Source organism: Aulonocara sp. 'chitande type north' Nkhata Bay, linkage group LG14 (assembly GCF_057382095.1).
Source record: "Aulonocara sp. 'chitande type north' Nkhata Bay isolate Kocher_YH1m ecotype deep benthic linkage group LG14, A_spYH_male_GT1.1, whole genome shotgun sequence".
Classification (NCBI taxonomy): domain Eukaryota; kingdom Metazoa; phylum Chordata; class Actinopteri; order Cichliformes; family Cichlidae; genus Aulonocara; species Aulonocara sp. 'chitande type north' Nkhata Bay.
Window position 1 is genome coordinate 17,635,394 of NC_141357.1, and position 142,513 is coordinate 17,777,906.

Consider the following 142,513-nt stretch of genomic DNA (forward strand, 5'->3'; position numbering starts at 1 on the left):
CTCATCAGGCTGGGCAACATTTTTCTATTCCTTTACTGTCCAGTTTTGATAACACCGTGTAAACTTCGTGAACTTCATGCGCCGAGTTTCTGTCGTGTCACTGGCTGATTATTTGCATTAATAAGCAGCATATGTTCCACTGTGCATTTCCTTCTGAGACAAGGATGTACTAGACTGTGATGCATCTTACAGATGTCATGACAGCTCATTTCTGCTCCTTTTCAACACATCTGTGCATGCCCCTGAAGACACAGAGGAACATTGTTAGGCGACGGTGGAATGTGTAAACGGACACATGGTCTCCATCCTGGATAGCTTTCTGCTCAAGGTCTTATTCATATTTTCACTCTTAAACATGTTATTACACTTCACACAAACATTTCTGGACACTGGATTATATGCTTAAAATAAGTGTTATGATTATAGAACCAGAGGGATTTTTTGAAAGTGTTTAAGCTATTGTGCCACTACTGAATACAGCTGGGATTGCTTTCTTTTTCTTTTTTTTGAATTGCTTCCTTAGGTATAAACACAACACTGCATCACACAAGACAGGGGGAAAAAAAGAAGAAAAAAAACATCTGGAAAAGTTTTGTGCTGTGGGATCAATCCACTGAGGGTCCCACTCACAAGTTAGAACTGCATGACATAAGCAAACTTACCCATAAACCCTCTGTATTCTCCAGGTCATTTTTCAAGATGTAACACATGTGGTCGGCCTCTGATGCAATCTCTGAAAATCCGTTAATTAGTCACTTTTCTTCCCCCTTTGCTTTTGTTTTTTTCTTGTAGTTTGAACAAAGTGTCACAGAACACAGGACACAGTGTGACGTTTTTCCATCTTGGATACCACTTGTTGCCAAACACACACACAGACACACAGAAAATCTGCAAGCTGCCGTGTCGGACACCCACTTCTCTTTCCCCCTTTTCTCCTTTCTCAGCTCGGCTCCTTCGCTGTCACCTCCTTGGCAGGTTACCAGCGCACTGTGGCATATAAGCCTGACAAACCTTTGTGCGTGTCCCAATTTTTTTTTTAAAGCTATTCAGGAGCACAAGCGTGCCCGTATGGGTCTGTGCATGCGTGTAAATAAAGTTTCTGAGTTGTGAAAGCGACACAAACCGCAGAGATCTAAGCTTTTCCTCGTGTCCTGCAGAGACACACCCTTTGCTGTGAGTCAGGCACATATTGCACACACTTTCTATGAAAAACTGGAGCAAAATGTTAAATGCGGCACAGACACTGACACAATATTTCCTCGCATGCGATTCAGTTTTGAATGTGTTTCATTTCCTCGGCCGGTACACAGAATAATTGTTCCCATTCTTACGTCACAAAGAATTAAAGCAGTCAAAGGATGTAAGAATAGTCACATTTTATATAAAGTTATATACAGCATAGTTACATACATACAAATATAAAGTCTCCTCCACTTAAACTGAAAAGATTGGATATGCTTTCAAATTGCAGACATCAATAAAACCCTAATGTGCAGTCTTGAGGCTGCACTGAATGCCACAGGAATGCCAAGGTAAGCACAGCGCTGCTCGATGTTTAAACATTAACACATACTGGCATCTTTTCATCACCAAGTATGTGATAACAAGTGATAATAATACTGGATATGAGCCAATCTGCTATGAAAACCATCCCGCTCAGATGGAGGACAATGTGACCGGGAGTAACAGCAACTCCAGGTCTGCACGGTCGAGGACGCTTACGTCCTGTTTTGTAGTGTAGCTGTGGAAAGGAACAGTTCAGCTCGGGCTCAATGGGCACAAAAAACAAGCAAACAAACAAGCAAACAAAAAAATCAAGTAATGAAAAGGTCATTTTGTGGGTGTAACAAGGAAAAGAATTTTGCCCTCAGCATGTGTAGCAAGACTTGACTTTGTTTCCCACGTACTTAAAGGAATCTGCTCCCTGGATTCTAGAGTTCAATGTTTTTTGGGGGAGTTGTTTTTGTGTGAAATACTTGCGTTAACCAGCAGCCACTGTTGGCGTAGCTTAACATTAAGACTGAATACAGGGTTATACGAAGACAGCCTGGTTCTGTACAAAAAAGTGAGAAAATCCAGCAAATGAACGGGTTGTATCTCTTGTAGGTGGACTGTGTTTCCATGGAATAAGCAAAGCAGGCAAGGACATGTTAAATAAACCTTACTTCAAGTGCTGCAATGATGGTGCTTGTGATTCTTAATCACCGGCTGATGATTAAATAGGTCAGCCGGTACGCAGGAAAAGTTGAGCAATAATCCGTGGGATACTGACAGAATCTGTGAATGATCTAAGAATTTGTAGCATCTGATGTCATCAACAGCGGTAAGAAAAGCAGTTTTTCTTGGTATCAGTCTCATTTCGGTGGGAGTGCGTGGAACCAGTTTTCGGATCAGGCACCGGTGGCTTGTCGGTGGAAAGCTGGTTCTTCCAACAGAGCTAGTCTGCTTTCTCTGCGTCCAGTCTTTGAGCAAAGATAAACTTCATTCTAAAAACATAAGAGTGGTATCAGTCTTCTAAAGAAAACCCTCCCCTAACCTTTTCTGTCAAGCGTCACATTCAATATCACATGAAAAATCTTAGTGGTCACCGGTCAACAAAAGTCCCTCAGTGCTGTCGTTCTCAGCAACACTTTGAAGGAATGATATTTTCCAAAGGTTTAAGTGCATTATTATAAAACAATACCGCAAATCTAATAAGTGCAATTAAATCGTAATGTGGTCCGCTTTGAAGTACACTCAAGGGATTTAATAACACACCACTCTACTTTTGGCCCAATTTGGGAAGAGTTTTTCTCTATTGTGGGGTTGCTTTTTTGATAATTCCCAACATTTTATTTTAGCAAAGAGTGTCACAATGCCTTTACCCAAAGTACCCCAGATGGCCACTCCTCTATCAAACACACCCAACCCTATGAAAAAGCCATCATAGGTTTGGAAAAAATCCCATCTGGGGCAACCTGACCATGATCGTCCCATTAGAATGACAGAGGCAGGGCGGACCGCCAGACAAGATGCCAATGAGCAATGAGCCCTGATCTCAACCACATGAAACCTGTGGAGTTCCTCTCCACAGATTCAGCAGCAACTCTGGGCTGCACTGACTGAAGAGTGGGCTGCCTTCCCACAGTGTTCCTGTCCATGAAGAGGTGTACTAGTGCCACAATCAATGCAGATGGCACATTCATTATGGACTGTCTTTTTTCATACCTGCAGTTATGTCACTTCAGCAAAGTATGGTGCTTATATTTTTTGGCTTTTTTTTGTTCATTTGGTCATTATTAAGTTAGGATATCCATTAAAAGCTAATGGGAAGCAATATGCGAGTGGACATTTGCATACCACTCAAACTACACCAGCAAATTTACAGAGAAATGCAGTGGTGTGGTGTAAAATCCCTTGAGCGTACATGAAGTACACTCCAGTACTTTAAGTAATGTATAAACATTGCTTAAGTTGTGACTTCATGACAGGTTCTCTACCAGTTTAGACAACACTGCATTTTAAAGAAAATGTGCTACATAAAAAGAGACTGCGTTTTAAAAAGATACAGCATGTATGATACTTCATGAAGGCTACCTCAGATCTTTAAAAGACGCTCCAAAATATCCCTGTGACTTAATAAGAGCAACACACACACACACACACACACACAAATAAAAGTGTTTTCATCTCTAAGCAAATGAAGGCACAGCTCTGGTATCAAGGCTCCAAGAAGCAGTCCATTCCCTCACAGCACAATGCCGTCTGTGTTACAGGTCAGCACCTCGTTATGCTGGACCTGCCCCATCTGCCGGTGGAACAGTCCCTGTTTCTGGGTCCTCCAGCAATGGTTGTTTCGTCCCAGTGTGATACTCTTAATGCTGGGCAGATGGGTCAGCATGTTAGCTGGCAAGGATGCTACGCCAGAACCGGTCAAATTCAGCTCCTGCAGAGAGTCTAGCCCACTAAACACTGTGGGGCTCAGGCTCTTGAGCTTCGGGTTGTTTGAGAGATCCAGAACTTGCAGGCTCTGGAGACCTTTGAAGCCCATTGGCCTGATGTGTTCGAGTTCGGGGAGGCCACTCAGAGATAAATAAACCAGATCTTTCAGCTGAGCAAAGGCTCCCTCTGTGATTTGTCTGATGGGGTTTCCATCCAGATTGAGATACCTCAGAAGAAGTCCCGCCAGGCTCGGCACGCTCGACAGCTGGTTTGACGACAGAGTTAAGCTCTGGATGTGTAAAACTCGGCCGTACAAAGCAGCAGAGACTGAAACAAGCTTGTTTTGAGACAGATCCACACTAACAGGTTCACTGTGAACCTTGGAAGCAAACACCTCCAAGTCAAACTCCCGGAAGCTGTTGTGGCTGAGGTCAACTTCAACCAGGGGGAGCCCAGAGAAACAGCTCGGCGAGAGGCTCTCCAAGCTGTTGTGGCTCAGATCCAAAGACTCCAGATAACGCAGCTTGGACAGTGCGCTGGGGCTTATCTGGAAGTATGAAGGAAGGAAACAAGTTAACAAAGATAAAAAGAAGGAATAAACACTGAGCAGTAAGCTGCAAGTAAATATTTTCATTTATTTTGTGAGACTGGTGGAGCCTGCACCATAATGGGACCAGAAAGGGCAAATACTTGAGCTGTTATCTCTGACGCTAGAAGAGGTGTTAGCTACAGAGCTGCATGTCCATTGTGCTCCATTAGCGGTCCAGTGAACTGTGAAAAAGGTTTTAACTGGCTTCGTCTATCTCTCTCAACACCCCGCTCTGTGTATCAGGCTCCATCAATTTTGTGTCCTTAAAAACTTGAGATAACACTCCAAACTAGCTGGCAGTAGGGAGCAGGTCTGAGCTGCGTATGTCTGAATCTAAGTGAGAATAAGCTGGTAGAATTTACAAAACACTGCAGATTCAGCCCAAGTTATAAATCTTTGTTTAAAAAACAGGCATAAAAAATTTGACTTTGACTACGCCAAAAACCTTCATTTTGGTTTTTTTTTTAGCCATTTAGAGGCTGACTTGCTGGTGTGTTTCAGATTATTGCCCTGCTGCAAAACACAAGTGTGTTTGAACTTCAAGGCTTGAACTGATAGCCGGACATTCTCCTTCTTTGGAATCTTTGGCAAATCATGATTTAACAGGGGACAAATCCCTTGTTACACAAAGCCAGGTAGGTTTGGACAGCTTTTTTTCCCATAAGAAACATTCATTTAAAAACTTCATTTTGTATTTACCCTGGTTATATTTTACTAATATTAAAAATTTGTTTGATGATCTGAAAGAAAAAATAAGAAATCAGAAATGAGGAAAATACTTTTTTTACAGCACTGTACCAGAAGATTATTACACTAGTACTATAATCCTCCCAATTGGAGCGTTGGCGTGCTCGATGGGTTTAGGTTAAACTTTTAGGTCAAACTATTGTAACTCTTGAACTACTGGCTCAATAACAAAACTTCCAATGGCTCCTGAAAGCAGCAACTCTGTGCTTTTCAGTGATATAAGGGTCATTACGGTAATCCCAGGCAAGATGCCACATCAAAATCTGGGCAAATAACACAGAAAGCAACACAGCAAATGACAAAAACAAAACAATTTAAAAAAAAAAAAAAAAAACAGTAAAAAGAACCCAAATGCCTGAAAAACCACCAGTAAAAGTTTAGTCTTTAGTGGGTCAAGGACATATATAGGAGTTCTTTAAACTACTTACCTTTGTAATGTGGTTGCTGCTGAGGTCCAAACTGATGAGGGTGGTGTAGCCTGGACCAGCCAACATAGTGTCACTGAGTGGGCCCATTTCATTGGAGGACAGGTCCAAGTGAGCAGTGTCCAGCGGGATTGGTATGGGCATGGAGGCGCTGGGTCCCAGCCCTCGGCAGTCCACTTTGGTCAAGCTGAAGCTGTCGAAGAGACCAAAGCTTTCCACTTCACAATGGCAACCAGGATGGCAGTTCTTAACGCCGCTGGACTGGGCGTCCGCCAGCAGCGAGAGACCGAGCCACAGCAAGAGAGCCATTATTCTCTGGAGAGAGAACAAATTCACTATTTACATTAACAGCCCTCTTAACAACACTCCTGCCTGCCAGGTTAAAAACGGTTCCTGGGCACAGTTGCCATCTGGAGAAACTGCACCTCTCACTCACCATCAAATCCAACCTTGCATGAACTACCGAACAGAGTACCTGGATTTTAGAAATTTGAGGAGCTGTGAAGGCTTTTGTATAGCTCTGAGAAAAAGACTTCACGCTTTTATTTGTGCAACTTGAGTAGCCCCAATTTCCCCCTTCTCTGTCTCTCTCCCTCTCTCTTTTGGCTTCCCAATGGGTGTGACCTAATTTCTTTGATCAATGAGTTCATTTGCACTTTCTTAGTCAACTCACTAGAATGCATACGCATAGTTATAAAACTGAGTGTATCGTAAATCTTTGATCCATTTTGAAATTAGGGAGAAAAAAAAATAAGAGAGATGTGCCCACATCCTCTGAGCCTCGGTGTATTAAGAAGACACAGTCAGAAACAATTTCTCCTTCTGAAATGCTATTTCTATGTGACTGCACTGTAAAGCACAGCAAATACGGAAAGAAACTTTATAAATGAAATGACTGAAATTTAAAAATTGCTCCACAATTTTAGAAAGCTTTAAAAAGAGAATAAATTGCAGAATAAATATATAATCATCCAATAAAAATACTGCAAAACTGAACCAAGACCAAACCAGAGAATAGCCAGTCATACCTATATTCAGCTCTTGTGTGCTCCCTCTGTGTGTATCGGAATGAATGGGAGCTTAACAGTGTCTAGTCACGCAGTTCAACTAAGGCAACAAGTACACTCACACACACACACACACACACACACACACACACACACACACACACACACACACACACACACACACACACACACACACAGAAAATGGACAGAGGTTAAGAGTTGTGTAATAGTTAGAAGTGAAAAGTCATGGTGAAGTTGTGAGAAAATGACACCCTTGCCCTCCTGTTTTTAAATAAGTAAACTAGAATAACTGTCATGTTGTTACAAATTTAAAAAATTTAAAAAAAAAACTCTTAGAAGTTCCACTTTTTTATTGGACATTACCAAGAGCACAAAATTCAGTATGAATGCATTTAATTTTAAGGCTTTCCAATAAATGCAAAATGCATTTTCAGTAACACCTAGAAAGAGTTAAAATTTATTTCCCTTACATTATGTATGAGCGTGAGGAGCGTAGTTACACATTACTTGCTGTTTAACATATGCGTGCCGATTACAACGGGCTCAAAGTCTGCTCAGCCAAAGCCGCTCACCTCTGTGCAGTGTTTGGCTGTTTTGACCCCTGTACACACTGCTATTGGTTAATCTGTAAAAGCGATAGAAAGCCGTGACTGTGCGTTCCAAGTGCGGACTGTGCACGTCCCCCGAGCTGCACGTTTTGACCAGACATGAAGGGGCACGTTGGAACGCTGAGTTCTTTACAAGCAGCACAGTTCACATGCAACTTTATTTTTTTTAAACTAAAAGGATCATTCACCCAATCACACACACTCACATAGATGCATCAGGAGCAACTTGGGAGTTCAGTATTTTGCCCAACAGTTCAACATGCAGATGCAAGTAGCCACAAATTTGTTCATCCAACTTTCCAATTGGTAGACAATTTACCTCCTAAGCCACAGCTGCTAATGAATTCATTCAAGAAAGATCTCTCTGAGTCTACATTTAAAATCTTATGTATGAAAACTGATTGTCATAAAGAATGGTTTAGGTCTACTGATTTCCCAGTTGAAGTGCATTAGCAACACTGTTTACTTTCACGACAAACAATTTTTATCATTGTTTTTTATCAATGGCTTTTTTTCCCCCAGATGAACACAAGAAAAAAAATGAAAAAACTTTGATGAAATGTACGACACTTTTGTCATCAAATAAAAACTAGATGAAAATATTTTGGAGATACAAAATCCAATCAGAATATCTTTTTTTTTTTTTTTTTTTTTTTAATGGGAAATGGTACAGCTGGCTCCACCCATGTGTGGGCGGAAGAGAAGCGCAGACATAAGGACAAAATTCACATTTAATATCAAGGAAAATAAGACTAGGACTAAAACCGAATCAAAATTCATTAACACTGGTTAGCAGACCATAGAGAGCTAGTTTCTATTAGTTTCAGACTTGGATTTAGTTTTTATTATTTATGATTGTGTGGAGGACATATGTCAGAGGCAAGATTTCAGCACAGGTATTACAAAAAAAAAACAAAAAACAATGAAAGCAGTTGACTCTCAGTCTTGTAGACATCTAAAGTCTCAAAAAGCAAGTCCATGAATGTCTCATAAGGCAAGTTTTGATCAAATTTAAATTTCTTCCAAATTTTTGTAGTTCACAGAATCCTTTCAGTTTATTTCAATTTTTTTCAAAAGGTCTTTTATATTTATTTTAGTTACCTAAAATGTTTTTCACATCCAGTTTTAGTAAACTAAAATGACCTTGGTCTGTTGTCAGATGGAGGCAGTGACCAAAGTATGTGGTACAACCGGTCTGTGGGCTACTCGTGCTTGTGCTGTTGCTGGTTCACCAGCCAGGCGTGGAAAACAGTGAGGTTATAACACATAAAGTCCTCAAGTGAGTGTTAGAAGCAATGAAAGCACTGCTGCCACCGTCTGTACTTTTCATACTGTCCATCCATCCATTCGCTTCCGCTTATCCTTTTTTTCAGGGTCGCGGGGGGCGCTGGAGCCTATCCCAGCTGTATTTTTGATATTCAATGTTTTTTTTCCAATAAGCTCAATTATACAGGTTTTTTTTATGAGTTTACAGGAGCACATTGAACACCCCTAGATGTAGGCTCTACGTAGGCACACGGACACAGAACTTTTACTTCAGCCCAACCTGGAACTACAGAGAGGAATGCTATAGGCAGACTATGGCTACGTCCACACTAATGCGTTTTCGTTTGAAAATCGTTTTCTCATCGTTTTCTCTCCGTTTTGGCCTCCCGTCCACACTGAGACTGCGTTTTGAAAACGCTCTCGAAAACGAATACACTTGAAGACGGTGCTTCGCGTCGCAGTGTTGACAGCGAAAATGGAGACTTTCGAAAACGATGACAAATTTTAGTCATGTGATGCAGTCATGTGACCAATTCAACAAAGATAGCGGAGAACATTATACAGCAGTTGTTTTGTTTGCTCTCAATTTTGACAGCCCTATTAAAGATTGATATCAGTTTGTACATGCTTCAAATAATTTAATTCTCACTCTTTTGCAACTTTGTACTTTTGTGTTACTCGCAGCAACAACTCCACCTCATTGTTAGTCCATTTAAAAAAAACTTTTGCCACGACGTTTCAACGAGCCAGAAAGTAAATAAACGGCAGACAGAAATGAGGCAGGCCGAATCTTCTTGCGTTTCACGCATGCGCAATGCTGGAAAGTAAGCGTTTTTGGCTATTTCAATGTGGACGCACAACTCTGTGAAGATGACTGAAAACGCTAGTGTGGATGCGGAGCGTTTTCAGACGAAAACGTCATTTTCAAATCTATCCGGGCTAGTGTGGACGTGGCCTATATGTGGAAAACTGTAAAACCAAGTGCTCTTCAGCAGTTTGTCACTTCTGTGGTTATCCAGCCACTTTCATCAACCCTTCTCCCCCTCCTCCACTGTTCGCTCCCTCCGCATTAGTGCTGAACTTTCTGCGCCAGGTGTGCTTCCCAGCTTCTTGCCAATAAATCTCAGCTAACAGCAAACCACTGCAGGCAGCGCCTCCAGATCAGACACATTCTAACTGCTGCAATTATCCAACAGCAGCACGAGCTACAAAAGCCCCCCTGAGAGGGCAATTGGCAAAGGACTGTGAAATCAGCCTCCGACATGTTCTCGCTTTCAGAGGTCTTCTCACACCTCTTCATCCCGTGAAAGCCGCACATTAACCTCTGCTGGCCCCTGAGGATTTATCAGCCATTAGTTATATATGAACACATGCACAGTGATTATTTTTATGGGATCAATCTTATCTTTGCAAGAGTTTTGCAAAATATTATCACACTGTTGCTCAATTTGCTGTAGTGTGATCAGACTTATCAGATAAATGTGTCAAAAGTCAATCGAAAAGCATCGCTTTTATTTGCCTGCAAGCAAAATCCTTGTGCAAGTTCAAATAAAAGATTTTCTACTGTGTCTTCTTTATCTAAATGTAACCAAATTTGTAGAATACAAATATACTGCAGGCACATTTTAAAGCGTTACTTATCTAACTATCTCTCTATTTAGTCCTCCCATTTAAAATGTATTCATTTCGATCTGAGTCAGACCTCTTTGAGCCCCCAATGCGTTTAGCATCCTCCAGTGCTCTGATGTATTCGTTATGTCACTGAGACTTCTCTGTCCCAATTTAATCTTCAAGCTGAAGACTAAAAAGTGTGTAATTAGAAGATGGATGCTGCACTAATCCTTTTAAGCCAAATTAATGCATGACAATGAGGTGGAGACGAGAAGTTTGAATTAAACCAGCACTGCTTAAGTGTTTTAAAACAATTAGATGCCAATGAAACGCCAGCAGTTCTGGTGAATAAATAAAATCTGAGGCAAAGAGACTAATCACATTCATCCCAATGCACTCTGAAAAGCTAGCAGGACAGTACTTCAGAATAAAAATAACTCGCTGGATGTTTATCTGGATGGCCTCTTTACACAGGTAATTGTAGTATGTGATCATTTTATACACATATATATTAGTAGAAATTACCAAAAAGTTTACAAGGCTGGTAGAATAATCATCAGCAGGTACAGCATGAAAATGCTGCTTACATAGCCATGCAGCAGTAATAGTAATCTAGTACTGTAGCCAAAACTAGCTGCCTGAGACATCAGTCAGTTAGTATCAGCCCATTCAACCAGGAAAGATTAACTCTGGGTAGTTTAGAAGTAGTGTCATTCTGCAATTTTCATAGGTTTACATCTCTTGACTAAGCAGGTACTAAACACTAAAATAGTCTTTATCTTGCCAGCTCCTTACAAGGTCGGTTTTATATTTGATAACACAAATATGGAGGAAAGAAAAAAAAAAACACCAGATAACTCCTCCCCTGCATGTACTCCCCCCTGCATGTACTCCCCAGGTGGTATCCTCTCCTAGACCATCCTGACTATTTGGAGAAGGTAATTTAAGCTGCTACCCCTTTCCCCCCCAACAGGTCACCACATCACATGGTCTTTTTGTAGTGCTTTTACTGCTTTTAGCTGTCAGTGTGATTAGAAAAATGCTACAAAAAGTTGAATTCACTGCATCACATTACCTCTGCCTGATAAGATATAACACTTCTATACAGCCAGAAGATGGCAATAATGAATAAAGAAATTAAGAAAAAAAAATGGAAAAAAAAACCTAGGACAATAACGTCAGTATGGAATTTCACAAACCTAAAAGGCTACGTCTTTGATACCGCCTGTGGATTTGTTGCTGCTATACAAATAGTACAACCATGCAGGAGGACATGCAAAGGGTTGGTGTGCCAGAAGAGGATGCTAAGGACAGGGTGAGATGGAGGCAGATGAGCCATAACCAAAAGAAGAAGATGAAAACACAAAGAGGAAAAACAGGCAAAGCCAAACACAATTACAGCAAAGGAATTTTGAGAAAAAAAACTACTAATAATAACAAATAGGCGATCTAGCACAAACCTTACTGCTGGGTAGCGCTAGCATAAAAACCCCAAACTCTGCTACAACTGTGCACTGTTGGCCAAACAGTGCTGTTTCTTGAATTGCCCATCCTGAGCGAGAAAGGCCAAATTTCTCCAACGCTGTCCAGATTTAATCTTGTTTTGGCCTGAAGCTGAAATCTGTCAAACAGGCCAATATTTCCCCAGCACTAGCCCAATCATTTCCACCTTTCTAATGCAACTTCAATATACTGTTTGTTCATTTTTTGTGTATATATAGAAAAAAAATAAAAAAAATAAAAATAAAGAATACTCACCGATTTAACAATGACAGTATTGTTGGAGGGGACATAATCAATATCGGCTCCAAAAAAAAATATTGGTCAAGCTCAAAGGAGGGGATTTGGACTGCATCAGTAAATGTGAAGAAAATGTGAGTGCAGAGCTTTTATTTGCTTCTATTTTCATCTATATATCCTCTTCTCTCTCATTTATGGCTTTGTGTCAGTGTCAGAGTTTCTCTTCCTCTTTTTCATCGTAAAAAGCCGACCAAACGCTCGCAAAAAGTGCCGCAGCTCTGTCAGCACTGCCACAACTTAAACCGTCGTGCCATGCCCTGCGAGAGGGGAGGCGGGTACCCACGCACTGCACGGACACCTCTGTCTGCAGATCAAATTTCCTGCAGCTGTACGTGGCAGAGCTGGGGGTGGGGTGGGTTGGGGGGGGTCTTTTGCTTAAATACACTAGAATAACTTTTTAAAAAAAAACCTCACATGCTCATTTCCAAGAACAGTTTACATACTTTTATTGCCAACCCCGCCCCTCTCAGCTGTCACTGCAGCTCTGCGTGTCACCTCAGCGCGCATCGTTCACAGCAGACAAGCACCATAAAGTTTATTTCTCCCTCTGTGTCCGGACAGCATGAGCTAACGACACGCAAGAGCCCGGTCGGGTCAGTCGGGACACCAGGGGCGGTTTCTTAAACAGAGGCAAACGTGAAATCTGAGCTGGCCAGATGTCTCACCCTCCTCTGCTCAGGGCTCTCTGTCCGACAACATTTAACAGCTTGGAAGACAAAAAATAAGCAGACGAAGAAGGGAGAGGGTAAAAAAGAAGAGGGGGAAAACGCGACATTGTTACTTTTCTCATTACTCTGTGTTTCCAGGAACTTACTTTGGTGCCTTCCATCCAGGCAGTCCGCTTTTCAGCTGCTTTTTTTCACTTCACCGCTCCCATTTTCCAGCCCCCCGCCGCTCTCTCGTGTCCCGCTGGCTCGTCTGTCTGCTAGTCGTCATGAGCTCTGCAAAACCCCTCTGACAGTATGCTCTGCTCCGCCGCAGTAAACTATCAGGAGCTGGAAACACCGGGACACACTCGTCTGTTCCCATCCTCCTCCATTCCGCTTTAGCGCCCACTTAAAAAAAAAAAAAGCTAGCTAGAAAAAAACAGCACTCTTCCTGTTTGTTACCGCCAAAACAAAATGTTTCAAATAGAGCTTACAGAAGAATTTATTACATTTTATCGACTATATTAGAAGCACGGGCCTTCAGGATGGCTTTTTATTATTAGTTTTTATTAGCAATTTTTTAATAGCGGATAGTCAGCTAGGTTATCTCGGCTCCTGTAGCCATGGTTCCTGTACAGGTTAAGATGTGCCCTTAGCTAGCTAATCTCTATACAGCAACATATCATAATCATCTTAATAAATCTATTTACCCATTTCGTATTAGAAACGGGGAGAATTTACACACTGAAACTGTTTCAGAGGTCTCACCCAGGCTCGCTCTGAAAGAAATAAAAAAAAAAAAAGCTCACGTTTTTATTTTGAAAGGATCGCTAGTACGAGTTTCCGCTTTCTCGATGCCGAGCTCTGTGCGCCCTCTAGTAGCAGTGGAGAAAAACTAACACGCGCGGAAAGAAACGCTGAAAGCATGGTTGCGCAACAAGGCGGTTTGTTTCATTTGGCTTCAGCCACACGTCTTGATGAAACTGATAAAAAAAATAAATAAATAAAGAATAATAGTTCATGTGAACAGAAACCCAGACCTTTCCTGTCGCGCTTTTTTTGCCTGGTGTGCAGGCAAATAAGTTTGAGGCGTATAAGACAATGCCTACAGAAACGGTTATCTGTTTAATTTGAACATATTTAATAGATATTTACTTCCAATATGACAGGGGAAGTCTCATCGTCCAAATACAAGCATGACAACTAAATAAATAACTAAGTCAACCATCCTACACAGGCCAAATCTGTGGAGATTTTGTGTTACACCCTGTTATCCTGACATGGAACACTTCTCTCATAATGCAGGAGCAAAAACACAGAGGTCAAGTGTGATAATGAACATCTGTTGGTATGCAAACAATGCTGAAGGGCCCCCGGCTCTCTCTATCTGCACCCTTAAGGTCCATTGTTTTCCTCGTGAGAGCATTACAGCACCATGACACACACCCATACGGTTACCCGCACACACACATGCACCAGCACTCCCAGGGGTGCACACAAACTGAGGCCAGCATTGAGGAACTGTAACTATTGTTTTTTCCCCGCAAACAAAAAGGCACGCAGTACAGTAAGTTCTGCAGGAAAGCTGGTCATATTTTTTGCGTGTTTTGTGCAAACACTGTCACACGCATAGACCTCTTGCATCTTTTTTTGGCAATAAAAGGGTCTTCAGGTTTGTCAAAAGATCAGAACTTGCTCAAGACCCTAACACTAATCCTAGTCTAATGAAATCAAACCAGTAAACCAGCTCTCTTTCTTCTTGTTTTTCTCCTGCTATGGCATACTGCTTATTAAAAATGCCACCAAAGGATTAGAAGCCTGCTGAACACAGCCCCCTAGGCCCAGTTGGTCGAGGGAGGCCTTGAGTACTGCTTGAAATGAAAATGAAACATACACCAACCAATGAAGAGATGCAACATGTACCAAACTGAGACAAAAACATCTGCAATAAGAGACAAAACGACCCCAAAGATACACAGAATAGTTCAAAAAGACCGAAATGGAACATGAATGTGAGATAAACACAAGCAAAAGTGCAATATAGCCAAAGCCGAGCCACACAGTCGCTGCAAAGAGATTTCAAACAAGGACACACAAAGTGATACAAAATCACACTAAGTGTCTGCAGGACACATCATTGGAGACACAAAGGAAATAGAAATCACTTCTGTGTGGTTTGCTCCCACTGCGAGTTCAGGTGTTTGGGTAATATGAGTGGGTGCCTTTTGTGCTCAGGGAGCATTGTTTCATAATCTGTCCATTCTACAACAGTCATAACAGCCAGAGTGAACCTAACAACAAGTTTGTGATCGCTGGGTCGTTCTGTTATTTCAATGTCAGTGTCAACTGTGGAAACAGTACAGGCTGTAAAATCCTCCTTGGTTACAATCCCAGTGTTCAGGGGCGTGTTACAGTATCTGAAACTGAAAAACATTACTTATCATTCATGCTATTGGGATTTTTTTTTTTTTAAGATAACAAGAAAAACCTTTAGTCATGTGGCAAAATTCAAATAATAGATTATGGGGTAGGCAAATGATTAAGCAGGTGGAGATTAAACCTCCTGAATAATGTTTGCAGAGGAATAAACCAGAAGGGTAAAACCAACATCGCTGCTCAGATGTTTGAAAAGAACAAACGCCCAGTTAGGTTTATTCAGAGCAACGTGCTGCAAAGGCCAACCATTTAGGTTTTTCGAAAAATAGTAATAAAAGTACAAGGACTCAGAGGCAGTTGTAACAAGGCATTACCAAAAGTTAGAGATCTTGCTCATTTCTTCTGTTAGTCTATTCCAGTTATACCTGTTAGAAGTTCAAATCAATCCAATTTTAGCAGTGTCCAGTAAAGACATCTGAGAAAAAAGTTACATATGACACATTTTTAAATAAAATAAAGAAAAGAGATTTTAAAAAATCCATTTACTGTTAAGTTATTCTGACAGCTTTAAAGTGCTTAATAAATTCATCAGAGCACCACTGAGTGTGAGGTTTGGTTAATAGTTAATTCACCAGTATACACAAGCTCTTTGATTGAAATCATATACTTATTGTCAAATTCACTGAGTTACAAAAAAAGGGAAAAGAAAAAATAGTAAGCCACATTAGTATTATTTTTATATTACTTATAATACATATTTACTTGAATTCGTGAACAAAGACAGTAGTTTAAGTGGTTGAATGTTGTGCTTTGGCTAAAGTAATAATCATCATCATCATAAAGAACTAAAATATTTGAGTTTTCCTGATTTTTATTTTATTTATTTATTTTTTTGAATAGGTGGTTTAATAAATTTGTACTGCATATGCGTCTAACTGAGCATGTGCAGAGGAAGTGCAATGCTCGGGCTTGATTTTGCCTTTTAGTGTTAAGTGTTATAAACCAGCCCGTGTTTCAAATGTCCGTGGTTTTCCCTTTAAGACGGGTTTAACTGTGAGGGAAACAATAATTTTCTTTACTGAGCGGGTTAATTATATTAGGTTATATTAGCCAGAAAGTCTTTTGACGTCAATGGGGGGAAATATGAAAAAGCAGTGGAGGACTTGTCCACTAGATGACACCAGAGCTCATTAAAAAAAACACTATGCGCTTAAGTTTAAAAAATATATATATTATTACTTTTTTATTATTATTTTATTTATTCATTTTTTTCTCACTTTAATCACAGAAAATAACAGCTGCAGTTTTGCTGACCCCGTCACTTAAATATAACTTGGCTCCCTTAAAAAGAGAATTGTACTTTACCTTGCTAAATGAAGACTTTGGCATGACAGAACAGAGCTCCTAAAACTCAGAACAACTTCTTTAGCATAAGTGTTTGGCTTGTTAGTGGGAGTTTCTGTGCCTTGGACGACGCAAAAAGTCCAAGGCCTTTGAAAATACTCTCCTCCCTGGTGTCTCCATTACTTGTCTCCTCCTTATTCTATTTTATCGGTCCAAAGGCATGTTTATTCATCCTTCTCCTTCGTGCCCACACTGCATTTCCGTTTTTCTCTGCACAGACTGCATATTGTGAGAATCTTTCGTGAGGAAACGTATCGTCTGACTGTGCTGATATTTATTTACGTGTGTATTTATGTATTTTGACTTGGTTGTCAGTTTATTGTCTTGCAGATGCTTCACTGTGTCCCCACAGAGCTGCACTCAGAAGCAGACCTGTGCTCGCTGTTCATTGGACGGACTTTGCGCTGTGTCATCATTTCTACTCTCTATTCCTGGATGGAGGACAGCGTTGTCAAGGTGTTACGTTTAAGAGGCTCTCCAGCTTATGTGGGATATGGGTCAACAAAGGTGGACTCAACTTTGCAGCTCCATGTGTGTGTGTGCACAATTCATATATATATATATATATATATATCTGTTCATGAAAAGTCATGTGATGATGTCTTATGTACCACCACCGTTGGTTTGTTTGTTTGTTTGTTTGTTTGTATTCATTCATCCACCCTCTCCATATTTCGTGTGTGGATGTGGTGACAACCAGCTGCTTCTGCCAGGCACAGGCTGCTTCACCAGTCATAGAAGACCGAAAAAAGACTGACGCAGGCAGAATTCGTGAGACCTGCAGGGAAAGCCCTTGTTAACTCTAATTACTCCCACTTCGCTAGAGTTCAAATTCATTTAATCCAAGCTGCACCGTGCGCACATTAGGCCAATTAAAGCGCTGTTCACTTGCCTCGGTGCACCTTGGCTGAGTTGTCTTGATAATGACCCGTTTGCTTGCTAAATGTTTGTCTCTGTGTGCACACGGAGGACCTTCTTTTTCTCTTTTATACGAAGAATGAGGAAAAATGAATTTGTTATTACACTTCTAGGCAAAAAGGCCTAACCTGGACCACAGCAAGGCTTTCAGAGTGCGCTAAGGCCTGCTGTCAATCCTCTTATATTGTGCCTCACTGAAAATGGATTAGTGAGTAACACTGGTCCCGGGTCACTTTGGAGGGATTTGATTGATTGGGCCTGTAGCTGATACTGACCTCCTATACTAACATACTAAATCATTTCCCCTTCAAATTATTACAAAACCAAATTACAAAAAGTTGTAATGTTTGGGGGAGGGAAATTGCGCTTTATTTTTTATTTTTTATCGAAAGGAGGAGTGCAGGATTTAAAAAAAAACTTCGATCTGGAATACATCTAATTTTCTTTTCACATTTACACGCTAAAGAAAAAAAGACACGAGTGGTTTTGCGTCCTTTTTTAAGAGACATGTTGCCTGTGAACAGAGCTGTTTGTGGAAACGCGCAGGAGCCCTCAGAGACGCTGACTGCAGGACGTAAGTAGCTCTCCAGGGTGCTAAAGTTGTCTCCACACCCCCATCTAGGCGCTTTTCGTGACACTTTCAGCCCGTAATCCCCACACGATGACCGGCCTGTGTCTTCATCAGAGCGACACCGGGGCGAACAGGTAAAGGTATCGGGGATGGTTAGTTGGCGAGTGTGTGTGAAGACAGAACAAAGAAAAAAGAAAAGAAAGAACGCAGATCCGAGTGGGTATCTGTAAGATTGTCTCATCGGACCCTGTCCTGATGCCGTTACAGACATGTGGTGAGTGCTTCAGTTGTGCTTAAACATCTGTGAACGTTCAAATAATACTGGGCAAAATGGAGACTTGTGTCTGTACCCCGGTTTGCAGGTGTCAGAGGTGTGACTGATAACTGATAGTGAACGCAAGGCTTCACTATCTTGGTCACCGTGGGAGGACAATGCAACATATTGCTCCAAATTTCAGATGGCCGCTGTGGGAGTCCAGCCATTCGTGTGTGCCCGTAATTAAAAACAGACACACCTTACCGGCTCTGCCCTTTTACAACTTTCTGTTATGGGTCCTGCTGGGAGTGCTGACATTCCCTTGCTGCGTCCGCTGTTTGATATTCAAAGTGGGGGTCCTGGGGCCCTGGAACTGCGACCCTGTTTTTTACAAGGCCCTGCCTGCTGCGGCGGCCAGGCTCGCCGTGAGCAGGATAAACGGGGACGCCGCTCTAGATCTGGGCCTGAAAATGGACTTCATCATCGTCCAAGAGCCGTGCGAAACCTCGAAAGCGCTCACGGCATATATTTACTACGAGGGCATAGCAGACGGACTCGTTGGCCCCACCAACCCCGGATACTGTGTCGCAGCGTCTCTGCTCGCCAGGAACTGGGACAAGGCTCTCTTCTCATATGGTTGTGTCGCCTACGAGCTGGAGAGCGCCACGGCATACCCAACTTTTACCAGGACAGTGCCGTTTCCCACCGACGTGTTGTTCGTAGTGTTGAAACACTTCAGATGGGCCAGCGTCCTGGTAGTGTCATCCAATGAGGACATCTGGATTGACACGGCTGTGAGGGTTGCTTCTGCTCTCAGGAGCAAGGGGCTTCCCGTTAGACTCGTCGGATCTATGGGCGTGAATGAGACGGAGGTGGAGAGCACGATGAGGAAGATCCAGGATGCAGGAGGTGTCAGGGGTGAGTGTGTGAGAAAAACAGTGCTCCACAGATGATTATATGCAGTCTGTGGAGGGACAGGAGAAAAGCACCCAAGGTACAATCTGTGCTGTGTTAAAGTTGTGAAATTGTGGTATGGTTCTAACGCGCAAAGGCTCTGATATTTTGGCCATGCATTTATATTTGTTACATAAAATCAGCAGTAAAACACAGCAGTGTAAATAAGTAGCATACCCTTCTCTTTCTCTGGTAATGGACCTCTATCTGTTATCTGTCGCTTACTGCCAATATTCTTGCCCAAAGGGGAGATTTTCTAAAAAAAAAGGACATTTCGTGTGCTCAGTTTAGTCAAACGAGGTCTCAAAATAACAGTGGCCACTGATTTATATATTTATTTATTTTCAGTTCAATTTTATTATTAAATCACAACAGCAGACACCTCGAGGCACTTTATATTGTAAGGCAAAGTCCCTACAATAACACAGAGAAACCCCTAACAATCAAATGACCCCTTCTTTGACCAACTTCTGTTACAAAACACTGGAAGCAAACATCATTTGACATTAAAGCAACTTGCAGAATGGCAAATGCCAAACCAATAGATCACCCAACCAGAGTACTGCCACACCTCAGCTGTTCTCCAACACCTGAGCCGGATGCCATTTAGATAACTCAGGTTTGACCTTGTGCTTAAAGCGAAGAACGGCACCAATTTAATTAATCTGCTTTTTTTTTTTAAAGACTTTTATTTTGACAATAAGAAGCTGCAAAGGTTTCAAACATTTCCTCTTAAATTTCTGGCACGTTTACTGCAGTTAAGATATTTCACACTCTCTCCATTCAATAAAAAATAAGGTGTTTTTCCCAACACAGCATTTGTTCATAATAGTCCTGTTAGTGCACCACATATATTCATAAGGAATTTGTAATGCTTTGTGTCTTTGCTCTTCATTTCAGTCATCGTTATGTGCATGCACTCAGTCTTGGTTGGAGGTCAGCAGCAAGCTACTTTCCTCCTCACAGCACGCAAGATGGGTCTGACTTCAGGGAAGTATGTGTTTGTGCCCTACGACGCTCTGCTCTACAGCGTGCCCTATATGAACGTCTCCTACCTCCCTCTGCAAAACAGCAGCAACCTGAGAGAGGCCTACGACGCCGTGCTCACTATCACAGTGGCCTCGGAGCCACTGTCCTTCAACGAGGCGTTTGCTGCGGCCAAGAGGAGCAAAGAAGTGACGCTGCCCATGGAGCCAGAGCAGGTAGGAAGCCAATTCAACTGATTTCACTCACAATGTCCTCCTTGTTTGTTATTCCATCACACATTGTTGCATATCATGACATATATTGGTGCAAAGGCTGAGTCATTAGACAGTTATAATGTTTCCTGCTGTCTCCACACGCATATTATAGAAAAACATAATCACATGCTTTTAATAATAATATATGATTTTCTATATTAATTATAAAATATCCTTTTTAGCAGCTGTAAATGACTGAAATAGGAACCCCGTCATGTTTTCTGTTACAACCTTGCTAAGCCTTCGCTTGAACCTGCAGGTTCATCCGCTGTTTGGGACCATCTATAACAGCATCTACCTGCTGGCCAAGTCCATCCAAAATGTCAGGAAAGCAGGCATGCAGCTGTCAGGGTCGAACTTGGCCTATTTCAAGCGGAACATCACTTTTAATGGCTTCAACCAGGAGGTCAAAGTGGACACCTCTGGGAGTGTTAAGACCAACTACATCATCCTGGACTCTGACAACAGGGGCAGCAAGCTGTACCAGACCTATGTAGTGGACCTAACATCAGGGGCACTCCGTTTTGCGGGGAGGTCCATAAATTTCCCCGGAGGGTCCCCTCCTCCCTCTGACTCCAGCTGCTGGTTTGACCAAGGCACCATCTGCACAGGAGGTATGAGGCTCTGGTGTGTTTGTGTAAAGAGGTGTGAGTTTAGCCAAGTCTACATTTTGTCATTTATCCATCAGTCTAATGCATACCACTATGGTCCTTAGGTGTGGAGGTCACCTACATCATAATAGCGTTAGCAGTCATCTTCTCCCTGGCTGTTGCGGGGCTCACAGTAATTCTCTATATCAGGTAAATATGCAAAGTCTTTTTTTTTTCCAACGATGCCTCCCGCTTCCAAGCCTATATTCAGAGATTTGAAGTAGTGTGATCTATACCATGTGGTATGATGTGGGTAATAACTAATATCATCTCCAGAATCACATATTATGCCTCTTTGCTTGAGAAGACATGTCTCATGTATAAAAGCTTGAGAATTAGAAATGTACTTTTAACTTAGAGCTCATCTCTGGATTAAAGACAGTCAGACACACCAGAAGAATCTACTCGAAGAACTATAAGCATTCTCCTTTTTTTAGATAAAATGGTGAAAATTTGGGTTTGTTCAAGCCACTATTATTTTTACTTATTAAATCATGACAGCAGGGAATATAAATTTGTAGCAAAACAGAAGAAAAAAAGCGTTTTTCCAGATGTAGACATTTGAGGGAGACATCACTACTTCCCCCGTATCGTTTCTGAGATTCAGGGAATTTGTTGTATGTGTGCTGTTTACCTATTGTAAAATCACTTTGGCAGGAGGAGACTTCATCAGATCCAGCTGGTCAGAGGTCCCAATCGGATCCTCCTGACCTTAGAGGATCTCACTTTTATCAACCCTCAGCTTAGCAAAAAGGTAAGTCATCATTAAATTAGACTAAAGCACACTGTTCCATCATCTGTGCGTTTTCCACATCGTCACATTTAATGTCTGCCAAGCACAGCATGGCTCTCATTTCTAATAAATCTTTAAATGGTGTTTGATGTCATGCAGAAAATCACTTTAGAAGATCTGAGCGAGTCCAGGAGCGCTCTGGAGGAGAAATCTGCAGACCCCTCACACTCTGTGAATAGCATGCAAACAGAAACTCATGAGACCACTAATGTAGCTGTGTACGAGGTAAGCTGAGTTTACATCAAATATTCACTAAAGCTTCTTAACATAAGCTGGTGAGTAAGTGAGGAAGGTAAGGGAGATCCTTGTGTAACATAATGTCTGGGCCAGTGACTCAAGATGCTTTATATACAAAATTAACACATTTCAGTGGAAGGAGGTTGACTAAATAAGAACCCTTTATGACTCTATCAATGGAGAGTTTAATTTCATATAACAATAATATCATGCTTTTGCATTTAGGGCGACTGGGTTTGGCTGAAGAAATTCGAAGAGGGCCACTTCAAGGAAGTAAAACAAAGCACCTCCAGGATTTTCATGAAGGTAGAGCAGCATGTCCAACTTGATGTCACGCAAATGCATATTAATATGCTTCAGGAGACATTTTCTGCTTTCTGTGTCTTCAGATTTTTATGACAATTTGTGGAAGAGAGTGATCTGAGAGCAAGTTAGGGTTAGAGTCAGAGTGAACTCTATTGTTGTCTCAGCCCAGTATGGATATACAGAGAGATGAAATGTGACGCTCCTGGTCAACAGCATACACAGAGGGCAAATAGCAAGACATTGTGCTCTGACACCACTATATATATATATATATATATATATATATATATATATATATATATATATATATATATATATATATATATATACAATACAAAATACAGTGTATACAAATATACAAAATATAAATGCAAAATACTGTGTTATCAAATGGTACAAATACAAATATAAACTATACAGTGTTATTGTCATGTGTCATTTCAACACAATATTTAGGTGACATGTGCTCTCCTGTGTGACCCAATGATGAATGAGAAAAAAAACCTGAATGTGTAATTCCTGCAAATATTCAGACTGAAAAATGTGTATGATTTTTTGGTCATCTTAACAAACTGCAGCTACTTTTCTCAGATGAAGGACCTGAGAAACGAGAACGTAAATCCGTTCCTGGGCTTCTTTCTGGACTGCTCCATGTTTGCGATGGTGACGGAGCACTGCTCGAGGGGCAGTCTGCAGGACCTGCTGAGGAACGAGGACGTTAAACTAGACTGGATGTTCAAGTCCTCCCTCATGCTCGATCTCATCAAGGTGATAAAAAAAAAAGTCTTTTAGAAAAGAACCGCTTGCCATTTTTTGAAGGGAAGAAAACAGCAAGAGTTTTATTAAGTGTTTTTAGTTGTTTCTTTATGATTGAATCAAAGTGTTATTTGCATCTGAATCTTTCTAGGGTATAAAATATCTTCACCACAGGGACTTCCCCCACGGCAGGCTAAAATCCCGAAACTGTGTGGTAGACGGCCGTTTTGTCCTCAAGATTACTGACTATGGCTTCAATGAGCTGCTGGAGTCTCAGAAAGCTCCTTTAGAAGAGCCCCCACCTGAAGGTACTGTTTGCTGTGCTGTGTTTTACACTCAATATACTTTACTGAAACAATGCCAGAATCTAAATGTTTCCTTTGTTGTACTTAGATCTGTTTTGGACAGCACCAGAGTTTCTACGCGACCTTGCAAATTCTCGCAAAGGGACATTTAAGGGAGACGTGTACGGTTTTTCTATCATTCTTCAAGAGGTGGTGGTGAGAGGGCCACCGTACTGTATGCTGGGACTGCCACCTGAAGGTGTGTATTCATCACAGAATACTCAAACAATGAGTTATTTACTTATTTAGTAAGGAGAAGATGGAGATATCTGATTTTGGTTTGGCTGCCACCAAAAGCTGTCTTTCCACTTCAAATTCAGTTAACAGAGTGTCAGTACAGAGATAAAAGTAATAATAGTTTTGTATTCTGTCATTTGTTTTTAATTCTGCTTAGTGTCAGTTAGTCTCCCGTTTGATTTCTTTCTTGTTTTAGTTTAATGTTCATTAGTTTTAGTGTTAGATCTGTTTTTTAATTATTATTGTATGGAGGGCATGTGTCAGACGTTAGATTTCGGAAAATCCACAGAAGTTTTTGAAAGCATTTGTACGGTGGCCCTGAGAGGCCAAACGGACTGCAACTTAAGAAAACACCAGCAATAAGAAAAACGCTGCAAAAGCACACAAAATACAACGGAAATAGGAAAAATGAAAACAGAAATAGGAAAAAACAGATTTCCAAAAGCACAAGGGAAGTGTTGCTGGGGAGACAATAACCCGACAGACCAGTTGCAGGAACCAAGAATTGCGCTGGGAGACACTTAGAAGAAGTGGAGGATCTATCGGTTTTGTGAGGAAAGAAAAGATGAGGTAAGTGTGTTAACCTAACTATTAGCCTAAAAATCCATCATTAGTATTATATGAATCATGATAAAACACGCCTACAGTGTTTTGGGTTCCTGCAACTGGTCCGTCAGGTTATTGTCTCCCCAGAAACACTTCCCTTGTGTTTTTTCCTATTTCTGTTTTCGTTTTTCCTATTTCCGTTGTGTTTTGTGTGCTTTTGCAGCGTTTTTCTTATTACTGTTGTTTTCTTAAGTTGCAGTCCTTTTGGCCTCTCAAGGACACCGTACATTTGATTCACAGTGTCGTAGACCCCCACAGTCTCAATTAACAATCCCTCAAAGGTTTATCAGGGAAATTCATATAATTTTATCAAACTAGCAAACAGTAAAATTATATTACCTGTATATTTTTACTTAAGTTAGTTTTCCAAGTTCACAAAACTGTTTCAATTATTTTAAAATTTTTGTTTAAGGTTTTATTTAGTTGCATTATTTTTATTTCACTTAATTAAAATGTTTGTTTTACAAACAGCTTTAGTTTTTAGTTTTGCTTTAGGCACCTGTAATAACTTTGGTACTTATTCATCCCGTGTTCTCCAGAGATTATCCGTAAGGTGAAAAAACCTCCTCCCATGTGCCGTCCTACTGTGGCTCCAGACCAGGCTCCGCTTGAATGCATCCAGCTGATGAAGCAGTGCTGGAGCGAACAGCCTGACCGCAGACCGACCTTTGATGAGATCTTTGACCGGGTTCGTTTTTGCAGACGACCTCGTGGCCTCATTTCTTTACTTCATCTAAACTATTTAAAGAGCTCTATACATATTTGTTTAACATGACGCCGTACTTTTTCCAATAGTTCAAGCTAATCAACAAGGGTAAGAAGACCAATATCATCGACTCCATGCTGAGGATGCTGGAGCAGTACAGCTCCAACCTCGAGGAACTCATCAGAGAGAGAACAGAGGAGCTGGAGGTGGAAAAGCAGAGAACGGAGAAGCTGCTGTCTGAAATGCTTCCACCGTCAGTCAGCACTCTCACACAATCCTGCCAGCATGAAGTTTGGAAAATAAATGTACCCCTACTCCATGATCATCTCATTCGTCCTTTTTTTTTTTCTATTTCTGTCCAGTTCTGTGGCAGAGGCCCTGAAAACTGGTGCCACAGTGGAGCCAGAGTTCTTTGATCAGGTGACAATCTACTTCAGCGACATTGTGGGTTTCACCACCATCTCCTCGCTCAGTGATCCCATTGAGGTGGTCGACCTCCTGAATGACCTCTACACACTATTCGATGCTGTGCTCTCTAACCATGATGTCTATAAGGTCAGGGAATAATATCGCCTGATAAACACCCAGTTTCAGAGGTTACTGGTCTGAAACCTTTGACTTCCACTTGATTTGCCCTTTCACTGAATAAACTTCTTGATTTGTCCAGGTGGAGACCATCGGTGATGCTTACATGGTAGCATCAGGCCTGCCTAAGAAAAATGGCAACAAGCACGCTGCTGAGATCGCCAACATGTCTTTGAACATCCTCAGCTCAGTGGGAACCTTCCACATGCGACACATGCCGGACGTGCCCGTCAGGATACGAATAGGAATCCACTCAGGTGGGCGTGGCAGTCTTTGGAGTCATTATCAGCCTGACAAGCTTATCAGGTAGAATCCAAAGATGAATGTGCGTCGCTGAAAGAGATTTTAGAACAGGAATCCACATAGTAGTCCGATCGTATTTATTCATTTAGAAACAGTATATGTTGGCTACTGTGGTGCATCGTACAAAATAACACAAGAACTAAAAAAAACATAACAAGACTATGACACAGATAAATATACTGTGTAGTAAGTATAAGAGTTGCAGTCTTGGCAGTGGACTTTGCAGTGCTTTCGGCTTGATGCAGAGTCAATGGACAAGCATTAGTTCAGGTAGACACAGGCAGTCACAGCTCATTGCCATGCCAGCCCACATCAGCTGACATCTCATTGTATGCTTGAATTATCCTTTAGCAGGAAATCCACGTCATAGCTTACAACATAACCCCTCCAAACCCTATGCTGTAACCTTCCACACCAATCAGAGGTGCTGCGGGCTGCATCAGCCTGATTAGTAGTTGCATTTCCTTGGAGGTGTGCATCAGGTTAAAGTTACCCCGCAGGGTTAAGAGGCATTTCCGGGTATGTTATTAAGTTATTTGCTGCTAAAGCACAACTCAGGCATTATAGTGCATGGTTTAAGCTACTTTAGTTTGCCCACAGTTGCTGCACATCTGCAGTCCACTCCACTGCAACCCACCTCTGGCTCAGCCGCTCAATTTCATGTTTAATCTCTCTCGTATTTGTTGTTATTGATGCATGCTCTGTTATGAGGTGGGACTCTTAATGCTTCTCTCCAAGTGAGTGATGTAAAACACCTCAGATACTAAAACTTTCCTAATTGAAACCATGGGTTTCACCTTTAAATGAAAACACCACTAGTAATGGACATTTTTCCATGAGTGAATGGAATGATTGGACTTCTGTTGTGTATTTTGCAGGGCCCTGCGTTGCAGGCGTGGTGGGTCTGACTATGCCTCGGTATTGCCTTTTTGGAGACACCGTGAACACTGCCTCTCGTATGGAATCCACTGGCCTGCGTACGTGCGATCTTTGCTGCATCGTGGCATGTTTAGGTTGACTCTGTTGTCTGTATATTGTCTTTATATGCGCTTTATCCTATCCTCAGCTTATAGAATCCATGTAAATATGAGCACAGTGAAGATCCTCCACTCTCTTAACGATGGTTATAAAATAGAAGTCCGAGGAAAGACAGAGCTTAAGGTAACACTTTGGGAAGGACTTACTTATTTACTAAAAGACCGACTGCACAGCTCTGAGTTGTTCTTTTTGTTGCAGGGTAAAGGTATTGAGGAGACATACTGGCTTGTGGGGAAAACTAACTTTACAAAGCCTTTGCCAAAACCACCAGAGATTAAACCAGGGTAAGAGACAGAGTCTCGCTTTTCATTCGCTCACTGCACCGTCACAACAGCTGAATTTAAAGGGAAATAATGAAATGTGTGCGATTGTCACAATTTGCCATTGAAGTCAGATTCATGAGTCACTTGTAAACATTTTTTTTTTTCAGATATATTTTCAGAAATGTTGCTTTTCATTAGTGTGATGCACACATGTAACTTGTGTCCTGCCACTCATGCAAACTGCAACTATCCACATGTTGCTTCAGGCAAGACAATCACGGGCTGAACCCTGAGGAGATAGCTGCATACAGGAAAAACAAAGCCGAGAAAAAGGCTTGACCTTCTTAGTCCATACACAGGAGGTATAGACCTGCATGCCAGCTGGTGTTGTGCTGTAAAGTGCTACCGTGATGAGATTGTGCGCATAAATTTCCCTTATAGATATCTGGATCTCACAAATTGCTTGTGGTCTGGCAGTGCCACATTAATCTTTTGATCTTGTCGTATCTTCTTAAGCAGATTGGGGAAAGCCCTCTTTGTTTAGTGCATTCGTTTTCATTGTGGCTGGCTGGTGGTTTGTTTTTGTTTTTTTTAATTTACTGTGTTTGTAGCAGCTCTCGTTGTGTTTTTGTGGATCCTAGAGTACTCCCTAAAATTGACAACTGCACAAATTACAGCCATGATTTTAACACCTTACTCTGTGTCAACTAGGGACAACTGGCAAGAGATGGTGACAGAGGAGATCAAGACTCATTTCCGCAAGGCCAACAGGCAGGTGGACAAAAAGTTGTGAAGGCAAGGAAGAGAAGGAGAAATGTGGAACAAGCAAAACTAGAGGAGAGGAAAGGAGAGGAGAAAGCATCAGGAGGAGTAAGCATCCATCCAAATAGAGACAAAGAGCTGGGAGGGGCACGCAGAGGACAGAGAGCACCACCCAGCTTCTCACTGTGGCTTAAGGCAGACTTCTTTAAGAGGATTGTCCATCGACCGGCTAATCTGCCTGCAGCCAGCGCAGCAAAACACAACGGTGCTAATGTAATGAGAGTTACCTGCCTACATACCTGCTGCCAGAATCACGGGGAAAGTGCACCACTCCTTCATGATGGATGCACTCGCTCACTCCTCTCTGCACTCACCGGCCACTGCGTGGTCACCTATTACAGGGCAATCAGAAGCTCACTTGCTGGAAAATTTGAGTGCCCCAAACGCCTATTTCAAAATGAAATGTTATCTTTTTTTCTGGTGATTTTATCTGTTTTTAGTTTGTTATAAAGCTCATAATATAGTTGTCGAGACTGTTACTTAGCTGTGGCTGAATTCTAAAACTGGTTAGCCATTCAAAGTTTGAGGCAAAAGCTGCTACTGTATGAAAATAACAAGATGAGAGGAAAAAAAGAAAGGGGTCGATCAGTTTTTTTTCTACTGTCTTGAAGCACATGACAAAGTACATTTAAGCCCATGCCTACAGTTTTTTTTCTTGAAATATTTAACAAGTATAAATAAGGAAAAGTACGACTCATTTTTATTTCGGTCATGAGGAGGAAAATGGCCACTTCCTTTAGTGAAACATGTCACTGTTTCTAATGTGCTCAGTGTCATTTTAACATCTATTGTCAGCACTCAAAACTCTAGTTAAATGAATCCGCCTTAATGTTCTGTTTCTGATGAGGTGCTCAGTAAGACGATACAAATAAGATACATGTTGAAAATCTATAACAGACCCAGTGAAAAATTCTCAATGATGTCAGACATTTTAAACCTGTAAAGCCTGAATAATGAAAAACATCAATAAATAAAACTGGAGAGATTATTCAACCTTCCGATGAATTAATAGAAGACATTGAATATCAGTTTGCATATACGAGCTTTAACTTGTATCATGTTTAATACATAAGGCGTTTTTGTGAAATTTATTGCTCACAGTCACACTGTATGTGTGTCGACTGTATATACATCAGGCTTTACGGGGAAAAAATCAAAAATGTAGAGAAAACATTATGTTTTTATTCACATCAACCAAAATTCCAACCAAACTTTTATTATTATTTAATTATTATTAACACACGTGAATTTGTAATCGTGTGTCAAGTGTCACATGGTTTCTTTAAAAGATAATGGTCCCATGTATATAACTTACACATATATATCCAGGACAGCAAGGAGTAACAGATGAACAGCACCACCTTCCGGTTCAAAGTAAATTAGCAAGTAAATACAATGTTATGTATATATAGTGCTTGTCACAGACATAAGAGCTAGAAAGCCCTGTACAACAATTAAAACACAAAATTTTCACAAAAAAAAAATTGGGAATGAGCGCTGAGCAGATTTTGGGGGGTTTTTTTTGTTTGTTTTGCTTTTTAACCTCTTATCTACTTCTTTTTAGATTAAAAAGTAAAGTAATACAACAATACAAGAAATGTCCCTGTGCACTGTAGTTTCATTGCGGATTGCATAAGGTAAAACCTTTACAAAGTAAAAAACTGAAATAGATACAAAATGTCGTTTAGTAGAAACGTACCTTTTTTTGATGCATGTTTTGGACTCAGCCCTAAGTATGAAGTAATCTTATATTCACGCGCTGAACAATGAAACATATTTTAGCCGATTATAAATTTTGCAAATTCTCCCACTGATCACATCATGTTATTTTTGAAAATAGAAGTATTATTCATGCTCAGTATACAAATCAACAGCTAAGTCAGTCAGCAATATATTGTAATGTATATTGTGTAACTTATATGATGTTTATTTGTCTTGTATATTATGTAACTGTAATGCAATGTGTAAGATCTGTGTAAATATAAAGTAACTAAATCACTCATTTGTAACACCTTAAAAAGCTCGCTCTCTCTTATTCTCAGCAACCACAAGGTGGCGGCATGCTTCTCTGTAGAAGACGCACTTGTGTCTCACAATGAGATTACGTCCTCTCGTATGAGAGGTTCTGGTGATTTTTATTGTAGCATTCTTTATTTTTATTTCTGTCCCAATGCGTATTTGACGTGCATGAAACAGAAGCCCTACAGGAATACTGAGAGTCTATGAGGCGCTCATTTATAGATGTTTATTCTTTTGTCGGTGTGCTGTTGTCTTGCAGCTACATCCTGCTATGCGCAAACATCTGGAGATTAGATTTCCCACTCACCATGAGAACCCCGCACTCCAGTTTTTAAACAATGTAGAGTCTGCATTGTCAGGAAGATCCCAACAAAAGATCCCACTGGTGTTATTATTTAGGCTGGTAGTGTTTAGAGAAATGGTCCACCAAATTCCCTTGAGGGTTATCACTGCATTCCAGACCTGGGAAGACTGTTTGACCTTCAGCCAGCTGGAAAAATTGTTATCCTTTAGAGATGTTAACACTAGCGTGCACACATTCTCCAGTTCAGCTCCCTATAGCACTCTATCATCCGTATTTGAATGGCATTCACGTGGTATTCATTCAGGAGATTCTCAACAAAGAAAAGAGCCACGCACAAATATGTTCTCTTCATTTTTTTTATTGAAAAAGGTCCACATTAATCACATAAATCACACCATTCCAACAGATTCTTTGTGGAAAATACCTACAGCAAGAAAACGACACAGAAGATGGTTTGCAACTTAAATTAAGCACCAGACGATTTGCCACCTTCCCCCTGCAAGCTCAGCTCGTGCAGGGGAACAGTTCAGTGCAGGCTGGAGGCAAAATGAGAGGGGGAATGAGACAGCACTGTAAAACAGCTTGTGCATCGATCTTTTTTCTCTTTAAACATTAAAGATATTGCAAAAAAAACAAAAACGCACACACAGGTCGTAGCCGAACACACGCAGGCAAAAACAGGATGTGAAAGAGGACTCGTACTTAATATAAGCAGTCTGCTGTGCCGACTGCTGTTTGTTTGTGGAAGTCTTAAAAAAGGCACTTTTTTTAGATTATTCAAACCAGCATGTTCTTAAGACGAAGCCATGTAAACAGATTTGTTCCCTGGGAAAGTCGAATGTTTCTAAGCTCGGATATTCAGTCCACAGATTGTCAATTGGAATGTGCTACTGAGGTAACAATCATACCAAAAACAAAACATGCGCGTGCATAAAATCACACACAATTACACACGTGCACAGTTTCCTGCCATAATTTCACAAATAATAAAGCTACCCACCACAATTTATAACTTTAAACATTATAGCTCATCACGCATTTTGTCCCCTTTAGGTTTAACCACTCTGCCGATGTACAGGATGGAGTTGGTCTTGTTGTCCTTTACCAGGAAAATGAAGGGGTGATCTACGTAGAAGAGTTTGGGGTTCCTCAGCTTCTCAGTACCGAAGATGCTTGTGTCGTATGGGTTTCCTTCGATGTCAAGCTCCAGGGCTGATGCGTGGAAGACGCTGGAAAGGTAGAGATCCTTCTTTCCAGAGATGTTGGACAGGTCAGCCTTGGCTTTGTCCACAGCTTCTGTCAAGCCCAGCTCAGCCAGGTGTTTCTGCAAAACACAGATGAAGTTGCTCAGCGCTCTGGGTTCACAGTAATATTTTCTAACACTCTTAAAGTTACACTCCATTTGAGCCATCCAGTGTGCAAACATTTACCTGCAGGTTGTGGCTGACTTCCACTGAGATCTTAGGCAGGGAGATGGCTACGGCTCTGTTCTCCATCTTGCTGAGCCAAGTGTCCACCTGCTTCCTTGTCAAGAGTTTCTCCAGGCGCTCCAGGGGCTCCAGGTGATAGGGCATGATAAGGATCATGGAGGCCTGTTTCTGGCCCAGAGGCATGTTCAGCACAAAGACTTTATTTTCTGTGTCCTCGTAGAAATCATAAAGACCTGAGAGAGGGGCAGACAAAGCAGATCTTATCACATGTGTGTACTGGAAGGCGGGGTGGCTTATCAGCTTCTGGAGACATAATAAGATCAAAAAGAAAGATGAGAGAGAAACTCACCTGTGCGGTGCATCATGGGAACTCCGACAGTAAATGAGCGAGTAACCAGGAAACCACGGGTGTCCACCATTTTATCGTGGAATTTCTCCTCCCAGTGAGCTGTGAGGGGGGAAAAAGACACGAGGTCACAACTCTGCACAGGCGTCTGGCCTCACAAAGAGCTTCAGTCAGGCGTTAACGCCATACTCACGCTTAAAGAACATGGCGTTGACGATCATGGCTCCGTCTGGGTTTTGCACGTCCTTGGTGACCTCAGGCAGCTTGCCGCCTGTGGACTTGGCCGCCCACTCGTTGATGGAGTTCACTGCGCTCCTCTTGTCCCTGAAATTGATTTTGGAGTGGTCGTAGTTGTAGTGCTTCTTGCTGTTCTTCACAAACTCGTCAGCGAAGGACACAGAGCTGGGGCCGTAGAGGCGGTTGTTGATTTTCCAGGTGGTGTTGCGTGTCTTGGCGTTGCTCACCTGAGAAGAAGTGGCACATGTACGCCATTAATTTGTGATATAAAGACAACTCGGAGTCTATGGCCTGTGGTGATGATGGTGGAATTATGAAACAAGGGAAGCTCCTTACCTCAGTGAGGAGCTCTGACAGGCCTGCGTGCAGATGCTCATCCTTGAGTTTGTCAGCGCTGAGGACTGTTTTCACCTGGGAGGCAGTGGAGGCTTTGCCACCAAGAGCCACCAGCCCCAGAGAGGAGGCCACCACCACAGGAGAAATGATGATGTTCTCTGTGTCTTTCTCCTTTGCCATGGTGTGGTAGAGGCTAAAGTGAAATTTTAAAAAATGCATATATTTATATATAAACACAGAGAATATTACTTTATGTTACAAGTGCGCCAGAATCAATAATATACAAACCTGAAGGCCAAGTTGGTACTTTTATCAGCCAGCGCGGTGGCGTGGGTGCTCAGCTTCACATCCTCTGCAGAGGCCACCAAGGCCAGCAGACAAAGGCCTACAATGTTAGTCATCCACATCCTGTCTGTCTCCAACAGCAGCTGCACTCTGTGAAAAGGAAGCAAAGAGAACGATGATGACATTATTCCTTAAAAAGAACAAGAAGAAAAAGAAAAAGAAAAGCATGTTTGTGATATTCAGAAATATATTCATTTATTAAAATATATCTCAGAAAGAAAATGCCAGGGAGCCGACTACACTTGGGCTGTGGAGGAAGGGCAGAGTTGACCCAGCCCACTCAGGAGCTCTGGAATGTCCCGAGTTTGAGGGAGACATGTTTCGTGCCACGTCAGCAGCGACCGCCGCCTGAGCTGAACAGCTGAAACTCGACGTTTACTTGGATTGAGCTGGATCTCGCTTCTCCGGACACATTTTAAGTGATACAAATGGTTAATAGTGTCTCCTCAGATGCGAGGATCAGAAATCCCTTTGCAACAGTCTTGCGAGACATACAGTGCAGACTTTTTTCATGTTGCCTGCAGAGAAAGAAAAGGGCGTATGCCTGTAGGCTGCACCCAAATCATCCCATCTCCGGTTCAAACAATGGCTCTGAATAACCAGCTGCACTGGCATACTGTTTCTCATGCAGACTCACACTGCATCTGTTCCTCTGTGATTGCATGTTTGTGATACCTTGAGATGTTTTCATTTCTGCGATTTTCATTCTGAAAGACAAGAGGTGTATGTAGTAATCTCTGTGGAGCAGGCAGTGAGAACATATACCGTAGGCAGATTCTCATGGAGAGAAACTCTATGCACAGTACGAAGTCTAACGTCTCTGTTCTAGTTTCAAGTTTTCAACCACTAGAATTTAAACATTAAATATTAAGCTGCCAATCTAGTCAACCCACCACTCATTCAAGATGAGGCACTTTTCACTGTTTGTTTCCCGACCCTGGAGGGGGGGAAATACTTTGATCCAATGAGCTCCAATGAGTCAAAGTGATACTCTTCCTAGTGGAAAGACAAGCTAAACTGGGTGCAGGCACGCTACTTTCCTGCAAACCTTTTTTTATTTGTTTGAACTGAATGCATTTAAACTGTTGTCAAAGTTCTGACATGGAAGCAGCAGAAAGCCTGCGCCACCCTGCCAGCTGCATGACAACTTTCAGCTCTGATAACAGGTCAGGATTTGTTCCCTACTGGAAACAGAAGAAATACAAGAAGTATTCTCTGACAGACAGAGGAATCTCAGCTGCAGCTTTCAAACTGGGTAAAATGGAGGGTAGCTGAACTGCAGCTGTAACACATGATAACAAAGCAGTTCATTCAGTCGCCGCATTCCTCCCTGTGAAACAAAGACCGTTATCTTCTGATCCTTACCTGGCACAGATTATCGCAGGGTTGCTTCTCCGAGCTGTGTCCGGTGGATAGCGTGGCTGTGACAGACTTCCCTGGCTCTATATATCCTAAAAGAGAATTTTCTAGAAGTTGGGAATGGGATATTCAAATGAGGGTGTCTGTGTTTCCTCAGGAAGCTGGGAGCTGGGACATCCCCCTCTTGAAATCACAGGGTGGGATGAAAGCTGTGTCGACTGAAGTAAATGCTGGTCCTGGATCAGCGTTAAAACTTTCCCACAAAAGGCTCCTGAATAGAAAATCTGAATCCTGGTCAGTCTTAAGTTTCTGCCTCAGTCCCCTCGGTTTTTAACACTGCTTGCTGACTCAATCTTAAACTCTGGTTTCATCACATGATTGGAGATAAAGATTAAGCTGCCACTGACTGTGAATTAAATGATTGTTTTGCATGCATATAAATACAGTGTTAAAGTTCTTTTTGCACTCTTTGGCATTTGTGTGTATGAGCTTCTCTTCAAGTGTGGAACACCACCATGCATCAAAACAGTCTCCGCAGGCAGGATGTTACTCAGAAAGCATTTTTACTCCAGAATAAAAGCTGTAACTTGTTCCCTGGCTGTTGTTAAACTGCTGCTTAACTTCACATGGAAACATCCAGAAAGTTTCATGCAGCAGTATTCATGCCTCCCCAGAAGTTGCAGGAGCCTCAGCCCTACCCCCACACTGCCACGTCTGTCCAACTCAGCTGCTGATTGCAGGGTAGCTACTAAACGATGGGGGTTGTCTGGAAGACCACTGATGTTTAAAAAAAAAAAAGAAAAGCAGGATCTGCTTTCTTCGGAAAGAAAAGTTTCATAAAACTGCTGAGCCTTTTCTTTAGCACACAGATTAATGTTATTGTTGGTATTGTGATCTCAAAATCGCACATTTACATTCACAAGATTATCTGTCTCCTGTTTCATCTCTGATGTATATAAAGAGACCGAAACCTGCCTCCAGTACAAAGAGAGACATTTCATGCTATAGCTTTACTTATGCAGATAATAAAATATTGATCTGGGTGTCTGACACTGCAGGACTAGGAGTTCTCCAACTAAAGTATTTCCATCTATCTCTTGACCCCCCCCCCCAGTGCTTTTCTTTTACTGCTCTCTACAAATTGCCCTGACATGCCAGCTGATGAGTGGCTTGACTTTTTTAGTGATGTGTTGGGGGAGGCATCTAGAACTTTCTATGAAATTTTGAGAGACAAAAAAAGTCCACAACCCACTCATAGCCATGTTTAGAACTCACAAGTACCTGAAGCTGAGTTACATACATGACTACCCAACAAATGAGCTCATTAACAGTTTTTACAACCCACCCCACCCCCATGTTTGTTTGTCCTTCTGAAGGCCCAGGAGTGACAGTTTACACTGAGATTCCTCAGCATGTGCAGACTCGAGTTCAACCAGATGCCAATTAATCGAGACTAAATCATTAAGATAAAAATGCTTTTACTCTCTGCCTTGTGTGGTATAAAGGGACATGCATAAGAAATGATGTGGGGAGGAAACAGTTACCTGCTGTTCCCCTCACAGTGCCTCATCTGTGTGGTCTAAATATACACCACGTGTGTGTACGTGTCTGTGTGAGCATGCAGAAGCTTCCAGAGCTTTTCCCAACCAACATCAAACACACAACTGAATAACTGTGACATAATCACGTTCATCAGATAGAAGATGCCTAACCGCAACATGATGCAATTTTTCACCATTAGAAAATTAAAAGACCATCTGCAGATTGCGTTTTATAAAAATAAGCAAAAGTAAGGATGCAGGCACGTGCCAGACACGTTTTCTCTTCTGCAGAATCTGATGCAAGGGTGGGAATAGTCTTCAGAGGGTGGAGCAACTCTTACATAACTCCAGGGAAGAATTGCTATTCGAGGACAAGGAGCCTATGCAACATCTGGACGTCATTGCACCAGCCATCAGCAACGACGGCAACTTCTTTGCTTTCTGGAGTTTCTTCAGTAAACTCTTCTCTTGGATAATATATATATATATATATATATATATGGAGGTTGTGAACAGAGTTCAGTCTCTTCAGTCACTCCTGACATCTGTGTTAGTTTATCAAACAAAACAAAACCTAAGAGAGGCTTTCTCAATGGTGAGCTTCCTGTTTATCATTTTAAGATATATGCCTGTTTGGTTTCCTCCAAACGTACTTAATAGGGCCTGAAAATCTGTTTATGGATTCCAATATATACTCCATCCAGGTGGAATAGAGAGAAGAGGAACCTTTTTGTTACAAAAAAAAAAAGTAATTTACCTAAGAAAAGTAAAAATGCATAAAAAGTTTTCTGCATGATTCAAAGTTCCCACATCAAAGTATAAAGTTTTAAACAATTTCAAGATGATATCCACGCAAACTACTAAAGGTAGGACTCCAAACTGAGAAACACAAAGTTGTCAGTGAAGAACTTAAAGCACAGCTGCAAGAAGATGACGCAAGACCAAAGAAATGTTTCAGCTCAACTGTATGATGTAACTGTGACGGGCCTAAGCTCACGGTCAGTATCAGTGGTTGGGCCTGCTTTTTACATTCTCCTTCTCAGGTCCAGGTTCCTCACTAGTGGTGTGCGGATCGATACTGAAACATCGATTCTTCCGGCTGTATAAATGTGTCGCAGCCCCTGGCGTGCACACTCACAACAATGGCTGAGCGCAAACAGAGTCCTGTGTGGACACGTTGTTGTGGCAACACCACTGACCTTGTCAAACACCTCGGAGTAAATCACATCACAGAATATGATAAGCTTATGTTGAGGCGAACTGAAGAGGAGGACAGGGACAGGTGCTGCTAGGGCGAGACAGACGTCTCTCGCAGAGTCCTTTAGTGCTGCAGGCAGGCAACATGCTCAAATAGCGTACAACGTCAGTTTTTTTTGTTTCTATATGATTATTCTGCATTATTAAGCAATAAAAACAAGTTGTCTAATGTCCTCTAATCATTATGAAGCAATATGGTTATGTTATTATTACAATTACATAATACAATTATATATTGTATTATGAAATGCAATGAAACATTAAGTTTTTGTACAGAGTATCGGTATCGGATCAGTATCGCCGATACCACCCTGAATTTTACTTGGTATCGGATCGGAAAGGAAATCGGTGGTATCGCACATCACTATTCCTCACATCTAATAAAGGACTTCATCTGCTTGGTAGTCTCTATGAGCTGAAATGTCCTTTGTCTTTTGAGCAGTTTTGTTCTTGGTCAGATTTACAACTGTAAAATGGAGTGCTTTTGGAGTGCTTTTTACAGTAAACACCAATCACACATCTTACTGTTGGTATCTTAGTATACTACCGGTCATGTTACAGAACTAAGTTAAACACACATACATTTGATGGTGTGCGTGTATCTTTACATAAATATATTCATAGATATATTCATCATTTCTGGATCCAACTTTTTTTTGGTACAAACAATAATCAAACCTTCAGTTAATGTATAAAATTTGTCAATCAGCCAGTTTAGTCCACTTTTATAAAAATACATACAGGCTTTTTAATCGGTCCTTGGTTTGTAAGTCTGAAATGACTCATATTAATGACAGATAAAATATTTTTTGCAATCGAATGCTAAATGAGAAAATGATTTAATGATTTTTAAGTAAACTGGAGAGTTACATGAGCTTTTAACTCACCCTGATCTAGAAGTTAAACTTCAGAGCCATCCCCCGATCACTGTAAACTTTTAAAATGATCCACCTGTTCAGCTGCATTAATAGAATTACTGACCCTTTTTTCTCCTGGTGCAAGTCCAGGAAAAAAAAAAATTATATATATATACACTGAACAAAAATATAAACGCAACACTTTTGTTTTCGCTCCCATTCCCCATGGGATGGACGTAGAGACCTAAAATTCTATTGTGTGCAGTTACACACAAGTTACACACAAGCACTCATATATATATTCAAATAATTTAAAAAAAAATGTTCATTTACCTGTTACTACCACACACCAAATACCGTCGTTGGTACTTGCTGGCTTGTGTAGCCTCTAGGTAACAAAAACTCAACACTGCCCCTAGCATTCTGGAGCACTTCTGTTGTCTTTTGTACATGTTTTGGAGTTTTTACGCGCTTCTGAGTTTTTACGTGTTTTGAAATTTGTACGTGCTTTGTCTGTACGGGCGACCGTAAATATACTTTTATTTATTCACCCCACATACAATAATAAATAAATCATAATACAAAAACCAACTATTCACATTTCAACTTTTACCCTTTTACCCCTTTACCCCCTTTACACCCTGATTGGGACCCACACCCAGTTTCACACCTTGGCTCAGGCGATTAGAGGATCATCAGGGGGTCCTTTTGTCCCTCTGTGGGGGGAAACTCCCACTGAGTTTAAATCTGGGACTCCCCACCATTTGACCTTAGAACTGAAGAAGCTTCTCGGAAGAGAGGTGAAACGTCTTCAAGTAACTTAAAGAAGTCCAGACGCTTTTCTTTGCAAACTCCTTTGATTTCAACTTTTAAATATTTAAATTTTCAGCTTTTTCCTTTTAAACAAATTTAAAGTAAAACAACACAAAACACTGCAAACCACAACACAATTAAATATAAATTAAAATATGAAAACGAAAAGGACATGCATATTCTCTGTCATATGGGCCTGCATGAATAAACTTTCTGAATCCTTTATCAAAATAGTTGTGGATGATTACTATACCTTTGTCCCTGGCTCTCTTTCTCTCTCTTTCCCTCCCGCTCTGTTCCTGTGCTACTGCAAGTGTAACTACCGCCCCTCCCCCCTCTTCCCAGCGCAAAGGCGTGCAGAGTATAGCAGGAAAAAAGTGCGAGAGAGAGGGTGAGAGAAAGAAAAAAAACCCCACAGCTCGCGATAAGGAGCCGGCTCGCGTCGTTCACTTCCAAGACCCGGCTCTCAGAGCCGTTTCGTTTGCGACCGACACATCACTACAAGCGGTGCGGCTTCGTAGCTTAGCAAAGTCTTACTAAAACATTTGACAGATTTTTGAGCACCGTGTACCACATAAAATCGTTTCGAGGTCAGTAAACACAACCAGAATTCATACATAAGGCACATGGGACTATAAGGGGCACTGTCGATTTTCCGAAAAATTAAAGGATTGATTTTAAGTGTGCCGTATTTTCCAAAAAACATGGTAATAACAACGGCCCGCTAGCATGCTCTACCAGAAAATGTGCTTTGTTGTGTATCTGACGGACGAAAGCTAAACCAGTTTCACACCACTGAAGTTGCAGCATTTTAACAAAGCAATTCTGGTTCATCTGTTTCATTCAACGATCCGCTTTCGCCCTTCTTATTCTCCGTCACCGCCATGCTTTTTCCGCCATGTGTGTATGAAAACAAAGGCACTGCGCATGCGTGTCTTACCCGTATTCTATCGCCATATTTAATTTTCTTATCGTTGCCCAACATTATACCAGTATTACTGTGAATGGTATGATATGGCCCAGCTCTACTTGCATGCTTTGGTCGCATATGAGGTAAATTCTATTAAAAAATTGAGTTTCATGATGTGACTGTGTAGCCACTATTGTTTTAAGGCTTTACAGTCATAATTGGTGACGATCCCAACCCAAGTTCCAAACATTAACCCTAAATTTGTAAATTCCTTTTCAACCAAGCAAACAGAAATAATTTTTTTGTAGGGAAACAGAATACATATCCTATAGGGTTAAATTTAGGGCTAAGGTCATCACCAGTCATGGCTTTCTCTTCAGAGGGCCTATATAGCATGAATATGCCCCCTGGTGGGACAAATGGAATGCTCCCTTAAAACATGACCATTTTGTTTTGTGTGTTATTGTTTTTTACTGTAATAAAAGTAGGAGATTATTTTCAGGTTTGAATTCTTTCTGGAGAAATTACTTTAAATTATTTAAAAATCTTTTTCTTAAAATAAAGGCAATGTACTGAATTGCAATAACGTTATTGCACTTTGGCACTACGGACATTAAAAGAAGATTTGCACAGAGCCATATCCCTTCCCCCCAAGACATGAAGCAGGCATGAAGAAGATCTGGGCCCCAGACATCTAGAGGCCCCCCAGAGCGCAAGAGCACAAGAAGAACTGAGGGCCCTCCACACCCCAGAAGGGACCTGGCCAAGCCACGGGGGTGAGGCCCTGCCAAGCAGCCACTGAGAGTGAGCAATACATACCTGGGCATCCATCCCCAGACACAGAGAACCACCAATACAATGACAGGTGGGGGCATCAGCCACTGGCACGAAGTGTGGTGGGGAGAGCTAGGCTTCCATACCTGGGTGTGGGGGCTGAGATGTACTGAGAGAGGTGCAGTCTAAGACCCAACCTGACGCACAGACACAGACAAACAGGCACACACAGACACAGAGATCCATTCCCACTCTCATGCACACATCCTGGAGCCAGCCACTGACCCTGGTAGGCACCCCTGTTCCCCGAAATCCAGCAAGGCGAGGGAGCCCGGGCCCATCCAGAATGGGGCCCACAGAAGCAGCACCGCCAAGCCCTACAGAGCTTGGGGTGGCCCAGCTGACCCCATTGCAGAGGAAAAAACACCCACCCCAACATTCAGTGAACTCCCACACTACATAAGACAACAGACACCCAGGATGAGTTCATCTTCCATCTCTGTTAGCCTCCGCGCACGCACCCACAACCCACAACCAACAACCCCTGGCGACAAACCAACCAGGACCCAAGGCCCAGCCAGCCCAGCCACTGGCAATCATTTCAAATTTGAAACAAATGCTAATCAGACCCACAGATAAAATGTGTGATGTGAATCAACAACCACTAGATGGCGCAAAAACACAACTTACTACATGACACCATTACACCACTGCAGTTTTTGGCAGCATCCTCAGAAATAAATTGCCAAAGCTGTAGTTGTTGTTATATTTAACTTTTGCCTCTTTTATGCATTTTAATTCATGGGCCAGTTTTTGGAAGTGCTACTGATCTTAACAATAAAACAATAAAACCATCGGGGTTTTATTGTTAGATCATTTTAAAATGATGTAACTGTTAAATCAAAGCCCCATCATCTCATATATTATATCTGTAAGAAAATGGGTATATTCTTACCCAGAACTGCCAAAGGTAACATAGTTTTTTTGTCATGTCTGTGCAGAGAAGTGGGGGAACTGCAGGGTGATGCTCAGAGCAGAGCAGCCATACCGCAACCATATCTCAAACTTGTATCTCATGAAAGGTATCAAGTTGTTTTGAGCCAGAATGAACATTTAGCCTATGTACAATACAATAAGGCAGGGTCATAAAGATACTTGCAAAACAGGTTATTTTTAACTTCATAACTCATCTTTATTAAAGCCTATTTATCAATATAACCAAAAATGTTGGAGATTGCAAAAGCACTGGCACTCATGTTTCGGAACAACACCAGGCTGTGGACACACTTTTACTGTCATATTTTTACTGTAATTTAATTATTAAAATGTCTTCCTAATTTATTTATTTATTTCGTTAGTTATTTGTTGCCAATGTGAAGCCATTAGAAAAATCTGAGCTCTGTTTTTAATCCGTTCTTTATTTACATAATTACCGCATATTATCCCAAATTAATTTTGAGCTTCCCCACACTACTCTTCTTCTCTGATAATTAACTTATTTAGATGTGATAGTGATTGTGGTGCATGTTGCAGACTTTGTTTATTAGTGAATTTTTTAGTTTTAATTTGTAATGAAATCATCTGAATCATTTATAAAACTAATTTAAAAAGCCTAAAACTTACTCTTAAGTAATTATTTTCTCTGCTTTTCTCTGTGTCAAGCTGACCTGGCTGAATGAAGGACTCCATAGTATCATATTCTGTTCTCATACAATCTTTCAGTGCCTGATATACACAACCATATTTTGCACATAATGTTCTGACCGTATTCTGTGACCATGGCAGACAGATAACTTGTCTCTATTTGTATTATTATTATACTTAACCCCACCCCTTTTTTATTGTTATCTTTAAAACTGGTTTGATGTGTCATACATTAATTGTCGTTCAATCTATTCTTTTATTTTGTTTAGGGTTAGTAACTTGCATGCATTATTTACATGCTTTAAACTGTACCTGCTTACATTTAATATTTAGTCTTGCATTATTTATTTTGTTTTATGAATCCAACCTGCATGCTTCTCTGCATTTTAAGCAGCAAAATGTGCTTCGACATGGAATCAAATACACTATATACAAAATATTTTCCTTACTTTCTTTCATTTTTGATTCATTACATATCATGTATAACCATGCGTACACATGCTATATATAGTTCAGTTCAATTCAGTTTAGTTTTATTGGACTCACTTTTATTTATATAGCACCAAATCACAACAACAGTCACCTCAAGGCCCTTTGTGTACAGTGTTGTGGGAAACTATTTGCCTGCTTCTTGATTTCTTTGTTTTCTGCATATTGGTCACACTTACATGTTTCAGATCATCAGACCCATTTTCATTCTAAACAAAGATAACCTGAATGAATATAAAATGCATGTTTTAAATGAGAAAAAAATAGCTATTCTAACCTGGTCCTGTGTGGGAAAAATAATTGCCCCCCAAAACCAAATAAATAGTTTGAGCACCCTTGGCAATGAGCCTTTCACATCACTGTAGAGGAATTTTGACCTGTTCTTCTTTGCAGAATTGTTTTAATTCAATCGCACTGGACAGTTTTTGAACATGAACAGTCTGTTTAAGGTCAAGCCACAGCATCTCAACCTGATTTGAGTCTGGACTTTGATTAGGCCAAAAGCTTAATTTTGTCTTTTCTTTTTTTAAGCCATTCTGAGCTGGAATTGCTGCTGTGGTTTGGATCATTCTCCTGCTGCAAAACCCAAGTGGGCTTAAACTTTAAACTGATGGCCCGACATTCTCCTTTTGGGCTTTCTGACAGGGAGTAGAGTTCATTGTTCCTTTAATTACATCAGGTCATCCATGACTTGAAGCAGCAAAGCAGCCTCAGACCGTTACAATACCACCACCATATTTAACTGTTTGTATGATGTTCTTTTTTATGAAATGCTGTGTTCGTTTTATGCAGCTGTAACAGGACTCGAAGCTTCCAAAACGTTCAGCCTTTGTCTCGTCAGTCCACAGAATATTTTCCCAGAAGTCTTGGTAACCATCAAGTTGTTTTTTTGGAAAATGTGAGATGAGCTTTGAACTTTCCCATGGATGCCAATTTTATTCAGTCTCTTTCTCATTGCTGAATAATGAAGTTGGACGTTAACTAAGGCAAGTGAAGCCTGCAGTTCCTTAAATTATATTCTGAGTTCTTTTGTGAACCCCTGGATGAGTAATCAATGCACTCTTGGGGAAATTTTTGTAGACCAGCCATTCATGAGAAGGTTTAGTTTTCCACATTATAATAATTACATGTATAATTAATTAATAATTATAATAGCTCTCACCTGGTTCACAACACCTTAGAAATGGCGTTGTAGCTCGATTGATTGATGTCACTGACTTTGTTTTTCAGCTGTTCTTGACTTTCTTTAGACTATTTCATGAAGTGTTCCTTTTGGAGCTTTTTAAGCCTGCTTTAATTTGTCAAACAAGTTGGCAGCAAACAGGTAAGAGCTTTTTCTATTTACTCAGGTTTAAATTTGTTTGATCTGAAACATATAATTATGCAAAGCTGTGAGTTTGATAGTCAAGGAGTAGCACTTTCTGTCCCAATATTTTTTACATATCAAAACCAAAGGGAAACTGAAAAATCCTCCCAAAAGCATAAACCTTCAAGAGCTGACTGCTGGCTGCCAACGTCAGGAGACACCTCTTGGACTGTGGTTGAATATATGATGAAATCGCTTAAATCCGTCCAATAACTTCATCAGCTCCTCCACAAGATATTTTACTGAGTTGCTGCCATGCTAGCTCCTCTCTGAGTTGATGTGAGAACTATGAAAACATCATACCCAGCTGTGAAATTCCAGCAAACCTACAAAGTCAGAAGAAAGCCGCAGTGTTGGCTTTTTAGTCACTCAGTCTAGACTGTCTGTGCATTTCACCATTTCATCCATATTCAAATCTTTCCTGCTCTTTTCAAATTTTGTCTCATTCTAGTGAGCATCAGTCACAACCTCTGCCATATTACATAATAATACCTGGAGGGGAGACCCCCACCAGCCATCCTGCCCTTCCTGTCTGTGCATGCTGGCTGGCATTTTAAAATGGGTGGAGTTCAAAAGCATGCACAGCAGCTGGAGCTGCTGACTAATGCCAACCTGTGGTGAGAGGACCAGGGAAGCCCGGGCCAGCCACATCAAATGGGGATTTGTCATAGGATCTCTTGCATCCTCATGCACAGAGGCACATAGAGAGGTAATGTCAAGGTGTGTGTGCCTCTGGTGACTCCATGTATGTGAGTATCCGAGGTGGCTGACAACATGTATCACCAGTGTGTGAATGTGTGTGTGAATGGGTGAATGACTGAATGTAGTGTAAAGCGCTTTGGGGTCCTATGGACTAGAAAAGCGCTATACAAATGCAGGCCATTTACCATGCAGGCCATGTATCTGAATTACTTGTGCCAGGAAACTAATGTGCTGTTTGACAACCAACACCTACCCTTACCCCATGAGTTCTCCCACCTGACCTTTTCTTTGTCATGTGACACTACATCTGCTCCCGCTGATCATCTCTCTGTGAAAGCAGACTGCATTATTTTTTACTGTTTTATGTAAGATAGCTTCAGCTCTTCATCTCCATTAGCTGAGAATCACTGGCACTGACTGTTTCCTTGGTGATAAACCTGATTTGGTTTAACCACAACTCCCACATCTCTTGACATAAGGAACACCCAAAGTTCAGGCAAAGCAATTAAATGCAACTCATCTTGAAAACGTTTGAAAATTTCAAATGCTCTATCTGCAGATGAGTCATTTCTCCCACTTGTGAACTTCCATTTTCTAAGACAACCAGATCATCACCGTGAGAATAAGTTTTACTTTTATCACAAGAAGCTTTATGTGCAGAGAAATTCTGCATGGTTTCTCCACATGTGGTCAATTTTTGCACATGAGTACTAAACATTTCACAGTGCGTCCAGCGGTCGATCATGAGGGACTGCTGCCATTACATGCTGTCTCTGATTATAACTGCAGATGGTGTTTGTTTGACAGAAATCAATAAATCGCTTTCGTTTGATGAGTCATAGACATGTGTCTGCATATCAAGTCTGAACTGAAAAAAAGGCTGAGTGCACAGACAAATGAGTGGTGGATTATTGTGATTTTTCTAAATGAATGTAATCAGATATAATGCTTTCAAGTGGTGCAAGAAGGTACACTGATCCAGAGCCCAAGCAATTTATTCTTGGGCCGATATTTGCTGTTTGTCGATTTGTCAAGATTACTATTTATTATGGCTGATAAATAAAATATTAAAAGTAAAGATGACATGGGAGATATTCAATCATGTTATAAGTGTTAATGCTGAATAAGTTGCCCACTAGAGGGCACTCTGCAAATGTCTTTAGAGCCACAAACACAACAAGCAGCTGATCTGAGCTGTTAGGAAGAGTATAAACTAATACATTAAAAAAAACCAACAAAAAACCCCCCAAACAAACTACAGATAATAAACGTGAGAGAAATGTGTTCATATGGCTGAAAGAAAAAAGTATCAGCTGATATATCGGAATACACACACATGTACACACACACACACACACACACACACACACACGTAGAAAAATATCTAGTATACACATCCAGAAATGCATATACTATTATATATTGTACATATATTTATTAGTTTCAGATGTAGCCATTCTTGTATTTTGCTTGTTTACATTATTGTATTTTGCACAACTCTGTTGCTTGTGAAGCTCGCACACAAGAATTTCACTCACATGTGCTGTACCAATGTATCTGCACATGTGATGTGACAATAAAAGTGATTTGATTTGATTTGAATACCGAATTTTAAATGACAAAATATTGGCATCGGTATTGGTTTTAAAAGTCCTATAAAACAGAGCTTTAGCTATTCACTTGGTAAAGAGAATCACAGAAAATATGGACATCAAGAAATTATGTTTAAAATGGAATTTGGCTAAATGGAAAGACATTGTACCTTAATCAGTGACAGCAAAAACAAAACATTTAAAATCTATGCTAAGGCAGTTATGATGTCACGTATAAAGCAGATAAAAAATAATTTCAAGCTCAGATGGCTTTTGTTGCACTTGTCAAACAAAGGTCAGCTTTTGATCAAGATTTCTTAATGTCAGCTTGGTGAATTAGTTATGCAGTTAAGATAACAGATTAAACCAGTGCTCTTTGGTTTATAAACTACTGTATTTGAGTATTGATGCATTCGTGTCGCCTCGAATTTTCGGTTTACATCTCAGCTGATGGTAATGAGGGTACCGTTTGACGTCAGAGGTGTTAGTGCTGAAAGAAATTTATTTCGGCGGCATGATGTGTCCAAATTTAGCAGAAAACTGGTCACTTTTTTTCTTTTTGGTTAATTCAAACAAACTGGAGGGTTTGGGGGCTGTCTTTTTGATGTGTCATGAACGCGCAGGCCGGGAGTAAAGTCAGCCCGGTGACGCCTCCTCACTGTAACAGAGGGCTGGAGATAAAAGGACCGACACTCACTCCTCCCACTAGCCAGTACATTGAATTACTTTGTCGGTGTAAGTATCCGTATTCACGCAGGGGAGGCTGAGTTAACAGAGAAGAGAGGGGGAAAGAAAAACCCGGACGGAGCGGTTCAAAGATAAAGGAGACAGGAGTTATTTTAGCTAGGACATATACCGGTCACAGCGTCCGCACTCAGCCGGCATTTTTCTCCTTAGTTTTCTTGGTGAAACTTCGGCTCCTCATCCGTTACCGCTGGCACGGGGTGTCCCCGTTTGACTGTTGAGTCGGGGGCTTTTTTTTCTTTTTCAAAGGAAACGAAACTTTTTACACGGAACCTTCGAGCCAGCTGATAACAAATAAAGGCACCCAGAAAGGTGAGTGTATCTATCTTTAACCTGTTTTAGTTTATTTGCAGTTACACACCTCATTAAAATATGTTCCAGAGACTCTTGACCACTAGCCATCAGTCCCGTAACGTGTCGGCGGTTAAATATGAGGCAAGTCAAGTGTCCTTTTTCACATGCAGAGGTTAGAAGTACATGCAGTCCATTAGCTATGACCATGTGCATTTACGCATCACTTACGGCATATTGGTGGATACGCCCATGGTGATGTTTTCCCATTGGAGGGGCTCGAATCATACATCAGCTGCACTCTCTTCATTATCTATTGGACAGTAAGGTTCATAATGCAAGTGGAACTAAGGAAGCTGAACACGGGGTCCTCCATCCATATGCCCAATGTGCGTTTGCTGATGTGTTGTGGACTGCTCTTAGGTTACCACTTGCATAATTCATGGCACTATTATTTTTTTTCTGTTTGGAGAGGATGATTGCTGTTTGGATTTCCCTGGTGTACTACAAGAATACAAGATTACCCTCTAGATTTGTTTTATGAAGCACTTTATCGGAGGAAGTTTATTCATCTTCAGACTTTGTCCATTGGACAGCATCCATTTGGTCAACTGTTAATAACCTTCGTGGCAGCTTTAACACTTCCCCATCTGCTACTAATTACACTTTAGTAAAAAACAAAACAAACTAACACTTTCTGTTCAGAAAGTGTTAACAGATGGTATTTATTTATGTCTCACAGGCTACCTATTACTTTTGAAGGACTTGGAGCTTGCTTAGACGGAGTTTCAGTAAAATCAATGACTGAGACTGAGTAAAGACTTTCAAAGTGACTATGCAAGCTTTTTGGTCTCTTATGGATTAACTGTCTTTGGAGTGGAGTATGCTGATCCTGTATTTTTGAACCTCTATGGGATGGCACAGTGTAGGGGAGCTCCTTTTTTGATGGCAGCCAGAACATTATTTTTATTTATTTCTCTATTACCTTGAGGCAAAGTTATTGCTCCTCTTTCAACTGAGCAAAAGGATTTTAAAGCTATGTGTAAAAATTTAGACATAAATACAATAACCTGTACTGTTGTTTCTTTTGAAATTTTTAAGTATAAAAGGGCAGAGCTGTTTTTTTTTTTCTTTTTCTTCTTTTTTTTTATGTTTAAAGTTTATCAAATGCCTCTCAGCTGACTGTCTCAGGTTTGTCTGGGCGGGGAAAGATATACTTCTTAATAGGGACGTGAAATTTCACATAATTCCCAGGTTGTTTTTCTTCTTCTTTACTTACAAAAAATAAATTTATAAGTTAAAAAAAAAAAAAAAATCAGAGAATGCTTGAAGTCCTTAAATCAAACGTGTGTCTTTCAGTACCTAAGTGCATCAGGGCCCAGTCAATGTGACTGTTAAATCAGCCCCTCCACAGTAGATGCACATATTCGCTGCATTTAGTTACAGTTGGACAGATTATAAAAGTTTCACTATGAGCTGTGTGCAAAAAGGGAGTGATTCACTTTGATTCACACTGGAAGCCATTTGATATGACGTGTTGACCCGAGATCAAAGGAAGCCATATTTGCCGACTTTTAGCGAAATGACCACTGGTCAAGGGAAGTGGGTGGGACTCAAGAAAGCTCTTTCTTTAACTTCCAGGTGAACAATTAAATTGACTACTAATGAGAACCCAGGATACTGCTGATAGACATATGACTTGGTAGTAGTTGTATCAGTTGATCACCTAGGCAACCAGAACCTTAAATGTCTGCAAGACACCAGCAATCAGCTCCATAGCTGTCTGCAATGAGCGACTGGTTTTGATGTGGAAACAGCTTGATGGTTGGCCACTGGTTGGGGTGGGGGAAAAATCAATACAGCAGCCTATTGTGACATTGTATCAATCCAGATATTGATGTTTTATTAAATATATTTAAATTCTTTAGGAATACTATGAATATCTCATGCAATACCACCTTGGGATGATCTTAACCATTGCAACTTGTTTTGACTAAATGGTTGCCCAGAGATCAATAGTGTTCCTCACAGATAGTCCTGTTGAGAAGGCAATTGCACAGGTTGCCTGATGAGAGGCAATTGCCAACCGGATCCCACTCAGTTGTGGATTTCTAGCAGTCTGAATCTGTCTTATGGCAGGTTTGAGTGTTATATGGAGGAAAATTTAATTTTGCAGCACAAAAAATAAAACTAAAACCAAAATATTTTTTCTGAAGCTGTAAAAGATTTTTTTTTATTTTTTTCCCCCTCTGCCTCCTTCATCAATGTCTGTGGTCACCATGTTGCTGTCAGTTGCTTGTCATTGTTCTGTCTTGTGAACCAGAGTCTAGTTTTATTTATGTAGTATACATTTTCCTTATGAACTGAATTTTAACTGCAAATATTTATTCAATTGTTTGATGCTTCAGGTGACTGATTAACAATGGATGCCAGTTCTGAAAAGTTGTTGGCAGGGTGGCATGTTGGGAAATGTTGCTTGTACTTCCTGAACTTGCACTCTGTGATATGTGAAAAATGTGCACAGATCATCAACTGTGCAACAGTTTGTCTTATATAGTTGTTAGGCTTGTACCTAAATTATTTGAATGTCCGATCTCTAACAGCAGATCTAAAGGCCTGTAGAAACAACATTTTTGCTGGTCGTGGACTGATATTTTATTTCCAGTTTCTCATACAAAGGACATAATATTCTTTATAACATTCCAATAAGGGGAAAACATTTTATCCATCTTTAATGTGCTTTGGAAATGAGACGATGAACTAAATAATTCATTTTAATATATCCAAATGATGACTTTTCCTTTCTCATTTTTCCAACATAAATTACATATTTATATATGACAGCAAATATTCTTACTATTTCCTGGTTTTTATACACAGGGTCTAATTTTAATCCAGTGCCTTACTTTTACAATGAAAGATAAAATGGTCTACTTTACAACTGAAGGTAATCGGTTCAGAAGAACTGGTGACATACTGGGTCTAAGAACAGTGAAGTGTTCATTGCAGTGATTCACTTGTTTACCCTTTTCTTGTGTACACACACACACACACACACACACACACACACACACACACACACACACACACACACACACAGTTAGTTAGAAATATTTAGAGCTTTTAAAAGAAGCTTTATGTGTTGGAGCTCTGCTCTGTGTAAAGTTGCAGTGAAAAGCTAAACACTTTGTCTGTTTGAGTGTAGTGTTGGTTATATTTCCCTGTCAGAAAATATGCCAAATATCATCAATAGCTGATATGTAGGATGTATTATCTGAAAGCTCCATATATGAGAGAAGAAAGGAAAATGTCATTGGTGCTGTAAAGCTAGAAGGAAACCACATATCAAAGTGTATGCTCTGAACTCATAGTACCCATAGGGAAAAATGTTGTCATTCATTTGTTTACTCACTGAAGCTATAGCAAATGTTTAATGCAAATGTAATAGATAACTAAGTTGGATTAGGATTTAGATTTAGGGGAAAAATGAAACACTGTTTGTACAAAGCTGTATGTGATGATACATCCAGAAGACTATAATTTCCATAGCACTTCATATTGCAACCAATTTTTCCTCAAATTTCTGGGTGTTTTTCCCCAATTGTTGAACAGACTTGCTGTCTGTAATGGAGCAGATGTTGGCAAACCCAAGGGTGGAATTTGTGCTGAAGAGTTTTGAATCTGCTGGGTTGGAAGTTTGAGGTTTTTGCCTGTTGTAGCTTGCTATGGAACTGTAGTTGACTGGTAATAAAAATGTATTTTTTTTAAACAAGTTTGAAATGCACAAGCATCACAAGAATCTGTAGTTGTTTCCCTTATATTTAGACATGAACATGGTTTGTACCAGCTCTGGATGGTGACATAGTCAGATTACCTATTTAGCAGATTTGCATTTGCAGAAAAGTCAAATCAAGCATTGATATTTGGAATGCAAGTAGCAACATCCTGTTGTTACATGGACATGTCATGAAGCCACTTCATTAACTATAGCAGAAAACTTCTGCTTTCCTACGTGTCATCTTATTTCCGGAGAAAATTTCTCACCATCGTTAAGCTTTGAACATACACAAGTATGGAAGGATCTGTGTAGGTCTCAATAACGGCTTTCTGTGAATTCTCCAACTTCTTGATGGGACTAACTGTGTTTGCATCCTCCAATTCCCAACAGACGAGAAATTAAGACGAGAACTACTCATCAAGTGAATTTTATCCTGGCCTTAACTCCCAGAGGAAGACTGGGGGCTTTGGTGCACCGTCTTTCCTAGTTTACAACTTGAACTCTGTTCAAAGCCCAAAACGGCACGTTATTTTATCAGAGCTGAATGTTCCCCTTGAAAAAGGCAATTGTAGTTTCTTGACGGAAGTCTGTTTTGTCATGTGCAAGCAAAAACAAAATGTACATTTCTTTTCATATCTTTAGTGCCTCAGGTTATCATCTAATCTAAAATTATCATCTAATCTTATTGGCTGAAAACTCAGTTCAGTAGTGTTTTCCATTTATTTCTTGTTGCAAAGTAGTTATGTCACCTATGTTTAATCATCCCAAATTAAAGCAGCTAAATGTTCACCACCATGGCGGCATTGGCTTGCTTGTTCCTGCCTCTCAGCTTCAGATGGCAGTCACAGTGGAGGACAGAGACGGGTGTGATGTCAACACACAGATGGTGGAGAAGGGCCCCGTGCAGACTTACAGATGGCACCTTGATACTACATTGTAGTCCAACTACTTTTTTTTTTCTTTTCCTGCTTCCCTGTGGAAAAACAAAGTGACTGAAGAGGTCTGAGTGAACTAAGCTAATTGTGTGGTCTGTACCACCAAACAAGAGTATTATCTCGGCATGGTATGGACATCCTTGTTAGCTGTTTATGTTCCAGGTCACGGTATCAGTTCTGAAACCTTTAAAGTGGTGATACTGCAAGCTGAATAATATTATAAATTGTTAAGAAAAAAAGAAAGCATAAAAGAAATATTCCCAGTAGGGCTGGGCCATATTATACCGTTCACGGTAATACCGGTATAATGTTAGGCAACGATAGGAAAATGAAATATCGCGATAGAATGGGAGTAAAACGCGCATGCGCAGTGCCTTTGTTTTCATACGCACATGGCCGATTGTTGAGTGAAACAGATGAACCAGAATTGGTTTGTAAAAATGGTGCAACTTCCGTGATGTGGAACTGGTTTGGTGTTTGTCCGTCAGATACACAACAAAGCACATTTTTTTGCAGAACATGCAAGCGGCCGTTGTTATTGTCGTATTTGTCGGACTAAGATGCTCTTAAATCTGGGAGTAATCTGGGTCCTAAACTCCGTATACTTCAGGTCAAACAACACTGCAGCATCACTTAGAGTTAAAAACTGTCTAAATTCTTTCATCTTTAATAAAACGATCAGCATTGCTGCTTTACCAGGTGTAACTATAAAGTTTAACTTCCAGGCATCCATGAAAACAAAAGTTATTACATTTAACGGAGTTAGAAGTTAGCAGGAAGCTAGCGGAAGTTAGCTCGCTAGTTTCGCTAGTTACCTAAGCATGATATTGCATGTTCTGACTGAGAGATTTCTGAAAAAAATCAAACGTACAGCTCTGCTATCACTTCCAACATAAATGAAGACAGGAAACTAAACAGCAGTGACGTTTGTAGGGTTACTGAAGTTGGGCTAGATGGTATATAATGATGTGCTACGTGATCGCTAGCGACACAGCTATGTTAGCATAACATAAACAGTGAAGCTGGAGGACGAACACTAACACTTTTCCACTTATAAAAGTTAACGTGAAGGTTCTTCATGGTTAGAAACAAATGCAATCGCATGGCAGGATGCTGTAAACGGACCAAACTTCAGTCAGGTGAACAACTGAGATAATCCATCCACAATACGAGGTTAGTCATTACTATACTGCAACAACATGGGAATAGAGCAGCTGCCAGAGAATTCAACATTAATGAATCAATGGTACAGAAGTGGAGGAAGCAAGAAGAATGAGTTTAATAAAGTTTGATTTATCTGACTGCTTTGTTTCGCTTAATGTGCCTTATAATCCCGTGCACCTTATGGTCCGAAAAATGCGTACTGCACACTGCAGTTTAATGTTGCAAAGCACCTCTTTTTAACTTCAGTGGATATTATACATGGTTATGCTCAGGATATGTCAGCCCATTTCTACTGGAAATGCCTTTTGGTTAAACTTTCAGCAAGGAATTTGCATTTGCACTGTTACATTTTTATAAAGCTTTAATGTACATAAAAACCAGCTTCTTGTGTAAGTGAAAATAAATGGAAGGTTGTCTTTTTGCGCTAGTAATGTTGTGGAGTTGTATTTTGTCTCGCATCAATTATATCGTCGGTTATATCGTTATCGCAAATTTTCAAATATATATCGTGATAAATATTTTTGGCCATATCGCCCTGCTCTAATTCCCAGGCTGAAAAGTGCTCGTCACAACTGCATGTCTGTTGCCTTTGGCTCCTTTCTCACAGTACATTTCGCAGATGCAGTAAATGGACTATTACCTTATCACTAGGCATTAGAGGAGAGTTATTCAAGGATAACTTTATATATTTTCCTTTTTCATTAATAGGCTCACGGGTCATTTTAATGAATTAATGTTATCTTTGAAAGCTGAAACATTCTATTTAATGGAAGCTTCTACATGCTGGGCACAGAACCTTAAAGCCTGGCTTTCATTCAATATCGAAGCTTTGATTAAATCCAGATGAAAGTGAGACTGTAAAGCTGCTTATAAGTCACTCTGCTTCATATAAGATGGGATCCAGATGTCATACACTGCAAGCAAACTTTGACAAAAGAAACAACACGCTCTTGTTCTTTTCCTTTGCCTTTCCCAAAGCATCCTTTGTAGTTCTGCAATTTTGTTGCTGCTTTCTTTCCTTTTTTAAAACACACAAGCTGTGTTTTTGTAGAGATGTTTTAGCTACTTGTTCTTTTCTTGTTCTCTTTTTGAGCCACCAAAATGCTGTCACTTTTCTTCAAGTGTAAAGCCACTTTAGTCTAGCTTACATGTTCTCGTTCTCCCCAAGATGCAATATAGTCACTTTAGCTATTCTCTGACTCATTTAGCATACCATCATTATGTTAGCATTACACTGAGTCATGCTTTGTTTTTTACTTATTGGTAGATGTTAGCATGCTAATATGTTAAACTGAGATGGGGAATGTGGTAGATGGTACGTCTACTTGATAGTTGTTAAAAGCATTTCAGCACTTTTCCATTTGCCACATGAAACCACGATATTTAACTTTGAAGTATGGACTCCTTGTGAATTTTTGTGTGCGTATCCTGGACATAGTCATAAAACTCCATCCTCATAGCTCTTCAGAGCTTGACACTGTTCTATGGTATTGACCTCCTATTCTGGATGCTTCTCCTCATCCTCGAAACATCTGAAATCACATGCTGTCCTAAGGTTGATGCGAAAGCACAGTGCATGTATACATTAAGCAGACAGGAGTCGGTGTGATCTTTATTTTAATGTGGTAATTATCCAAACCCACAAACAATCAGCTGCCTAACCAGTTGCAAGGCTGATGAGAGGACGGTACTGTCACATCACAACAGGAAGGAGTTCAAATCCTACAAGGTTGACTGAGATGTTTCTTTTCAAAGTGTGGATAAAAACGGGTGTTTAGGTGGCGTGCTTTCCAGATATATTCTACTATTAGGTCACCTTTAGGCCATGTAGAACGCTTCATACTGCAGCTGAAGCCCACTCCTTATTCTTACCTACGTTTAAAAAAAAAAAAAAAAAAAAAAAAAAAAAAAAATGGAACGTTACTTGACCCGTTTACTGATGCATCACTTGACCCACTTAACACCTTGTTTTGCCCGCCCTGAATTGAGTGGGGAGATTTTTCTCTGTGCTTGTGCTCCCTTGTTTTGCTCAAATAATGTAATGACAATAATATCGCTTCCTCTTTCCGCTTTCAGTGTTCTAATTAAGAGACACTGATGGACTGTGATTAAATCAATTATTTTTCATCTGATTATTACTGACCTATATTTTTGCAGATTGATGAGCTGTCAGTTTGAAGAGCACTGCATTGTCTGAATGTTTTTGCACCCCACCCCCCACTGGCTCTACTAATTCTTCTATTTGCTGCTGAAATGATTGAAATACATCCCTTCTTTCAATACGTCCTCTATCTGACTTTCAGCCAAAGTAATACTCCGAATTAGCTCAGCTCTGGAGCTGGTCTTTTAAATCTCAGGCTTTATTGCAGAAAAATGCTGTGTTGTCTTCATCTGTTAAACTCAGTTGGACAACAGTGGAAAAATAATCATTGGCCATTCATTCCAATCGCGTCCAATCACGAAGGAATATGTCACTCACAGGAGCTCAGTGAATTCCAGCATGATGCCGTGATAGGAGGCCACCACAAGTCCAGTTGTGAAATTTTCCCTCTACTCAGTCGACTCTTGGTGGCATAACAAAATGGAAGGAACTGGGAACAACAGCAAGTCATAAGAAGAGTTGCAGATGTTATAGTTGCAAAGTGTAGGCCCACACCATATTAAACCCTATGGATTAAGAAAAGAGACTTAAGTTCATATGCGTGTGAAGGGCAATAAGTGTACCTAAGCGCCTGCAACTTCACATTGCATATCATTATTACTAATCACCAAATGTTACTGACAGTATCTCTGGTCAGCGCATTAATTTTTGCTTTCACCTTGACAACAAACTCTCAGACTGTCGTGCTGTTTAACATGTCCTGTTTAACTGCTATACGATTATAATGCATTTTCCAAAGTCCTCCTAATTCTATTCACCTAATTTAATAATTCTGTCTGTTTCAAAATTGGGGTACGTTATGGGGCAAATTATGACTTGTTCAAAATGTTGGTCATGAGCAGGAAAAACCTCAAAGAGCCTTTATTTGAGCTTTGTTTGTGCTGTTTTCCTCTTTTCTCAGGCCAGAATGTTCTGGCGTCAGCGACTCTCTACTCATGTGTTGAATATGCAGCTTTGCTTTTGTTTTTTGTTTCTTCATCTTGATATAAGCTTGAGAGCACTAGGGGAGCGTGAACACTGAAGCATGTTACTGAATATGCAACAGCCATAGGCCTTTGCTTATAGGTGAAACTGCATTAATTCTCATGAATACATGAAGGAATAGGCTTGAGGTCACCATGCTGACTTCAAATGACCTTTTGTGTCCCAGCTGAAATGAGATCTGCTTCCTTTTTTATTTTTTATGATTTTAGTATGTTTGCCCACAATTACTAAATGATACCAAGTAAATACATTCACCAGCTATTGGTGAACCTTCTGTCACACTACACACACGTTTTTATCTTAAGGAGTGCTAAGGATGAAAAGTACTTGTAAATCATTACTAAAGTGTAACTGTTGTTCTTAGCCAAGTGCTGTTATTGTCTTACTAATGCATGTTGTGCAGTCTCAATTAGTATCTTTATACATTAATCACAATGTACCAGAATCTGTTGGTTGGAGTTATTTTCCCCTTGCGTCACCTGAAAGGTTGGTTTACATAAACACAGAAATTAAACAGTCAGTCAACTGGCCTGTTCTAACATGTCTCCAGATTTTTGGTTCCCCAGGAAACTCACCAGCCTCTTTCTCACGGTAATAGGAATTTGACATGCGTGCGCGTCTTTTCAGATGTCACATAACCTGGCTGATCTTTACATTAGGCAATTTAAGACTTGCAGAGGTTTCAATGCATTGTAATGCAGGGAACTATTTGGCTTTGTTATATTGTTTCTACTTTAATCATTATTTGTATTATTAATAAATATATAAATGTGAACAACATTGCACTGTTAACCTGTGAATCAGATGTGGTAAACACTGCAATCTTGTGATGCAGGTCTGTCATTAAAGTGCACAGGAAGTCATGGGGTTTTCTTAACAGTAAGCAGCAACAATGATTTGTTTATATTAAACACAAGAAAAGGAGGGTGTCAGAAATGTTGTTTGAAGTGCAATTGATCTTCCGTGGCCTAAATGCAAGACCTCTAGAATGAACTGGCTTTAACAGCTTTGATGTCAGTGCTCTCCCTTTGCTCCTTATAATAGGCTTTATCACCCATTAGCAAGGTCTCCATGGAGCTCAGTTACTAGGTATCTATTGCACATCTCAATAAGCATGTCAGAGTATTGGAACATGACATGCAGCTGCAGATTTTGCATTGTCAGAACTTCCTGGACCTCCTCTTGTTTCATTATGTATGTAACCCTTGGGTCATCTACTGAAAAGTTTGAGTGAGCATTTTCTCTGCATTCTCAGCAGGTCCATCCTCACTAGTTATCTTGTTTTGGGTTTTTTTTTTTTTTTTTTTTTTTTTTTTTAATGGTCTTGATTACTTTGCAGCAGATGTGTAGAGGCAAACCCCCCTCCCCCCCCTTTTTTTTTTTTTTTGTTTTTGTGAAGTATCTTTTTAAGAATATATTATTCACAATTAGCAGGTTTGCGTTTGGTCTTGCAGTTCTCTGCTGCTCGGTCTCTTTCAGTTCCCTGACCAAAGGAAGACGATGTTTTCTGCTGGGAAACTGCTGAAGCATTTCCTCCCCTGCTGACTGTTTTCTCTGGGTGTACTTTTGATTGGAGGAAATGAGGCAGCAGAAAAGAAGATGGTAAAAGCTGTTTAGGGGTTTTTCCATGCACCCCTCTCATGTTCTCCTCCTCTCCACACAAGTTCAGACACCTTGTGACAGACAGTAATGGCAGGAAGTCTGCTTCTCGTGTGACGAAAGCTTTGAGCACTTGTTGACTTTGCCGCTTAATCTGTTTGAGTTCAGAATGAGGCCATTTAGGTGACAGGATCTGAAAAGTTGCTCTATTCTTCTGATGTGTTGCTAAATATGCAGAAAGCTCTGTTCTTCTTACTGTGTAATTTTTGAAAGATTTTAATCAAAGTTTCAGTTTTTGTGGCTCAGTTGTTGTGTCTGTGACTCAGTGAGTCACTGTGACAGAGCAGCCCACACTGCTTATGGTGGTTACATTTCCACACCTACTGTGGTCAGAGGTGTCACATCCATGTTGGCAAAATATGATAGTGTAGCTCCAGTCTTGGCTGAACATGTATTCAGTCTGTGGTGAACATCACGACTTGTGCTGTAATTAACTAGGCTTCACTAATTCATTGCATCTTATTTAAGAATTAATTGTGTCCACTGGGCTGTATTTGGCTGATGAGTTTTTGCTTAGACATTATGCTGATAAAGGGATTAATGGAAGAGCATTTCTTTCTTTTATTCAGGCTTGAGGAGATGAGCGATGGGGGTATTTAACCCCAAAATGAAAAATGCATAAGCCTTCCATTTTAAGGTGACAAATCTGTGCTCTCGGTGCTGCTCCATCTACTTACGATGATATCATTCATCAAATAGGTGGAATTCTAAAGGCCCGTTTGATGTTTATCTCAACTAAAGTAGTTATGGCGTGTAATATTTTTTTGACTTTGAGAGTACAAGTGGATGTAACACTTTCATGAATGGAAGCTTTTGGGGGTAAACAAGTTATGACATCAGCCTTTCCTGTAACAACATGGAGGGGTTTCTGTGGCAACCGGTTGGAACATTATGTCAACAAAGAGATGGCATGACAGTGCTGAAAGTGTTTTTTAGTTTGCCTTTGTGATCACACCAAACTTTGCTGTGTCAGCTTCACATTTGTTTTCCTGTCTTAAAGGCTTGGTCGACAAGCCCAAACATAAATCCATATTTGTTTTTTGTTCCAGTGTCGGCAGCAGAAATGTGAAAAGCAGCTCTTTTCAGAATCTCGAATTGTTTGACTTCTGTTCATTTAAAAAAATATTAATTAAAATCATTTGTTTGTTTTGAGTCTTTGGCGCTTGAACTGTGTAATTCCACTAACTGAACTGAAACTCCAAACCGCTGTGGGTTTTTGTTACAATCCCCAGCTAACATTTTGAAGATGTCAAACGTGTGTGCGTGTGTTTTCCTCACTGAAGAGCTGAGCTGAATTTTGATATTGATGCCTTTTTTTTTTTTTTTTTTTTTAGTCATTTTGACCAATCTACACTGTGCCTGATTTCAGCTAAAGCTGCTTACTACTGCTATTTTTCCACATCAACTTTAGAAAGTGTTTGGGCAGTGAGTTGAAGCATGTGAGAGGTTCCTTTCTCATGTGTATCACACAATGGGACATAATCCAATTTGCATTCTCTCTCACTACTATTTTTTTTTTTTTTTTTTTTTTTAGGGCTGCATGTTTCAACAGAAAATGTTTGTTTCAAAACTGCTTATCAACCCTTTTGTTTGTTTATAAACAGACTTGATGTGTTGTGTGTCGTGCCAGTAAAAGAACCTGAGACATTTTTCAGTTTCAATTCAATGTATTTGTGCGCACACACAGGATGACGCAGAGTAGCAAGTGGTCAAGTGAAGATTGTGTGAGGGTCCACGAAGAAGCCAAACGTCTTACGTTAAGGCCACATTATCTGTATGTACACCCCTCCAGAATCTGGCCAGAATAGCAAGTATTCTCTCTGGCTCTCTGTTAACATTTCTGCTGCACCCCTGATGACAACACATTGGCTTTAATGTGCAGGCAGGTGGCAATTCACTTTCTTTTTTTTCTTTTTTTAATGTCATGATCAAACATGTCAAACTCTTTGCTGCCTCAAAATGAGGATTTTTATGCCATTAGTGTTTTGGCAGATTTGTAGATATTTTTCCGTAATTATGCTCCTAATCATGTCCTTACAAGGCTCTGATCTCTTTCAACTTGGCAGACATGGTTTGAGAAGAAATGTCACTTATAATGGCCATGGCAGCATGAAATAGTGCTCAGTCTGATCAAGGTCTAAATCCCTTAGGCTGCTTTGCAGCAGAGAGGCTGGCTACAAAGTAGTTTGATTTTGGCTGTGCATTGTGTTGGACACAAGAAGTGAGTCTTTGTAATCATGTGATCTCTGTGCCTGGTTTTATTTGACAGCAATAATTTTATATCAGTCATTGAGTAATTATATTAACTGTGCAAGTATCAGTGAATTGATTTTCATTTCTTCAACACAGTACAAGCAATGAATTTGACAAGTACAGATCTTCAGACAGTCGATAACCTTTAGCATGACTAACTGTCCTGTAAGAGTACAGATTTTTTTTTTTTTTTCTTATGAAAAAATGTTTGGCTTGTTAAGATATAATACTTATACAAAAGGCTTGTAAACAAAGCTGCTGCATTGGAGAAGTTACATTTAACACTTTTCATTTTAACCCACAAATAATTTATAACACACTGACTGACTGTCTTTGCGGTCCTGCTGGGGTGAGCTAGATTCATTATTGCCTGGGTCTAGCCCACCCTTTTCAGAGCAGTTTCGCTAATAACAGGAAACGTGGCCCATGCTGTAGATGCTAATGAGCAGCTGTCCAGAGACTGAGACAGCCTGATTACAGCAGGAAGAGTGCAGAATTACTGCATGTACTTGCATTTGAAACATCAGATGCAAGTACGCTACACACTAGCAACCGCTGCAAGGAAAAAGGAATATAACTAGCTTGAAGCAAGTCTGCATCTTGCTGTAGCCTCTTATTCATGTTTGTTTGCCTCTCATCGACACGGCTTGTTCACCCTGCCATTATATATGCATCATTTGCTGCTTTGAAAACACAAAGTTGCACTTTCAACCCCAGATTTGGTTGATGTGTGTTTTGCAGCTGCAGCACAACAGGCTCCATCGTGTCCCTGGAGAGTGAGGTAAACTTGTGATAACAGTCCGCACCGCTGTAATATCATTATTGTTATTATAGCTGATTACAAAGTCTTTATGCTGAATCAGCAGCAGGCTCATTGGTGAGGATTACTCATAACTCTAGTTATTCACACATAACACAGACTAGTCTTGCCTACCATGTTTACTAAAACGACATCAGACAAGGATGAAAGGAAAATCAAGACTTTTTTTTTCTTCTGAAGTATAATGTGCCTTGCTACTCCACCATGGTTTGTAGCCTTATTAATAGTGAGTGCTGGCAGTGTAAGACTTTCAGATAAGGTGCCAAATGATGCAGAGACCCCCTGCACATTATTAAAAAATAAATAAAGTGGTAGTGAGGACAATCATGTTGCTTTACCTGGAGGTTTAGTTGACATTTTGACCTTTTTAAAGTTTCCCAGAGGTTGAAAGGTTTTTGCTAAAATGTCACAGTTGTATTATTACACGTACACTTGTTGGTATTGCTTTTGCATTTCCTCGTATTGGCCTGATTAATGGGAGAGGTGGTGCCTGCACGCTGTCTTGTCCCAGACCTATTATAAGTGGGTGATATATTCATGTTCTTGGTCATGTGATGTTCAATAGATAATCACTTTACCAATGTTCTTTGCCATGTTTTTTTCCTTGATCATATTGATGAAAAGCTGCTAGCAGTCCCAGTTGTCATTGGAAACATGCACAAGGTCTTAATTTGAAGCTGTGCTTTTTATCAGGACGAGCTTTTCAAGGCAGCATGTGTTTTCTATTAAAGTGCCAGACATGTTACTCCATTTGTTCCATGGGTTGTCAAACACAGCCTTTGTGGTTTCAACAATTTGTTGCTGCGTTGTTTGCTTCAATATTAACGCTGTTTGTAATTTCTCACAGGATCCTTCGCAGCCAGTGGGATGTTAGAGCTCTGGAAGCCGGACTGACTGAAGGAGCATGGTGAAACACCAACCCCTCCAAGTCTATGAGCGCCAGCTTTGTTTGTCATGCATCACTGGGATCTATGGTTGCAGATGGAAACGCTATCAACGCTCCCATGATGACACCACCAAGGTGAGAGGCCCCTTATTAAACAATGCAGAAACCTTACCATTTCTGTACAGTACATATTGCTATCCATGAGTTCCTTTCTGTAAAAGAGTAATGCCTCACACTGTACCATAGCACATAGTTCAACAACAAAAAGGGATTAAAAAATCATTTGTAGTCACCATCACTTTGTCAGTGTGGGATTATGTAAAGAAACTGCATAAAACTTGGACAAAATAAATCCATAGAAGCGTGAATACTTTCCGAAGTTGATTGGGACAACCTACCTGGCGAGTACCACGCAAACCAAGGTTTATTTGACATTACCTTCACTGTCCACTGTCAATCTGGTGCCGAGTGTTTATTGCACTACTTAGCAACTCTGCTTATATTGTGTGGGGGGCAAGTCCGCTGCTGTATGCCAAGAATGGAAACAACTTGGGCAGAAGCCCCCAGAGGCTGACTTCATGGTCGTTATGTTGGCCTAGCTGGAGCAACAAATATTACAGTAATGTCACAGTAGGTTGATTCTGTTTGACTGCTGCAACCCCCAGAGACTGTCATCCACTACCTTTGTTTGCTAGCTAAGCACTGACAATTCAGCTGACGTTACCTGTTTCAGAGTGTTAAGATGGGCTGCTGCATACAAACAACACGAGACTGACATAACCAAAACTCTGCTGATGTGACTGGGAACCATATTTTTTCTATTAAATGTAACATAGTCAGAGTTATCATTCATAACATTCCTAATACACTTTAGGGAAACCTCTGAGACAGGAGCACGCTACATGAATTAAAGGCTTTGTTGTCAGATTCAGTTCAGTTTTTTCCTAATTTTATTACAGAGTTGCTGCTGACACCGGTTCTTTTGACTATAAAAAGTCAGGTTACACTGAAATTAAAGTGAAAGGAAAAATTTGCAGTTTTTGGGATAGCCTGCATTCAAACCCATACAGATCATAGAATGACACCATCACAGCAATTGCGACCTGTTTATTTACAGTGTATTCTCAGGTTTGTCTAATTGTTTTAGAGATGCATACTAACGACACTAGCAGCCAGTCTGTTAATTGAAAGAATGACATTTGACTGACCTGATTTTTTTTTTTTTTTTTTTTTTTTTTTTTTTTTTTGTCTTTCATTCTAACAGAGCTTTTGTTTGTATAGAAACTCTTATGATGGCTGGATTAGTGTATAGATTTACATAACACTGTGTACAAGAAGGACATCAGTAGGAAATGGAGTCAGTGCTGTCCCTGCTCTCATTCTTTGTTACAAGAGAATTTGAAGCTGTTCACGCACTCACGTGTGCCAGCGCACAGTTGTGGATGAATGAGATCCGATCATCTTGTTCTGTGCGCAATTTATTTTACCAAGGTCAGTTTCCCACAGTCCTTAGAGAATTTCACTCCCTTTCCACAAACAAGGTTTTCTGTTATTTATTGCTTAGTAATTAAACTCACTTACTTGGCTTTTTTATAGATCTTCCAGTGACCTTCAACCTACATTTTTAAGAGTAGCATCTTTATTAAAAAGTTGGCATTTCTCCTTAAAGTTTAATTGCTAAGTTTAAAAGCTATTATTATTGTATTGCTACAGTAATGTGGTGTGGGTTTTTTCTTTCTTTCTTTTTTCCTCACAGCCCTGAATAACAAGTTGGATGTGTAGGAGTTTTTACATTTTCTGTTGAATATACTACTGAAAAAATGCACAAATCCTATAAAACTGTTCTTATTCTTCCAAAGAGGTGTGCTTTTATATCCACACCATGATCTCCAAATACCCTAATTTACATACTAAGAAAAATACATGTGACCATATTATGTCCTTGCTGGCTTCTCCCTCATTCAATAACCTTGAGCTTTCTATGGTCAAGCTTGAAGTTATAATACTCCATTGTTTCTACCTGTATGTCATCACATACACTCTGCACCCTTTTTTTTCTTCTTCTTCTTTTTTTTTAAATTTTAAAAAAGGTTGATTTAGATTTTGTGCGCGTGTTGTTATTATTGAACTTCAAACTTGTCACGTAAAGAAAACCCTGCAAGCATTCTGTAGAAGGGTCTCATTTATCACTGACAGGTCAGCAGACCTTGGGGTCCAAGTCATTTGTAATTATTACCACCAAATGGGGAAAAAAACATTTTAAACAATTTAATTTTGAAGGCTCATTTGGCTCATTTTTATAAAATTGCAGCACCATTAATATTAGCTGGATGCCAAAAGTATTGCATAAGGTGACCTTTCTTTCTGCTATTTCGGAAGGACACTTGGGTTATGTTGCTCCAACAGACTCAAACACACAGCACATGTCTTTGTTTACATTCATTTATTTATGCCCATATAATATACTCTAAACTGGCAGAAACAAAGGGCACAAGCGGAGACACACACACACACACACACACACACACACACTGATGTGAGCAAATTACCTATATAAACCTGTTTAGGTGTATAAGTAAACACACAGAAATAACACAGCAAGGCAAAAAGGGTATATTTACCTGCATTTCATAAATGGAATACACTGGACCTCATTTTTTCCTCCTGTTTGGAGGGACCTGGACACAGTGTAGCTCTGTTTCCTGTTACAAGCACAAATGAATAAATGTTACCAAGTCAGCACCCCCACTCCCCCAAGGTGCTCATCCTTTGTTTTGAACCTGTGGTGCTGGGTAGCACTTATCTTGACTCCAGTGCAAAAATGGACCCTTCAGTCTATTTTAATTCATTTGGATTCATTTAATATTTAAAATTGTCAGTGCTGATACTGGAAAAAAATTACTTTTGATTTCCATAGAGAATGTTTCTTAGTTTACAATGTGGTGATTTCATAAAAAACTGCACCTTCACTGATCTCTGTAAGCAAACTGCGACTTGGAGCTGGTGTCAGGTATGTGTAACTGGACCTCAGCGAATCACAGGAGCTTGACAAGCAAGCAACAACTATAGACCCGTTTATAATCCACAAGTGGGTTGTGTAGTTTCTCTCCCTTTTTCATCTTTGTTCACTCTAATGAGTCGTTCGGGTTGACTGGCTACCTTAGTGACGCTGCCTCCTGTCTGTTCAAGGTGCTTTGTAGGAAGACTGCCAACGTCACACAGTGCAAGCCGATCTGGCCTCTCAGTAATAATTGAAAGTATTTCCATCTAGCCAGTCTTTACAATTCAGTGGGACAAAGGCTTCAAAAATAGAAGCAAAGCTTTGGTAATCTTGTGGTCTACATTTGCCCTGGCTTGTGAAATACTGGACAGGAGCTAGAGCTAGCAGTTACTTGAAGCGATTGCTGCTCTGCAACATTGAATTTTTGTGCTAGCAGATAAAAAGGGAAGATATTTGAAGACTGAACAGTATTAGATTATAACAGTTGTTCCTTTTCTTTGGAACTGATGAACAGCAGCTTATTTTTACGAGTTTTAGTTTTTGGACCAGTGATTTGACAGACTAGACATTTAACATTAGTCTGTTTGCTGCATTGGACCGGTTTGTCCGTCTCCTACGCACTTGTTGGATTAAATATATGTGCAGTGTATTTCTGTTCTGGACTGTTGCCTTGGACATGAACATTTTGCAGATATCTTTTTTTCCTCTGCATTTACAGTCTTTTTTTTTTTCTTTTTCTTTTTATGGCAGACGCAAATTATTATTGTTAAGGAAGTGAAACAAAGTACCGCAACTCTGCTAACATACTTACTTTATCTGCTTTGATTAGAAAATCCCTGAACTTCTTCCCAGTGTGTGCGTCCTCACCCCTGTGTTGAAAAGTCACTGTTTGGATCAAATTCTAAAATGTGTGGCCTCCTTCAAGCAAGTAACATCTAGTAAATGTCTAAAGTTAGAGCTATTGGACAGTGACACATAGTGTATATCTGCTTCTGTACACAGAGGATTTTAAATCAATCAGCATGTAATTGAAGTGCATTCTTTGTTTTTTAGGATTTTTTTTTTTTTTTTTTTTTACATGGTCTCCTATCCAGACCTTCCTATGGTTGGAAACATGTTTGAACATTTGACCGAGAGTTTACTGATCTACAGGGTTGAGATGGGTGTACTTCATGTTTCAGGAAGAAATGCTGGCTGTGTGTACATTTCTCATATATGCAAAATTACTTAAACTGAATCTTGTGTATGGAATTAGTTTTTTTTTCTTTTGTTTTTTATGATAAAAGTAGTAATGTGGCCTTGAATTATTTTTCCCACTCATGCTATTGGCAGGCTGGTAATATAGCTGCATTTTAAAATGCTTACTCGGCTTGTGTGAAATGTCAGAGACTTAACTGGATCTGCTCAGGAATGTGACAAGTGACTGAGGTGTTATGTCCAGTGAAGATGGAGGCAAGGAGAGCGGAGCATGTTAGGTTGGAGTTTACAGGAAAAGGGTTTTTTGGGGTTTTTTTCTGCCTGTATTGATCTGTGGTAGCAGAAGGAAATTAAGCAGCATCCTGCAGTGTTGGCATGTTTAATTGCAGCATACTGTGTCAAGCTGCCATGTCTAATTAAATGTATCATTTAATTGTTTCTTGCAGAGCCTGACCAATGTCTAGGAAGTAAATAAATCTGATATCTGTTGAATACATTTGGTGACACAATATGCAATATATCCAAAGCATAAAAAAACAAAAGACTAAAGTTGTGACATTCCACCATTGGGCAGTTGGATTAGCTTTTTTCTTTTTTTTTTAATCAATCTGTAATGTAAATGTGTACTTAAGAGAAGTTGTCATTAACACCAGAAATAATCTGAGCAAATAGAGTGAAATCAGAGCACAGCAGCCAAAAATGTTCCCGGCCTGAGGAGGTGAAGCTGCAGACAGAGGAGCAGGTTCAGTGATCAAAGCAGATTTGGACAAGATGATGAATTTTGACTGTGTTACTTTCACAATAATTATTTAAATGTGTCTTTCTTTTTGTAGCTCGGTCAATTTAAGATGTAGTCTGTGAGAATGTGTAGTTCAGTCTGTCTCACAGTGTGCACTCTGTTTTTGTACAGTATTTATTTTAATGTCACAAATTATCAAAATTAGTTTTTAACTTGTGTTAGTTATTTTGGTACATCTCCTCGTATTTATTAAATTTTTAGGGATTACATTAGATTGTGATCTCAAATACTTGTTTTGTCAAATCTTAATTAAAATTTGACAAATGAAATGAAAATGAACAACTTGTCCAAGTGTTGTTGTAGAACAGCTCATGGGTATAAATAGTTACCATCTTGAGTGTGAAACTGTGTAGACTCGATCCAGTCTGGCATATTGAGGCATTGTTGGAGAACACAGAACAGATTGAATCAGCCATATTGGCAGTTAGCAGTCACCCTTACAGTGAAAAGAAGGACAAAAGATCAAAACCTCTGTAACCGCTATAGGTAGCATATTACCCACTGATACCTTGATTGTGCCGTCTTGTTAGATATGATGATGTTCAGTATTTACCTGATTTCCTTGCTTTAAATTTGACTGAGAACCAATTATCTATCACAAAGTACCAACTGGAAGAAGCTAGCAAATCTCCACAAAAGCTACCACAGTGGATTCGAAATGATGCGGTCAAGGAGTGATTTCACTGTAGACCTTCAACTTTGATTCCAGGGGTCTAACAAAAGTAACACATCAACAGTTTGGGAATTAAAGACCTTTTGTGGTAGTCCATCCAAATTTACAAGCTCTAAAGTGGATTCATAATATAAGGATTCCTTTTAATGCAAATTCAATTGCTGCCTGAAAGTATGGAACCCATGGGCATGACCATTTGCTGAATTTGCTTTCTTTGCTGTTGTTTTTGTGGATTTTTTTTCACCCCTTATTTATGTCTGCAGTAAGTGTTGGGTTGAGTTAGGTTGATTCATTCCCACTTAACATTCCAAATGCCTTTAGCTGCACTCTAATGGGAATATTTACTAAGCTGCAACAAGGGGAAGACACTGAATTCGAGCTGACATTTTGAGTTGTTTTTAAACCATAAAATTCAAAAGAACATTACTGCAGACAGAGGAACAATCCAGTAGGCTTTATTTAATATATTGTTGGCTGCTGCAGTAATAATCCACTGTATTGGCCCTGCTGTGAGCAGTTAAAAATAAAATGCTGCTGAAGAAGGAGGTGGGGAAGAGTAACTCATATAAATTTGTTTAGACTTCCTTTTTATTACTTTTATTTTATCCTGTGCAGGGGTTGTTCACAGCCCTTGGCCCCATAAGTAAGTCTTTGTGCAGCTTTTTAATTTAAAACAGCAATGTTTTCTCTGCTTTCAGCTGTCTTGGAAAAAGAGCAAAAGGTATATTTTTCCACACCACATACGGTTTGTGCTCCATACCTGACTTTTCCAGATATGAATTCACTGGTGTCGTTTTCTTGAGTGCAATAGAGAATCACAAATATTATTATTTTGACACTATTTAATGTTTTCTTAGGCAGCCTGTATATATATTTTTTTGACAGAGCATAAAGTACAGTACCATTTCATAAATGATGAATGCTTTATGTGACTGAAGGGATGTCGATGCTTTGTAGAAGCAGCATATCAACATTGTAGGTAAAAGCTTGTTATGGCATTTGTCTCCACTACTTGCAGAGTTTTGTGAACAAAGTGCAAGCAGAGGATTTTCTGGAATGTATCCTTTTAAGGTTTTAACACGAGTGTTTATATGCTGCAGCAATATTTTCCTTGATCCATTTGATCCTTCTATTTTTAGCAGTTAGCTCTGCCACTTCCAAGCTTTTCAAATATTTGCACTTTTTATTCAACATTTCAGAAATGCATTTGATTTAGTTCATTATGCAGTAGGGACTGCATCATACATGTTGTCCTTTTAATATGGTCATTTCAGACACAGACACAGCCAAGATTATACATATAAGATAAATAAGCATAACTTAGATTCTAAGTTTGATTACATAACTGGTCTTCCTCAGGAGAATATGCTCTTGTGATTTCCTAAAGAGTCAAACAACTTAGCACTCTACTTGGAAATGTTGTCATAATAAAGCCTGGAGTGTTGGAGTGCTTTTCAAACACTGTTTCCCAGAGCTGCTTTGAATTTTCATAGATTTCCGTTGGCCCGCTGTTGGTCTGTGTCATGTGTTCTTTTGCCCGGATAAAAAGCCAGCTGTGCAGAATGGTAATGTGACGTTACGAGGGCAGGTCAAGTCATCTTTGACTGAATGAGCTCTGCTGCTGAGTGAGCTGGGAAACAGGAAGACGGACTAACAGACCCAACAAGATGATCTTTTTAAGAATTTTCTTCTTGACTTGTGGTTGTCTTGTTTGATTCCTTGTGTGCCATATTCATATTCATTCCGTATTAGTAGTAAAGACTTTGTGCATCATAGCAGCTCTCTCAGGTTCATCCAAAGAAAAGGAGAAGGTGGAGCATTTAATGAGAGGGGGGGCAGGCCAAACAATGGCTCCTCTCAAGGTCGGCTCTCCCAGGTGTCTCCAGGTAGTCATTAAGGGCCATGGGAACCCGGGCCAGACCTGCCTGTCACACACAGCTCTTCCTCCCACAGAGATCAGTGTAACCTCTTTGTAACCACGCTGAGCTGTTATCTGAATGTTAGGAAGGATCCAGGTAAATGTTTGTTATTTTGCAGTGGAAGCTAAGCAGTAGTTGTTTTTCAGAAAATAACTGAGTGTTTTTGAGAGGCTTATTTATTCATTATTATTGTAGTGTTTTTTTTTTTGTTAGTGAAATAACATGTTCCATCAGGAATTTCATAAGAGTCTGAATATGATCGGCATGCTGAAATTTAAGGAAGCTCTTAAAACTAGTTTGAGGTCAAAGTATGGCATTTAGATGCTGTGTTTAACATCATTTTAAGCTGAAAAGCTTATTCATGATCCACAAACCTTTAGCTCCAGCTTTTGGAAAGCTTTGAATATTAAAAAAAAAAGAACGAGAGAGGAAAAAAAAAAACCAACCCACCCACACACCTTGAAAATGAGAGCTGATAAAAGCAGGTCAGGCATACTGCCTTACATCAGCTGGTTGAGGTGATAATGATCTGATCCTCAGCACTCAGCAGTGGTGCATTTTAGCTGCTTAGGCTATTTAACCAAGTGACTTTATCTTAACACTACAACCCACATAAAGCTCACAAGTTTTTTTTTATACTTATGTTTTTTGATGTTTAGGCCAAAAGCAAGGATACATTCATCTGTTTTGTTTTTGTCTATTCTTTCATTTTTTAAAGATTAATTATTGTTATAAAATATTCATAAATGGTTTCTGGGAACTCAAAGTGGCTCTTCAAATATAAATTTACTTACAGAAGATAAACAAATACAACAAATAAAGAAGCTTAAACTAGTAAAAACAGTTTTCTTTTATTAATCAGTTATTTTATTAGTTGGATGTAATTTTTATACATACCAGATTCTATAAGCAACATCTTTAAACTTCATGCAGATATTTGGCTGACCGTCTCAGACTTCCTATAGACTCACCACACATTTACTACAGTTACAGACACTTGTTTCTGACCCAGGAGCAGGTTTGAAAAGTCGATTTTCTTAGTAAATGTGTATCATGCAATTGGTCCAGATTACACAAAACTCTGACTTTTTATATAACTGTGATCAAACGGTGTGTATGATTTCCACAAAACTCACTGCATGTCACTGGTATCAAATCATTTAAAGTCGCATTACTCTTTAGCCCACGGGGTTTATTCAATCAGCTTTGTGTGCGTTACCTAAGGGTTTGTGAGCAATCATTGCTGATGCTTAGTTCATCAGGGCACAATGAGCTTTTCTTAAATCAAGCTTCTTTGCTTTAAGAAAAGGTCAGAAGGTTTTTGTCTGGATAATAGCACAACCGTAGATGTATTTAAAGTTTGCTGAGAACGATGGAAATGCCTGTGTGCTCATCACCTCTTATGCATGTCCTCAGGGTCTCTTTCTGTCTCTGTGAAGATTTAGCCCATTTAATATTTGCCATAGTGCCAAAGTGCATGGAGATGAGGACAGTAATTAGTCAGCTTGCATACAAACTTTATTAAAAGCTGTTCCTTGCTAATGAGCAAAGTGTATAAGGGAATACTCGGGTCAGTTTGGTGCCATGTGCTCAGGTAAGTTTAGGAAAAGTTAACTTATTATGAACTCTGCTGGTCTCTCCTGTGGTACTTAAATTGTGACTGTCTATCCAATCATTTATACAGAGTGTCTCTATTACTGTGTGTAGAATTCAGCAGATTGTTTGTAATTCAGTTGTTTTTATTATTGTCAAAAGGACTTAAGTCATCTTCTCAAGTCTGTTATAATTAAATATGGAGGAGCCACATAAATAATTGTTTGTGTGTCTGTGTGTGCAGTGGGAGCTTCTGTGGTCCCTGATCCTCCTCCTTACCTTCTGTCTCCTGCTTGTCTGGTTCTACTTCTGGTGGGAGGCACATAATGACTACAGCGAGTTCAACTGGTGAGTACAAAAGTGCCCCTGTGTGTTGTCAGAGGCTGCCAGCATATAGTTTTGGCTGTAAACACATTCAACCCTTACTTGTTGGCTTGTTGTTTTTGTAAACAATCAGTTTAACCTGTTTTCTGCCAGAAGCCTCAATTATACTTCCAGCACCTTCAATCAGCTATGGTCCGCTCGGATCTGACTGACGTACATTTCACAATCAGTGAAAAGCAGTGAGCGCAAGGGTCTGTAGGGACATCTGCCTGCTTGTTTTTGTTTTTTGTTTGGGTTTTTTTGGGGGTTTTATTTATTTATTTTAGCATTTTGTGACTATGCAGTCTTGTCTGCGAATAATTTATTCTACAATGCACCAACTACACATGCACCAAAGGCCACGAACTTCAAAGAAGTCAAATAGGAACCACTCGACTCTTCAGCTGTCCGTGTCTGCAACGGAGTATAATCAAGGCATTATTAATCTGAACAGAGACCACCCAACCCTGTGCAGATTACACCATTACGTCACAGAGGTCCTCACCCATCAACTTCCTGTTTTGTACACCACTCAGTCCTGGGCCACATTTAATCGAACAAATGTATATTTGACAATATACATTTGTATTTGTTAACCCACTACTGTTTTTTGGGACAACCACTTACATCTTCTCACAGAGCGGACACTACGGTTTAATCCTAGACTAAAAGAAAAATTCAGTGAAGGCCTCCTGTGTTTATGGTTGAGGAATGGGTTTAATCAATGTCTGTGGAAACTGAGCCTTTTAAGATACTAAATGCAAGGCAATGTTAACTGATTAGCGACACTGATGTTTCCATTTTAGTGCAAAATCTCTAAAGAGTATGCAGACATCACATGATTTCAGATGAAAACTTTCCCCTCCCTCTCCTCTCTCTGTTCTCCTCTCAGGGATCTCTGCAACAATGTCACCTTTTCCTCTTATTATCATCCGTTGCTTCCATTACCTTTCCTCGTTTCTTCACCTCTGTAGTTTTCAGTGATCTCCCAGCTCTTTTTTCATTTAAGGCCCAGCTTTTGATTCACAATAAGTAACAAAGCTGGGCCTTAAAATGGGCCTAAAGGCCTCAGACTAGTTTTGGGTAGATTTTTTTTTTATTATTTTTTCCCCACTCATGGTCCTTTGCAGTTTAACTGAAAGCAAATATCCCTAAAATGACCATCTTAGGTGCACAGCTCACCCATTTCCTGTTTAGATCGAGTCTGCGAGGGGCAGCCAGACAGTAGAAAGTTATATGAAAGGGAGCTAAAACGGGCTGTTCCAGACAGTGGTTGAACTGAGTGGCTGCACCAAACCCAGGGCAGGATAAATAAGAATTATTTTTGAGTCATGCAAAACAACCCTAGTAGTATCCAAGAATATATGGAGCTGTAGTAGACTACAATGCCCCCTGTTGACCTTTTCCTTTGGCTATGTTTGCCATCCTCTTTGGAGTTCTGCAGACAGTCCAGTTTTATCTGCTGTCTAAGTTGTGTGTATTTATCCACATTTACATCTCCAATAGACATTTGCCATCCCTCTTTATAGCAAATTTCCTTCTTTTTACCCTGCTTTTGTGGGATTTCCAGAGATGATCGCAGCAATTGCCATCCCTATCTTTATGACTGAGTGATTTAGCTGCAGGGAGTATCTCTGTCCATGTGTAGCATAAAAAGCATTCACAAAGGGCTGAGGAGCATCTGCACTAAGTGACCCTGCTGTGGCTCTATGCCACTAGAATCATGCACAAGGCTTTGAATGTAAAGGACCTAGCTGTCATTTAAAAATGTGCACACCCACACCCAAAGAAATGCACAGAAACAAATACATTCAGGCACTTCGTCTTTTCTCTGCAGCTGTGGACCTGGTGTTACACCCAGTGTCACTCTTCAGAGGATTTAAACTCAGAGTAGCATGCGTATATTTTTATGTCTATATATAGCTATATGTAGTTGCATGTTATAGTAAAGCATCCCATAAAACAGAAGCCAGTCCTCAATAATTTGTCCAACCATCCATTAATAATGTTACATAATCTATTTTTGTCAGATTTTCCCTGTGGCACAGAAACAGTGTCTGTGGTCACTGTGCAGAGTCTGTGCATTATTGTTGCTAACACAAAGCTTGAGAGCACTTTATTGATGTCTGCCTGTCAATCAGAGACCTTTAGTAAACCAATAGTTTCCATTTTCAGCTTTCTACATCAATGTCATGTTTCAACTGTAGATTGCATCATTTTGTCTCTTTGTACAAGTCTGCTTCTTTGTGGACTTCTGCAGCTAATCTAACATAATGTTGTTGGTAGTTTGTCAGTCATGTTTGTTTTGTAAGAAAGAAAAACGGCCGATAATAGGTAGGAGAAAATAGGGACACATATATACACTGACACTCTATTCTCACAAGCCTTCACACCCTTTTTTTATTAGGTGTGATGAAGACAAGAAATGTTGTTATCCTTGTTTCTGCAGGTTCCTGTACAACCGCTCTGGGGAGTGGAGTGATGGCACTGTTCCCATCCTAGCCACCACCGCTGCTGGCTTCACCTATATTGCTTTTCTAATTGTGAGTCACATATCGTTGAAGAGATTTTAAAATTGTCTTCATGTGTTGCCAGATATGGTAACCACTTACATAACAACGATTAGCAAGTTGAGATCTGTAAGGCAGCAGGCTTGTTCTGAACCTTGTTCTTGTTTCTTTCTGTCTTTCTCTTCAGGTTTTAGCACTTTGCCACGTTGCACTTGGGCAGCAGTTAAATTTGCACTGGCTTCATAAGGTAACATGCCAAATGTGAAGCTGAGCAACTGTTAATGTGTCTGTGTGTGGTTTGTGAAAAATGGGTGGTGGGAGGGGGGCGGGCGGGCGGGCGAGTTTTACATATGTATTTTTAACTCTGTTATGTGTTTACTTAGTGTTTGTGTGTGTCGCTGTGTCCAATCGTTGCTGATCAGCTGAACTTCCCAACTTATAGTTTGGAGTTGTCCCAGCAGAGTTGCAAAATCCCAGAAAACAAGCTGTTCAGAAATGCTGTCAGCAAATCAAATACAGTTACCAAACACTGTTTGAGATGTGAAAGAGCTGCGAGCTACTCTGGGTTATTCTGGTGCATATGTGTGTCTAAACAAACAACCTCTTTTGGTGTCTCTCCCTCTTTCTCCACACAGATAGGAGTTACTGCTGCCTTGCTCACCACCATCATTGGGGTCATATCTGTCAATCAAACATGGGCGCAAGAGTGGGATGTCATCCCCATCTCCCTGCAGGTCAGCAGACTTAAATCACCCTAAACTACTTGTGATGGGTAGACATCACAGCTGGTGCTTAGGTTCCGTACTAAAGTGAGTGTTGTGATCCACAGGCGAGAGGCACAGTGTTATTTTCACACAACAACCAACACTTTGACCAGAGGTTGTCGGCCTTGATATAATAATGGCTCAGTAATGGAGCTATAATCAGTTTTCTTTCACAGAGACAGCCAGGGTGGACTGAAGTGTCTCTCCTTTGTAGTGCTGTGGAGGTTTGCACATGCCCATTTAAACTGGTGTAATTCCTACACTACACATCAGTGTCTACAACAATCGGTCCATCTTGTACATCCATATACAGCTTTTTTTTTTTCTTTTTTTTTTTTAATGTCCCTTTAAAATAATCGTTGTGTGCCTGCTGTAGCAGTTGATACTCTGCTGCTTGCCATTTGGAGGAATGTGTAATCATGTAAACTGTCTATGCGGTACTACAGCAACTGCAGTGTCTCTAAAATTAAATTACATCAGAGAAGTTTAAATAACCTTATAGTTAGTGTGTCCGTTTGGGATTGTTGCACCACCAGAAATGTGTGATTGAAGTGGACACATGATTTGACTCCAACTGTGGCCATTAAAATTAAATGCCAGTACAAATTACAGCTATTATCTCTAAATAGTGTTGCCAGTGCTTCAACTCCAGATAATATCTGTAATTCCATGTCTCTCTGTCTTCTTTGTCTTTGTTTCTCTCCTCCTCTACTCAATCGTTAACTCTCTCTAACCTTTTCTGTCTACATACCCCCGCATTCATTTCTGTTTCACACCTCTGTTCAGGCTACAGGCCCGTTCCTGCACATCGGGGCTCTCGCCGCAGTCACGGCACTATCTTGGATTGTGGCTGGACAGGTCACCCGTGCAGAAAAAATGAGTATGTGTGCTTCTGTAACACAACATTCAAGTCCATTCTTACCTGACGTTACCATCAGCCACAGATCAAACACACACATACACAGGAGGAGTTGTGAATGATTAACACTATGTAGACAAGAGGCCAAGACCTCCACCCAGGGTGTCCAAGATAACGAACATTCCTCCGGTCTCATGTGATGTTTTCCACCCAGGACATTTTGAATTGTTTGTCCTTGATTTCAGGACTCTTTGTGGGGATCGTTAGCTCTGAATGTGTGCTCTGTCCTCACTCTCACTGCCACTGGTGTCTGTAAAGCAGACACCTAAAAAGAACTTGAAAGTCTTTGTGATTTATGATTTTGAGATTTTGAACAAGGGGGAGCCACAGTGTTGGCTACCAAAAAACTGATGCATTAATGGTATATCATTAAGTGCTAATTACTTACAAGTTATTGTTTTTTCAAAGATAAATGTGTCTTTAGTGATAAAACCTGATACATCTAAATGATCATTGCTCAAGAGAATTTGCCCTTGTCTCTTTGAAAGATGGAAAATAACTTGCCTGACTGTTTAGTTGTTGGCTTCATTTTTTATGTTTATGTTTGAGGGGTTTTTTTTTTTTTATATATATACTTGATGAGGTGAAAAGGTCTTGGCAAAATTTATCTTATTCAGTGCAGAACAGCAACTGAATATCAAAGAGGGTATGAGTGTGTGTGTGTGCGAGTGAGAGGGTGGATGAGGGTTGTGTGAGTCTCCTGTGTGTAACAAGAGTTGGCTACTGAACCCCGCCCCGGAGCTGACCTTGAAACAAATACATTCCTGTGTGTGGGTGCCCACTTTCAGCCATTATTACACACTCATACAGAGTTGGACACAGTGTAATCGCTATGGCCCCGATGGATGTGTTGTTGGCCACTGTGTAGTTTTAAGCACTGCTGAACATTCAGATATTTACTGCCTTTGCACAGGTAACTGATTTTGGCACACTCCTAGCACCTAGCATCTTTCACAAACTGTGTATAATGAGCTGTTTGGTGAGCTTTGGAGGTGCTGAATGGTAGATTTTGTGTTACCCATTTCCCCTGTTCCAGTTATTATGCTATGCTCCTATTGGAGTGTTCTTACAGTAGTCATCATAAAAGCAAATTTCCCCAAAGTCAAACTAGACTTCATTATATCACAGCTAACAACTGTAACTATGTTGATGCTGCATATCTTCTTCCAGTGTTCCAGGTGGTGGTGGTTTTGCTGTATGTCAGTGTGTTACTAGCACTCTACGTGGTGCCCCTACATATCACCTCTCCCTGCATCATGGACCCAGCCACCCTCAAACCACGCCCTGCTGTTATTGGCCATCAAGGAGCCCCTATGGTGAGTCAGCTGATGCCCAGCTTCCATTCTGAATGAGAATTTAAAACGAAATAAATAAATAAATTGATGTACATGTTCGTACAGTAACATACAGAGTCCAGATATTGGCTTAGCAGCAAGGCTCCCAGAGTCCCAGGAAAAATTGTGCTGCTTTATATTGTTATTTTTTATATTAGTCCCTTGTTTTGTTTTTCTCACTTTTCTGAATGAAAAACAAAAGGACTGTGTCAGCATATTAACTTGTGTGCAACTGAAAAATAGAAAAACTATGTGAGCTGGGAGCGCTCCATACCTACATGTTCTTCTGGACTGCGGTGTAACCCAGCCAAAGACAAAGTGTTGTTTGTAGTTTTTTTTTTTTTTTAAGCACCAGTTAGACTCTTACTTGGAGCTGGAATGGTTAGCCACATTAACATATGATCTGTAAGCAAAGTGCATTTTTGCATGATTGATTTATGTGCTTGGGTTAATGCCATTGCTTCTTAACATCACCTGCAGACAAATTTAAGCCCTTGGCAAAACGTACTGTTGAGTATTACACAACTGTTAGAAGGAACGAGAAGATGGTTGTTCAGAACAGTTAGTCACGCACACGCTCAAAAACACACCCAGATTTTTGTGCTATTTGTGCAAGGCAATTGATTCTCACTGTGGAATCTAAATTTAGGAGTGGCTGTGGAAGGCTGTGAGACTCCCACTGGGAAACAGTGATCACATCACTGGACTCTTTGTCCCAGAATCACTCTGTATTGATTATAGCATCATTCCTTTCCTGTGGTTCCCAGGCAAGTAGCTTTACTCACAGGCTTTCATAGGATGATACTATTCTAGTAAGTGATGGTATGGTATTGATCATACCCTCGACCAGAAGAGTTAAAGGGCAAGCTGCAGCTGTGACTTTTTTCATTACACACAATCCTTTGTGTTCAGAGGGCAGAGTGTGTATTATTTTGTGAACAGGACAGAGTGTGAAAGCTTTATAAATACATGTAAAAACGTTTTCTCTGTGTCATTTTCTTATCAAGAGATGTAGCTCCAACTTCAGAAAAGTCAGAAGTTAGGTCATTGTTACAGGGCTATATGTTAAAATAAATAAAAAATTTCTGTGCTTGTCCTTTACTGTGAGTGTGTTTGTAGCTTGCTCCAGAGAACACAATTTGGTCCTTCCAGCGAGCGCTGCAGATGAACGTCACTGGGTTGGAGGCTGACGTGGCTATCAGGTACGCACATACAATCAATACAAGAGAATGATAAAGCAAAGCAAATAAAAGGTTTAGTACCCCCCCCCCCCCCCCCCCCCCCCCCCCCCACACACACACACACACACACACACACACACACACACACACACACACACACTGGGTTTCATAGATTATCACAATCACTGGCTTTTCAAAAATTTCTCAATCAGTTCAGGACTAACGTCACACAGGACCACGTATCACATTTAGACCTGCTTGGGATTTTGTTTTTTGTTTTATTATTATTGTGTACTCCAAATACCAAAGGGACAATCTTAGGCATTATGCATTGAACATACCGCTGTTAAGTATAGTAGCAGTCCGTAGTTATCAATTCCTGCATGATTTTACCAACATAATGAAGACGGGCTGAGCTCAGAGAGGCACACTTGGAGGAAGGCAGGAAATTGGGTGGGTGGATACTCCAGTGGCCGTGCTATATGATGAATAGTGGGTGCCCATGTCTACTCATGCATGTACGGCTATGGAGGATGAGTGATTGTGTGGAGGTGGAGAGTGATGCCGGCCACAAAGTGTGTGTTTGTGTTTTAGAGCCACATTTCATAGTGCAGAGTGTTTTAAGACCGTCAGTGCATCCTAATTTGATTAGATGTTTTTGAAGCAATCTTGTGTGTGTGTGTGTGTGTGTGTGTGTGTGTGTGTGTGTGTGTGTGTGTGTGTGTGTGTGTGTGTGTGGGGTCCTGAGAGAGGTGAATGGGTGTGTGATGTTCAGGCTGCTGACAGGTGGGCTCCTAACGGTGCTGAGTAATTAGACCTGATGACAGCCAGATCCACAAAGAGACTCCACTCCTGAAGCAGACTGGAGACAAATGCTCATGTGTGCACGCATTCATACTATAGAACATGATTTTTATTTATTTATTTTTTTCCCCACACATGATGATGCTGTTTTGGAAACTAACAGTTCAAACACAGACAAACACCCACCTATATGTGTTAGCAGAATATTTGTTAGTCAAATGCTTAGTTTGTTTTTCCGATTAGTATTTGAACGACAAATACAGAGAATGGAAGGGCTTTTTCCTTTTGTCTTTTCTTGGAAATGATCTTGATATGAGCTCAGGTTTTTTTTTTTTTTTTTTTTTTTTTAATTCACATATTGGTCAGCAGCAGCATTTTCCTTTTTTGGCACGATTTCAGCTCTTATCTCTTCTCTGCTATTTTCGGAACCTTCATCTCTCTCGTACACATCAGCTGCAAATATTAATTACTTCTTAATTCTTTTGTTTGCTAGCATGGATGGTGTTCCTTTCCTGATGCGTGACTTTACCCTGCGAAGGACCACAGACGTAGAGAAGGTTTTTCCAGATAGACAGATGGACGAAGCCTCACTTTTCAATTGGACGGATCTGCAGCAGCTCAACGCTGGACGTTGGTTCCTCAAGGTAGTTCTTGGTTTCTAATAAGGACTAAATCTGTGAATTTATTTGAAAGTAGTCTTAGCTTTAGCGTGCCGGGATGCACTGATGTGCAACAAAAGCCATTATCCCAGTGAGCCATAAATGCTATACGGCATCGCACATTGATCATTCTAGAGATGGACCGATCCGATATTACGTATCGGTATCGGTCCGATACTGACCTAAATTACTGGATCGGATATCGGAGAAAAATAAAAAATGTAATCCGATCCATTAAATATCACGAAAGCACCTCACAAAACTTGCAACACGCCGTAACTCACCTCAGAACGTTAGCACGTCGGAGCAGTATGCATCACGTGATAGAGCGGCTGTGGCATGCGGGACCTGTCAGTGGTCTGGATAGCATTTGGAGCTTCGCTAGCAACCCGGCATTTCATCTCCGACAAAGTTATCCCCGAGAGAAGTAAAGCAAGTGTGTAAGTCCATCTCTGAATGTTTGTAAAGCATTCCTGCGTTAAGCTTACCAAACGATATATGGAGCGACTGCCTCTTCTGGCTGCTACTTCAATCATGAAACTGCTTAAATGATCAGCTGATCAGCTTTTCTGTCGTGAGTCCGTCTCTCTGGTTTGTTTTTGGCCCACTTTGCACCAGAAAGAGGAAACCAGCGGCTAAACAACAGCAGCACGTTTAAGCTTGATCAGCTGTTGTTAGAATTTATTTATTATTACTTTCTACTCGAGGATCTTTTTCTACGTAGCTGACGGCTGTAACTGTGCAGGGGCGGATCTAGCAAAGTTTAGCCAGGGGGGCCGATAGGGCATTAACAGGGAAAAGGGGGCACAAAGACATACTTTTCTTTCTTATTCTCATTTAAAATGTCTAGCTTTTAATAAATAATTATCTGACACACAAAGTTTTAATTTGATGTAAAATGAATAGAAGTCAATTACTGTATATAGTGACTATTAAGTCTAATATATATACCCTAGTAAGCTATAGTGCTTTTTCCTTTGGGAAGGTACCATCTGTGCAGTCTGCAATTTTGCTGAAGAAAGATGTTGAATCTATTTAATATTTCTTGAAAAATAATTGATTTCTGTGCATTTTTTTTCACACTGCATCAAATTAAGGTTGATTACGTCGATTAAGCATCATGAGGTGGAGCGTGAGGGGTGGTTCCCTATTTTTTATTTTTTACCAGAATAGGGAGGATGGTGTAGGTTTAAGTTTATTAGATTGATCAGTATTGCTGAACTATGAAATTTTTTTTTTGCATATAGGTATAACAGAATAGCTTTAGTGTAGTTGTTGTTTTAAACTTGAGTATGAACTTATACAAAATGCAGCAAGATATTTAAAAAAACAGTTTTGTTGATTAAAAAACACTATCGGATTCATATCGGTATCGGCAGATATCCAAATTCATGATATCGGTATCGGTATCGGACATAAAAAAGTGGTATCGTGCCATCTCTAGATCATTCATGATGTCGTTGGCTTTCATCAAAATGTTAACACTCACCAAAGCTTTACTGGGAGCTGCGGTGCGATGAGTGCCATGTTTCACTGTCATCCTCGTACATGAAACAGCCGTCACTCGAGGACTGCTTTTTCATTAATCTGTCCATGTCTAAAAGTGCAGGTTTGTTGCTTTAAAATGTTTCCTTCTTTAGCTTAGCTCTTATGAGGTGAGACCATGATGTGCAAAGACTGAGATGTGGCTGTCTGTATTTGTTTGACTCTTCATTACTTTCCCGTCTTGTGTTTACACTGCATGTGTGCACACTGTGTGGATAGATATTGCATTTCTAAGAAAAGCCGTACCACCACTCCATGTAATTTCAACAATGATTTTTCATCACCTAATCTGTAGTGTATATGTATTCTCCAATATATAAAAGGCAGAAATTAAGTGTTTTCTAGTCAAAAAAAGTGAAATGGCATCTTATCATAGATTAAAAGAATCTTCTCAGGATCTTCTCCAAAGGGAGTAAGCAGTGTAGCGAGAAATGTGGCGTCCTCCAACGATGTACTGAATGATCTTTTGAGTTTTTATGTTGATAAAAGTGTTATAAAGCTGTATTGTAACCTGTATTTTTCTTTCATTTAAACTGTAAACCTGATGATCACTTTTTTTTTTTCTTCCTTTTTTTGTGTGTGTGATGTTTCAGGATGACCCCTTCTGGACCGTGAACACGCTGCTTCAACGTGAGAAGGAACGGATCGCCAACCAGACCGTGTGCAGCCTGGAGCAGCTTCTAGAACTAGCCTCATATCACAACAGCACGGTGGTTTTCAGGCTGCGTAGACCTCCTCCCAAGCACCCCTGCTACGACAGCTGGATCAACGATACACTACAAGCTGTGCAGCAATCTGGGGTTCCTCAAAGCCTGGTAGTTATATAGGGATTAAATGGCAGTGTGTGTTTGCTCTTTTTCACTGCGTGATGTCCGGTGTTTCTTTGTTTGCATGCTACATGCAAAACGAATGAGTTCAAATGCAAATCCTATAAAAATAGTTGTGTTGGTGATAGAGTTTCAAAGCTGTAACTGTTTGACGTACTGTGCCGTGTCCAGGTGATGTGGACGCCTGATGACAATAGAGCCCAGGTGAGACAGCTAGCACCTGATCTGATCCAGACCTCAGTGGTGAAACGGAGCCCTCAAGTTCTGGAGCAGTCCGGCATCAGCAGCCTGCTGCTCAGATACAACCAAGTCAGTAGAGAGGAAATCAGGTAGGAAGACACACAGCCCTGATGTTGTGTTATCAGTCTGCAGCTTCAGCACAAAGATTTATAAGTGCCTGAATGTTTTCCTTTTTTTTTTTTTTTTTCCTCCCCCTTTTTTCCCAGGAACTTTTCCGAGGCCCACATCAATCTCACCCTCTACACAGTCAACGAGCCCTGGCTGTACTCGGTGCTCTGGTGCAGCGGGGTGTCATCAGTCTCCTCAGAGGCCCCGCATGTCCTCCTAAAGGTGCCTTACCCCATCTGGTTAATGGTAAGGACTCATCACACACAGTAGTTTTATATAAGTCTTTTGGGTTCACATTTTGCTTTTAAGTTAATTGTTTTGGGGGGGGGTGTCTGATCTTCTATTTGAATGATTTCCTTTCCCCCCCCCCACTTGCTCCTTTACTGCATTGAGATTTTTTCAGACCTTTTCTGCTCTCCAAATCTTGTTGCAGACGTGTCTTAAAATATGTGTATTCAGCAGGTGTTTTATTAATTTATAGAAAATCAAAGAGAATGACACATCCCATTTATAAACTGTAAGTTTGAGCCTCTTCTTCCAACCAGCAGGCATCATGTAGATCTCTTACTGTTTAAAATTCTTACTTTTACTCATGTCTGATTGCTGAGGTTTCTCTCTAATATTGAAGGCTCTTTACCTGTTTTTAATTGGTGCCAAACAAATAAAAAATTAAATAAAATTGTATTCAGAGACTCAGTTATAGCAATCGCTGATTAGCTTGGCTCTATCCTGCTTCAACCAGTGGTCCTTAAGATGCTACTACAACTCGAGTGGAGCCCACCTGTATCTTAATTTAATTTGGACCTAATTAAGGGAGCTACTAGATACATGCTTATTGTAAAGGCTGCGAGGGCCCTCTTTAACCTCCCTCTCCTTCAGCTTCATCCTCTCTTTGACTAAATTAGATTTTACTGATTGATATCAAAAGGAGAGCCTAGCTTTGAACTGAACTCCTGTTTGCTGTAGTGTCATTCTTTTCTAGTTCAGTCTTCCTGTTGAAACTTCTCAACATGGGCAGCCTCTCTGCTATCCTTCCACTCGCCCTCATATGTGCAGCGCGCCAAACCGCTCCCCCCATCTGTGGCACCATACGGGAACTCTGCATGACAACATGTGGACATGACCTCCAGCTCACTGCTACGGCTCAGGGACAGTTTAGGCTTTCGTAGCATCTGCGGCGCTGTCTGTTAAACCCAACTGTGAAAAATATCCTCTCAAATATGCTATGAGTTGTCATTAAGACCAACAGAAGGTAATGGGGAAGGAAGTAGAGATTTGCATTTATGTTTGTAGTAAATGATAATGTTGACAGTGTCAGTGTTTGTTTAAAAAAACTGTTATTTTAGTGGGTTTATTCAGGAAAAAAACAGTTCAGCACAATTCAGCTGAAATTAACTGTATTCTTTGGCATATAGCGCCACCCTGTGATGGATCCTGCTGTAAATGACTTCAAGACAAAACTCAGATCTATCGTGTGTGTGTGTGTGTGTGTGTGTGTGTGTGTGTTTGTTTCCAGAGACCAAATGTGTACTGCCTGGCGTGGGTGTCTGCAGACCTCATCTCCTTCGCTGTAGTCATAGGCATATTCATTTTCCAAAAGTAAGTACACACACAGCAGTGAGATCATTAAAGCGAGCTCTTACACAACAGCTAATGTTCCTCTATTTTTCTGCAGGTGTGTTATTCCTCTTTCACACTTAAATACACTCATTACTGCTAATTGACAAACACATTTACTCAGTAGACATCTCCCTGTCTGGAACACATCAGCAGCTCCTACATAATGATGCTGTTTTTTAATCAAATGAGAATCTCTTTAAAACCCATTTTGTTTTGTGGCATTATAAGCAGTCATGTGTATTTCTGTTGTGTCCCAGGCTGGAGAAGGGTGAATGTTTTTATATAAACGTGTTTTCTCTTTGCTAAGCCCTTCACACTCCCTGCCCTGCGTTTCTGCTGTGTTATAAGTGCTGTTTGTTTGTTTCTCTGATGACCCCAGAGACAGATGGCCTGTCCTCCTGTCATCACTGGCACCAAGGGCATTGATTTATTTATTAATCTGTTCCACAATAAGGGTTCAAAATGAGTCTGCTCTGATTATTGGAGCTATTTAATAGCTTCTGCTGGCTTCTAAACTGATCTCTTGTCTCCCGCCTTCTTTTGTCCTTTTTTCTCTTTCCGCCTCTTCCTCGTCCTTTCTCCTCTGCCTGACGTGCATGCTCTTCTTCCTCCTCCTCCTGCTGCATTCTGGCATCTTCTCTCAGCTATCACATGATCAGGTAACTGGGTCGCCTCTCCTGACCCAAAGTCTTCTCTCCTTTCACCACCTTTCTACCTTTCATAATCTTTACCCATCATTCCTTTGTTTGATGCATCGTTGATTTCCTCTTTTTTTTTTTTTTCTTTTTTTTTCTGCTGTTACTATATCATCCATCTCATCCAGATTTTTTCTCTCCACCTTAGTTCCACTTCCTATATTTATTCTCACCTTCTTCTCTGTCTCACCTGAATGGATGTATTGCACTGCTGCTGTGCTTTCCTCTATGACAGCGACGACTTCTCATCCTCATTCTCCTCTGCTAAACAAATGAAATGTAATCTACCCACACAGCACAAAAAATAGTCCACAGTGAGAGTTTAAATGTCTCATCAGTCTTAATAAGTTAACGACTAAATGTCCAAAATGAATTGGAGCTCTCGATTCATCCAGGAAAGGCCTCAGGATTGGCTTTCTGAATCCTGGCTTGTTTGTGTCTCTAAATGCTTCTGTGCATTAGTCACAGTTCATTGTGACTAATGCTTCCAAGTTAATTGAATTGAAATCGGGGCTGTTTTCATTAAAACGAGGATGAAGTTGTGGCAGGCAGGAAATGAAATCAGTGGCCTGTCAGCAACGATAATCTAGCAAAGACAAAACAGTGATAAACCACTTGTATAAGAAAATAGTTGATATGTTTTTAATTGTTAACGAAACATTGTTTTTTTTTTTTTTCTATGAGTGACAGTATATTTTAAGAGAACAGTAGAGCGGTGAATATTGACTCATTAATTAAATGATCATTTTGCCAGCAAAATGCACATCTTTAATGAAATACGTTCAAGTGTTTCCAAAGATAAAGGAGTGATGCTTTTACCTTATTACTTACAATTAAACCCGATCAGTACCTATACATACATATATACACACTATGAGAAGTCTGTTGTTTTTTGTTCGTTTGTTTTTTTCCCTCCAAATTGAACGCCATACTTCATACACTTGACCGATATCGGTTGGATGTTGCATCATAGCATGTGAAGTATCAAACAAACAATTCCTGAACATAATTTGTTCCAATCTGTACATTTTAACAGAGTGAGGCATGCACACAGACCAGGTTGCTTATTACAATTTGAAATGTCCAGGCTGTAATCCAGTGCAGCTGTCTTTAGGGTGTCCTTGTGTCTCGTGGTGATTTCTGATGCAGCCTGTGCAAACACTGCAGGTATCGGATGAGCGGTATGCGCAGCTACAACCCTGAACAGATCATGCTGAATGCTGCGGTCAGGAGGTCCAGTGGAGACATCAACGTCATGAAGGAGAAACTTATTTTCTCTGGTAAGGCCCGTGCAGTGAAATAAAGAAAAATTGAATTATTTACCAGTCTTTATTTATTTATTTATTTTTCATTAATTTGGGCTCTTGAACCTCCATAACCTGTTTTTTAGACTTCAGGTGCCCAAATAGCATGCCAGTCCATCCCAGCATGCATCTGAGTGTCTGTAAATCTTCTTGGTCCTCCTTTTCCTCTCTTCCATGTTGAAGGTCAGCCCCAGTAACAGCCTCCCTCCTACATCCTCCGTGTGATGTTCAGCACCTTTTCATCCTTCACAAGCAGTGACTTCTTCCTTTGTTCCCTTCATCCGTTGCATCCCTTGTTACCTTCCACCTCTCTGCCTACTTTGCCCTTTTTCCCCATCATCATACCTGCATCCATCCATCCCTTCACACATCTGTCCTCCCCCAAAATCCTGCCAGGGGAAAATCATGTCCCAGTCTGTGTAGACAGCCCTTGGTACTGGAGGTCAAAGGTGAGTGATGTAAGTGCCAGCTGTTTGTGGTTCTTTATCATTTTTCCAATCCTTCAGTGTTGTTAACCTGCTGGGGAAAGATGTTTGTGTAAATGAGAAGAGGTCAGAAAGAGCTGGAAATGTATCATTGAAACAAGTTGTTTTGTTTCTTGTCCTTTGGCGCCCTCCAGAGGTGAGGAACGGAGTTGGCAGTGCCGAGGAGCTCTATGGAGACAGCTACGACTACTACGCCAATCAGGGCATCAGCCAGTGATCTCGCCTCACAGGATGAAAACAACACTACTCGGCGATCCCGTCATTCCAGTTTATCAGTGTAAAAGTGTCTCTCTGCCTCTGCTGCCCCGATTAACCGGCAGACTGCAGTATCCTTGTGTATACTCTGTAAATAGTACTATTTTTCCTCCCCCTCACACATACTGTACAATTTCAAAGAGCACTTTGTACTGATTGAATTTTGTCTCCTCCTCCTCTCACTTCCAAATGTTCCTCTGAGTTCCCATGGCCTGTTTCTTTACAAAGATCAACTTTCTTTATTTCTTTTGAGCTAATTTCCCAAAGCAGTTCATTCTTTTAAGCGCCATCAGATATTCTTCAGATGAATTTTATTTTTTATTGTGGCTTTGTCGCAGCATGGGGCTAATAGCTTACAGCCCATTGTATCCTGCCTCCTGGCAGCACTATGCTGTAGTTTATAGTAAATTTACCAACAGTAATATTTATATTTAAATAGAAAAGGAAAAAAAAATTCAGAAGCTGTTTACAGAAGTCCTGCCTTCTCCTCCAGGTGACAAACTCACATGGTGTATGTAAGAGAATTATTTTGATAGAGGCTCAGAGCCCTGCTGTCCTACCAATGCATGTAACTCTAAGTATCCCTTCTACTGACTCATGTGAGCTGTGCTCCCAGTACACCTGGTTTAAATGGTCTGGGGGGGGGAGACTTGTGCTCCTGTTTTTATGGTAAATGGTGAATGTACATTTTTAATGTGTATTATGTGTTTTCTGACTGGGTATATAAATGTGTGCAGTGCTGAGTGTGTAATTGTATGTAAAAGGTGATTAATGCGTGAGATGCTCTAGCCCACAAAGGCATCTGAACTTATGTGACAGTTTAGCAATAGTCTGGTCCTATTAGATTTCACTTCCTGTACAGCCTTTGAGTTCAAGTACAGCAGTCAAGTCTTGTGGTATTTCAGTGCAGACGAACAAAATGCATCTAAAGCTTGGTTGCTGTTGTGAAACTGACCGCTGTGAGGTAGATGAAGTGGGCACCAAATGTGAAAATGAAGCTGCAAGTTAATCTAAGGGATACGACTGGTATCAGAACAGGTCAAGAGATGATTACCTTTTTGTGTTTTCTTATGTTGGGTATTACTGTGCCTCAGAAGCAAATGTTATAAACTCTAAATTAAAGTCTTAAGGAATGAAATAAAACAAAGTGTTTTGGGTTATATTTCCCTTTTCTCTTGCACAGCTTTTGAAATCATGTTTGTCTGGATAAGTGTAAAGTGTGTAGGTTCAATAATTCTCAGAAGGGTGCAGTGTCCTCATTAAGATCTTAAAAAGGGTTATTTAAGTTATCTGGTAAAGGTCACTTGGCAGAAGTGAAACTGTTATTTTGAGTAACTCATGTATGTCAGAGCTTAAATGTATTTATGTTAATGGGAGGTATTACAGCTTCACTCATCTACTCTCTGAACTTCTCCGCCTTCTATTAGAGGCCTCAGATAAAATTTAGATGAGTACATGAGCTTCATCTGCATCACCCCACCTCAGTACCCGACAGTCATAAATACAAAACTGAAAAAAGTTTGACTTTGCAAAAGGAAAGGACAGTGAAGAAGACGGAAACTCATTTTAATAGGTCAAAAAGCAGACTGTTGACATTTTCAGGCAAATACACTTAAACTTGGTGAAAGTTGCAATATAAAAATAGATCCTGGTATTATTCCTGTTAGGAATTGAAATGATTCATACAGTATCTTTACTGGAGGCTCTAACACATCAAAATGTGAAATACAAAAGCAGGTGTGAATACACCTATTTATGAATTACAACAGGGGGGGAAAAACAGTTTGCGATACTTCAAAGGAATGTGGGCACACTGAATTCTTGGTCGAAATAAAGTAAAACTATCAGAGCGGCTTTTCTGTTTGTTTTCCAGAGATGAACTTCCAAATTGGATATACACCAAAAATTTCTTGTATCTCGTTCAAACACGTTCTTAAATATCCAAATGTGACAGGAACACATTTCTCAGCATCAAACACACAAGGCACCGATGAGTGACGCTTTGGTCATCCTCATCTTGAACTACAGCAGCAAAAGCAGTCTGTCCTCCCAAATATTTAAATAAAGCAGCTCTATTGCACAAAAAAGTCTCATTGGTCAACATGTGGAGTCCTTAAAGTGCAACACTGAGCACGTTTCCTCAGTCCCTTTTAAAGGCAAATAACCTTATGTGGATTTTTCTCACGATGCTAATGATTTACAGTACTGTAAAAAAACAAAACAAAAAAACGAAGGCTTTCCACAGCACGTACCTTCATCTGTTGACTGAACTCTGCACCTCACAGTTACACTACATTTGAGTGTTTTAAAAGTATATGGACACATTTTAACTGGTCTCACTTAGTTGCTGTGACTTCTACAAAATTATGAACAGGACGAAGGCCTCTGAGGGAGCAGGTCAAACAATGTAGCAGCTCCTTTGAAAGGCATGTCCATAATTAAGAACTCAAATTAAAGGTCAATTAAACACCTACACGCATTGTCTCTCTCACACGAACACAATCAGACCCACACAATTTACACATAAATAAATAAATAGCTAGAGCAGTACTGGCTAGTCTTGATGTTTTCGAAAGGTGTGGCTGTTCCCTGAACACAAGTTAAGTATCTGATGCCACTAAGCCTCGACTGCTGAAGCTGAACGGTGCAGCAGATACGTGACAGAGACACTGTCTTACTGCAAGTTTGCGCACAACAAAAGCAGCCGTTACTCAGAATGTGAAACCAGACGGTTCACCTCTGATGTTACAAGTCGCTGTAGAGGAATGTTGTTTCAGTACACCGTCTGCTTTCTTTGATGTCCACTCGATTTCCACAACCGAGCAGAAGGACCGCTGTGCATCGTAAGCTTTTTGGTGACGGGTTTATTGTGTGTGTGTTTATTTTCCCTCCCATCAGCAGATGTTAAAGAAGCGCATTAAAGAAGCATGAAATACTAATAAAACACTGGAACAGAGATTAGCTGAAGTTCGTCTTGCGCAGATTTTTGTTGGGTATTTCTATGGCACTGACTTGTAAAGGCCAGGAGCCGCTCATGATGCCGGCCTGTATGGCCACGCCGGTGACCACAGCCAGGTCAGGGTCCACTGATGTGTTGGGCTCCTTTCCAAAGTACTCACTAATTAGCCTCCTAATTCGCGGGATCCTGGTGGAGCCTCCAACCAAAACGATCTCATCCACCTCCTCCTTGTCCAAGTGACCCTCAGCTAACACGGTCTCCACAGGTGCCAGAATCTTCTGGAAGAGGTCCTCATTGAGCTCCTCGAAAAGCGTGCGAGTGATTACGGCCTGGAAGAGAACTGGAGGCGGAGTGGAGCTGTCTAAGCTGTCGAGAGTGCGAAGGTGCAGGGGCACCCGGATGGTTACGCTAGGTTGGAGGGTCAGGTTGAGCTTGGCAGCTTCTACAGCCTGCCGGAGATGGTGGATGTCCTCCTTGAGGGTGGGTGGGACTCCAAACTCCTGCCGGACTCGCTCTGTTGTGTACTGGAGCAACCTCTGGCTGAAGTCCTGACCTCCCAAATTATTATTACCTGAAAGCAAACAAACAAAAGAGCCCTTTAACATTATAGACTGATAGTATAGAGGTACAGTATACACAATACAACACTGTCACAATACAGAGTATATCAAAAAGAGTAAGTGCTTTCATTCTGCAGCCATTCACGAGTAATGATTGAAACAGATGGGATTTTTGAGTATCAAGTGGTTGCCAGTAGGAATCCTGTTCTGCAGAAATACAACAAGATTACATTCAGCAGACAGCCAGTTGAGTCAAGTCCCCTTGAGTTGTGCTCATCGCCAAAGACTCAACCAGACTGTCTGCATTTAGAAATGATACAATTATTTGCAAACCTTTAACATTCTCAAAGTGATTGCAGTCCGTCCAAGTCAGACTGCAACTGTTTTGCAGAAAGGTTGCCTCCTATCAGACAACCTGTGCAACTGCCTTTTGTTCAAAAGTGGTCAGGAATGTGCAACACCCAAAAAATGTAGTCGCCACAAGTTATAATATGTCGTAGAATGTGAAAATATTCAATATAATCACCAGGCAGCCACCAATTTCTTTGTAGACATAAACAAGTTGCTGTCCTATTTTTAATTGAGTGGCTGAGCTGTTAACTTGCTTTGAACAAGTAGGTAGATTTGTCAAAGCTAGTTGGATAGTTTTTAACACATTCGAGTGGACTGCATGTAAGTTTGCTTGGCTAACATCATCTCAGGAGTGCACGAGGTGAGCCCTCTTGTTTACAGTCTTCCCAAATTCTTTTCATTTATTTAATAAAATGTTGAATATGGATGTCCCTGTATCAATACAATGTCGCCATACAAAATACCGCAATACTATGCTGTATCGATGCCCCATCCCACCCCCACCCCCCACCCCACCCTTAGCGTAACGTTTCTCTGAGGTGACACCACAACAACAGTGACACAGTACTCCTGTAATCTTACCTAACACCACTTTGAACCACAAGATGCAGTAAGTCACTTATTTGGTAGTCAGAAGAGCAGCAGCTATGCAGCTTTTTAAAAATAAACACACAAACATGAGGTCATTTAGCATGCAAGGCATATTTCAAAGACGAAGACCACTGCTGAGCAAAAGAAAAAAAGACTTGTCGCAGTTTTGCCAGAAAACATCTTGATGATCCCCAAGACTTTTGGAAAAATACTCTGTGGACTAACAAGACAAAAGCTGAACTTTTTGAAGGGTGCGTGTCCCATTACATCTGACGTAAAAGTAACACACAATTTCAGAAAAGGAACATAACGCCAACAGTAAAATATGGTGGTGGTAGTTTGATGGTCTGGGACTGTTTTGCTGCCTCAGAAGCCTGGTAGACTTGCTGTGGTAAATGGGACCATGAATTCTGTTGTCTACCAAAACATCCTGTCCAGCCACCTGTTCATGACCTCAAACTGAAACATGCTTGCGTTCTGCAGCAGGACAATGACTCAAATCACACCAACAAGTCCACTTCTGAATGGCTTAAGAAAAACAAAATGAAGACTTTGGAGTGGCCTAGTCAAAGTCCTGACCTGAATCTGATTGAGATGCTGTGGCATGATCTTAAAAAGATGGTTCATGCTCAAAAACCCACCAATGTGACTGAATTACAACAATTCTGCAAAGATGAGTGGGCCAGAATTCCTCCACAGCGCTGTAAAAGACGCCTAATTGCAGTTGTTGCTGCTAAGGGTGGCCCATCCAGTTATTAGGTTAGGGTGGAATCACTTTTACACAAAGGTCCAAGTAGGTTTGTATTTTTTCCTCGTTAATAACAAACACCTTCATTTAGAAACTGCATTTTTTTGTTTACTTGTCTCATCTTTGTCTAATATTTACATTTGTTTGATGACTGCTGAAACTGTTGAACCAAGTGTGAAATAAATAAATAAATGAAATGATCAGAAACTTAAGTGTGACAAACATAAAAAAGGTTCTAGAGTATATAGAAGCATGTAACGTTGCTTGTTTGTTAACATGGTGTTTTAAAATTATATTCTACAGTCAGGAATGGTGGGGTTTATCGAGAGGCAGGGTACACCCTGGAAAGGGTCGCTAGTCTATCGCAACTTTATTACAACTATACCAAACTTTTATTTCTGGAGCTGTGAAGCACATTACCTGCCATTGCCCTAGTGAGGAACATGCCTCCCTGTTTGCTGAGTAAAGACACATCCAAAGTCCCTCCTCCCAAGTCCACCACCAGCACGTTAAACACGTCCACCTTGTGCAGGCCGTAGGCCATTGCTGCAGCCGTGGGCTCGTTGATCACACGTAAGACTGCCAAGCCTGGAAGACAGCGAAGGAAGAGTTAGCGTGCACACACTTCTAACATTAATGTGGGGTACGAGTTGTTTTTAATGATGCCTGAGAAGAAGCGCTGTAATGGATTCAAAGACTGGGTAAAGCTCTCTGTAAACCCAGTTTAATTATGTGCAGTCTTGAGACTCATTAGTAAACTGACCAGCAAGGTTAGCAGCCTTCGCTGTGTAGTCCCTCTGCCTCTCATCAAACTCTGCAGGCACTGAGATGACGGCCTGCTGCACCACCACACCCAGCTGTCGCTCAGCCATCTTCCTCAGCTTCAGCAGCAGCCTGGAGCCGATGAACTCTGGGGTAACGGTGAAGGTGTGGTTGGTGGAGATCACAAACTCTGCACTGCCCTTGTTGTTTATCACCTATGGCAAGAGAAGGATGAGAGGATGCTTTTTTTTAAAGTGTGGATCTAATATCACTGCATACACATAGTTAGGAAAGGTGGCTAGATTGGTTGCCTGTCTGAGCTGAAAACTTTCCAAACCCAGCCCAGGATGACCCACCTTGAACGGGTACCTAGCGCTCTCCTTCTCTAGGACCTCTGGCTCAAAAATCTTCCCGATGAACCTTTTGGCATCGTAGATGGTGTTTTGGGGGTTGATGTCAGCTAGGTCCACGGCTTCGTGTCCGGCCAGCACCGCGGTGGTGGTGAAAGAGACCGCGCTAGGGATGCTCTTCCTCCCCTCTTCATCCGCTATCACCTCCACCTCCCCGCTGCCCGGGTGGAAGACCCCCACGGAGCAGAAGGTGGTGCCCAAGTCCAAACCGATCACCTTGGGTTTTGGGGGAGGCAGGTACTGCTGACCCAGGTAGCCAGCCAAGAACAGGGCCAGAATCACCGAACCTGTGGGACGGTAACAGCACGCGCATCACAGGTGGACCAAACCATTATTAGCTCATGAATTAGCACCCTAAAACGGCTATGCTTCTACTCACCAATCATGGAGATTTCTCCGGCCATCGTCACAAGCCGTTACGAAGTCAACGGACGCTTAAAATTCACAAAAAATGTATTAAAAGCTGTGTCGAAACCGTGTCCGGCTTTTGACAACTGGATGACGACAAACGGGAAATTTTCAGTTCACCAACAAAATACACGTCAACTTTGCACGGCTCGTGGGGAATGCTGGGTAATGTAGTTTACGTCGTTTACGCAAACGCTACCAGAAACCCAGAAATCGGCCGCTTTGTACTACAAATCCCATATAGCTAGCAACGCCAACCGCAAAGGGAGCATTTTGAAACGTATGCACGAGGTTAACCAATCAGGGAAAGGCGAAACAATTATTTTTTTATTTATAAATTACTAATTAAATAAATTAGTCAATCGATATAAACATGAACAAATAAAAGTAAAATATAATAAATTAATTATTAACTAAATATTATTATTATTAGTAGTAGTAGTAGTATTAGCAATAGTACTATTAAAAGTAGACCTTAATTTAATCAGAATCAGAATCAGAAAGGGTTTTATTGCCAAATGTTGAGCAGGTTTACAACATTAGGAAATTGCTGCGGTGCTTCAGTGCAAACATACTGTCATAAATTAAGCTAAAATAGACATGAAAATAAAAATAAGCATAAGAATTAAAAGTGCTAAGTAGATAGATATGAGTGCAGGTGGTGATCAGTGCCAAACATGGAATGATGCAGTGAACACAGTGTAGGGTCATGTGTTAGTGGTAATTAAGCTAAATTCATGTAGAGGTGCAATCCGTGTGTACAGATGTACTTGTGGACTTGGCTCTATCAGAGACTGTACTCTTGTATTACTTAGAGTCTTTAAATAAACACAAACCACATATTTAACTCTATTTTTAAAATGCTTTATTTACAAAAAGTTTTGAAAATAAATGAATGCTCCTTTTCACAGGAATGCTCACACACAGGCTCTCTCACACACAATCTCATTCAAATGCACTTTCAGAAAAAAGTATACTTGTCAATCTGTAGAGTATGCATTACAGACAAGATCTGAATATACAAACAGCTGTTAAATCACAGGAAAGGAAAGTAGACCGAAAGTTAAACAGAGATCAGACGTAACAAGAAAGGTCAAAATGATGCAGCTGTGATAAATAAAAGCTTTACACGCAAAAACAATTCAAGATTTAGAATGCAATAAATACAAATGACATTAATGTGACAAAATTTTGGCAACTTACTGCCAAAACTCAATGCCTATACCTATCATAGTGATAAAGTGACAAAAAGATAATATGAAGTTAAGAATATTGTCTCTTCTTTGTATATGCTAAAGCTTCCACATTAGAAAGCTTTAGCATATACAAAGCAAATTGTATCCCTTGTTCCCTCACTGGAACAAGGGATACAATTGTGACATTTTCAGAAAGTTATGGAATGAGTCTTTTAAAACCATTTTCATCAAAGTCATAAGAAAATGTGCAACTTAAACTCTGATCAAAGTATACAAATGACAAACATGTGCTTTAGGACTCCACGGCGTCTGTGACGGGCTCTGTGTCCTCCTTGCTGTCTGAACACTCTGACGGGATGAAGCAGCCCGAGTCTCTGGGACAGTCGCTGTCTTCCTCCTGCAGACTGTGGGAAGATTTGAGCTCCTCCGCATCCCTGACATCATCACCTGCAGCCACAAACCAAACTGAATTCAATTAAATGTCATAATATTCAAATCTGTACTACTTTGCAGAATTGAAGCCATATTTAGATGCGGAAGGGTGACACCGTTTAATTTTAATATGATTTATTGCGATGATAGCGACGCATTATCGCAAATGTTGCTTATTGGTGTCAGACCAGAGGATGTTCTGGTGAGTTGTCACATGACCCAAATACATATGATTTGAAGCAGGAAACTCTAGAAGAAAATATGTCACCTAATTTTTTTTCCTGTAAACTGCAAAAATATTCTTCCTCATTGTTTTTTAAACTAACTAACAGAAGCCGCTAATCCGACTAATCTAGCTCAGCTTGATTAAATTACTGGTGTCTAATGTGAGCTTGGCAGGGTCACGCTGCAGCAGCTGCCATCTGTTTAGTTTCACTGTCAACCAAGCCGAGCTAAAAAAGAAATTACACTGACATTTACTTTGACTTTGTGCACATCTGCTTAAATTACACAAAGTAAAACATGAACGAAGCCACAAAAAAGGCCTGTGGATGTTTTTCCACTGTCATATTGGATTGTTTTGGAAAGTTTTGCTTTCATTCATGCAGGGATTTCTGATAATCAGTCAGACTGCTTCCAGACTTCAGATTACAGGAACACCTTCTGTCATGTTAAGCACTTTCTATCTAAGTAACAGGAAGTCACCAATAAGCTTCTCACAGTGTGCATGATGTATTTCTATTCTCTACGGCACAAATGTCTCAGCCTTTACCTGTTTCTACCCACATATTTACAGAGTGAACCCTTTTTTATTGTCCCACAGAAATAAAGTGACAGAATTACACTTCCATTCATTTTATATTTATGGTAAATATAAAATATTTTTCTTAATTTAAAAAAGAGAGTTTTTATTTAATACAGTCTTTACCTTATCTTGCTGTTTGTTTGAATGCTCACTTCTGATTGGCTAATGAGTAAATTCTACCATGTTTTAACCATAATCAAACAAAGCAGCTCCACATGCTGCTTAAAAGACTTTAGGGATGTAATTGTATTTAATTACTGGACAAAGATTTTGCTGTCTGTACACACACACACACACACACACACACACAGAGTTATTATTTACTCAGAAAATGTAACTCTCATGACTGCTGGTTAAAAGACGAGAGCCAATTGTACAGTTTTTATTCTTTGTTTTATGGTTGCTGGGATGGGTTACAGACAGGAAATAAAGGGTAGGACTGGAAACAAAGGTTTAGGTTTTTATGTATTTTTCTATTATGTTAAAAGCATTTAGTTTGTGTATAATAAAATGTGCTATTAAATAAAATTGTGATTGACAATAAGTGAGGTAGCTATTAGCTTCTTTAATATACAGTCTCTGTGAAGACTGTATTGTATTCACAGCTGCTTCACATTCAGTGTGGTGTTACTTTCAGGCTTAACATAACACCGATTGAGCCTGCTAACAAAAATTGTTAGTCTCATTTGCTGACTCCTGCATCTCTGCTGCGAGCCAGTCTGTGCAGCCCACTTCTGAATACTGAAACCTTCATGAGAGGATCTTTATTTTTATTTTTCAGAATGTTCATTTTTCAGGAGTGAACTCTTATGAAGCAGTATCTCCCTTGACTAAGTGCTGCATATTGTTACTTGTTAGCATTAGAACCAGTCACAATGATTGCTCGGTGTGTTTCTGACCTTCTGTGTAGTGGTATTCAGCAGCAGTGAGTAGCTTCTGTCTGTGCTCTGGGTCTTTGACGTTCAGCTCTATAAGATGTTTCTCCTGCAGGTGCATCAGGGACTCCACTGTTTCATAGCCATTTAGCATCAGTGCAGAAGCATATTCCTAAAACAAGAGCAACCACCGACTGTAAAACTAAAGCACAAATCTTTAAATGTTTTGCTGTCATGACTAAGTCTTTGAAAACTTTGTGATTCGTCCCCTAAACTAAGACAAAAGACCCCAGGTGAGCAGATCTGGTCCTCACCTCCAGATTCAAGCGTTCCAGTAACTCCAGCAGTGTTTTAGGTCGAGGTCTTTTGCACAGCTTCTGCTGTCTGATTTTGGGAGTCTCCTCTTCTTCTTCTTTCTCCACCAAAACGTCGACATAGATGAACTTGAAGTTGCCCACTTTGTTGTTGAGCATGCCTGTCCAAATGCCCATTGGAGGCTTACTGATGATGTTGATGATGTCACCAACCTTGGAAAAAAAAATCTATTAAAAGATGGTTGAGACTGCTTCATTGTTACTGCAGATGTTTCCCTGTCTAAGTACAGCCATGTCCATGTAAAGCGTGGACATGGAGAGTTACCTTGAGTTTGAGGGAGTCCGTGTCATATGGACTGGGAACAAAATCCGTGTGGACTCGAGCTCGGCCACAGAACTGTCCGTGATACGAGCCGTCCTCCTCCAGCCTCAGACTGTCTCTCTGACCAGAGCCATTGGACTCACTGGTCACACCACCTGAACCCACAAACACAACACAGCACAGGAGGATTACACACTCATCTAAGAGTATTACTGGTTAACACCACACATTTATTCACTATGTCTGGGTGTGCATTATGAGCAGATACTTACTGGAGGAGCTCTGGCCACTGTAAAGACTCTCCAAGGAGTTGCTTGCCTGTGTGGAGTTTTTCTCAGCTGGAGGGCTGCTTTCTGTCTCTGCATCTGGCTCTTTGTCTGTGTCATCGCCCTGAAGGAAAGAAAAAAAACGACAAGGCCCACGGTTTTAAAAGGCAGCAACGTTACATAAACAGATAAACAGGGACGGAGTGTGCACAATTAGGCAGACTATTCGAACGACTCCATGTAAAAGTGGAGGTGGAGGTGTAGGCTATGAAATTTCCAAAGCTAATCAAAACATCTTATCTTTCAATCGCTGTTTGAGAAAAACACAGATACTGCAGGAAGACACTTTTCGATGCAGATGACAGCAAACAGTCATCTAAATATCGCCAACAACCGCGTCACAGTTTGAGGATGTGGTTTCAGAGGAGATGAAAGTGATAAACAGAGCAGGTTTGCAGTAAGTGATGTCCGTGGCCTCGAATTTGTTGCACGCTGAGGGACTTTTTGATCACTTGCGCACAAATTCTTTAGAATAAAACAGCGCTGGAGAACTAAAGCATTAATGTGTGTATGTGAACGGTCAAAAACCTTATCAGAGTGCTCGGTTAATTGATGTAAAAGTGTGTGTGAGTGATTCAGCGACTCACTGTCTCCTCGGATAAAGACTTGGCATGTTTTTTGCCCATTTTTCTGCGCATGGTCAGTGAAATCTCCTTCATCTTCTTCCGGAGTCCAGCTGAGTTGTTTGGGTCTGAACTTTCACATTCTTCTGTGACCTGTGTGAAGAAACATGGTTTAGTACAAACTGAACGGGGATATTAAGGAATACGACCTAAAATAAAAACAAACAAAAACAAAACACCAACTCTTTTTCTTTTCTACAATTCTACAATTATATTTAGTATTGACAACATGTTTTTCTGTTCTCAAAAAATCCAGTGTGTCGCTTTCAGTCCGCTTTTTAATGTATGAGTGAAAAACCTGCATTAAGTATGGCAGTCTCATGCATCGGTTACACTATTATTGCTATTGAAGTAAATTTTGCTGACATCAGGGTTACAAAAGTGAAAAACAAGCACATCTACAAACCATAGCGGTTCCATTTTCCTTCGGTTTGGCCTGTGATGAGTGATGTCTGAGACCTTCAAATTTGCCAAAGCTTGTGGAGCGCTGTGGGGAAGGGTAAAAAGAGATGTCACACAAAGACGGCTAAACAACGTCTGAATAGCACAATCGTGCTGTGACCTGAGATTTCACAGGCCAAATATAATCAGTTTTTCTTTTAACAGTCTTAAAACATCTAGGACAAGACAAAAACCAACAAGAAAAGAAAAAAAACCCTTCCTTTAAAATCTACGATTTTAAGTCAAGTACACACTAAATGAGAGCTTGTGTTTTAAACTTAAACGAATACACAAGTACGTTGATAAAACCAGTTTACCCTCAGCGCACTGGTGACACGACAAGTCGTTGCTGCTCTGGCTCAATTTTAATTCTTTCAGTCCCCCCCCCCCCCCCCCCCCAGGTTTTCATAAAACTAATAGTCAGCCTAATCTCTCCCAAGCCTCCATCATCTCCCCAGCACAGCACCAAAAATAATCATATAAATGAATAATCCCTGGAAATCCTGGTTAAATATGAGCTCCATACTCCTAGACAGCCCTGTGCAGACTGATTTAATTTAATGCAGCTCTGAGTGCACTCTCTGACTGAAAATACACTGGCAGAAATCAAGGTTTTATTTTAAAGACTTTCTTCACCATTTAAAAAATGAACTGTGACATATTCTCCAAAAACATCGCGCTGCTTCCAGCAGACTGTAGTTTTTAATTCAATAATTGGTGATGTTAGATTGAGCCTCATCTTCTACAAATTTGTAACGGAGTCGATGTCACAAGTGAAATTTGGACCCTGAAGCTTTGATCATAATTATTTTCACCCACCTTTGGTTTGCTCCTTGCTTTGTCTGACACATTAGATGCAGCCCTCTGTAACATTTTCTAACTCCTTTTTTTTTCTTTCAAGGTGTTAGTCGGATCTTAGTCCTTTGCTCTTGTCTTTGCTGTACTCCTCTACAGAGAAGTGTTAACTGACACACAGATTATCTGTCTGATGGGCTGGCTGGCTCACTTCCTTAGAACGCACAGGATGTGAGGCAATTCACACTGTTTCTTTCAGTGCAGCTCTGAAAGGGGAAAAATACGAATGCTTATGTGTGCATTTTGTGGCCGGCTCAGCAAAACAACTAGAACCACTTCCAGGAATAGCGGCACTTCAGTTTTATAAATGTGGCATTTGCTTGTTCAAACATCTGTCTTGTATCTGCTACTCGTCTTTTAGACGCTGATGGTGAGCCACACCACCATGTTGGTCTGTAACTGTGCATAAGTATGCCACAATCACATACATGTAGCCACTCAACTCAGGTTCAATTATCCAATGAGGCTAAAAGCTTCACAGTGAAAGCTATTTTATGTAGTTCAGGAATAAAAAGAAGACAAAACCTCTTTTGTTTAATTCAATTCTTCTTTCAATATACCTCAAATTTTCCCTTTTATCAGCAATGGGGAACTCTGTTGCGGTAAATGATGCTGGAGTAATTATTCTTCTGAGTTCATTTCCTAATGTGGGGCAGAACGCTTTTGAGGAAGTGTGGATTTATGACAGAGGAACAGCTGAAAGTGGCAACTTTGGTGTGTCGAAATACCTTCCGGTCGACCTCCCCTCTCGGTGTGGAACTGAGGGTTTTTTGGCTTTATGTCTTTTTGGATACACTAAAACAAGTCACCCTTTTTCTAAAATCGGTGACGAATGATAAAAGTTACAAAACTCTTATCTACAAACACACCCACACACTCATAGTGTTTCCACTGAATCAGAAAAGGTGAGGGAGTTTTTAGCCTCCACAGGTTTCCACCTTGCCTCTCTCATGTCGCCACATTGGGGATTTGCCATGTTTACACTGCGGTTGGTTGTGGAAAAGGGAATTCTGCAGACCTAAACCTCAGTCTAATCCTGCTGCTTGCAATCAACAACAACAACAAAAGAAACTCATTTTGTTCTAGATCAAGATTTTAAATTTCTTACTTTAGTGGTTTCCTGTCTGATTTAAAAAAAAAAATCCACCCTATCTTCATTGAAATATTTTGTTGAGATACAGTTTTATGCCAAAAGTATATCAAAACTGTTCTGACATGCATTGTGTGCACTGTTAGTTCTGCAGAGCTAATGTTAACTTCCCCAGTGACAAAACAAGAAATAAGCAAATTCAGAGGAAATTAAATTAAAACCACTTCACTTGATTGTTTTCTTTTCTTATCACTATCTCACGGGAAGTTCGTAAAAGGACAAGATAGAGTCTTAACACCCTGCGCCATCTCTGTTTATAGTCCTCTGGGGATTTATTCTCTGTTAAATGACTTTCTGACTCTAAGAACGAATGACACCACAGATCCATGGGGATTTTGTAATCTCTGCACTGGATGGTTGTTTTCATCAGACAATTTTCTCCCTAGTCATCCTGGGCTTTGACAACTGTTTTTGCGTAACACATGGCTCACACGCCACACGTGCTCACCGAGTATCGCTTAGAGTCTAAAGCTTTGAGAGATGTCATGTGCGTGCAAATGTGCACTCCGTTGCGTGATGTTAGCAATGAGCTGCGCAATGAGGAAAATCCACAAAGTCATCAATTTCCACACCTACATCTCAATGTTCAACCAATATTAGCATCTGTAGGAGACGTTTTTAAAGAAAATGCAAAATGTTCTGTATGGGAGGAGGCTGGGTACATGTCAATAGCGCTGACATAGTGACCAGAATTAATTCTCATAGACCACAAAATGTCATCAGCAAGGCACCTAATTGGTCTTAAATGCATTCGACTGCATTTGACAAACCACAGACAACTATCTTGAGTGACAAGACAGATATGAATCCTACAGCTGATCACATGTCCACCACAAAACCCTCAGCTCAGCGTCATCCAGTCAGCCTGGGTCGAAAGGCAGCTGAAACACTCAGAGGAAGTTCTCTTGGGACAACCAATCTGCTGAGTACCTTGAAAAACTGTTGCCATTTTTAGTTCACTGCTCTTTAGTTCAGTCTCAGTACTGTGTGGCAATCAGCATGAAACTTACATTTGGTTCGGACAGGTCCACATCAGTGATAGATCGCGGCACCCTTGGGGGAATCTCAGGTTTACAGTCCTGCTTCAAGCAACCATCCTGGGCCACTACCTGCCGGTGCTCCTGTCTTCCTTCCCACTCCTTCACGTGCGCCGTGATGAAGTCATGGGAGTAGACGCGATACTCTGTTAGAGGCCTGCGGCAGGTGTGCTGTACGGTCCCCCAGGCTAGACTGCTGTCAGCAGGGTTACTCCACCGCTGGTGGTGGGTGGGCGTCGCTCCACCGGGAAGGCTGGCCATGTCAGTGCATCGGCCTGGGGTTGTGTTCTCCTGAGAGGGGAGGGTGGAGAATTTACCCGGGTAGGGCCTCCTGTCTGATCTGTACGGCACTTCGGGAAAGTGGTGTCCCATCTGTGGGCTCATCATGCCAGGTGGGGAGCACACTGAGAGAGGGGACAAGAAAAAAAGTGACTTACAGTCAACAATTCTCACCATTCTCAAACTGGGATCAGACTCAAGTGTAACTTTATTTAACTTAGATGATGCAATGATTTGCTGTTTAACCCTCATCAGAGTTAAACTGAACTGGAAATGACTTAGTCAAATGAGACAGTTCACTGTGAGGATCACTTTACATGTCGAAGCAGTACCGAAAAGAGAGGAGGAAACAGGAGGTTGGCCAAACAGAGTATGTGTAGTATGTCCTTGGCTTTTGTAACCCTCACATCCTAAACCGCTGTGGCCCTCTGAGAGGTGTGAGGATGCCGCAGACACGTAATTTGAAGGTGCTGCAACTCTTAAAAGCAGAAGTAGAATTTAAAGTTGATTACTTTTTTAAAGGGCATTAACTGGAGTTGCCACATAACTGTAGCTGTTCTGCTATTTTGAGCCAAAATCTTTCTTAGTCATAGAGTCATAGAAATTCTAGAAACGTCAGGAAGGACAAAGGCAAGATTTAAAAATAACAATATCATTTAAAAAAAAAAACTCTTTTACTATTGTAAAGTTGTAAGCAATGTTTCTGATCTTTGTTTTAAGGCAGCGGGGTGTAGGTGAAGGTTAGAGTAAATGCTGAAAAATTGAATTTTATTCACTAGTGTTTTAAATAGGTTCAGGAAGAGACTGTGGTTTGGTTTAAAATGCAACAAGTTAGGAGCAACGTCACTATTGTTACAACAGGTCACAGTGGCGACACTAAAGGATGTCCGGTGCGCTATCAGTGACTTTGACTAAACAGTTAAAGTTGACCCTCTGGGAATGAAAACAGCAGCAAGAATGAAACCTGTTCTACAAAACCACAAAAACCTTTGGTCATGATTAAGAGATACACGAAATGTTAGATGTTTTCACATCATCATAATGCAAGTATTACTTTTATCAGCTATGATGTCAATGCATAAAACACTATATTAAATGTTAAAGTTGTCATTTAGTGTGCGCTTGCCTCATTTACTCATTCACACACACTCACACTGCAATGAATGCATCCTGAGCAGCTCAGGGTTCAGTAGCCTGTCTTGCTCAAGGATACTTTAGCATGCAGACATGGATTGAACCACCAATCTTCCGACATGTAATTTGTACCGTGAATACATTTTAAATTTACTGATGATTACTAGACATTAATTCTTTTGTATTAAATATACTATAGTGCTTTACACGTTTGCGTAACGAGCTAAAGATACCTGGTTTGATTCTAGAAGGAGACACAAAGCCATTTGGGGTTGTGTCCGGTCTAAAATATTAAACAGCTGATTGCTGTGTTAACCACTGTGAATAAAGGTGCAACCAAGAGTTTGAAATGATGGTTAATGTTGGTGAAAGCTCCTACCTCTGGAGCTGTTTGCTTTCTTTGTCCCTTCTTTCCCACTTTTCCCGCCTGCTTTCTTGCTGTTTTTGGGGTTTCTCCTGACAGCTGCTTTGGACTCTGTTGCCACTCCGTTGGCATGGACACTCTGAAAAGATAAACAAATGCACACACACTCACCATTTAAACACTTTCATTCCAGAACCTCTAATATCCCACACCCCTTAACATTGATTCATTGTGTGTGACCTTCTGGCAGGGAGTGTTTAACAGGCTTGATGAGAGCAATGGAAAATTTAGGGGGTTAAGTTTAGATTCTTTCAGCTGGTCCACTGACTTCTAGTTTAGATCTGTGAGGAGACAGATAGCAAGGGTGCCTGCTCTCTGTTAGAGGGGAGAGCTGTGCAGGACTACTACAAACAGGCAGAGTTGAATGGGTGAGGAAAATCTCATTACCATTAATAGTAATGAGATTCAATTAACAAAGGATAACAGGATTGCAAGATTTGTAAACATTATAAGTCTTTGCAGATATGCGCTCAGCGATCATGTGACAATGTCAGTGTTGTCATAATGTGTTTTGAGGAAGGAAAAATGCTGCTGAACCGGTTTTGGCAAGCTATGCTTTGTTTTCATTTAACTATGATGGCAATAGGTAGATTGGCCACTGAGAAACCTGGCATGAGGCCTTTAAACCTTTCTAAGCACGCACGCACACACAGAGTTTTCACATCCCTCTCTGCCATGTGGTCCAGAGATTACACAGAGAGGTGCACCCCTCTTTGAACCATCTGCACTGTATTAAAACCCAATCAGCATTTGTGCTAAAAGATTGTGCCATTTGGGCCAGCGGTAGCTCTCAGCAAGTCACATCAGGTGGTGGTGTCGGTACTGTTAAATGCTCTGCTGTGGTGTGTCGAAGGTGCTCAAACATGATGCTGGCACAGATTTATCAGCCTTTTGGGAGCAATAAACTTCAGAGTAGGCATTAAAACCAGCCAACCAAATGAACAAAATGGTCTTAAAACCTAAAACCAAACTGATACCGCTGTGGTACCCACAAAGATCTGAATGCATTGCATGACTGAAACATGTCTGCAGAGAGGGTTTTGAGTGAAACAGTCTAAAAGTGAAACTACTCTTCTAACCTGGCTTGAGGTCTGTTTCTCCTTTTTCTTGGTGCCAGAATGATGACTTCCTTTCCCACCTCTGGTTTCTGTCCTGTGTTTCGTCTTTCGCATCTCTGCAACAACACAATGTGTACACCTGAGGACTTTTTAAGGAATTTGCCTCAATGATTAGCAAATCTTAGAATTAAATTAAACATTCTCTCACTTGTTGTTTTCGACATCATTGCATATTGTCCCGACCAATGTTAAACATAAGGCCTGGGGACCAGAGTCAGGCCCTAAAATGACTCCAATCTGGCCCACTGGACATCTTTGGAATTTCGCTACATTTTACAGCTTGTCCTGCTGACAGAGACCTCCCTCCATTGCTGTTCATACTACACCAAAGTAACTAAATAATAGGTAAACAATTGAATGATCTACTATAGAAACTCTCCAAAAAGAACTGGGTATTTCCATTAACAGTCTGGACAAATGAGCATCCAGAACCTTTTCTCTATTTGTATTCATTTATTTCCTAAAACCCGAGCACAGAGAGTTGTGCTGACAGCATTTTTTCCATTTACTGCATCAGCATTTCTTTTTCATGTAGACAAATTGAGACAGTTTGCTAAAATTGCACTTCTTCTTCTTATATTAAGAGATCTCAGGGTTTAGATTAAATGGGCTGATAAATTACTTTATACTAACAGAAAGGCGAATTTCAATGGTCCCGCCCATTTAAGATCACAGTGGCCGATAGTCTGGGGTCATTTTTTAATGCTGAATTGGGTTCGAAATCCCCACCCTGCCTTTGAGCGTCCTGCTGGGACTCCAGATGAGTGCTGGCATAAACTTTAGATGAGCTTAGCCTCTTTATTTCCTGCTTACCTTCATTGTGATTGTTGGCGATGTGAACTAAATCTTCTCTGCTCCTGGCATGCTGCCACACTGCAGTATTACAGCCGGGAGTGTCTGCCGTGGAGAGAGACGAGCGTTGGAGGTTTTAAAGCGAAAAGTTGGGGTGAATGGAAGCCACTGATAGTAAAATCATTATCAGCATTATGAGACACGGACATAAAGCCTGGTAGCTCGCTGGAAGTTTGAATATAAATAATATTAGAAGCTTCCAAAATACACATTTATTTCATCGCAGTCTACCTCAGGGTTTGTGAAAGGGAGTCAGGGCTGTAACACATGTTGTAAACAGTCATTATGCACAAGTTACACTTTAGCACTAATAAAAAGTGAAGTTTAGAAATTGTTATACTCACCTAGTGTTTCATTATCTGATGCAGATTTGGATATATGTGTCCTAAAAGTAAAATAACAAAGAAATATTTCATTATCTTGGATTATTATTTTTATTTAAAACAAATTAGACATTATTATTTTCTTCACAACACAAAGTAAAGAGCCTGGGACTTCAAAAAGGCAACTATGGAGCACATAAACCACAAAACATGACCACAAGACTGCAGACTCATGCTGTGCAGATGTCCACTGTGTTAAATCTTTCTTTGCGTTTACAGCGTCAACAAAGTTGTACGTTGTCCAAAGAAAGGCCAAGGGAGTAAAAGGTGTTGACCTTGAATCCGCTTAGTCCAGCTAGCCCAAAGCCGTAATCTGCCTTCTGCTGGCCCAACAGTGTGAAGGGTCCTTCTTCTCAAAATACAGTTCTCTGTCAACAAAGCTGAACAATTTATAGATTTTTTTGGTTCCTATTGTGTCTTACGGACGTCAATCCCTCTTCTTTAAGCGCAGCATTCCAATTTATTCTGCTCTGCTGCAGGAAGGATTTACAGTATTAACCCACAGCGAAAATAAACAGGGAGCCTTTCAAGCCATATTATTACTCAATGGGAAAGCTCTGTCACTGGCAGGGCAGCTTTATGCTTTCTGCACGCTCGACCAACAAAAGAAAGAGAAATAAGGCCACAGCACGCACTAGACGAACAGAAGCCTTAATTCCTTCCAGGATTACTTGATGTTTTTAATACAATTTTCCTGTCCGTTCGAAGCGGAGTGACATACATAATATGTGGAGATAGAGCAGATTGAGCTTCGAGCTTAAAGCATTGTAATGTGGGGCATATAGGACGATCTTAACATTCTTGAGTAATTTACGTCTGAGCTCACCTTCTTTTCTTCTTGTTCGAGTTGGCTCTCTGCGTCTGAGGCATCTCCTGAAAGAAAACAAAGCATTTAAGGCTGTCTGTACTAAATGAGCAACTTGCCACATTCAACAAAATCCTCCAGCTGATTCATGTAGAGATTCACTGAAACTGAACATTTGGCCTCGCCTCAGAGGCAGCTGTCAACTGGCTCTGCTCATCATTTAATAATCAGCTTTATTTTTTTTAGGTTCAATCTGGTTACATGTCACAGCTCCTCAAGGCCGTGACCCCATACAATCTGGTCATGATTGTTCACAAGCCCGCACCGCTCACAGTCTGTACAACATGCTTCAATGTACGAGATTTTCATGACACACACCATGGATATAGATCTTCCAGAGCCTCGCCACTTTGTGCCATCATTCAGCAAGACTGCCGGGCTGCAGGAGCGGCTGCACGAGCGGCTGGAGGAGCGGCTCGGGACAGGCTGTGGTGGGCCGTCGCTGGAGCTCTGCACCGCCTCGTACAGGCTGTCCATAGATCCCTCCTGATGCCCAGTGGACAGACAAAAAGACACACAGTTGTTAGAGGGCTGCAGTTTGGCAGCCGGATATGAAATTCATCTGTTTCCATCCATGTTTCCAGCACATAAATCTGCATTTCATTGTAATCAGATGCAAAATATGAAAATTGTAGTTATGAGGATTTGATATGACTGCAGGGAAATGTCACCAATGCTGCTCCAAAGCTCCTTTAAATTTGCTTGTCAACCATGGATGAGGGAATTTCGACAGAACTGATTTCAGCGTGGATTAAATTTTGTTTGATTCGTTGGGATTCCTTCTAGGAACGCATAACCAATTTCTCTCGTCAGCTCATCTTGACTGTACTGTGACGTCTCATCGGTGTACATGATAAAAGATAGTGCAGAGTATTGATTTTGTATTCTTTCTCTACTCAACCATTCCTGGTTAAACCAAACCACAAAATTCTTAATGAGTGGTCTGAGACAGAACTGGAGTCCTCCATCTTTTAGAAAATCAATCCCTGACTCATATGACTGTGGGCCAATAACAGGTCTTTACAGAGTACTCAAAATGTAAGATGTAGTGCAAAATGGTTTAAACAAAAAGCTTCCAAATGAAGTGTAAGTTCCTGTATTTGCAGGGGAACAAGTGTGTATTTTGAGATGCTGCTGCTTTGCTGCTGTGTTTGTTTTTTCTCTTTTCTAGATTTCTACCTGGGTTAACGGGCAGCACGAAAACTTGCTGTATGTGCTATTTGAGCAGAGTGGTTAAAAGGTGCGACATCCGTTAGAGATTCTAGGCAATGATGAATCAGTCTGATCATTTGTAAACATCCCCAACATCTGTGCAGAGACAAGTTTAAAGTATCCAACCCACATGTCACATCCCCACGTGCAGCATGACAGCTGCAGGAGCATCTGAGGTACCCATGTGTATATTGTGCACACGTGTGTATTCCTGCTTCTTATCTTAGCTTTTGTGGCTTCATTAATAAACACTTTTAACAGCACTTGTAGGCATAAAGAAATTAGTCAGTAATACATAAACCAGGGCTTCAAAATACATACTGTAATAAAAGAACTGCTGTGAAATGTTGCTTAAAACTTTATGGCAAACAAAGCTTAAAGTTTTCAGACAAAGGAAGATAAGAAGACAAGGTCGGTGTCAGGAGGACTTGTCTAATGATCAAACTTTCTGCAGCAGGTTATCAATGATCTATTTACCGAGAAGATGTAGCAGCAACCATTCTCATTAGATTAGTGCCGCGCTTTAGCATCATGTTTTGCTTCTTTGTAGGAAAACTGCGATTAAAAACCTAGATAGACACTCTGTAGCTTCCCACACATTTAGGTATGCATAGTGTGTTATTTATTGATCTTCACGATATATTTCTTGTGGCTAACCTCAGATTTGCAACTCAAGTTTCTCTTTTACTCTGCGACTCACACACAGACTGTTCTGTAAAGAAGACAAATGCATGCATCTTACCAGAGAAAAGCAGAAAAGGTTCATGTTGGCTGCGAGGTCTCGGGTTCAGTTTGCTTTGGTGCGTCAGATGGAGGACAAACAGCGAGCCGAGTGAAAGCCAGAGGCTGAAAGACACAACAGCTCAGTCTGAGGCCAGCCTCGGTCGCCTGCTGTCTTCTCAGATTAATACCACAGTGAAATCCCTCCACTAATCCAATAGATGGCCCACCATTACTCTAGCAGCTAAAGCAGGATTCACTCTTGACAACAAGCCCACTATTGGTGGATCAGCAGACTCTGTCTTTGTTTTGATTCTTTTCTTTTTTTTCCAGTAGGGAAGCAGCGAGCAGCCATGTTATTTATTTATTCTGACCTAAGTGAAATTACAAAAACAAAAATTTACAGGTAAATTTCCTCATTAAAGGCAACTTAGGAAGACTTAAGACTAAAAAGTCTTTTGCCTAAATAATATTATCAATCATAAATATTAATCAATAATTATGAGGCTCACTGGTAAAATCAAGGTAAAATTAATCATTCCATTAAGAACAATTGACTAGAGATGACATTAGTTTTTGAGATCAATAATATATGGATGTATAAGCAGCGTTTTCATGCGTTTTATTGGAAAAGTCATTTTCTTATATCCACTTTACTCCAGCGGTGCACATTGTATACACTGGACTGATCATAAAGGTCATGGTTTAAATCTGGGCACACTGAGCTGATTAACGGAGTGCAAGAATAAACATCTGGACCTGCTGGGGTAATCTTTAAAACATATATTTAAAAAAAAAAACATATCCTGTGATTCTGAGGCAACACACAAAAACCCAGATTCAAGACTTTTTATTGTTATTATGCAAACTGAGGCATTAATCTCTGCCATGATGCAAGGTAAGTAGTGGAGTTTCAATACTTTCTGTCATCATCATCTATAGCTTTAAGTGCTAAGATGTGTTCCTCCTTACATCAGTGGGAATTTAATGTAGGTTTTATATCTATCTGTAACGCTGTAATCAGTTAGCACTAATACAAAATTGAAACCAAATGTAGTAGTAATGTAGTAATTAACCACCTGCATCTTTATACTAGTCAAATTACACAGGCCCATAAACAGATTGTTTACATAAAGTTACATCAAATACTACTTACGGTATGCTGTCATGGATGTGATGGCAACTATATGTGCTTTAAGTATATGTAAGCTGTGCTTTAATGTAGCAGTTGGAGTAGTTTTGAAGTTGCAGTTTATTTTTCACAGTTATGGGGAGATTATTTAAATACATGTGCATTGTATGTGTTAAAATCTGAACTTGAAGGTAATAAATGTAGTGAGGTAAAACAATGTGTATATCTGTGCTTGGCTTAACAAGTTAGGAATTTAAAGACAGCATAGCAAAAGGGAATGTAATGTGTGGAAAAAAATGCACTTGAAAGGAGACTGTTCATCTGTGACAACCATGCCCTCAGGCAGGTTTTTAGACAATAAAACAAACACTACACTGAGCGCGCTGCACACAATTTCTCACGTGCTCAGTAACAGCTCTTTCCTGTGTGGGCAACAGCTGCAGGCAAGTATTTTTCCACAGCTTTGAAATATTTAAAGTAACTTTTTGACAAACCACAATAAATGTAGGAAAGTTTTCACATATCAGTTTGTGGTGAGGCACAAAAAATATAAGGTTATTTTTGCATGCAATGCATTTCTTCTTGTTGTTTTTTGTTACCTAGAGACTAATCGATCATCTCTCTGGAGTGGTTCAAAGCGCACTAAGTTGTAACACATGAAGTGTGAAGTTGGTGCTCTTTTAATCCACAAATCATACTGTCTGAGCTCCTCTAATGCAGAGCAGAAAACAGCTGGAGAGATTAAAAAATATGACCTATATTTTCACAAACATGAAAATAAAAGAAGTACTTCAAAGAAAACGACGTGATGCTGAAATGTATTTTGCTGCCTTTCAGCTCATTTCGATTAGTCATGTCACTGTTGTCTTCTAGTGTCAGATGTTGTGGTGGTTATGCCTTTTGCACAGCAAGGTAAGCGTAATAATAACAAGTCCTAAATGAACCACATAATCACTTCGTGGCTGACTTCAGCCAACCTCCCATGATTTAATGAGCCTCTTTAAAATGGCCTTCTAGTCTGTATACAGTTCTGCAGTATTTTTATCTCTCCATCAACAAAACAATGCACAGTGCAGCAGTGCATTGTTTCTGAGAACAAGTCTGGCCTGTTGCATACTGTGGGTTCTTAACAACAACAGGTGTGACATATCTGAAAACAAAGCAGGATGCGTGAATGCTGCTAGGCGAGTGACCTGTGCCAACCACAAGTGTGACTGTGTTTACATGCATGTAAAAAAAAAAGGATTAAATGAAAAATCTTAAATCATTTGAGCATCGAATCATTATAGACCTCATGTTGAACCATTAAAAAGAGATGTTCGTTTTATGGTCCGTGGTTATCAGCTCAGTTTCACCTCACCCAAACGAAACCAGTGAGGGAGTCTTACAGTGGCCACATGGGGCCGTGTGAAAATGTATGAAGATTTTAATGTGTGAAACAGGCAAGACACTTGTGCCCTGTAAGAAAAGACAGCTGGAACAAATAGATTAAGACAACAGCTTTTAATGGGTTTTTTTTTTTTTTTAGCAGTTTAAAAAAATAGTCCAACTTTTATTACAGTGGAGATAGACAGTGACCCACATAGCATTGCTTATTGCTCTGACCCACTAAGTCACTCAGGAAAGGATTAAGAGGGTGTGGGTGTGTTTCGCCCTGCTTCCCACATCTATTCATTAAGAAAAACAAAAAAATACAAGAAAATCCATGACCGTAATCACCAGTCATGTATTTGGGATCATAATGAATGAGAGCAAGTCAAACTCTAATCAAGTGTGCGTGATTTTGATAGATTCCGTTTGGGTAAATAAACAAATGACATTGCATTCAGATTAATGTAATTTCATTTTTTTCATTGTATTTGATTAAGCAGAAAGTGAAAGTGAACGGGAGGGGTGCTTCAGGCCTAGCACAAATCCTCTCTGCAACAGGTTGTGAAATAGTCCTCAGCACAGAACTCCTCACATGATCGAGAAATTCTGTCACCTGTTTAAAAATAAAAAATAAAAATACAATCACTATACCATCACACCATTGTTGGAATTGTATTATTTTACATGATATATGAGCGCACATATTAGATCATGAACATGAGAACAAACAAAATGAAAGTAGAAAACAAATCCTACGCACCATTCAGGCTGGTTTTACAGTACTGCGCTGACAGTGGACAAACTGTCTCTGTCTTACAGCTTGTGTCATTTTCATCCACACAGATGTAGCAATTGAGAGTGAGCACTAATTAAAAAAAAAGATAAAATCCATCAAAACATGTTACAATACTAAGACAACAGCCTTCATCTCAGTCAGGAAGTCCAGGTGTAATCAAATGATTCCCTCAGATCAAACCTATTTTCTAGCCCAATCAGAAGTTTGCTTTTAAAATGGAATATAAGCTAGAATGACAAGGCCTCACCTTGGGTGCTACACAGCAGCACGAAGAGCAGCGTAAGCAGCAGGACCTTCATGTTGTCAGATGGTATGTGGATAATCCTCCCGCTCAGGTACTTTTATACTAAAACACCACATACCAAACTACAACTCAGTCATGCACTTCCTTGTGATAAATGTGCCAGTAAATTATGTCTAATGTTTTTGTTTCAACTCTTTTGTCTCAAAGAAGAAGAAAGCGAAAGACTTTTTACAGTAACAGATTAACGTGGATTTTTTTTTTTTTTTGCAGCGTGTATAAGAGCTCCTAAAGTCTAGTTCAACCTGCTACTATGAATTATTATCAGTGTTGCTATATTTACCTTTCGATTTCTCTGATGAGATCTGTGATTAGTTTTGATCTATCTATTTGTATTTCAAAACACATATCCCACATCGAGAGAACACCTTTTCAGTTTTGTCCTTGTTTTCTTATCACCCAGTGCTCAAGGTAACTCTGCAGTGCATTCATACTATGAAATGAGAGCACACTATTTGGGGGTCATTTTCTAAAGATTATTTTTAAAATCAATTTCTTTACTGGACTTTTTATCGTTCAGCTTTCAGCCTGTTCAGTTTAATCATGTCAACTGCTTTGTAAGGCTTTTTGAACGGTTAACACAAGAGTGATGTGAGCTAAATGCGAGTCAACATACAATAAACAACATTTATGATATGTAACAGACAATAGGCTGCACAAACGATGGACACAGCAACAGAAGCATCACCAGTCTGTTTGTTCTAAAGCACTTAGTTTGGCATTTCAGGTGTTCCCATAGGAACATAAGCCAAATGTGACCATATTTGGGGAGTTGCGTCTCAGTAGGAATTCACCAAGCAGCAAACTTCACAGCTAAATAAAAAATCATGTAGTGGCTTCAAAGGCTTCAAAGTGAGTCGATCCTCATACATGCCAATGTTAAAGTTTTACAACATTAAAAACATATATTAACAGGATGATCTATCTGATTCTCTTTGAGCAGGGCTGGACTGGGACAAAAAAAGGTTGGTTTTAACCAGTTGGTACAGCTTACTTTCGATGCACTGAAGCATGTGACAATTAAAAGTCACACTTAAGCTCAGGTGTGGGGGGCCTCAAGGGCTGGTGTCCTGCAGGTTTTAGATGTATCCTTGATCCAACACAGCTGATTTATATGGCTAAATTATGGCTCAACATATCTTGAAGTTCTCCAGCTGCCTGGTAGTGAACTAATCGTTTGACTCTGGTGTGTTGACCCAGGGTGATATCTAAAACCTGCAGGACACTCGCCTAAGGGCCTGGAGTTCTTCACCCCTACTTTAGCTATTAGAAGTGGACAAAAATCATTTGCTAGAAATTGTACTTTTTTCCATCTTTTTTTTTTTTTTTGCCTGTCCCGTTTGGCTCTTTTGCCATCAGAATTGTTGTCTAAAGGCAAAGAAAGATGCCCAACGGATTTACTTTAGCAAATTGACCATCCCAGGCTTGCCGTAATGGTCCAGTTGATTCACCTTTTATTGTTTATTTTATTTTCACTTACTGAATACGGGACAGACTTGACTGGGGGAAAGAAAGGGAGAAAGAAAGAGGGAAAGAGAAACAGCTGAGAAGAGGGACGGGGGAGAAGGGCAAAAGACAAAAACCAACAGAACGGGCAGAAAAAGAAAAAAGAAAAAAATGCATATATCAATCACCTGGATCACCTGCTGAGAAAGAAAAAAGAAAACAAGCAGAAGAGAACAAGAGTAATAGAATAAACAACATCACAATGATATATGGGAATATGACAGTAAATACTAAATATTAAACATTATTGTGCAGCACATAAGATCAACAGAACACAGTGTGCTTTGAGGTAGGAGCCAAAAAGGGTGTAGTTTGTGTGTGTGATCACCCGTGTGTACACCTGTGAGCATGGACGCGCTTGTTTTTTTTTAAAAGGTTCCTTCATGTAATGATCTGCTAGAGGGTGTGGGGGGGCCACAGCCCCGTCCTCCAGGGCATGAAGCAGGTATGGAGGAGATCAAGACTCCAGACATCCAGAGGCCCCCAGAACACAAGAGACCAAGGAAGACCAACAGAGGGGCAGCCGCGCCACTGTCCCAGTAAGAGCTGAGGAGAGTCCCAGATGAGGGCTCACTCAGCAGCCGCGGAGCAGAAGCCAGGGGGAGTTGCAGTGACGCGCCCGTGAGCTCCGCCAGCAGCCAGCTGTGCCTGAGTGACCGAGCCCCAGGCCGAGAGGCCGGGGGCACCCCACCTCCGAAGTGGCCCGAGCGAGCCCCAGGCTCCAGGCCCCGATAAAGGTTCGGGGCGTGAGCCGGTGTGTACCTAGACGCCCATCCCTGGACACAAAGAACCACCAACGCACCGATGTCTGAGGGAGTCCGCCACTGGCAGGGGAAGTGGTGGTAGGGGGAGATAGGCCTCCAAACCTTGGAGGGCCTGAGATGTCCCCAGAGAGGTGGCGTCTGACACCCAACCTGACATACTTTTTTCCATCTTTTGTTCAAATACAAATCCTCCCTGCAAAACCGTCCGGGAAGGGGGGAGAATGACTGAAGATTTCATCGTTAATATGTAAGTAGGAGTTAATGATTTCGGATCCGAGGGATCATTAAGATACTCCACACTTAACGGTCTGCTGTTAATGATGCCATTGACTTGTAAAGGAGTGTTCTTAGACTAGTTGTATCAAGCCTATTTGAGGACTTGTCTAGCATTGTTGTTAGTATGCTTCATACTGTCCGAATTTGGCGTTCCCAGATACCTCCCATATGGCTAGCTGATGGAAAATTCATTACAAATTTTCATAGCTGTGCGGTTCCATCTTGTCGTCAACCAACAAGAGTTTCTGAATTTCCATCTAATGATTTTATTTGTGGCATTACAGCTGCACAGCCAGCAAACTTTCTCAACTCACTTCCATCCTTGGAGCTTATTTAAGGCTAACTGTGAAGTTTGTCTCTAAAGCGTTTTCTGTAGTGAAAAGATCTCCAAATAGCTTTTCCAGCACTTCCCAAGCTGAGTTGTATGCTTCATCTCTGTCCACTAGGAGAAATCCTTCAACTGCTCTCTTTGTGGGTCTACCGAGTTACTTCCTGAGATAATAGTCTTTCATTCTTTGAAATGTTTTTTCTTTCAATCATGGTTTCAAATGACAACTGCCAGACTTTAAACTTTAGAGGGTCATCAGTTTGACCTGAACCACTTTTAGACCTTCTTGATTTTGACCTTGATTTGGTACTTTGAGATCCTAAGCACGACCCAACATCTGGCCATGGCTCTTAATCACTATCTGCAAAGTCTCCTTGTAGCTGTTTTTCAGCTCTTTTAACAATGAATGAGGAAAGTGAAGTACACTACTTTGCGCTTTGCGTCTGAATCTGCAGTTTGTATTTGGTGTATCCATCCATCCATCTTCTTCCGCTTTATCCGGGGCTGGGTCGCAGGGGGCAGCAGCCTAAGCAGAGAAGCCCAGACCTCCCTCTCCCCAGCCACCTCCTCTAGCTTATCCGGGGGAACACCAAGGCATTCCCAGGCCAGCCGAGAGATACAATCTCTCCAGCGTGTCCTTTGGCGTATTTGTTCATAAATGGTTTGTACATCTCTGCAGGTGACATTATGTTGTTAATCACCTCATTCAATTCGCGCTCTGAAAGTTTCTCCTCTTGATCTCTTTACCCTTTTCAGTGTTCTTACTCTTTCACTTTTACAAACAGTCTGTAGTTAGAATCGAAGAATAATCCTTTAATTGTCCCACAAGGGGAAATCTGGTTGTAACAGCAGCCAGAAAGACACATATACAAATAAACAGTACACAGGACACGGAACAGAAACATACACAATTTTTTCTTACATATTTACATCAAGGACAATGGTTACTATAAACAGAGTACTGTACAATTATTAAATTAAATAAAATTAACTACAGATAAGAGGCAAACCCAGGTTGTAGTGCGAATCGGTTGATTAAATTATTGCAGTTACAGTGCAGATGTAAACATCTATGTTTGTTGGGAGCAGTTTTGATTGTACAGTCTGACAGCTGCTGGGAGGAAGGACCCGCGGAAACGCTCCTTCATGCATCGAGCATGCAGCAGTCTGTCACTGAAGGAGCTCTGCAGTTCAGCAACATTTACATGCATGGGGTGGAAGACTCTGTCCATCAGAGATGTTATTTTGGCCAGAGTCCTTCTGTCTCCCACCACCTGCACTGGGTCCAGGTTGCATCCCAGAACAGAGCTGGCCTTCCTGATGAGTTTATCCAACCTCTTCCTCTCAGCTGCCGATAAACTGCTGCTCCAACATACTACACTATAAAAAATGACAGATGCCACCACAGAGTCATAGAAGGTCTCCCTGTACTCCAAATGACCTCAGCCGCCTCAGCAGGTAGACTCTGCTCTGACCCTTCCTGTAAAGGGCGTCAGTGTTGTGGCTCCAGTCCAGTTTATTATTCAGGTGAACACCCAGGTACCTATAAGAGTCCACTATCTCAATGTTCACTCCCTGGATGTTCACCGGTGTCAGTGTGGTGAGTCTGCATCTCCGGAAGTCCACCACCTACTCCTTGGTTTTCCTGGAGTTGATCAGCAGGTGGTTCTGCTGACACCAGTCTACAAAGTCCAGAGTCCACTGTCTGTATTCTGAGTCGTCCTCACCTGTGATGAGGCCGACTATGACAGAGTCGTCAGAGAACTTCTGTAGATGACAGCGTGGGGAGTTGATGGAGAAGTCTGCAGTGTAGAGGGTGAAGAGGAACGGTGCCAGCACAGTTCCCTGTGGGGCCCCCGAACTGCAGACCAGCATATCAGAGACACAGCCCTTTGTCCTCACATACTGAGGGCGTTCTGTGAGGTAGTCCAGTATCCACTTGGACATGTGGCGGTCCACTCCTGATAGCTCCAGCTTGTCTCTCAGAAGTCGTGGCTGGATGGTGTTGAAAGCACTGGAGAAATCAAAGAACATGATCCTCACAGTGCTTCCAGGCTTCTCTGGGTGAGTCAGAGCTCGGTGCAGGAGGTAGATGATGGCGTCCTCCACCCTAATGCCAGGCTAGTAAGCAAACTGCAGCGGCTCCAATGAAGACCTCACCAGGGGGCACAGATGGTTCAGAACCAACCTCTCGAGGGTCTTCATCAGATGTGATGTCAGGGCTACCGGCCTGTAGCTGCTGAGGTCCTTGGGATGGGAGGTCTTTGGTACCGATACCACACAGGATGTCTTCCACAGCTGTGGTACTTTCCCCAGGAACGATGCTGGGGGAGGGGTGGGTGGTTGATTAAACCTATTAAAATATTTATTTAGGTCATTCACCCAGCCCAAGTCTCCTGCACCCTGTGGGGTTGGTTTTTGTCCTGAGATTGTCTTCAGGCTGTTCAAAACCTCTCTGATGTTGTCCTGTTGCAGCTGCTCTTCCATCTTCCTCCTGTAGTTTTCCTTTCCTTGCCTTATCTTCCATTTCAGCTTCTTCTGGACAACTCTCAGCTCCTGTTTCTCTCCAGATATAAGGACTCTCCTCTTGTCCTTGAGGAGAGCCTTAATTTCAGGATTTATCCATGGCTTGTTGTTAGAAAAACACCGAACCTTTATGCTGGGTATGGTGTTGTCCACACAGAAGTTCATGTAATCCGTAATGCAGTCTGTGATGCTGTTGAGGTCATCCTCCAGGGGGCTGCAGAGGTTGTCCCACACAGCAGAACGGAAACAGTCCCTTCAGTCTCTGCCGACCATTTCCTTACTGTGCGTTTCACAACTGGTTCTCTGTGTACTAGAGGTTTATACACAGGCTGGAGATGAACCAGGTTGTGATCTGAGCCCCCCAGGGGAGGGAGAGGTGATGAGCTGTATGCCTCCTTGGTGTTGGCATACAATAAGTCCAATGTTTTATTGTCTCTGGTGTGGCAGGTGACATACTGGGTGAAGGTGGGGAGAGTGGAGGACAGGGAGATGTGATTAAAGTCCCCAGAGATCAGGAAAAGGGTCTGAGGGTGCTGTGTTTGGAGTCTGCTGGTTACAGTGTGCAGGACCTCACAGGCTGCTGCAGCGTTAGCAGAGGGCGGGACATACACAGCTATCATAATCATGTGTTAAACTCTCGCGGTTCTCTCTAGCAGCTCAATGTCCTTACAGCATAGCGTCTCTTTGATAGATAAATGCCCAGAGTTACACCATCTATCGTTCACAAACACAGCCAGACCCCCTCCTCTCTTCTTTCCACTCTCCGTTGTTCTGTCGGCCCGGATCTGATGAAAACCATCCATGTTTACGTGTGAGTCTGGAGTTAGCGCAGTTAGCCACGACTCTGTGAAGCACATCAGGCTGCACTTCCTGTAGCTCCTCTGATGTCGGGTAAGAGCCGCCAGCTCGTCTACTTTATTGGGGAGAGATCTCACATTCCCCATAATAATAGATGGAATTGCTGGCCAGTACCTCCTAACTTTACTGCGACGCCCGATCCCGGCCTGAGTACTGCGTCTCTTCCTCCTCACCTCGCAGGGGATGTTGGCTTGCTCGGCGGTAGGCAGGGCAGCGGAGGCCCAGAGGGCTAACAGCTGATCCCTGCTGAAAACAATGGGAGGTCGGACCTCCACGCGCTCTCTGGACACAGATGCGGTAAAAAATGTAATAAAGAACACGATTGTCCATAGAATTCTGAGCTCCATTGTGGGGAACAGCAGTCCACAATAGAAAAACAAAAACAAGAAACACAAGAACAACAAAGAAGCATATATTAAAGAGAAAAAAGGACTCGGTCAGGTCGGAGCTGCTGATGCTGGCTGCCAGCTCGGAGTGGTGCCGGAAGTTATATTATATATAGTTCTGTAATCTGCTCAGCAGTATTGCTCTTCATGATCATTGTCAGCCATCTTGTGAGTCTAGTTAAATGTCAGTCAATGCACTAAGCTTTGATTTCAAAATACTTCTTTAAATTTGTAACTTATACGTAACTTGAGTATTACTTTGGCATTACTGTTACTATATACTTTAGCTATAACGACTTTCATTCTTAATATATGTGTACTTTAACTTGAAGAACTTTGTAAACTTCACATGTAATTTTACCTTATACAAACACACAAAACACTTTCATAAACTACAAAGCATCACTTTGAAGTACAGTAGAAATTAAGTAACCTTTGACAGATGTGTTATAGAAATTCGCTGTGGATTTAAACCACTCTTACTCTACTTTTAACACTGCCCTTTGTTAATTTCCAATTTACTCCAGTTATATAACGTTGTTGCTATTGTGCTTGGCTGCTTGTGAGTGGTGAGCTTGTGTGATAGCGACCTCTTGTGTCGCACCACTGCACCGTCACACACCACTCTTCTTAAGTCAGGGGTCAGCATCCTTTTCATTTCAAAGGGCCCCTTTTCCCCCTGCTGCTACAAAACCTGTCTAGAGCCTAAAAAAAGAAAGAGCCTATAAATATCTAGAAAATGAGTTGTTGTGTCGTGTAAGCTATGGAAATGTAAATAAAAATGCTTATTTTTAGATTTGATAAGACAATGAATCATCAAAGCTTTATATCGGAAAAAAGTATTTGTTAAAATGAAGCCAGCTACGTGAGTCCTTTCCATAATAATTGAAAATTAGGAAAGATGGGCAACCAACTTGAAAATTACAGTAAACAGATTTGAACCTAAGAAACATTAAATCACTTTTAAAAGCCTTGTACATTCAGTGAATAGTCAATGCAGATATTTCATAAAAAAAACAAACTGTTAACAGAACCCTTTCTTGTTGTCTTTATAATAAAAAAATGACTTACTTGGACTTGGACTTATAAGACTTATAAGAGCCACAGTGGAGGGGCCGGTGAGCCACATGTTACCTAGGTGCTGTGGAATATTCAGTTTTCTACACGTAGGTAACAACCTATCAAAGCAAACACTTCATTTTTTCTGAGACAGCTACATTAATAATAATGAACATATATAATTCAAAACAAAATCATAGAGGCCAACTGGGTATGTAAAAAATAATAATAATTTAGGTATACGTGAATCACTTCACATGAAACTCAGTTTTGCCACAGAAAAAATAAAAACTTTAGCCTACCTTGTGTACGTTTCTGCACTAGTAACAAAAGAAATATTGACCTTTGCGCTGAATAAATTGTGTTACTAAAGTGTAAACTAATAAAAGTTAATATGCAGCAAGCCTAGAAAAAGTGAAAAACTCCACAGCTGCTGAAACTCACTGCCACAGACACTGGTGTTATACAGTGTAGGCCGCAATAATTAAAATCATTATATCTCAGATACTGTAGCAGCACAAACGCTAATTTTACCTGCACAAATCAGCACAAACGTAGCACTAAAAAAGTAGACCATTTTGGTTTGTTTTGGAGCAGTCTGGGGGGATGGTGACCTTTGAATGACCTATAAAATAATGTTTAATATCTCAAAAACCGTAGCAGCACAAACGCTAATTTTACCTGCACAAATCTGCACAAACGTAGCACTAACCGCTCCGCCTATTTACCTTTACGTTTCAAGTGGGTGGGGGGTCAGCTTCACTCTGCTAAATAATAGTATAGTCTTGTGGGTTCTGAAATTAACATATAAAGTAATGTGAACGCCACTGGCGGTCCTAGCTTGTTTGGCGCCCTGGGCGAACACTCCCTCTGGCGTGTTTGTTGGTTTGTTTTTATTTTGTGAGTTGGTTATTAGATGCTGCTCCAGCCGGTCAGAGAATCCCCCGCCGCCCCGCCCTCTCCTCTCTGCGCCACAAGCAGCAGGCGCACCTCGCAGACGAAGGGCGCCCTTACTCCCAGGAAATGGGCGACAGAAAACCAATCGGTGCCTATGCCATTCCCAATATGCGCTGGCTGACGTCGGGCAGCATGAGTACGAGCATTTTTTTTTTTTTTTGCCGATGCCCGTGATGCCGCCCCCCACCACAATGCCGCCCCGAGCAACCGCCCGTGTCGCCCGTATCTAAAACCGCTACTGGTGAACACCATACATTACAAATTTGCAGACTATTACAACACAATTATAACAAATACCTTGTACAGCTAGTGGATGAACCGCAGGCCTCACAGTTTCTTATAAACACGCCCAAACCTCGCGATAATAGCGGGGCAACAAAAATTGTTGTCATACACAAGAGAAAACACACCTTAACAATATGGTCCAACAAAAATATTTTAACTGCAGAAACCTAAATATTAATCTCTTTTATACAAAAGCCATTTGAGTGACAATTACATTAATAATTAATTAAACATGTTATTAAAAGAGGCTGACAGTATGTCACAGAACTGAATAAAATTCTGTTCAACAGGGAACCTATTTTTGTGTCTTTGTCCTTCTCAACTTTATGAAGAACAAGTCTTACAGACAACAGAGGGTTGAGGCCTTAGAATATGAGAACCAACACATGAGCGTGAGATTTATTTTTTCGTAAATAGAAAGCATAATTAAATTATTTATGTATATCAAAGAACGAGGCAAAGGTAACTTCTCTATTTGTAAGTCTTTTATCGGTCTTAGATGTTTTACCTCAAATACACACGTGCAAAGGTTTGTCTCATGATTGTCATGTTGTCATTATCAACATTAAGAATATGTAGAGATTTAAGTTTTTATCACATTATTAAATTAGCACAGAATTGTGTATCAGACAATATAAGAGTTTGATCAAAAAGCTCCACAACTCCACTCACAGGTAGAGTGATCACCATCATGACTTCCATGCATCGATCTAAAAATAACAGCATCAAGCCCTAACTGTATGGTTGATCAAAAAGGAAAGCTTTAAGCCTAATCTTAAAATTAGAGAAGGAGTCTGTCTCCTTAATCCGAGCTGGGATCTGGTTCCACAGAAGAGGGGCCTGGAAGCTAAAGGTTCTGCCTCCCATTTTACTTTTAAATAGGCTACTCTAGGGACTACAAGTAAGCCTGCAGCCCAAGGGCGTAGATTTGGCATGGAAGGGACATGTCCCCACCAATATCCAGCGATTATTGAATTGTCTCCACCAATAATTTGATCTCTGCCAGTAAAGAAAAACGACAGAAAGAAAAAAACGATCTGTCAACGTCTCATTCACCCAGTGGAGCAGAAAGAGTTAAATTACGTTCTCTACTGGAGTCCTACATCATGTGACAAATATGGCCAATGTGATTGGCTGTGCCTTTCAGGGAGCTCTGTTTAGTTTTAGCAGCGGCAAGGAGGATGGCAGCAAAAAGGAAGAACATGGATATAAGAAAATATTTTTCAAAGAAACCTGTAAGTCAATTAAAGCCAAGTTCACTCATAAAATGTGTCCGCCATAATAACGTTACAGGCTATGCTAGGCTTTGGCCCACGTCAGTCTAAAACTTTATGTAACCATGAATAATGTGTTTTGGAAACTAACTGCACAACAGGCAGCACTATTAGTTATCCCAGTCTCAGAGTAGCATTTCTAATTTTGATTGAAACTGTCAGAGAAAACGGCAGCCTCGAGCAAGCCAGGATATTAGTTTACAGAGGCTGTTAAAATTACATGTCTAACGTTAAAATGTTGGTGACACAATAATTTCATCCTAATGGTACTGACATATTCATAGAGTTAATGTTTGAGACAAAATATCAAGAGGTAGTCATGATTTTGCAAATATTCCACCTTGTAGTGCAGTTTGCACAAATTGTTTTAAAAATGCACTCACCCTACAAACATCACCGATGAGTCAAGATCTGCACAAATTGACAGAAACACTGAAGCAGCTACACATTTTATTCTTCTTGTCATGTATGTCCTATTTGTCAGGTGACAGAAGAACCAACACAAAGCTCAGAGAGTAATGGTGATACAAGATCACAGGAGAGATTGGATGATGACTTGGTGGTTCATTACTGTTTTTGAAGCACATGTGTGACTGCATGTATGTGGAATGTCTCACTGTTATTTATCAGGTGACAGAGGCAGCTCTGCCATGTTGTAGCTCAGACAGAGGTGAAGATGTGAGGTCACAGGTGACTGACTGATGATTCGGTGCTATAGATTAACTAGTATTTATTATCATGACAATTGTTAGGCTGCTGATGTAAATTGATTTATTAGTGTATATTTGACAAAGAATCTGAATTGACATGTCTCACTTTTTATATGGCACGAATCAATGTGTTATTTTATCAGGTGGCAATATGTCCTAGTGCAGTTAGAGGAGAAGAGCCAGGGCCAAAGGTGAGGCACATCAAGCACATAATAATAATTTTAATCTGAGGATAAAACACATGTACTGAGGCTGAAAGAAGCTTAAGTGCTCTCAGAAGACTAAAAACATGGCTAAGGTCAACAATGACACAAATGAGTTTAAACAATGCTGCGGTGTGCCATGTCCACCAGGAGAGACTGGACAGTATAGATGTAAAACAAATATGCCAGCAGTTTATCTCAGTTAACGAGAGGAGCAGGCGTGTGTTTGGCTCCTTCACATAGTGGACATTGAGTTGTTGTGTGGGACACCAGTAGTCCATGTCTGTTGCTGTAACAGGGGCAATAGTGCGCCTAAAATGTTGCATAATTTTGCTGAGAGATCTTTTACTTTGTGGAAATCTTAGATGAGTAGTTTTATGGACAAAAACCACCAGGTCATTCAGTGTTCCCTTAGTGCTCATGTATCAGAGATGTTGGTGTACTATAACTGAAGTAATGTTGTTAAGTCCTTAAAGTCATATTCTTTTATTGTCATGACTGTATTTGAAGCTATTTTTTTATTTTTGTATGATATCTGATTTATATGGAATATGGCTGAAGTAAACTAAAGTCTAAAATACTTAGTCAGTCATTTGTTTAATAGTAATTTAACATATATAATTCACATATAAAACTATGAATTGTAATTTTAAATAGTTTAAAAGCATGTAGAATAGCATATGTAGGCAAGTATATTACTCCTTTTTTTTTTCTATCAAGAAGCAAAGACAAAAAGGGAAAAAATAGAAAAAGAAACAGGGCAGACTTCAGTGGTTGAATTATCCGTCCCCACCAATGCCAAAACCAAATCTACGCCCTTGCTGCAGCCTGAGAGCAAAATGCTCTAATGGGGTGATATGGTACTATAAGATCATTAGGATAAGATGGGGTCTGGTTATTCGAGACCCTTGGATGTGATGAGAAGGATTTTTAATTTGATTCAGGATTTAACAGGGAGCCAATGAAGAGAAGCCAATATAGGAGAAATATGCTCTCTCTTTCTAGTTCCTGTTAATAATCTTGTCACAGCATTTTGGATCAACTTTTCAGGTAGGTTTCAGGCTTCCTGATAATAACAAATTACAGTAGCCCAAACGAGATGTAATGAATGAACTATGTCAACTAGTTTTTTATTGTCACTATTTAATATTTATTTGATGCCCCCTACAGTTTATTTAAGGTGTCCTGTGTTAAATGGCTCCTGGTGGCGCCTCCTGGTCTTTGGATGACATCTGGGCTCCCCAGGTCTGAGGAGCTGAACAATCTGGCTTCTCAGTGCAAACACGCCCTACTGCTATTCTTTGTTTTAATATTTGTGTTAGTTCGGGAGGTAGAGTTCTTTTATTATTAAATCAAAGTCCTGCTTTACTAGTCTCCTATACAGTGCTTTCCAGTATTCTTTTGAAAGAGATTTAGACACAGCGTTTTTTGTCTTTTGTTGTCAGAAAGCATTATTCAGCTGTGCAACCATTGCTATCTTTTAGGCATACTGTGCAAGGTCAAAGGAGCTTGGAAAGAAGAAGTCCAGACGGTTTTCTTTCCAAGCTTCTTACCTGGACGTGACCTGGATGACTGAGAACCTTCACAGAGCTACTGTGCAAGCTACAGTTGTGAAGCTGTCCTTTGGTGACATCTGTAGGCAACACTGAGGAGGTGCAAACTAGTGTGTTTTCCACTAATTCAATCAGAGAAATTATGTCTAAGTCGGTTTGTTTGGGGCCAAAAACCTTAATGTTGTGTTTGTGTTATTACACTCTTACTTTTAATATTGACAAAGTATTTAATATTGTTACTCTGACAATTACATTAACAAAGTTACATTATCATAGTTATGTTAACATAAGAAGTTTCAGTAGTTGTAATACTATTTGCATTATTTACATTATATCCACAATGTTTTAAATTATAAAGGAAAATAGAAATACAAAGTCAGATCAAATCATTGTCATTTTCTAAATGAAAATAACACACACATATATTAATTTATCATTCATCTATATGAAGTATACATTAAAAATGCACTTCCACAGCTAAGGTTTAAAAGTTATTTGTTCAGCAGAAAGTTCTTTTTAAAATGATGTCAATGATGATCAATGATGTCACCATGAATAAACAAACTATATTAACCGACAGCTGGCTGACTAAATCCCCTATCTGAGAAAAAAAGGAAGGAATGCATTTCACGTTGGCTGTGCTGCAATATTTACACAATCTATAAACAAGAACTGATCAACTGTCACACAGCATCTGTGCAAGTGTCTCCACTGTGTGTAGATGTGTACATAGGGGTGTTACAAAAGATCACATCAAGGAAGCAACTAAAAGGTATGATAGAAACAACACATAATTTCTTTTCAACATCTTTATTTGAAGTTTTTCAAAATCACATAAAGTATGAAAAACAATAGTGTCAGAAGATGACACTGAATGCCCATTTCATACATGAGGTGTCCAATATTTAACAATGAAAATCAAGCATAAACAGACCAACCGTTCTGAATGACTGCAGACTTTCTCTTTCTTTTTCTTTTTTTGCTCAGTTCAGATATTACAAACAATTTTTCTTCAAACTTCATGTGTAGCTAGGTTGGCTAAGCATTTGACCTTGACCTTCACTGTTAGTACCCAAGGTCAATGTTGACCCAGAAAAATTATAGTATATATTATTTCAAGGTCATAGGTTAAAGGTCAGACATCGGTGTGTTGTTATAAAAGCAGGCTGATGTAGCATTTCTGTTACATCATGCTGGCGCCGGGCTGGCGCCAGCATGATGTAAGTTTTTCGTATGACCACTTTCTTTCTGTGGGGATTTGTGTTCTCTGAAGCTCTTGTTCAATTCACTTCAATTCCATTTAATAGAAATAAATTCTTCTTTTTTTTTTGTAGGCTGGACTATTAATCCAAAACAGTGGAGCAAGAGCACTGACAGGGACAAGAAAAAGCGATAACAATCCTATAATATTAACTTTTTTCATTGACTCCCTGGTGAATCCAGCATTGTATGTAAAATCCTTCTGACTTATAAAATCTTGAAGAATCAGGCCCCAATCATATCTTAAAGGCCTCAAAGTACCACATTAAGAACCATGACTCAGCTATCCTGCAGTGGGCTCAGATTGCTGTGCAACTCCTTCAATACTCACGTTCCTTAACTCCCCAAGTGTTTACATATCACTGCAGCATAGAATTAGATTTTCGCCTTCTCTTTCCCTGTGCGTGTTTGTCCCTTTTGTCCTATACTGTCTTTTTCTTATTTTCTCTTTCCTCTCACCCCCAACAGGTCACTGCAGATGGCTGCCCCTACCCAAACCTGGCCCTGCCAGAAACCTTTTTCCTGTTAAAAGAGAGTTTTCCCTTACACGTGGTGTTTTCTAGTGCTTTAAGGACCTTGCAGTATTAGGCCATGTTCACACTATGTTTTTGTTTGAAAACGCCTCTTTTTCTCTTCGTTTTGACCTTCCGTCCACACTGAGACGGCATTTTCTGTGAAGGAAAACACAGTGTTTTGAAAACGCTCTCCAAAGCGGATACATTTGAAAACACCGTTTTCGCGTCGCAGTGTGGACAGCGAACCCGGAGCCTTTTCAAAAACGATGGCGCATTTCAGTCATATGATGCAGTCATGTGACCAATTAAATAAGATAGCGGAGGGCATTATACAGTATTTGTTTTGTTTGCTCTCAGCTTTGACGGCCCTATTAAAGATTAATATCAGTTTGTACATGCTCCAGATAGCTTTTCTTCAATTTCTTTAATTCTCACTCGCTTTTGCAACTTTGTACTTTTGTGTTACTCGCAGCAACAACTCCACCTCGTTGTTAGTCCATTAAAAAAACTCTGTGGTTTTCCTCATCGTTTTGCCGCGACGTTTCAAAGAGCCGGAAAGTAAATAAACGGCAGACAAAAATAAGGAAGGTCGAATCGAATCGTCTTGCATTTCACGCATGCTCAGTACCGGAACAGCGTTTTCGGCCGTTTAAATGTGGGCACGGAACTCTGTTAAAACGACTGAAAACGATAGTGTGGACGCGGAGCGTTTTCAGATGAAAACAATGGATGAACCTTTTATTAACAACAAGTAATAAACCACTATGAAAACACCTCACTACAAATGAAACTGGGAACTTGTAATAAAGTGATTATCAGTGTTGTAGGGCTCAGCATGACTCCTGGAAATGTTTAAGGTTAAGCATGTTTTATGTCCTGTGAGGACCATAATAGCTTTTAATTAACCCCAAAACACAAGCTTATGTCTTGATTTTAAATAGCATATGTTATTGGACTCAATTATTAAATCAATCAAACTATTCAAATTATATATCACATTAAATATATGTATTTTAAAAAATCTAATGTGAAGTTATTCTAGCTCATTATTCTCTATACACACATACTGTGGTCCTTTCAATATGGAAAAAAACCTAAGAAATGTCTACATCTGTACTCGTGTGTTGCTTTTCATACTTTAAGACTTCAAACTTCTGGTCTTTGTAAGACTTCTTCCCCGTAGTTAAATAAAGGAGGACAATGTCGCAAAAGAAGGTTCCCTGTTGAAAAGAATTTTATTCAATTCTGTGATATATATGTAAAAAAATGCTGTTCAATTCATTTAATATCATGTTGATTTAATTATTAATGATACTCACAGCTCCCATCACAGCCAGTCCTGAACCAATATTGACAACCAAGGGGACTATGGCAAACTTTCCAGCCTGTGGAGGAGATCAGAAACCCAAGAGATGTTTTTAAATAGGAGTTTATTACAATTTATTTTTGTTCAAAGAGCAAAGACTGCAGTGCTCTTTTCAAATCATTCCTAATAACCCCTCTCCTAAGAAGAGAGGATACTACTACTACTAATAATAATGGTATTTTTGCATTGGTGTTATATGTATTGGCTTTATTACATAAATTATCTTATTGTAATGCATTGGCACCATTTATGCATTCATTCTGTCACTGATGCATTGTACATACCTTCCCATATACCAGGATATGAAATCGTATGCCATAAACTTTGTATAGAGATCGATAGCTTTCACCAGCAGCATTTTTAAAGTATCTTGCATGTCTGTTAGAGAAGAAAACAAAAATATAAAAAATAAAATAAAGATAAACATAAATAACCTTTAGGTAATTTAGAATGGTTATGGTTCTTTATTCCTTTCATAAGTTGTAAAGATGATTACATGTCTGTGCACCATGCCAACAAAGATGCTCTGCAGTGAGCCTCACCTGAAGTTAAATCCTGTTGCGATGCTCTTGTTGGAGACAGTGGCATCCAGGCGAGTGAACTGGTACTCTGGATTACAGTGAGAGGTGCCTTTGTCAAGGTCACAGTCCCACTGTATCACAATGCCAATAGCGCCACCCTAACAAAACAGCCAAAACATGCTTATTCTAAGATTTTTATTTTTATACATGTATTCAAATTTGGATACTTGTATGCATTCCATTAGTGGTGTTTTACCTGCGTTCATTCACAGCTGTATAGAAAACATTTGTTAAACATTAGCTACATCCTGCTAGTACCAGATCAGACCCCTTTAATCCTTCAGAACACGAAGAACTAATTCTTCATGGCACTGAACATTCCACAGAGAACAGTCCACATGACATGACAGAACCACACAGCTGCACATCAAGGGGATTAATTTCCCATTTCACCACATTCCACAGGTTCTCTGTTAGCTCTTGTGACTGGAGGCCATTATAGTTAAGTGAGCTCATTGCCATGTTCAAAAACAGTTTGAGATCAGGTTTTGTCAGAGTTTTGTGACATGGTGCGTTATCCTGCTGGAAGAAGCTGTCAGAAAATGGGTACACTGTGGCTATCAAGGAATAGAACTACAGAAAGTAATCTTGATCATGTCTTAATTCCTAAATGGATTGACTTGGTGCATTGTAATTGGCTGATTAGATATTCCACTTAATGATCCCAAATCATTAAGTGGAATGATTTGGGACAGTTGAACAGTTGTACCTAATGAAGTAGGAAACATGAGAAACTTTGTTCAGTGGGACATGTTTCGGTTGTCTCACAATTTCTCCCAAGAACAATGAGCAAAGGTCATGACTAATAACAGTAACTAAAAAAAACCTTTAAGTCATGGATTCAGTCATCATAATTATTTTGGGGTATAAACTCTATGTGTGTTAGAAAGTAACATTTGAGGTTATATCACATTAACACAATCTTGAGAAAATACAATGTAATACTAACAAGTGTGGCCATGTCTTGGAAGTTGCATCCAGCTCTTCTCGTAATGTCTCCCAGGCGAAAGATGGGGCAGTAGGGGTATTGCTTCTCATCATATCTGCATTTCTTCAAGTAGGATTGATCAGTTGTTTTGAGGATGTTGGACCTCAGAGTTAAGAAAAACACATATTTATGGATGTGAACTGCTTATTGCACACAGCAATATCCAGCTAGTCAGCAAGTACAAGGAGATATTGTTGTAAATGTTAAAGAGGACTTACTTTGAAAATGAGAATTTAGGAAACTGGATGAAATTCTTGATGTAGATGGTGAAGTTTTTAGCATTTTTGAGCAAAGGCTTTCTGTGAAAACAAAATGTTAAGTAAATATACATTTTTGTGAATAAATGTATAAGACAACAATAAAAGCAAATCAAAGTCAAACCTTCCTGTAGCAGATAGAGAGGGATTGTGATTGAATTGCTGAGTGGGAAATGAACCCATCTATGACCCAGTGCTGTTTAATGTGAGCTGATACAATACTATTATAAGACTGGGTCATGAAGCTGAGTGTCTCAGTGTAGGACATCCTTAGTTTAGATTTAGTGCCAAACCTGTTGTGCTGACCCGATAAATGACAACTACACGTGATTTGCCTGAATGTTTGTGCATGTTAGTGCAGAGAGAAAGGAGGATTGGTCATTTCAAATTTGTCCTCACTGTGGTTTGATGTTTTTTTCAGTTGGACACCAGCCAAATATTTCACAGGTCCCATTGGACTTTTCATTGTTTCTTATGCATTTGCCGCTCATGACTCCTTTAGACAACAGACAACAAAAAAAAAACTGTTTAAAAACATCTAGATGATCATGTGAAAAGAGTTTCTGATTCAGACATGTTTCACAATACTGATTTAATATCAGGATGTTTCTTTCTCACCATGACCAGACTCCACCATCTTTCCCTTTTTACAGTCCTCGTCAACACTACAGTGGCCATTAAGCACTTTGTGGCTCTGAGAACAAAAAAAGGACAGAGGCAATGTAAAAAACAAAACAAAAAACACAACACAGAACCAAGTGTGATATAGTATATCGAACTAAATGATAAATACATATGTAAATGTAAGTCAAAAATAAGGGATACAAAGTCAGAATTTACAAATATAACACAAAAAGTAAATTTCAGTATATTTAATGCAGTCAGAACTTGTTAGCATCCAAGAATATCTTAATCTAAAATAGAAGATTTCTATATTCTAGCAACATGGTGAATATGAAAGTCAAATGAAGCCAAGGGTGTTAAATGGATGCATGTCTGTGCTTTTTCTATTTTACTAGAACTCGACCGTTAAAAATGGCACATGCTGCATGATACCAAAAGGCTCCCCTGCAAGTGTCAGACCCTGCTCTTGGTTTCGGTCAATATTTATAAGAGCACATTTTTATGGCTGTTTGTTTGGCTCTTCTTCTTAGCTGATGGCTATCAGGCAGGCAACCAAGAGAGTCTTCTGGGTTTACATACTGTATATTGTGAGCTGAAAATAAATCATGAATACTGACACACATACACACTCATATGATGATGATGGAGGTGACAAAATGGGTTAAGAGGTGTGAGGAAAACACTTCTCTGCTACCGTGCAAACAATATGTTACCATGCAGGAGAGGAATTACAGGTCAGCCACAAACCAATGTGTATAACTTTAAACTTAAAGCTTACAAATACTAACCTCAAGTAAAATTAGGGTTTATTGAATGTGGGACCAGTGATTCTCAGAGGATGTGCTGTGAGACAATGAGAACGTTTGGAGGACACCTGTGTGTTTGAGGCTGATGAAACAGCAGTTTATATCACCACAATGACACAATCGGGGAGCACACCAATGTACCTGTGCAAGCTCTCACCAACATTTTCCTGTATTGCTAAGCCACTGGCAATTAGACTTCATGCACATAGCCCAACAATGTATAAAGGTATTGACATTTACCAAAAAATATGAAACAATAAAATATGTAAAATTCATTACAACATTTAAAAAGATTTCAAATTCCAGCCATTTCAATTTTAGAGATACATTTGGTGACTAAAACCAGGGCAATGAACTTGATGTAGTTTAGTTATCGCTTCTCACTTTCTGCTTCATTTTGATAGTTAATTGTCCCTTGTGCTTTTCATTTAGTAAATTTTATAAAAATTGTTTTGTGCAGACTTATATGCACAGTTCTCTACATTCTACCCACATGACCCCTAAAGATTACTGTGTGCTGTTTTCGGCTGTTATCGGTAAGCCAGGAATAGACCCCTTGTGTTCCGTTTTCCGCCCCTGTTGTGTCCCAGGTAACACCTTTGAATTGTGTCGGGTAAAGCGAGATGCTGAACCGCATGCCACAAGTGCGCATAGGTTCAGGCAAAAGAATAAAAAGTGAAAGAGAAACCTTTTGTGGTATTTGCTCAAACGCACAGCAGGTCATGATCCTGACATTCAAAGCAATTTATTTTTAGGTCTGCTTACTTATTTAAAGTATAAATGCGTGTAATGTGCGAATAGCCTACTATTTAATACAACCAAACACTGAACCACTCATTTAAAAATGTATATGTATTGTTTTAGTCTGTTTGTGAATGCAAAAGACATGCTACAGACAAAGCCAAACTATTGTTATATTTGTTCAGTGACCTGTTTTCAAAGTTAACCCATTAAGCAATCACATATACAGGAAATTATACCTAGTAATAATGCACTTACCCTATTATGTAACCAAGAACAGATAACTGAAAAAGTCTGTGCAAAACTCCGACTCCCTTGTTTTTTGTATCAATATATTTTTCTGTTTTGTAGTTCAGTAAGGAGTTCACGAAAGTGGCCATCACGCAGCTCTCAGCCTGAAGTTTGATGTCAGTGTTCACGTGAAACCTGGTGATGGGAAGATTTGATGTGAGCTCTTATAGCAAACAGCCCACGGGAGACGAAAACACACCTCACTGCACAACCACTGCCTATCTCCAAGCGTGCATTAGCCATAATTTGTATTTAGGTATTACTGTTAGACTTCCCTAAAGTATTGAAGGCAAGGTAGAATAGAAAGGGTAAAAGAACATCAACACACAATAATTAACTGTAAAAGATAATACAAGTCTCATATAAAATGCCTGATTAAAATCTGTGTTCAATATTACATTTGTTAATCTAGTTACTTATTTCTGGTTTTAAACTGCATTGGCAAATGGATATACTCTTTTGTTATTTACTTATTTTAATAAATAAGTAAATACCCTCCCCCCCCTCCCCCCTTAACGGCTTTTCTGTTGATTTAATTTGTAATTTAATCACTTATAATCCCGCCTTAATCTCCCATTAAAATATAATATTAATATAAAAATTAAATACTTTGGATTGTAAACAGTTCATTTTCCGTGATACTGCATTGTAACAACAGAAATTTAGTTGGAAATTAGTCACAGGTAGGTAGAGTTCAATAATTTTTTGCGTTAATAATAATCAATAAAATGAGAAAAGAAATACATTTCCTAAATGTTTCCACTGAGATGCTCTGTATCTCATTGTACAACTGTATAGTGATCAGGGCATTCTAACCAACAAGGTGGTTCATAAAGAGCTGTGTACTGTGTTCTTTAAAACAAATTTGAGGATGCTGGGCAAAAGAAGAAGCGGCAGGGCGAAAGAACTATATAGATTATCTATTCCCAAAGGCTAGACATAGTTAAAAAGCCCATGAAAATCCCATAGGGCTCACCCAATCTTAAATCTGCACTCTAAGCAAAATATACAGGAAAGCGATGCATTTTTGTAAAAGTTTATTCAAAAAACATTAACAGCACAGGCTGTTGGCTATAAGCTGACAAGTCATATGTAAAGTGGGAAGACCAATGTTTGACCAACCTGCTACTGGGACACAAGTGACCACTTTCTATTACCAGTTTTTATTTATTTATAAAAAAAAAAAAAAAATACGTAACTCTACCTACCTGTGAGTAGCATTCAAACTATTGAGTTCCTGTTTCTCTTTGAGTTCCTGTTTCTCTTTATTGTGTGAATGCCTCAGTGGCATTCACACAATAAAGAGAAACAGGAACTCAATAGTGTGAATGCCTCAGTGGCATTCACACTATTGAGTTCCTGTTTCTCTTTATTCTATATTATTCTAGTTGCTTCCTTATGTTTTTCACCGTGGAACTACTTCCGCAGTTTGTATCTGATTTTCGCTGTTCAAATTTTTAAAAATTCTGCTATTTCTGCTTATGCCGGCTTGACTTTTGGTGCTCATAACTTTCAGCCTTTTCACCTCTTTTCAGCACAAATCTCAGCCTCTTCTGCTCATTTAAGCAGAATCTTCAGTTTCTCCATCTCTTTTCAGTTTCCTGCCTCACAGGCATTCACACTATTGAGTTCCTGTTTCTCTTTATTCTTTACTTTATTATTCTGGTTGCTTCCGTACGTTTTTTGGCACTTTACTACTTCCTCTGTTTTTGTGCTATTTTCACCGCTCTTTCTACTCTTTCCTGCTATGACTTTTGGTGCTCATAACGTCTATACTTTTTGAGATATTAAATTTTTTATGCAATTTTTTTGTTCCATTGATATGAATGGACCACATTATCAGTGTGGTCACTGATTTTGCTGCCTGGTTGAGCCTTTTCTTTTAAGCAGACAGTTCAACTTTTTCACCTTTTTTCAGTACAAATTTCAGCCTTCTCGCCCCTTTTCAGCAGAATTTTCAGTTTTTCACCTCTTTTCAGCACAAATTCCAGATTCTTCAGCTGTTTTCAGCACAAAATTCAACTTCTTCAGCTCTTTTTTAGCAGATTGTTCTCCTCCTTCTGCTGTTTTCAGATTCCACTACAAGGCATTTTCGCAGGAAATGCAACTTTTTCTAGTTCTAGTTGCTTCCATACGTTTTTTGCCGTGGAACTACTTCCGCAGTTTTTATCCGATTTTCAAATCGTAAAAAGTTCTGCTATTTCTGCTATGACTTTTGGTGCTCATAACTTCTATACTTTTTGAGATATTGAATTTTTTATGCAATTTTTTGCCCATTGAAATGAATGGGCTACATTATCAGTGTGGTCACTGATTTTGCTTGCCGGGTTGAGCTGTGTTTTAGCTCAGTGAGATGAGCAGCCGGGAGGCCTGAGTTTAAATCCCGCTTATGGAAACAATTTTTTCAGTTAACGGTTAAACTCTTTTCAACACAAATTACAGCTTCTTCACCACTTTTCAGCAGAATTTTCTTTTTTTTCCACCTCTTTTCAGCAAAAATTCCAGATTCTTCAGCTGTTTTTTACCAGAAACTTCAGCTTTGTTACCTCTTTTCAGAGCAACGTTCTGCTTCTTTACACCTTTTGAATAGCATCATTCTGCTTCTTCACCTGTTTTCAGCAGAATTTTCAGTTTCTTCACCTCCTTTCAACACATAGTTTTACTTCTTCTGCTGTTTTCAGCAGATTCCACTACAAGGCATTCACACTGCATTTTCTCAGGAAATGTAACTTTTTCTAGTTTGACCATGTTGCATTACCAGCAGGGGGAGACAATATGTTTAAAGCAATACAGACATTGGTTTAAAGCCAGGAACTCACTAGTGAGCAAAAAACGAGTGCAATCCAGAGTCTTTAGTGTCTGACACTCTTAAGCTGGGAATGTGTTAATAATGTATGATTAAATGCTTTAATTATTTTCATGTTGGCTTGAAATAAAATATCTCCCTCTACTGTTACTGCAGTGTACTGCAACATACTGCAACTTCTGCATGCATGTCCTCAAATGGAGCTGACCAAAGTGCTTGTTACACGTTTTTCCCCGATATTGGGTTTGTTATTACTGCTGCTGAGCAGGACAACATTCGTAATAGGCTTGGACCACACTTTGGGAATCAATCATCGAGATCAGGGGTGTCAAGCACGAGGCATCTAGACCAGAATTGGCCCAGACTCCAAACTGGCCCACCAGATAGTTTTGAAAAATATGAGCTCTGTTTGTCTTTGGTTTAGCCACAGCTAAATCAGCAGCTGGAGGTCTATAACAGATGGGAAGTTACCCACAGCCCTACTTCAAAACCACCCAAAACCTTGCCATTCATAAACAGCTGGAGTCTCTTTGCCCTGCATCTCACACCACAAAACCAGAGTAGTGGCTTGTTTTCTGGTATCAGCCTTACTTGATGTCTTAATTTATAAAACATGCTCTGTCTTCAGTTTTCTGTTTGGGTGCATCCTTCGTTATTAGCAGGGGCTTCTCTAAATTTCCTGTGACCCACACAGCTTAGCACCTGAAGTAGATCAAGAGAGTCCTTCTGCATTCATGGAGGATACAGAACAAGATCACATGTTTAATCACTGATAATGCACCCAACATGATTGCCTGTGCACAACTTTTAAGTGCAACATGGGCACTTTTTAGGTTCACCACAAATGTTTTTTGAGAAATTGGCAGGGAAGGTGAGCATCGCTTTCTCCTAAAAGTTCTGTGTGTTCACATGGATTACTTTGTGTGTGTTTTTTCAGAGTCTGTTATTCCTTATAACCTGTTCACATCTGTCTTGGGTTTGATTTTGCATCTCAGTCTCTCAAACTGCCTCCAACACTGTACTAAGTGTTCATTTCTTTAATGATGAAGAAGAACAAGGATCCTCTGAGTTGTTGTTCTTATCATCCAAGTAGCTTATTAAATTAAATTATTAAAATTATTAAATTGGATTTAAACACTCGTCTAAACTACTGGCCTTACATTTGAAAACCATGCTACTAACAATTATTTTCCCCAATCAGATTTGCAAACAACAACAACAAAAAATAAACCACAGTCATTCCTCGTTTCTTTTTTTAAAAGACAAATGTTTAATATAATTTATCAACCCTCCGAGGCACCTACTCTATTTGTCCTTGTTGTCATAGGTTGGGCTAATGTCTCTTCCCTCCTGATTAACTTTCCTGCAGACAGAATTTAGGAATTTTGGATACAATTCTTGATGTAGATGGTGTAGCTTTTAGCATTATTGAGCATTAACATTCTGTCCAAACAAAAAGTAAATATACTTTCTTGAGAATGAATGTATAAGAAATGATTAAAACAAATCAAGAAATCAAACTTTCCCATAGCAGATATAGAGGGATTGTGATTGAATTGCTGAGTGGGAAATGAATCCATCTATGATGCAGTGCACTTTAATATGAACTGATTCAATGCTAAAAGACTGGGTCATGTAGCTGAACGTCTCAGTGTAAGACTTCAGTGGAGTATAAACGTAAAATCAAGGAGCTAAGGCACATCAGAAATGAAAACAGATCATCAAGACATACTATAATGATTGTAAATAGTGCAATTTTCAGCATAACTGTGAAAAATTAATTAAATGTCCAAACATATTTGTTTTTATGGAACTGTAACACTGATGTTAGATTCGCTAGATATAATGTCACATTTGATTTCGGTTCACTGTCTTGAACAACAGTTAAGCCATTCTTAACTTGTTAGTTGTGCTCTGCTCACCTTTCTTTTAGAAGAAATCAAAAGGAGAGAAAGCAAACTGTGGGAAGTCAGTTGTTAAAGATTAACACCCTTCAGTTTGCTTTCTCTTTCTTTTCTTTTTTGATGTCCCCATTTTGCTTTCTCTGGGAAATATCAGACTCTCAGTGTGCAGTCACTTTATAACTAAAGGGTTTTGACTAATTTGTTTCAATTGGGTTTTTTTTACATTTAAGTTTTTTACATTTAAGTTTTTGACCATTGCTGTCCTGGACAGTCAGTCCCACTTTTCCTACCATTATCACAGAATCTGTGTGCTGGATAACGTCAAAAGAATACCAACATAAATATAACTATCACTGGATCTCATAAACCTAATTTAATCTGAAGTTTTGTAAAAGACTACTACACCTACTAAACCAAGGTACTGTAATTTTAGTGTTATAGATTCATAATCATAAAAAGGCTTAATGACTTATTTAAACTTTTACAGCTATAAGAATAATTACATTGTTTATTTTTCTTTATTAGTATTTGGCCTAATGACATCTGAGAATTGAGTTGTCTTATTCTTGAGTTCTTTGTTCAGAAAAACCAAAAAAGAAACTACCCCACCCAGCTGACTTTCCATCCAGCATTGCATGCTACTTTCTCCTGCTAGCTTTTGTGCTATAGGTGCAACACCTTTCAACTGTGTACATGTGGAAACTAAATTGCAAGCCACAAGTGCACTGTCAGAACAAAAAATGTAAAAGAAAAATCTTTTCATGCTGTTTGCGCTTGTGTATAAAACTGTAAATATTTCAGTGTTTATTTTAAAGCTACTTATTTAACATTAGTTTCCACCTTTGACTTTCATTCTTAATATATGTGAACTTTAACTTGAAGAACTTTGTAAACTTCACATGTAGTTTCACCTTAAGCAAACACACAAAACACTTTCGTAAACTAACTTTCTTCTAATGATGCTGCCTAGGGGAAGCATGTATAATGTAAATAGAATTGGTCCAAGCACCGAACCCTGTGGAATACCATAATTGACCTTAGTGGGTGAAGAGGACTCTCCATTTACATGTACAAATTTGAGTCTATTAGATAGATATGATACAAACCACTGCAGTGCAGTACCTGTAATACCTACAGCATGCTCTAATCGCTCTAATAGGATATTATGGTCAACAGTATCGAACGCTGCACTAAGGTCTAGCAGGACAAGCACAGAGATGAGTCCACTGTCAGAGGCCATAAGAAGATCATTTGTAACCTTCACTAAAGCAGTTTCTGTGCTGTGATGAGCTCTGAAACCTGACTGAAACTCTTCAAATAAACCATTCCTCTGCAGATGACCTGTTAGCTGTTTGACAACTACTCTTTCAAGGATTTTTGATATGAAAGGAAGGTTGGAGATTGGCCTATAATTAGCTAAGACTGCTGGGTCTAGAGATGGCTTTTTGAGTAAAGGTTTAACTACAGCCAGCTTGAAGGCCTGTGGTACATAGCTGATTATTAGAGATAGGTTGATCATATTTAAGATCGAAGAATTAATTAATGGCAGGACTTCTTGAGCAGTTTTCTAGGAATAGGGTCTAAAAGACACGTTGATGGTTTGTAGGAAATAATTATTGAAGTTAACTCAGAAAGATCAATTGGAGAAAAAGAGTCTAACTTAACATCAATGGTACTAAGAGTAGCTGTAGATAATATTACATCTGTGGGATGATTATTGGTAATTTTTTCTCTGATGATAAGAATTTTATTTGTGAAGAAGTTCATGAAGTCATTACTAGTTAACGTTAAAGGGATTGTTGGCTCAAAAGAGCTCTGACTTTTTGTCAGCCTGGCTACAGTGCTGAAGAGAAACCTGGGGTTGTTCTTATTTTCTTCAATCAGTGACGAATAGTAAGATGTTCTGGCTTTGTGGAGGGCTTTCTTATAAAGCAGCAAACTATTTCTCCAGGCTAAATGATGATCCTCTAAATTTGTGACACGCCATTTCCTCTCCAGATTACGAGTCATCTGCTTTAGGCTACGTGTTTGAGAATTATACCACGGAGTCAGGTACTTCTGATTTGAGACCTTAGTTTTCACAGGAGCTACAGTATCCAGAGTCATATGTAGTGAGGAGGTAAAATTATTATTAACAAGATAATCAACCTCTGTTGGGGTAGCGTTCAGATAGCTGCTCTGCTCTATGTTGGTACAGGGCATTGAAGATGATAACAGTGGGTGGATTATATTCTTAAACTTAGTTACAACCAGCTGGACTGGCCATCGGGCATACCGGGCATTTGCCCGGTATGCCCGATGGTGATTTTTCATTTTTATGGGCCGATGTTTTTTGTTTTTTTTGGTAACGGTATAAACATTGAAAGGTGGTGGATTGGCCAGATGCTGGCCGGTGTGTAAAAATAACTCAGTTGTTTGGTGGTGGCTATCACGGAGCTTCCACAGATTCAGTAACATTAGCAAGTCGTGGAAGCCAGCAGGTGGATGAGAGAAAGGGGAGGCAGGAGAAGGAGAGACCCGAGGCAGACGCAGGTCCGAGTGTCAGGTGAACTGAACTTCAGGTAAGAAGTTATGACCTGCAGTCTATCTGGGTCAGATATAAACCAAGTTTAGGTGGAGTTTATTTTCGTTATGCTGACTTTTTACAGTCAGTTACAATAACTCGTACTGCGTAATAGCTAGCATGACGGAGTTTCTATACAGCTGGGTGGGTGCTATGATGTTACTGATAGTGAACTTTATTTTATTCATAAGGTTAGTTAGTAGAGTTGCCAACCGTCCTGTAAAAAGACGGAATCCTCCCGCATTGAGAAAAAATATTACGTGTTTAGTATTGAACTGAAAAGGAGCAGTTTGTCCCAGACTTCAGCTAGAATGGAAAAAGACACAAAGCTGGAGTTATTCTGTGTTTACGCTGCACAGCTGCCTCTTCTTCTCTCATTCTGTCCCCCTCCCTCTCCTGTTGCTACTTTAATCATGAAACTGATCAATGATCAGCTGATCAGCTTTTCTCTCTTGTTTGTTTATCGCCCACTTTGCGCCAGAAAGAAGAAACCAGCGGATGTCACGTTAAACAACAGCTGCACGTTTAATCTTGATCAGCTGTTGTTAGAATTTATTTAATATTAATTTCTAGCAGCTGTAAAAGCTGCTGGTCATGATATCGATTTGTATATGTGGCGAGAGGGAAACATGAAGATGAAACCAGGAGATGTCCTTACTGAATCATCAGAGCTGAACAGGTGATGGAGAAACAGGTTTACCTTTTAGGTGACATGAATGAGTTGAAGGGAAGTTATGAACTGTTTCTGAGAGACAAATAACACCAGGATCCTTTTTTACGCTGACAGCTGGTAACTGTGCAGGGGCGGATCTAGCAAAGTTTTGCCAGGGGGCCAGGTAGGGCATTAACAGGGAAAGGGGGGCACAAAGAAATACTTTCTTATTCTCATTTTAAATGTCTCGCTTTTATTAATTATCTGAAGCTTACAACCAAAGTTGTTATCTGACGTAAAATGTATAGAAATCATACATATACCAACAAGACAGTGTACATCACTGTCACAACAGTGTCTGTTTTCGTTCAAAGGCTTTATGGCTTTTCCTATAATACCTGGGGGGGGCGGTCTCTAGTCAAAATGCTCGGGCCGATTTTTTTGTCCCAGTCCAGCCCTGGTTACAGCGCTTGCAGAAAGACATCTACTGTGATGAAGTCTACTCTCCACTGCTGTGTAATCAATTATTGTAAATGTAAATGTTATCAGGAAATGATCAGACAGGAGAGGGTTTTCAGGAAACACTGTTAAATGTTCAGTTTCTATGCCATATGTTAACACAAGATCTAGAGTGTGATTAAAGTGGTGGGTGGGTTCTTTTACATTTTGAGAGAAGGCAATTGAGTATAATAACAGATTAAATGCTATGTTGAGGCTGTCATTTTTAGCATCTACATGGATGTTAAAATCACCCACAATAATTATTTTATCTGAGCTCAGAACTAAATTAGATATAAAGTCTGCGAAATCAGAGAGAAACTCTGTGTAAGGCCCAGGTGGACGATAGATGATAACAAGTAAGACTGGTTTCTGAGTTTCACAGCTGGGGTGGACGAGGCTAAGCATCAGGCTTTCAAATGAATTAAAAGTCTGTCTTGGTCTTTCATTAATTAATAGGCTGGTGTGAAAAATTGCTGCCACACCGCCCCCCCGGCCTGTGCTTTGAGATTTCTGGTAGTTAGAATGACTCGGGGGTGTTGATTCATTTAAACTAACATAATCATCCTGCTGCAACCAGGTTTCTGTAAGGCAGAGCAAATCAATTTGTTGATCAATTATTAAGTCATGTACTAACAGAGACTTGGAGGAGAGAGACCTAATATTTAATAATCCACATTTCACTGGTTTACTCTTTGGTTCAGATGTGGATACTTTATTGTTCTTTCTTTGTAATTGTTTATGTTTAAGTTGTTTGTTGCTGGTTTTTAGTTTGTTTTTTGTCTGTTTGGGAGCTGACACAGTCTCAATGGAGATGGATTTTTAAGGGGGTAGCAGGAGGAGAGAAGCTGCAGAGAGGCGTGTAAGACTGCAACTCTGCTTCCTGGTCCCAACTCTGGATAGTCATATTTTGGGGGGTTTAATAAATTTGTCCATATTTCTAGAAATGAGAGCTGCTCCATCCAAAGTGGGATGGATGCCGTCTCTCCTAACAAGAACAGGTTTCCTCCAGAAGGTTTGCCAATTATCTATGAAGCCCACCACTCAGACAGCCAGCAATTTAAGGAGAACATGTGGCTAAACATGTCACTCCTGGTCTGATTGGGGAGGGGACCAGAGAATAATTAATTAAACGTGTTATTAAAAGAGGCTGACAGTATTACATAAGTCACAGAACTGAATAAAATTCTGTTCAACAGGGAACCTATTTTTGTGTCTTTGTCCTTCTCAACTTTATGAAGAACAAGTCTTACAGACAACAGAGGGTTGAGGCCTTAGAATATGAGAACCAACACATGAGCGTGAGATTAATTTTTTCGTAAATAGAAAGCATAATTAAATTATTTATGTATATCAAAGAACGAGGCAAAGGTAACTTCTCTATTTGTAAGTCTTTTATCGGTCTTAGATGTTTTACCTCAAATA

The 142,513-nt window shown here is 40.2% G+C and overlaps 8 protein-coding genes across 23 annotated transcripts; 2 read left to right on the forward strand and 6 right to left on the reverse strand.

Moving 5' to 3' along the window:
• Nucleotides 1–1,361: 1,361 nt before the first annotated feature.
• tsku (tsukushi small leucine rich proteoglycan homolog (Xenopus laevis)) lies at nt 1,362–13,069 on the reverse strand. Of its 4 annotated transcripts, none has more exons than XM_086261296.1 (3): nt 12,810–13,069; nt 5,686–5,997; nt 1,362–4,468 (listed from the first exon to the last, which is right to left on the reverse strand). In XM_086261296.1, the coding sequence occupies exons 1-3, from the start codon at nt 12,822–12,824 to the stop codon at nt 3,728–3,730; spliced, it is 1,068 nt and encodes a 355-aa protein (XP_086117422.1). In that variant the 5' UTR covers nt 12,825–13,069; the 3' UTR covers nt 1,362–3,727. The 4 variants fall into 4 exon arrangements, with proteins under 4 accessions (XP_086117422.1, XP_086117425.1, XP_086117424.1 ...); XM_086261299.1 differs by lacking the exon at nt 12,810–13,069 and adding an exon at nt 11,954–12,222; XM_086261298.1 differs by lacking the exon at nt 12,810–13,069 and adding an exon at nt 6,711–6,768.
• A 4,117-nt stretch (nt 13,070–17,186) lies between these two features.
• gucy2f (guanylate cyclase 2F, retinal) lies at nt 17,187–28,111 on the forward strand. 2 transcript variants are annotated; one of them, XM_086261300.1, is made up of 19 exons: nt 17,187–17,914; nt 18,026–18,185; nt 18,274–19,085; nt 20,022–20,323; nt 20,622–20,976; nt 21,078–21,162; nt 21,670–21,766; nt 21,905–22,030; nt 22,268–22,348; nt 22,940–23,116; nt 23,256–23,412; nt 23,498–23,647; nt 24,831–24,979; nt 25,087–25,250; nt 25,360–25,552; nt 25,665–25,839; nt 26,764–26,862; nt 26,952–27,207; nt 27,898–28,111. In XM_086261300.1, the coding sequence occupies exons 3-19, from the start codon at nt 18,344–18,346 to the stop codon at nt 27,977–27,979; spliced, it is 3,390 nt and encodes a 1,129-aa protein (XP_086117426.1). In that variant the 5' UTR covers nt 17,187–17,914; nt 18,026–18,185; nt 18,274–18,343; the 3' UTR covers nt 27,980–28,111. The 2 variants fall into 2 exon arrangements, with proteins under 2 accessions (XP_086117426.1, XP_086117427.1); XM_086261301.1 differs by having other exon boundaries at nt 17,198–18,185; nt 26,952–27,046; nt 27,122–27,207.
• A 2,562-nt stretch (nt 28,112–30,673) lies between these two features.
• On the reverse strand, nt 30,674–34,548 carry serpinh1b (serpin peptidase inhibitor, clade H (heat shock protein 47), member 1b). Of its 5 annotated transcripts, XM_086261305.1 has the most exons (8): nt 34,391–34,503; nt 33,701–33,732; nt 32,969–33,115; nt 32,681–32,873; nt 32,301–32,571; nt 32,111–32,209; nt 31,762–31,994; nt 30,674–31,655 (listed from the first exon to the last, which is right to left on the reverse strand). In XM_086261305.1, the coding sequence occupies exons 3-8, from the start codon at nt 33,085–33,087 to the stop codon at nt 31,353–31,355; spliced, it is 1,218 nt and encodes a 405-aa protein (XP_086117431.1). In that variant the 5' UTR covers nt 33,088–33,115; nt 33,701–33,732; nt 34,391–34,503; the 3' UTR covers nt 30,674–31,352. The 5 variants fall into 5 exon arrangements, with proteins under 5 accessions (XP_086117431.1, XP_086117430.1, XP_086117428.1 ...); XM_086261304.1 differs by lacking the exon at nt 33,701–33,732 and having other exon boundaries at nt 34,391–34,548; XM_086261302.1 differs by lacking the exon at nt 34,391–34,503 and having other exon boundaries at nt 33,701–34,380.
• Nucleotides 34,549–46,980: 12,432 nt separating this feature from the next.
• On the forward strand, nt 46,981–87,946 carry gdpd5b (glycerophosphodiester phosphodiesterase domain containing 5b). 7 transcript variants are annotated; one of them, XR_015124651.1, is made up of 18 exons: nt 46,981–47,385; nt 61,966–62,139; nt 71,431–71,534; nt 73,999–74,092; nt 74,247–74,306; nt 74,695–74,793; nt 75,610–75,703; nt 76,913–77,058; nt 78,196–78,278; nt 79,555–79,705; nt 81,859–82,080; nt 82,264–82,421; nt 82,539–82,686; nt 83,957–84,039; nt 84,705–84,719; nt 85,923–86,035; nt 86,146–86,517; nt 86,679–87,946. XR_015124651.1 is itself a non-coding variant. In XM_086261307.1 (17 exons), the coding sequence occupies exons 2-17, from the start codon at nt 62,023–62,025 to the stop codon at nt 86,759–86,761; spliced, it is 1,770 nt and encodes a 589-aa protein (XP_086117433.1). In that variant the 5' UTR covers nt 46,984–47,385; nt 61,966–62,022; the 3' UTR covers nt 86,762–87,946. The 7 variants fall into 7 exon arrangements, 2 of the variants coding, with proteins under 2 accessions (XP_086117433.1, XP_086117434.1); XR_015124650.1 differs by having other exon boundaries at nt 86,146–86,508; XR_015124653.1 differs by having other exon boundaries at nt 46,984–47,385; nt 86,243–86,508.
• Nucleotides 87,947–88,332: 386 nt separating this feature from the next.
• On the reverse strand, nt 88,333–93,751 carry hspa13 (heat shock protein family A (Hsp70) member 13). The gene is made up of 5 exons (XM_086261309.1): nt 93,560–93,751; nt 93,127–93,467; nt 92,772–92,985; nt 92,429–92,596; nt 88,333–90,329 (listed from the first exon to the last, which is right to left on the reverse strand). Exons 1-5 carry the CDS (start codon nt 93,582–93,584, stop codon nt 89,758–89,760), a joined length of 1,320 nt encoding a protein of 439 aa, XP_086117435.1. The 5' UTR covers nt 93,585–93,751; the 3' UTR covers nt 88,333–89,757.
• A 690-nt stretch (nt 93,752–94,441) lies between these two features.
• samsn1a (SAM domain, SH3 domain and nuclear localisation signals 1a) lies at nt 94,442–109,123 on the reverse strand. Of its 2 annotated transcripts, none has more exons than XM_086261311.1 (15): nt 108,974–109,123; nt 107,338–107,505; nt 106,981–107,027; nt 106,116–106,156; nt 105,733–105,816; nt 104,881–104,975; nt 103,757–103,880; nt 101,938–102,368; nt 98,888–98,968; nt 98,446–98,574; nt 97,805–97,922; nt 97,536–97,687; nt 97,211–97,423; nt 96,921–97,068; nt 94,442–95,231 (listed from the first exon to the last, which is right to left on the reverse strand). In XM_086261311.1, the coding sequence occupies exons 1-15, from the start codon at nt 108,995–108,997 to the stop codon at nt 95,077–95,079; spliced, it is 2,010 nt and encodes a 669-aa protein (XP_086117437.1). In that variant the 5' UTR covers nt 108,998–109,123; the 3' UTR covers nt 94,442–95,076. The 2 variants fall into 2 exon arrangements, with proteins under 2 accessions (XP_086117437.1, XP_086117436.1); XM_086261310.1 differs by having other exon boundaries at nt 97,536–97,691; nt 97,803–97,922.
• A 2,454-nt stretch (nt 109,124–111,577) lies between these two features.
• On the reverse strand, nt 111,578–112,636 carry LOC147314388 (uncharacterized). The gene is made up of 3 exons (XM_086262802.1): nt 112,498–112,636; nt 112,215–112,319; nt 111,578–112,067 (listed from the first exon to the last, which is right to left on the reverse strand). Exons 1-3 carry the CDS (start codon nt 112,547–112,549, stop codon nt 111,988–111,990), a joined length of 237 nt encoding a protein of 78 aa, XP_086118928.1. The 5' UTR covers nt 112,550–112,636; the 3' UTR covers nt 111,578–111,987.
• Nucleotides 112,637–128,105: 15,469 nt separating this feature from the next.
• LOC147314389 (P2X purinoceptor 5-like) lies at nt 128,106–130,961 on the reverse strand. The gene is made up of 8 exons (XM_086260378.1): nt 130,822–130,961; nt 130,603–130,699; nt 130,165–130,245; nt 129,908–130,049; nt 128,920–129,056; nt 128,662–128,755; nt 128,331–128,396; nt 128,106–128,231 (listed from the first exon to the last, which is right to left on the reverse strand). The coding sequence occupies exons 1-8, from the start codon at nt 130,838–130,840 to the stop codon at nt 128,106–128,108; spliced, it is 762 nt and encodes a 253-aa protein (XP_086116504.1). The 5' UTR covers nt 130,841–130,961.
• Nucleotides 130,962–142,513: the final 11,552 nt, after the last annotated feature.

Coding starts and splice junctions, on each gene's coding strand:
- tsku (XM_086261296.1), bottom strand. Junction 4,469..5,685: donor GCAGCAACCACATTACAAAG/GTAAGTAGTTTA, acceptor TCATACTTCCAG/ATAAGCCCCAGCGCACTGTC.
- gucy2f (XM_086261300.1), top strand. CDS start 18,344: ATGCAACATATTGCTCCAAATTTCAGATGGCCGCTGTGGGAGTCCAGC. Junction 21,163..21,669: donor ACAGTAATTCTCTATATCAG/GTAAATATGCAA, acceptor TCACTTTGGCAG/GAGGAGACTTCATCAGATCC. Junction 25,553..25,664: donor CTAACCATGATGTCTATAAG/GTCAGGGAATAA, acceptor TGATTTGTCCAG/GTGGAGACCATCGGTGATGC.
- serpinh1b (XM_086261302.1), bottom strand. CDS start 33,807: ATGAGAATCTGCCTACGGTATATGTTCTCACTGCCTGCTCCACAGAGA. Junction 32,210..32,300: donor CAACGCCATGTTCTTTAAGC/GTGAGTATGGCG, acceptor CCCCCCTCACAG/CTCACTGGGAGGAGAAATTC. Junction 31,995..32,110: donor TCCCATGATGCACCGCACAG/GTGAGTTTCTCT, acceptor CCCCTCTCTCAG/GTCTTTATGATTTCTACGAG.
- gdpd5b (XM_086261307.1), top strand. CDS start 62,023: ATGGTGAAACACCAACCCCTCCAAGTCTATGAGCGCCAGCTTTGTTTG. Junction 74,794..75,609: donor TCATCCCCATCTCCCTGCAG/GTCAGCAGACTT, acceptor ACCTCTGTTCAG/GCTACAGGCCCGTTCCTGCA. Junction 78,279..79,554: donor GAGGCTGACGTGGCTATCAG/GTACGCACATAC, acceptor TTTGTTTGCTAG/CATGGATGGTGTTCCTTTCC.
- hspa13 (XM_086261309.1), bottom strand. CDS start 93,584: ATGGCCGGAGAAATCTCCATGATTG. Junction 93,468..93,559: donor CGGAGAAATCTCCATGATTG/GTGAGTAGAAGC, acceptor ACCGTCCCACAG/GTTCGGTGATTCTGGCCCTG. Junction 92,597..92,771: donor GAAGGCTGCTAACCTTGCTG/GTCAGTTTACTA, acceptor GCTGTCTTCCAG/GCTTGGCAGTCTTACGTGTG.
- samsn1a (XM_086261310.1), bottom strand. CDS start 108,997: ATGAACCTTTTCTGCTTTTCTCTG. Junction 107,028..107,337: donor CTGGAAGATCTATATCCATG/GTGTGTGTCATG, acceptor GTTTTCTTTCAG/GAGATGCCTCAGACGCAGAG. Junction 98,969..101,937: donor TGGACCTGTCCGAACCAAAT/GTAAGTTTCATG, acceptor CCTTCCCCACAG/CGCTCCACAAGCTTTGGCAA.
- LOC147314388 (XM_086262802.1), bottom strand. CDS start 112,549: ATGAAGGTCCTGCTGCTTACGCTGCTCTTCGTGCTGCTGTGTAGCACC. Junction 112,320..112,497: donor GCTGCTGTGTAGCACCCAAG/GTGAGGCCTTGT, acceptor TTTTTTAATTAG/TGCTCACTCTCAATTGCTAC. Junction 112,068..112,214: donor CTGTAAAACCAGCCTGAATG/GTGCGTAGGATT, acceptor ATTTTTAAACAG/GTGACAGAATTTCTCGATCA.
- LOC147314389 (XM_086260378.1), bottom strand. Junction 128,756..128,919: donor GCAACAGGATTTAACTTCAG/GTGAGGCTCACT, acceptor CTTCTCTAACAG/ACATGCAAGATACTTTAAAA. Junction 128,397..128,661: donor ATATCCTGGTATATGGGAAG/GTATGTACAATG, acceptor TCTCCTCCACAG/GCTGGAAAGTTTGCCATAGT.